Genomic DNA, 144,179 nt, shown 5'->3' on the forward strand with positions numbered 1-144,179 from the left:
CTCTTCTCCCCTCTCTCCTCCCCTCCCTTCTCCCCCTCTCTCTCTCCCCCCTCCCCTCATTTATCTTGTGTTACTCACCGCCAGACCTTGATAACACCCCTTCTTCTTTGTTATGGTCTACCTGCCTGTTATAATGACACCTGGATCACCTGTGTCTCATTATCATACCTGCTTCCTTTACTTGTCATCATACCTGCTTCCTTCACCTGTCTTCATCATACCTGCTTCCTTCACCTGTCTTCATCATACCTGCTTCCTTCACCTGTCTTCATCATCGCCTGCTTCCTTCACCTGTGTCATTATACCTGCTTCCTTCACCTGTCTTCATCACCCATGCAAGTTATAATGACACCTGGATCACCTGTGTTTATTAACTAATCTATAATGTTGTCTGCAGGTCGTGTCGCTCCAGGTAAAAAACACAATCAAGACACCCTCATTACCTGTAAACAAACAATTAAGACTCGCTACAGGTAAACAATAAAATCAAGGGCCTCACCTGCCTTACACACTTCATTGGTTTCCTAAGTCAAGTACAGTCATAAGTGTTTGCTGGGGAGAGAGCGGTGTGTGTGTGTGTGTGTGTGTGTGTGTGGGTGTGTGTGTGTGTGTGTGTGTGTGTGTGTGTGTGTGAGCGACGGAGGAAGGAGTCTATAATGATCACGTCACAAAACACCCATCTATACATTCATAAATTCCTCCAGACATTCACCATTATCAACTAATTTATACAATATATTAAAATTATATTATTATTTCCGTTAACTGGGCAGAATATAGGTATAGGAGATAACGGATTTTATTTATACCGGACGAGTGGAAAGTTGGTTCAATGTTTACACACACACACACACACACACACACACACTTAAACACACACACACACACACTTACACACACACACACGAGGTAATAACATGACAATATATGATAAATTCTGAGGTTTGAAATAATATAAATGACAATAAATTCTCAATAAAACTAAAAAAAAAAAAAAAATAATCCGACAAAAAATTAACGAAGAAAAAAATAACAATATAAAAAAATCATAAGAAAAAGAAAAGAAAATGTGGAGAAATTCCTGTCAGTGAGATCCTCTTCTTCTCCTCCTCCTCCTCTTCTTACTCCTCCTCCTCCTCCTCTTCTTCCCTCCTCCTCCTCTTCTTACTCCTCCTCCTCCTCCTCCCCTCCCTCTTCTTCCTCCTCCTCCTCCTCCTCCTCCTCCTCTTCTTCTTACTCCTCCTCCTCCTCCTCCTATCAATTTGTCCCTTTTAGTATATGTTCACTTATACTTCGAATGTGTCTCAACTCAGGTATGTGTAAGCTCAGGTGTGTTCTAGCCCAGGTGTCTCACTCAGGTGTCTCCTAGCTCAGGTGTCTCCTAACTCAGGTGTCTCCTAGCCCAGAGTGTCTCCTAGCTCAGGTGTCTCCTAGCTCAGGTGTGTGCCAAGGTGTCTCCCTGCTCAGGTGTGTGCTAGCCAAGGTGTCTCCTAGCTCAGGTGTCTCCTAAGCTCAGGTGTGTGCTAGCCAAGGTGTCTCCTAAGCTCAGGTGTGTGCTAGCCAAGGTGTTCAAGCAGTCTTAAATTGGAATCGACTACAGGGGGTGAGGCAAAAAGTGGTGAACAGGAACCTTGGTGGTGTGTGTGTGTGTGTGTGTGTCTGTGTGTCTGTGTGTGTGTCTGTGTGTGTGTGTGTGTGTGTGTCTGTGTGTGTGTGTGTGATCTTTCTGCCAGTTACCACAACAATTACCTCATCCACAAACCACCACCACCACAACTACCACCACAACCACCACCTACCACAACTACCACCACCACCACCTACCACAACTACCACCACCACCACCTACCACAACTACCACCACCTCTCTCACCATATAAAGTAGGAGTATTACCTCACCTTCCTTGTACCTTAGACAGCCTCTCTCTCTCTCTCTCTCTCTCTCTCTCTCTCGGGAGGTGGAGAGGGAGGGAGGAGGGAAGGAGGAAGGAGGAGGAGCAGGTCAGAAAGATGATCACTCCAAGAACCAGTTCCATTAACCTTGAGTCTGGTCAGCACTCTCGAGTTGGACCTTGAGGGAATGGTCCAGGCCACACTACTGTACACGGTGCCTGGCTCTCTTTGATATGAGAAGGGGAGGGAGGGGTGAAGGGAGGGGTGAAGGAAGGGGTGAAGGGAGGGGGTGAAGGGGGGAGGAGGGAGAACACACACACACACACACACACACCAGTAATCTCTCTCTCTCTCTCTCTCTCTCTCTCTCCAGGCGGGCATCAGACACCATCCGTTAGTATCAGTAAAACCTGCCTTCATCGACCTTGTCAGTGTGTGTCTTACAGCTCCTCCTCCCCCATCATGCCCTCCTATCATGCCTCACCCTACCTACCATCATGCCTCACCGTGCCCCATCATAACCCCCCACACACACAGTTGGTGATAGTAGTAGTAGTGGTAGTGGTGGTGGTGGTGGTTGCTATTAATACGATATAAACAATAACAATCTCTAAACCTAACCTAACCTAACCTAACCCAACCTAACCTACTAACCTAGCAACCCAACCTAACCTAAACCCAACCTAACTAACCTAACCTAACCCTAACTAACCTACACACAGCGTCTCAGAAGTAAACAAAACAATTCTTTTTTACCAATAGTCGAGATGTTGTGGAAAAAATTGTTCTTGGTGGATCAACAACATCGTCCTTCCTTCACTTGTTGACGCGTGAGGACAATGTTGATGTAACGTTGATCATCTGCCACCACAATGTGCGTGTGCGTGTGCGTGTGTGTGTGTGTGCTGTGCGTGCGTGTGTGTGTGTGTGTACATTCTCTCTCTCTCTCTCAGACCAAAACACTACACACCTTACCATTCTCGACCTTCCGCCCTGAGACCACAAGGCCTGTTGTTCCCTGCCATACAGAATAGGTCATATAATTCTTGGGCACTCCAGGGCCCTACTGGGGAACTATGACCTGGTCTTCATGAGGCCCCTAGTCCCTAATAGGCCCCAGTTTAGATGGGCTGACCCTAGTTCTATTGGAAAGATCTAGGTTATTAGGTTGGAGTTGGGTTGAGAGCTCGCTGGGGCCCATTAGGAAGAACATAGGGAGAGCCAGCTGTGTGTGTGTGTGTGTGTGTGTGTATGAGCCTTGAGGGGGAGGAGAGAGAAGTGTGGGTCAGGTCATGAACTCTTGTGGGGTCAAATACCTGGGTGTAGGAGAGAGTCACTTCTTCAAAATTTTACGACAGGATTTGGGGTTGATGCGCACGCACACACACACACACACACACACACACACACACACACACACCTGTCCACCATACGCGACTCAGGTAGACTGTGTACCCTGTGGGTTGAGGTGTAGGGAGGTGTAGGGAGGTGTAGGAAGGTGTAGGGAGGTGTAGGGAAGTGTAGGAAGGTGTGGGGAGGTGTAGGGAGGTGTAAGGAGGTGTAGGGAGGTGTGGGGGAGGTGTGGGAAGGTGTTGGGAGTGTGGGGAGGTGTAGGGGTGTGGGGAGGTTTAGGGAGGTGTGAGGAGGTGTAGGGAGGTGTAAGGAGGTGTAGGAAGGTGTAGGGAGGTGTAAGATACATAACGTTATACAATGACGATGATGATGATGAGGAGGAACTGGAAAGTAAACACATCATACGTCATCATTTCCCCATTGGCTGTCCCGTGATATCAGTGACGTCACAATATCGTCATCACCTATCCCAAAGAGATCACAATGACGTCACCGTTGCGAGATGAGACATAACTGGGTGACGCAATGAAGTGTTGGTGGGAGGCAAGGAAGGTGGGTGGGTGGTTGTGGTCGGTCAAGAATGTCGTGAAACAGTACAGAGACAGACAGATATGTGTCTCTCTGTCTCTGTCTGTCAGGTGTTTCGTCACATTAACGCCGCCATCTTGGACAAATGACGTCGTTCGTTTCATTGTGTTGGCTTCGGTTTAAGGTTTTATTAATATATTTAGAGAAAAACTTAATCTAACCTCACTCAGTTAACACACACACACACACACACACACACACACACACACCAAAACGACTATAAAAAGAGATGTGATAAAATTCTTGTATTTTTGGCTAGAAAAAATCTGTTGTTTCAGCTTGTCATTGGCCCCGATGTGGTCAACGCGGCTTGTAACTCCCACTATGATTGGTCAGCCACAACTCTTCTCTACGACTGATAATTCCCGGAGCCCAGACGATACTTAACACCGGATATGATTGGTCTTCAGCAGTAAACACACTGTACGTAACTCTCACTGTGATTGGTCGGACGGGCTCAGTTTTGCAACGTTTTCTTAGTATCCGAAATGACATCTAAAACAGCTCGTGATTGGCCAGGAACAATGACAATAAAAAAATAGTAACTCTCTCTACGATTGGTCAGTTGCCCTGTTTTGGCATCTTCTCCTGATTGGTAGTCCCAGGAAGCTAAATGACTTCTAAAAGAGAACGTGATTGGCCAGGAAGAACGACTATAAACACAGACATTAGTAACTCTCACTACGATTGGTCATCTTTGTAAATAGGAGCCCAAACGACATCTAACACAGCTCGTAATTGGTCAGGACCCGCCACAACAGACTCGGGGGCCTAGATATATACTGTGAAGCTGGAGTAGAAACTGGTGGTAGCGAGGATGGTGGTCGTACTTTACCTGAGCCGTCCGTCGCCAGGTAGATATTTTACGTTTAATACATACATACATACATACATTATCGCTCATACTCTCTCTCTCTCTATGTGTTAAGAGACCTTGCAACACACCTGCAACATAATGATACTGACACTGTGTTGATGTTGTTGACGCAAGAAGTGTTTACAAACTACCGCCAGTGTGTGTGTGTGTGTGTGTGTGTGTGTGTGTGTGTTCATGTTTGACTGGAGTAAACATTTTGTATGTATGTATGTATGGATGTATGTATGGAAAAAAATCCGTAGTGGGTTGGAGATTTCAACTCTCACTCAGCTACCAATCCTCACACACACACACTCACACACACACACACACACACACACACACACACTAACACACACACACACTAACACACACACACACTCACACACACACTCACACACACACACATACACACACACACACACACACACACACTAACTACTGACGACATAGTAAAAGGGGAGGAGGGGAACGTCTCACCTGGTCTCACTGTTTTACTTAACTAATTAATTACACCTGTCTCATTACCTGACTCACACGGTCTGTAGCCCCTCACACCCAGCCACTGAGAGGTTAAATATCCCAACCTCTCACAAAAACAACATTTAAACCCCATAAACCAACCCAGAAAACAAAATACAAACACCTTTTAAAATTATATTACAGATGGGAATATTTTAATTAATGTAATGAAATAAAAAATGATATAAATTCTCTGGAGGAAATACCCCCAGCAAGACGTGTTCCTCCCCCTGCGTCACCAACTGATGATACTGATAGCGTGAGGGAGAGAAGAAGGGAGTCATGCGCTGCCCTCTTCTCGCTCCAGGAAAAGTGGGTTAAGTCTCTAACGAACAAATAAAAAAAAAAATCAAATATACGTCCCTAAGTCCCACTCCAAGTCTCCCTAGCACCTTCTTCCTGTCTCCCCCGGAAAGGCGGGAGTTTTCACATGAGCCATCTTCCTCGGCCAATTAGAATACAGCGGCGGTATTTACCCGAGCGTGATTGGTCGGCGGAGGTCGAGGAGAACGATGATTGGTGGCGGGAATGAGGGGTGAGCGACTCCGGTGGCGGGCTAGCCTGACCTGTATACCGGCCGCGTCCGAAACCTTCTCCACACTTCCTCTACTTTTATCTTCAGTAAAACAATTATAACCCACAAAATAATCATCATATCATATAAAACAAAATTAATACATCTTATTCAACAATTTATAATGATGATAGAGGAGATATTTATTGTATTTATGGATTAAGTTGAAATTTATGACGACTTCCCCACACGGGTTGAGACACAGCGCCCTGAAACAGGTGAAGGAATTCTTCCATTCAGAGGCAACGCATCGCTTTGTCTTGACCCCACAACCAACACACGTATTATATCACAAATCGTTACTGTGAACTCAGAACACAGAATGATCCAAAGAAAAAACACGAATTCTTAGAGTTCCACCGACCATAGATGATGATCCGTGTAGCACCAGGCGGGTCTCACACGGGCTGGTGCTGGTGAAAACAGTCAAGACTCTCTCCCTCAGATTAACCACCCTCAAGCTTAACCCTAACCAAACCAAATCCCCACAGGTAAGTCGTTGATGACAGTTGCCAACGGGTAAGTAGTATTGGCTGAGTCACACGGTATCCTCCCCCCCTTCCTCCTCACGTCCGTTTGTTGACATTGAGAAATAAGGACGGATTTGTATGTTGTGTTTTCTGACGTCGTGATCACCTGAAGAATAACCACCCCCCTAATGCTAACCTAATCCTAAACTTAAGTTAGATTAGGTTAAGTTGGATACCTCTCTCTCATTTCTCCAATTACAGGTGTACAGCAGGTGTGTACATGACCGTGTACAGCAGCAACAGAAGTGCAGTGCGGACAGGAAGGCGGGGGGGAGGGTACAGGAGGGGGAGAACGGACGGACAGACAGACACACAGTCCCAAATTCTCCTCCCGGATGATGAGGAACAACAAGTATCTAATCTCTTTACTTGTTCACTTTTATATTTTATTACGATGTTCTTTTTGTTTATTGTATGTGTGTGTGTGTGTGTGTGTGTGTGTGTGTGTGTGTGGTGTGTGGCGCGTGTGTGTGTGTGTACGTGTGTGTGTGTGTGTGTGGTAGTGTGTATGTGTGTGCGTGTGTGTGTGTGTGTGTGAACTACTAACACCCAGCAACTCCCTACTTTCTCTCCTCCACAACCACCATAATAACCCCTTTCAACAACCATAACAATTCTCTATACACCAGATACATAATAAACTTAAGAAAGAATCGTCAACATCAGAAACTCGTAGTAGTGTCTGACGGAGGCCAGGAGGTGGTGGCATGAGGGTACTGAGGTAGTGTGTGTTCCTCTCAAGACACCTCCAGCATATTAGGTCATGTGGGAGTCAACCAAATACCACCACAACCACCCTCTACCACCACCAACCCTACACACAACCACCCCCCACCACACACACTACCCCCTTTCCCTCTACCCCACTACCACCACAACACCCCCTACCACCACCACACACCTCTCACACACCCATCCCTACCCCACACCACAACCACCCCCCTACCACCACACCACAACCACCCTACCACCCACCACCACCACCCCCACACACCCACAACCACCCCTACCACCCTAGCCACCCCTACCACCCCCACCCCCTACACCACAACCACCCCCCTACCACAACCCTTGATCTCTATATAGTCATTGGGCTAGGTTAGAGGCTTGGTGATTGGCTGGTGCTGCCCTACACCCCCTTCCTCCCTGTACTGGTTGCTGATTGGTGGTGGTGTTTGGATGGTCCGCCATATTGTTTGTTTGTCATTTCACGGTGTGGGATGAAATTGGGACGATCGCTATAGGGGGTCGATTGGATGACTGGCTTAATGGCTAACTGGATGACTGGTTGACTGGATGGATGACTGGGTGAGTGTATAATTGGTTGGGTAGATGATTGACTGGCTAAGATGGATGCATGGCTTTGATAGTTGGATGAGTCAGTATCGGTAACTAGGTAAGTGTGGAATCGGTAACCAGGTATAGGTAACTCGACCCGATGTGGAATGACACCAAACCCGATACCTCTCCTCAACTAGTCCAACCTGTTCCTCCTCCTCCTCCACTTCTTCCTCTTTTCCTCCTCCTCCTACCACCAGCCACACCTGCCTCCACACACTAGTCCACACCTGCCTAGTCCACACCTACCTAGTCCACACCTGCCTAGTCCACACCTGCCTAGTCCACACCTGCCTCGGCCACACCTGCCTAGTCCACACCTGCTATACAAACCTTCTAATCACCACCACACACCTACTTCCACACTCGAGAGAGAGAGAGAAAGGTCTCTCTCTCCTGGGTTGGTACATTCCCTCTCTCCCTCTCCTCTCTATGTGATATTTAAAGTTAATCCCTCTCTGTCTCCTTGTATCACCTTTCTCACAACAACAAAATAAAATAACCAACAACAGAAAAGGCTGAGTTGGGTTAACATGACTATTGTATTGTTGCAGGCTGACGAAATGACACACACACTACACACACACACACACACTACACAACACACACACACACACACACACACACACACTTTCTGATGGCAGGGAGAAAAGCACACCAATGATGACCACTGACCAAGAATCACACACACACACACACTTAATTAATACTCAAAATACAGGTGTAACACAGGTGAGATATATGAAGGAGGGGGGAAGGAGGAGGAGGAGGGGTGGAAGGAGGGGGTGAGGGGGAAGGAGGGGGGGTGAGGGGGGAAGGAACAGCTGAGGGGTTACACTTGACGGCAGTTTAACTCAAGATAAATGAACCATCAGTGAGGGGAACGAGGGGTGGCTGAGGTGAGGGATGATGGGGTGGCCGTGAGGTGACGTGAGGGATGATGGGGTGGCCGTGAGGTGACGTGAGAGGTGAGGGATGATGGGGTGGCCGTGAGGTGACGTGAGGTGATGTACGGGTCAAATCAATCAGGGCAAAATTCACACCGCTTTAAATAGGTTAGGTTAGGTTAAGGTTGGGTTAGGTTAGGTTACGTTAGGTTATATCACGTTATGGTTACGTTAGGTTAGGATAGATCACGTTATGGTTACGTTAGGTTAGGTTATATCACGTTATGGTTACGTTAGGTTAGGATAGATCACGTTATGGTTAGGTCATAATAGAGTAGTACACGGTTAAAAGGCTGCATACTTTAATTGACTAACCGGCAACGTCAGGCTCTCACCTCAACAGCTGACGAAGGTAAACAAACAGTGCTGAACCGTAATTGTTAACTCTCTCTCTCTCTCTCTCTCTTCCCTTTACCTTCCTCTATTTCTTTGTTTTCTCTCTTATTCCCTCTCTCTCTCTCTCTCTCTCTATGTCTTGGTTTATCTCTCTCTCTCTCTGTATCTTCCTGGAAAACGCAGAACCACGCAACCTGACACATATATAAGCACATACATACATGCATACACACATACATACACACACACATACATACACACATACATACAGTACACACATACACACAAGGATCTCATACTTCAAACTGCGTCATGACGTGTGAAGGAGGGAGAGAGGGGGAGGGGTGAGAGGAGGTAAGGAGGGAGGGGTCAGGTGTCACTCTGGTCAGCTGATATGTAATCGACACACACACACACAGGTGATCTCAGGGGCTCTTAATACTTACCTGGATGAGGAGACGTCAGGTGTGGTGAATAATAATAATAATAATAATAATAATAATAATAATCCCCTTCCTCTTCTCTTCCTCCACCCCTTCCTCTTCTCCTCCTTATTCTCCTTCCTCCTCCTCCATTATTCTCAACCTTCACATAATACCTGTTGGCGTCAGTGTTTAATTACAGGTGAGCGAGGCGGGGAGGCGGCAGGTGTCACGGGCTGGGAGTGTCACGAGGTAAGGACTGTCACGTCTAGACAGCCAGCGTGTGTGTTGGTTAGGTTAGGTTAGTGCAGTCATGTCATATGTGTGCAATCTGGTAACACACACACACACACACACACACACACAAAAGTACCAATTACTTCACAACGGTAAGGTCGTTTCCGGTGGGGCAGGGTGGGGGTAGGTGGTAGGAGAGTGAGTGAAACCAAGAGGAGTTTGGCGCCAAATTTGCTCTCGTCATAAACCCGCCAAAACACACCTCTATTTCCCGCCAAAAAAAAACGCGTACAAAAAGGGCGGGAAAGTGACACAGCTATCATTGCCGCCTTATCCACTCAACATAACTATTAAACACGAATCCGTACTTCCGTCCTTAACCGCTATAAGTAACGATTTAACGCACAATGAAACAACACCCGAGACCCGACACTACCCGATGAAACCCGACACTCCGAGACCCGACAGTCACCGACAAAGTAACCCGACTCAACACGAACTGGGATTCTCAAAGGCATTTCTACAGAACCTTAAATATATCCCGTTAAAATGGAAATCTGAGAACGTTTCACTGAACGTAAGTCACCAAGATACGTTCTCAAAGGCCCTAACGTTCTTTGTCTCCGCTAAATGGGAGTCTGAGAACGTAACTAACTGACCCAATGAACGTATGGCAGGATAATACGTTCTCATAAGCACCAACGATAATTTTGTTCACCCTAACATGAAATATATTAACTTATGTGGGGGAAGGGGTGAGGGAGAGTGAGGGAGGGGTGAGGGAGAGTGAGGGAGGGGTGAGGGAGGGGTGAGGGAGGAGGGAGGGAGGAGTGAGGGAGATGAAGTGAGGAGGTAAGGAGGTAAAGAGGAGGGGTCAGGGGGTTAACGGGGAGGAAATGAGGTGGTAAAGGGTGAGGGGGGGATGAAGGAAGGAGTAAAGGGGGTGAGGGTAAGAGACCAAGACAGAAATGGCGAACGTTAAAGACAACATCGCTTACGTCACTCTCCTGTCTGCCTCTCTTCTGTCAATTCCTTTCCTCCCCTTCCTCTTACCTCTCCTCCGTCCCTTCCCCACCCATTTCCCCTCTACCGTCTGTCCCTCCCTCCCCTTTCCCCTCACCTCTCCCCTCTAAGGCTCGTGCCCTGGGTGACCGCGAGTGAGGGGTCCTGTTACCCGGCCAAAGGTTACCACGAGGGGAGACAGCAAGGGGTCACACGCACGGCTGGACGCTGGCTTAAGAGGCGCCCACGAGGTTTGTAAAATGGGGAGGGTGAGGGGAGGGAAGGGGAGGGAAGGGGAAGAGGGAAGGGGAGAGAGATAAAAAAGAGTGGGTGGTATCCTGTACAAGGCGAAGCAGCTGAGATGATGCTTGACTTCTTGACTCATGCAATAAAGACACGAGTCCCTAAAGGATATGTCGGCAAGTTACTTATAGCGACAGGATGAGTGTGTGGGGGAATGGAGTGGAGGCACTCAAGGTAGGTAAGTTCTCATCCACTAGACAACTTAGTGCAGGTGGCCAACAGCGAACCTCCTCCTCCCTCTCTCTTCCCGTCCTCCTCCCTCTTGTCTTCCCCCTTCCCTCCCTCCTACACCCACACCTCCCTCACCCCCTTCCCTTCCCCACTCTCACTCCTTCCCCACCAGTCAGGAAGAGAGAGGAGGTGAGGGGGGAGGAACAGGACGAAGTGAATGTCAAGAAAGAGAGGGGGAGGAGGGGAAGACAATCACGAGGAGGAAGGGAAGGATTAGTGGATGACGGAAGAGAGAGACGGGATGGTATTTCACGCCTGAGATGAGTGTGTGTGTGAGTGAGTGTGTGTGAGTGTGTGTGTGTGCGTGTGTGTGAGTAATAAAACACGTTATACATTTCCCCACATCACCACCCCACACCATCACCCCACACCACCACCCACACCATCACCCCACACCACGCCCACCGTTTATCCTTTAACGTGTCAACCCCTTCTAAGGTTTTCTCGGGGGCGGGGCGGGGCGGGGAAAGTTTACAACCAACGGCGAAGTTCAACCAACTGTGCGAGACGGCAATAAAGCAGTTACCGCGGCGAACTACTACAAAAAGTGTCAGTCTCCCTCCCTCCATCCACCCAGAAAATGTTATATAAAAACACTGATTACAATTAATAATATACGTACTTAATTATGCACTATTTCATAACTTAATATTACTAATACTAATAATTTCTCACATTACATCTGCGAAATATATAAAAAAAATAACATTAATAATAACATTCAGTTTGTATTTCCCGCGCTTATCAATACCACAATATGGCGTCTATTTGTTTACATACACCAACACCGCATAAATAAATAAATAAATAAATAAATAAATAAATAAATAAATAAAATACACACACACAGGCTATCTAGATATATAATTTAATGCCATATATTAAACAAACATGTAATTTTATATATATATTACAAAACAAAATATAGTAGTGTAATAAAAAGAAAAGATTAGAATTTAATTAACTTACGATTTTTTGGATCACTTATAAACAACAACAGTATATAATAAACCCTAAAGTATTATTTAATTTAGGTTTAAATGTTGGTATTGTTGTTTTAATGTATTTACGGTTTTATAAAATATAGTCAGCAGGGATTTGAAGTACAGTTTTACCGTGCCTACGAGAGATGAGGAGGAGAGGAGGAAGACACGGGAAGTGAGGAAGAAAGAAGAGGAAGAAGAGACGAAAGGCAGAAAAAAAGGAAAAGGAAGGGAAAGAGAGATAATAGATGAAAAAGATTAGAAAGAAAAGAAAGAGACGAGAGAGAGAAGGAAAAATACCGTTGGTTTTTAAGTGTTATTTACGATCATCTTGGGATTGGCACTCCACACACCACGCCACTTACGGTCGGCAAGAGGAGGAGGAGGAGGAGGGTATAAAGAGGTATTGAGGAAGTGGGGAGGAGAAGATAAAGAGGAAGAAGAGGAAGAGGAATGTGTGAATAACAGAGAGAGAGCGAGAGAGAGGTGTTTAGAGGGGGGTAGGGGTCGTGGGAAGGCGTTAAAGACTATATTGACGAATACACCCGTTATATGGTGAGGGGGGTGAGGGGGTAAGGGGGTGATGGGGGAGGTGAGGTAGGTGTGAAGAGGAGGAGGAAAAGAGAGAGAGAAGGGGGAAAAGAGGTGTGTGTGTGTGTTCAAGCACGTACACACACACACACACGCTCAAGTATGGTGCACAAGCAAGGTATCATCAACCAGCTTTCCCTTAAATGATTCCATCTCTCCCTCACCCCTCCACAGAAGAGAGGGAGGGAGTGTAGCAAGAGAACGAAGGAAGAGGGAGGGAAGGAAGGGAAGGAGAAAAGGGATGAAAGGAAGGAGGAATTGTAGCTAAAGAGGAAAGGAGAGAATGAAAGGAAGGAAGGAAGGATCAACAATTAGACCATCGTCCAGCCTCTCCAAGTCGTTTATTTACATACCGCCACACACACACACACACACACACCTTAACATTTGCTCTTGTCAAAACACCAATTCGCGAACTTAGACGTAAATATTCGCGATTATCAACATATTTAACATTCGCGAATTTTGACAGGGCTACCTCAAGACCTAGTCCCAGGGCTACTACAAGGATTTCTCCCCATTGGACTACATAATCACACCTTTTTAGGACTACCATCACACGGCTGCTTGAGGGCTACCTACCAGCCTAGCCCCGGGGCTACTTGGCGGTTTTGTGGCTGGGAGGTGAAGGCGGAGGCGGGGGAGTTAGGTCAGGCACAGTTACCGTAATAATTCTCTCTCTCTCTCTCAACCTCTCCCTCTCTTTACCTCTCTCCCTCTCTTTACCTCTCTCTCTCTTTCCCTCGCGTTATCTTCCTTTAAAGTATGTATACTATGCAAATTAGAGAGAGAGAGAGAGAGAACTTGAACCATCACCCACCTCGTGTATAAGTGTGTGTGTGTGTGGACGTAAGAGATGACGCTGGGTTATAAAAGACATCACAATACTTTGGCATCAGCGTAAGTTCATATAGTGGCCACAACACAAGAGTACGGTCATGGCTCTAATATGCTACATGGCCCTGGCACTATTACACTAGTAGGTATATATACAGTACACTAATACATCAGTATGATAGTCAGGAAGCACGCACGCGCACACACACACACACACACACACACACACACACACACAAGGTATGACAGTCATCGATATGATTTTTCAACTCTCAAGGAACTGAAGGACGTATGACAATTGTTGTGTTGTCAGAGAGAGAGAGAGAGAGAGAGAGAGAGAGAGAGAGAGAGAGAGAGGCGAAAGATCATCACACACACTATTTAAGAAATTCTGTCACAATACATCAGACAGACAAACAGACAGAAACAGACAGACAGACGGTGTTGTGTACAGGTAAACAGGAGGAGAAAATAGTGACGGAGGAACTTGTCAACACCACAGACTTTCACGCACCCGTTGTATACACCTGAGCGTCAACACCACACCTACACCAGCTTTCTCAACCTAACCAACACAATTTTCTTTACTTTTTTCATCATTTTGGGGAAGATGTTGTCGTAGTTTGGTCTTATAATTTATCATTGTCTTCTTCACACAATCATCATCGTCATTGCCTCTCCTCTCAACCATCACCATCTCTCCCTCCTCCTTCTTCTCTCCTCTTCCTCCTACCACCATCATCATCATCTACCCCCCTTCCCTCCCTCTTACCACCTTCCCCCTCACACTCGTAATGGCTGGCTTCCTGTATAACCAACAAATGAAGGAAGGAGGGAAGGAGGGAGGGTAGGAAGGAAGGAGAGAGGGAGTGAGGGAAGGAAGGAGGGAGGGATTGGAGGAAGGAAGAAGGAATTGGGGGAGGAATAAAGTGGACAACAACAATAACATGAGTGATTTGGTGATTTAGTTCTCTCGGGGATAAATCAAACCTCACGTCACGAGTCGAAATTCTTAACACAACAAATTACTAGAACTTAATATCAATACATCTCTAACTATTTAACTGTTAATGACCTCCTGTGTGTATAGTTAATAAAATCTAGAATACCTGCTAACCTAACCTAATCTAACCTCGGCTTCCCAATTAGTGTTAGGGTGATTAATCTTCAGGTAAAATAAGCTGGAGTGGTTTGATTCGGTATATCAATAGATTAAAGAGATCAAGAATGTTAAAGAATAATAACTTTAATTTTCCTCCCAAATGAATAAAATAAAGTGTATTTAGATGATCCATTAATACGACGAAAAAATGGACTCTTCAAAAAAAATCTTATGTTAAATTCTCCCCCTAACGCTCTAACTGATAAGACAACGTTCCGTATCTAAATGCCTCACTAAAATACGACACAAAGATGGATTATCACACGTACGTCAATTTCATCCCTAACTGCTGATGTGAGAACGTATTATCTAACTGGCTCATTTAACCTACGATATTAGGATGGATTCTCAAAGCCCATTAGGTTAAATTGTCCTCCTATTTAACGGGAGAAATGAAAACGCGGTGGCCGACCTGAGTTTCCAATAGTCTTGAATCTCTACCATAACTAGATACGTTCTTTAACTTCCCTAATCTTCAGTTAAGGTGACAAATGAACGTACGGGTTTCTTTTAAGCATCGCGGTGGGCCCAGAACACAGCGGAAATACCCCCCCCCTCTCCCCCTCCTAAATTTTAACAGTTCCCAGCATCAGCGTTAATTATCAAGAGGATGTGAAGCCTCGCGTCACCTCGCTACTGCGCTTTGAATACGTTAATACAGTCGGGATTACCTGAAGACTCGACACCCGGCGTATTTCACCTGGAGACTAACCAACCCAGCTTATTTTCACCTGAAGATTAACCACCCTAACGCTGTTGGGTGATGAGGTTAGGTTAGGATAAAATAGGATAGGATAGGTTCGGTTAGCGTTAAGTTAAGGTGGTTTATCTTTAAGTTAAATAAGCTGGGATGGAGATTCTTCAGGTGATCTACTTACGTTAAATTCTACTCTTAATTAGTGATATATACGTGAATCAAACTGACATACATTACTTGAGGTAGCCTGACTCAGAAGTTCCCAAGTTAATATTTGTTTTAACCTCGATTTAAAATTTGTATGATGCTTTTACTGAATATCTATCTAACTGGTGAACGAATCTAATTGCTGGCTCACTTGATACAATATAAATATGACTTCTTAAAAGTTCGCATTGTAAATTGTCCCCTTTAGCTACAGATTTAAAGTATGTAACTTAATATATACTACAAATATAAATTAGCAAGTGTTCATACGTTAAATTTCAAAGAAAGTTTATATAAAAGGCATAAATATATACATTGTTTACTTAACTCAATAACTCAATAACCGGACGCCTGATTCATGTTAAATTTATAATAACAGACAATATGTGATTAAGATTCTATCAAGTTCATTCTCGAATTATTTTCCTCCTAACTGGTGATGAGAGAACACTAGTCACGGTAAAGTCTCAGTGCAATTTCGACGGCATTTTTGTTAAGCCATCTCTGCGCCATTGTTTTGTTATAAAGTTAGGAAGCGAAATAGACATTTTTTGGTACACTTTCAACGCTGCACTTTAAGCTGTCAGTTGGGTATGGCAACTTATCTCTTACTGTGATTTATGTATGCTTCGTTAGCGTTGCGGTTTGGGTGTGTCGTGGGTGTAGTGTGTGAGGGGGTTTTAGTCGCGGGTGTAGTGTGTGAGGGGGTTTTAGTCGCGGGTGTAGAGTGTGAGCGAGCCATTTAGTGTAGGTGTATTGTGTGAACGAGCCATTTAGTGTAGGTGTATTGTGTGTGTGTCATTCAGTGTAGGTGTAGTGTGTGTGAGGCGTTAAATAAGGGTGTCCCGGTTACAGGTGTTGGCGGTGACTTCAATGCACAGGAAAATGGATTCCAACCTCTCCTTCTATAAAATTAATTCCCTCTCACCTTTATATTCTCTCTCTCTCTCTCATATCAGCATAATAACAGTTCACTTGAATGTCTCTACCACAGCTTCTCACCTAATAATTAACCCCCTTTATGGGTGGATGAGGTTAAGTTAGGATAAATTAGGTTAGCGTTAGGTTAGGATGGGTTACATGGTTTGGGTTCAATAAGCTGGGTGTTAGGTTAAGGTAGGTTAGCGTAGACATAGGTAGATTAGGTTACGTTGGGTTAAGGTAGGATAGGCTAAGGTGGGTTAGGTTAGGTTCTATGGGTAAGGTCAGGTTAAGTTAGGGTAGGTTACATACTGAGGCTACGGTAGGTTAAGGTAAGTGGGTTTTAAATCACCGTAAAGTTAAGCTCTTTCACACTCGGCTAGCTTAACACTATTTATCGGCTAGTTTAACATTATCCATTGGCTAGCTTAATATTATCGGCTAGTTTAACATTATCTATAAGCCAGGTAGCCACAGTAGCAAGGATGTGACCCCGTACTCCTGCACCACAGTCAATAGCTTATATGGACAAAATAAACACAACATCTACCTGTCATTACCATTTACTTCTAACACCTGCACATTTTTTTTTTTACAATTGATATATATTATCTTACAAAACCCACCATATTGACCAAAGATCTATAAAATAATGTTGTTTTAGTGTACAGATAATTATTTATTATGTAAGCATTGGTGATCTATGTAGCAATTAGCATATATCTGTTATGAAAGTTAAGTTTGCTTTGTTATTACCTGCCAACTTAAACGATACACGTGAATAAGATGGAAAACACAAACAATAAATGTGAATGAAATGAATATGGTGAGGGAAGAGAGACGGCAGGTATTTGGGACACTTACCTGTACTTGAAGACCGAATTCCTCTCAGGAGTAAAAATTTCCCTTAAGTTCACGACGTTAGGTTTACACGGACTAGAGAGACCACCTGTTACCACTATCTGTGTTCACTACTATTGTCAGACAACGCACTCGTTCTTATGGTATTCACAGCGGCTCTAGTGTTTTAAAACAAGCCGTATGGAGGTTTGTGACGATGAAGAGCGCTGAGCAAGGTCCTCCCCCCACTAGAGTCCAGAGCACACTGACAGGTCGGGTTGAGAACTCGGGGTGCACCGTTACTGCCTGGCTGCCTGAGGGGGACCGCGACATTCATATTTCCCAAGTTTAATGACAATTCTGACCCCTATGACACTAATAATACAATACTACTCAAACCATCATATCAAGATACAACTCGCAAGCAACTCTAACTACGTCGAACTACCAATAAAGCGTCAGAAACAACCGAATATTGAGGTTGAGAAAGGTTAACGATGTACCACAGCCCATGGAGAACTAGGCCCGAGCGGTGTCTAAAGTCGACGAAAGTGTTCTATTTAGACATAAAACTATCCCTCCACCCCCACCTCGTTATAATGGCTGAATAAAGTCATAATCTAATGTTCTTTTCCATCAACCACACCAGGAACTGACGAAGGAGTTGAGGTAATTATAATATGCAAGAAAGGTGTTGGTAAGAACCTTGAGGACCTGGTTTATACAGGGTGTTGGCTATGTTTTTTTTTCCTGAAGTTCCAGTCTTGATATCTACCTGCACCTCTACAGTATGTCTTAATGTCTATCTACATCACTATGTCTACCTGCATCACTATGTCTACCTGCACCGTTATCTCTACCTGCACCACTGTTACCTGCACCATTATCTCTACCTGCACCGCTATGTCGATCTGCACCACTGTCTACCTGCACCACTATGTCTACCTGCACCATTATGTCTACCGACACACTATGTCTACCTACACACTATGTCTACCTGCACCATTATGTCTACCTGCACCATTATGTCTACCTACACCACTATGTCTACCTACACCACTATGTCTACCTACACCACTATGTCTACCTACACCACTATGTCTACCTACACCACTATGTCTACCTACACACTATGTCGACCTACACCACTATGTCTACCTACACACTATGTCGACCTACACCACTATGTCTACCTACACCACTATGAAAACAGAAAACGAATTTTATATTGACAAACTTAATTGCCGTGTTTAAACTAATGTATCAAAATATCTTAGTTTGTCATCACATGTACGTTTTTTCCTTAATTCGTTTTCTTTGTCTAATGGCGCTTGGCCTAACTAACCTAATTACAGTCTACTGTTTGTTCAGCTCAGTTCTATCCAGTACTTTGTCATTTACCTTATTATCTTCGCCACTGATCGACTCGTTAGCCTCTTGGGTGGTCGGTCACGTCTCTGGGCATGTATACTGACTCGTGAATGCATCTGCACCTGCGTCAGTGTAGGTCAGGTCTGGTCTTTGAAGAGCTCACACTCGGTGCCGTCACAACACTCTCTGGCAGATTGTTCCAACGGTTTAAGCTGGGCAGTTGCAGGTGTTCTAATCTCCATGGGTACCTGAGGTCCTCCATTACAGACACCAATCTGGTGGACTTATTTGAGTGCGTGCTTAAAGACCTATACAGAAGTATATACCCTATACTATATGTTACAGTCAATGTGTTAAATCAGGTAAACTGTAAAATACCCATTAGGTCTGGTTAGAGTAAGTTAGGGTACATCAGGTCAGGTCAGGTTAGGGTGTATCAGGTTATGTTATTCAATTGAAAACTGCAAAAAATCCTCTAAACTTAACAATTAACCAAACCTGATAAACCAACCTAATCTACGCACACCAAGAAACAACATTTTCACGGGTACAGTATTTTACAGATTGCCTGATTTAACACATTAACTGCAACTTATATATACACAAAGATACAAACAACATGGTCTTCTGGTTTCCTTTCTTTACCATTTCTTGTCCCAAAACGTATATACAGTGTGACATAATCATTATTTTAACATGCGTTTGTACTTCACATCCGGTACAGTACAGCATACTTATGTACCAAAGATCTCTTGGCCAGGAAATGAATGATAAAGAGATATAGTATTCTACAGTCATCATACAAGTTTACATTGATTCAGTATGGATATAGTCACTGCAGTTATACAATATATACAGTATAGTCATCATATAACCCGAGATAACCAGTATTTAATTTTTGTTGACTAAAATAAGCACGAGAGGTCATATATGATAGTTGTTGAAATGTAATGCATTATACCACCATTATGCTCATTTCTTTGCACTTGTCTACTGTACATTACTCTGAACTACATAAAAGGACAAAGAAACATATAGAATCTTCGCAGTCTATGTTAATTTTTCTACTGTTAAAGATAGTGTTTAGTTCAGGTACAGAACCCCATAAGCAATCCAGTTAAATATGTTCTTATATCCTCACCTACGAGGGTTAAGTTATCACGTGGAACTATTAAGGAATCAGGATATTATGCATTAATAACATGTACTGTAACCCGGTCAATTTTATCATAGTGCCATTCTGAGGGTTGGCGACCACAGCCCTCTACCATGAGGGTTGGCGACCACAGCCCTCTACCCATGAGGGTTGGCGACCACAGCCCTCTACCCATGAGGGTTGGCAACCACAGCCCTCTACCCATGAGGGTTGGCGACCACAGCCCTCTACCCATGAGGGTTGGCGACCACAGCCCTCTACCATGAGGGTTGTGACCACAGCCCTCTACCATGAGGTTGGCGTTCTACCATGAGGGTTGGCCACCACAGCTACCATGAGGGTTAACCACCACAGCCCTACCATGACCACAGCCCTCACCATGAGGGTTGGCGACCACAGCCCTCTACCATGAGGGTTGGCGACCACAGCCCTCTACCCATGAGGGTTGGCGACCACAGCCCTCTACCCATGAGGGTTGGCAACCACAGCCCTCTACCCATGAGGGTTGGCGACCACAGCCCTCTACCCATGAGGGTTGGCGACCACAGCCCTCTACCCAAACATGTTAAAAAGGTGAGGCTTATTTTTCTTAATGTTTTCTCTCTGGAAGCTACAGCTGTTAATTATATTCAACCACACCTAGGACTCCTATCCTCAAAATTACCCAATAATATTTCTATCATTATTCCTCATACCCGATTATATAACAGCAATTATCTAGTCACAACAGCCTTCCTGCCCCCAATTTTCTCAGTATCACTTCACCATCAGTAATATGGCCAGTCCTTAATTTCTTCTTTTCTACAGATTTGCAATATTTTTCTTGTTGCACTTGTTAAGTCTTAGAACTTCATTTATTTTCCTATCATTACTCTATAATTTCTTTGTCATTCTCCCATAGCACCACATCTGTGAGGCCTCAAACCACCTCTACTGAAACCCTCCCAGTAACTGACCCATACAACAATACTGTACTCATTATATATTAGCAATTTTAAAACTAAAATCTACATACATTTTGAATAGGTTTAATATTTTATTGCTAAATTTAAAGTATTTTTTTTTCATTTCCTCGTTACTTTCCCAAGAACTATACTTCATCACCTTTTATATGTCCCTTGTTATTCACCACAGGCCTTTCTTTATCTCACAATGCCATCTTCATAACTGACTCTCATCTCTCATTGATAAGATCCTGAGGCTACCAAAATTCAGCCTCTGTTTTTCAATTGGCCTACCGGTATACAATCACCTTTACACCCCCCCGCTTACCGGTAATTAACTGATGATCAAGTCCTCTAATGCTAGAAAGGGTTAGGTTAGGATTAGGTTGATCAGTCTTCATGTGGGTGAATTAAGCTAGGGGAGGGGAGGCAAATCTTCAATTGATCTGATTCATATTACTTACCAGAGGTTCCCATAATAAGTAAGAAAAAGACTGAAATGATCTTTGGTTTTATTTACGGGGATTAGCCCACCCGGGCACAGGTCACTGACCCACACTGGGGCCTGGGGGGCAAAAATGTAATAATAATAATAATAATAATAATAATAATAATAATAATAATAATAATAATAATAATAATAATAATAATAATAATTCATAGTAAATAAAATTATAATATAAAATACAAAATTTTAAATAAAATAAAATAAAAATAATAATAACAAAGAACCATAAAAAAATACAAAAATGAAAAAAAAAATCTAAAGTGAGAAACATTATACTGTATGTACATTGTGTGTAAATGAAGCAGAAAGTCAGATCAGCAACCTGGGACTTGGTCACAATTTTTGTGTTGCTACATGGCAGCAGGGTCTACCATTAGACAATACATTATGCTTCCAATATCTTCCCAGGCGGTAGTACCTCCCTGTTTGATAGCTGCCTACTACCTTACTTGTCAGCAGGTAAGTTACAGTATTGCTTTTCCTTCACAATATTTTTATTTTTTCATACAGTAAATGTTAACCTGAACATTGTTGCAGTTCAGTACATTATAATAAGTGTATACAGTAATAAGAATGCTCTCTGTAGGAATAGTTCATTAAAAAAGTGTTTCCTCCCCTACAAAAACTACCGAATAATATAATAATGTTTTCCTACAAACCCAAAATTAGAATCCACACCCAAGTATTATGTGAGGCAGTGTCAATATATATACAGTAGTACTTGTATAAATGTGGGCTAACCAAACAAACTAGAACTAAACGCAGCCCCTCACTTTCTTCTCTAATGTCGGAGGATGTGCCCGGGTACTGTGCGGCATTAACCCCTCTATCTCGCTGGTATCATAGGAGCTCTGTAAATTACCTCCGATAATCATTGGTTCATTTGGTCATTATAATAACAATGTACAAATATTTTAATAAATAAATAATAAAGCCATTGTGTTTATGTGGACACAAAGTATTGTACTATAAATACTCTTAAACAGTTGATAAGGTGGCGGTTGGTGGGATACATGCCTGCTATATATAAACTCAAACGGTGCTTTGGTGCTTGTGACTAGAGGCAAACACAGCAGCTTGTCCATCAAGTGTAAGAGCAATTACTTACAGACTCACCAGCTGGCACAGTAAGGTGACAAACAGATGAGGTTCCCTGATATTCCACAAGTTATGTTACCTGGTGGAATATCAGACATCCACACCTGGAACAAGAGTCATGGTATACAGTACAGTATCTACACACCTGTACGGCAGGCAAGGGCGACCTTTTCTTAGTCGTGGGCCAACCCACCAAAATTTATATCATTACCTACCCCCAAAACAAGGGCAGATCCAGGAATCTCAAAAGGGGGGTCCAAAACAGTTGTGGGTGGGGGAACAGGGCGAGCATAGCGAGCCCACCCAGTTGAGGTGTGTGTGTGTGGGGGAGGGGGAGCATTGTCAGCCCCACTCCCCATTTTTTTTTTTTTAAATATGATCAATATCATGGCCATTCTGAGGCCATTTTGAAGCCGAGTGGGCTTGCTTTGCTCGCCATGTTCACCCACCCAAAACTTCTTGAGCCCCCTTTTGATATTCCTGGATCTGTCCCTGAATGTAATACTTGCTACATTTATCAACAAACTTTCACATTTACTCCTGCTAGGGTAAGGAAATGACACTGTTAATGACATCATAAATAAACAGACCCAATGTTGCTTAACTTGGCTGATGGAGCAAGAAACAGTGTTACCAACATGTACTACAGTACTGTCTATAGGTACACTCTCCCAAAAAGTATCGGCCCCTTTTCTCACCGATACAATGTCACAAAGGACAAATATTTCCGCTCACTAACTGTGATTCCTGCATTATGTTGGTAGGCCAGCCGTCCTAGTATCTGTGAGGTTGCCAGTTATTGTTTTTGGCATTTGTTGTAATTATGGTGAATCACCGTGCTCCATCTTTGGTAGAGTAATATAATGATATTAATGTAACAAAAATAACGGCAGTCAAATTGAGGGCGTTTTCTGCTGACAATCCACGGCCGACACTAGTACCCGAGACTCACTGGAAAGCACAGATTGCACCGACAGACATGGAGAAATGTCACTTTCCCAATAAGAGTAAACAATGGTTATAAATCAATGATTATTAGCTATCTCCTTGTTCCTCAGGCTCATGTCGTGAAGGGTGACGGTACTGCCTCGTGTTGCCTCCATAGTGACTGTCAATCCCGTGGGAGGGCTCGACGACACGGTCTCGTAGTGTGTAACAGATAATGTTCCGTTGCCAGCACCAATCATGAGATGATATGTTGCAGTAATAATTGCTACCTAATCAATTGAGGTAGAAATTATATTGAAATGCAGTAAATAACAACGTCATTGTAACTGGATATGGCATTTTAATCTGTACACCTGTAATTACTATATTTACAAATTAATGTAATATCTGATCATAGTGTTTCATATTATGTCCAAAGTGATTCCATTGTAACCTCGGTTCATGAAAACACAGTAACATTATATTTCTACTTGGCAACCCATCCCCTGGGGCTGAAATAGTATCTAAGGTGCATAACTCAACAAGGTTACTCATGATGTTATTGGTTTTGTATATGGTATCATAATTAATCCTAATTCATTACATTATGTAGACAATAGATGATATACTGTAGATATCACGGTGATTATCGGGTGCAAGAAGAAAGAACGACAGGTGCAACTCACAATCAGAAATACCAACCGACCCGAGACTGTTGTGCACGTGTTACCGTGTTCATTTCCAAATACTGTACGTGAGGCCCAGGGGAGCCGATACTTTTTGGGGGAGTGTGTACATACCTGTACTGTACTCGTATTATACATTACAGTATGTACAGTACTGTATAATTATATTACCTATATCAACACTTAAATCCCACTGTAGAAGATAAACAGAGAAATGTGACAAAAACAATTACAGGGAGATCGTATGATGTCAAACACAAAACACTAATAAAGCGCAGTACAGTATATGAAAACCCCGAGAGTTACCCAGGTTATAGTGAAGTCATCCTATACTTCAGCTGCAGGTGCTCCAGTTCCCCCTTGAAGGAGGATATGACACTGGGTGATAGTGGCTTCTGGTTCTTGACATATGTTCCTAACGTAAAGTGTCGGAGGGCAGTGTCCAAATTTTCATGTCTGTCCTCATAGGCCAAGCGATGGAAGGCGTGAAGGAAGACCCCAGCTTGGCAGCGTTCCACCGACGTGTGCTGGTTAAACCTTTTGCACGGGACCAGGTAGAAGGGACAAGCTGGAATCTGGCACGCATTACCCAGCAAGCCAACATCAGAACGGTACCTCTTGTACACCTGCTCAAAGGTGGCCTCTGTCACATCTATTCCTTTCTGTCTTGCTTGGCTTACTATCTCTTGTGGAGTCATTGGCAGCACCACCACATTGTGGGCAGATGTATATGCATCCAGCCACGCAGTTTCAAAAATATGTGTGAGTTTCTTACAGATAGATAAATCCTTACTCAGGAATCTAAATCTTTCATTTTGGATGCGTTTAGTGACCATAGTCAGGCTGTTATCATAGTCCGCAATAGAGGCAGCCAGTCTATTTCGTGAAGCCCTGTAGCGTAGAGCATGAGCAACATAAATAAACACGCTTCGTTCGCTGAACAAGTCATCAATGACGTCCTCCGTAAGCCCCACCTCCCTGGCAAAGGTTTTCAGAGTGTTCCACGACACATCTCCAGCGCTCGACACATTACGTAGAGTCACGACCTTCTCCATTTTCATCTTGATGGTTATGTCTGCTGTCAACTTCTCCTTCATCTCATTCATCTGTTTGCTCACTATCTGTTTCACTTTTTTCTTGATATCTTCATAGGTATAGAATTCCCTCAGGAGATCAGTGGAAGATGAAACTGCATTCTTTCTGGCATTATCTATAAACTGAAGAACATAATCTTTATCATCTCTGTCATCAAGTTTTTCTGTGAACAACTGTGTGAAGGGCATAGCTTCCTTATCGTTAGCCTTGTAATTTGTGAGGCAGCGACCAAAAAATTCCAGCAGAATCATCTTCACCACATTAGCTGCCACACCCACATCCTGGGTGGCTCCTTGAAGCTGGTTCATATGGAGGACAAACATGGGCTTAATGAGGGACTCGCACTTGAGGGTCTTGTCGTCAACCTTCACGGTGCTCTCGGTCATCAGCGCCTGAGCAGTGTTGTCTCTCAGTACCTGCCAGTACTTGGTGTATCTTGGCCGATTGATGTACAAGGCAGCAGTGGCTTCAATGCTCTCCACACGCAGGCGCACAAACTCGGGTCTTGGTTGGGCTGGATATTCAAACAGTATCCTTGTCCACACAACAGCTAAGGAAGCCAAGTGAACATTAAAATCAATGATGTGGGGATTTTTGAGGATGGCAAAGGTGACACACATGGCAAACAGCCGGGTGTGGACAAGTGGTTCCATGATTTTTGCAGCATTAGGAGGGAAGACTGGAACAATGGCATTAAAGCGAGTTTTTTCTTCATCCCACTTGGCCTTGACATCCTTGTGGCATTCACCGGGAGGACTAGTTTCAGCAAAGGATTCCAGTGCCACCTGACTAAGGATGGTGTAGGGTGAGGTGAGCATAGACTGGACAGTGTATGACCAGGGGTTGATAGCTACGGTGTCCCTCTTGGGGGCAAACACTGGGATCCCTGTAATGGTAAACTGTTTCAAGAACTCAAATTTGCCCAACTGGATCAAGTCGGGGAAGTCCAAATCCTGGAGGTCCGCCACAGTGGAGGTGAGGGTGATACGGCAACAGTCCTCTGGTAAGGTTTCAATCTTCTGAATACTTTCCTTGTGAGCGCTGAACACCTTCAAGAATTCCTCAGAATCTTTGACAAACTCCTCGTTTGTGTGGCCCTTAAGATGGAACACTCTGGCCTCGTACTTGCCTGCACGGAGAGTGGTATAAAGTACTTTGTCAGCCAACTCTTGTTCATCCTTGAAAGTTTTAGTTTCCAAGATGGCCTTCATATTTTTTATGGATGTTCTGAAATTGGTCATGTGGGTCTTGAATAGTTTGCGGTCGAGGCGGTTGTGAATGCCGTTGTCGTTATCCTTCAAGCGCTTCCTTGATAAGGCGGTAAAGATACGTTCCTTTAAGGCGAGGATGTCCGGTGGAACAGTCTCCCCCATCCTGTGGCGCTGGATAATCAATGAATTCCACTGGCAGAAAACATCTTCCAGGTCAGATAACAACATGGGCTGCCGCTCAAGGGTGGTGCTAAAAGTGCGTGAGCCGTGCCAGAAGGTGAGGTGTTCCGCTTGTTGTGGTTCACAGGAGCAGTACACCCACTCTCCCAGGTAGAAAGTGTCATTCATATCTGTCCCAGGTAGAGTTGCTCCCTTCACAGACACTTTTACAACCTGGTCACTAATTTGGGAACTTGTTTTGCTGATGGTTACCATTTGTTCCTTAAGGTCATTTAGGGTTTTGGCTGCAAACAGATATGGAAGGTTGGAATTGCCATTATGTAACCTAGAACGAATGTCAACGCTGTGCTGCACGGGAAAATCTTCCCCTATACCCAGGATATAAACATCACACACCTTGCCTCTTGCACACTGTATTTTCTCAATAATAGTCTCTGGTGTTGCCTTAGAGACTGTGTGGTGACCGTCCGTGACGAGGAACACCTTCACGTACCTCTCCTTACACTGATACACATCACTGACCACAGTTTGTAGGGCACCAATAAAGTCTGTACCACCACCCAAAAAATCTTGAGGGTGCAAGTTCACGCCCGACCTACGGAAAATAACCTGCGTGCTGAACACATAGATGTTGGTGTGACCCATCAGTGTGGGTGCCACATACTGGTTCCAATACTGAACCACACTTTTCCAAAATGGCTCCATGGAGCCTGACACATCAACCATGAGGATGTTGAGGGTGGTAGAGGAGGGAGCAGGACCCAGGGATCCCTTAGGCAGTTTGGTGGGCATGTGTAACAGGGTGTGTATCTTCTCCTGGCCATCACCAACCTGAACAAACATGTGCAAATAAGAATATGTTAAAACATATGTAATGTATTATACTTTATAGCATGTGTATTAATGTAATGTATAATACACTATACCTGTATGTGCATTCATGATGCCCGAGTATATTAACAGCAGTGGACGTCGTGGCCATCATGGACGCCTCACGACGACCAGAAGATTAAACAAAGGCAATTAGACCCCTTAAAGGGTTGACTCAGGCATCGTGAATGTGTGGATAATGTATAATGAATAACACATTATACAAAAACAGCATGACTAATCCACATATCACACTATACGGTAAATAAAAACAGTAATGATAAATATATGTATAAATATATGAGTAAACTAACAGAACAAATCATATTAATAGAAATTGAAAGGAGAACCGAAATGTTAAAATTACTAAACAGCAAATTGCCAAGCCACAACAAGTAGCCTTGCCAGCTGGTCCCATCCTATTTGTTGGTGTTTGGAAGGTCATCCAGCCATAGGACTTTGTCTCAACATGCTTAATGGCAACCAGGTCACCAGAGCTGTGCATTTCCTGGGTTGGTTCCTGGGGTCTGCAGTGGTGAGTGGGGTGGGGACATCCTGTTTTGTTTTACCCAACAGCTGCCACCTGATAATCACGGCTAAGCGCGGAAATGGCCGTAAAATGTAGATGCCGATAAACATTCCAAGAGTATAGCATAACTTGAGCACTGTACAGTATATATCACTAAGTGGTCCATAAAACCAAACAAACATAATCCAGAGACTGTTCTTAAGATACAGTACAGACAGAGCCCACAGCCCAAGTTCCAATTTACAGGATTAAGCCGAATTAATGGAAAGTGACACGATCTGAATCTAATTTTACACCAAAATCAGCAAAAGGACTAATTGAGGCACTATTGAATGCCAATTTTGGAACCTGGGAAGCCATGTTAATATTCCTGCACACTATTCAGTAGCAACAGTAAACCTTGTTATTAGTGGGGGGGATTAGGTTCCAAGGAATGGCACAAATAGGCAAAACTGCAAACAGTAACTTATACTAACTTAATGCACTACTGTACCAAACAACCAACCAACCAGCCATGGCAGCACTCATCCCCTCTTTTAATTCATCTAATAATTCAACTTTCTTTGTCAGGGTCTTCACTGACTTCTGCTGTTTACATTTCACTCCACTAGCATCACTAGCACTGACACTAGGCAGTCTTTTAGGGGCCATTTCACACAAACACAAAAGTTTTGAGAGTACAACACGAGATGCTGCGTGGGGAGATTCACTTTGCTGCAGGAAAAGCTCACAAGCTAGCCACCATCTGTTCACTGTGAATCGTCGAAATCGGGACTCGCAAACCCACGAATGACAAGGGTCTACCATATTGAAAAAAACACACTACACCTGCACTGTGTACTGAACGTTTTGAACTTAATTTTGATCAGTAAAATCAGGAAAAAAGCCTGCAGGTGATATTGCTGGTAATTGGCTAGACATGTGGAGGTAGGCAAGTGTCAGCTTGGTATATGAACTATTCTCAAGAGTATATACAGGACAAGGGCTTCTGCCTCATCCATTTCATTAGCAACAACAATCATAAGAAATTGTTGAAGTAGCATTTTGTTGGAGAAGATGGAGAGCCAGTAGGCCTCCAGGTAGCAGGAGGATCATGTTAAGAGTAGTGGCAGACACCGGTACAGTATGGTACAGTACAGCACAGCACAGTACAGTACAGTACTGTTGAGGTTATATCAAGAGAATAAAGTTGGCAAGATAACATGCGTGTGTAAATTTAATTATTTTAACCTCTTACCAGTATTAGCTGATTCAGGTGGTTGGTGTCTTCTTTGTTACAACCTTCACTGTCCAGTACAAACAACTGTGTCAGTACACTACTGTATAGGATGACACAGGAGTTCTCAGAGTAAACCAGTTCTGTTTGGTAGGGTGACACTTTTCACATCTAACCTGGGATAGTGATTGAACTCATGACAGGTTACTGCTGTAATATATAGTTTCTGTAGTATACAGTTCGGTGTGCCAGGGAATAAGTACTGTATATCTCTGTAACACATCTGAATTTTTGGATTTGTTTAAGTTGAAGGGTTCAAAACTGGCCTACCACTAATTTTTAGAATCCAAACATAAGTCTTTTTTACACATACACACAAAGGTTCTTTTGTGCCAACTTTAAAACTCCTGATACAATCTCTGAAACAGAAATGCAAGATATTTAATTTACAAGAGAAGAGACTGACAAGTACTGACCTTACATACTTGTGGTAAAGATGAAATTAAATCAGTGTCGGGGAAACACTCAATGCTACTGAACCACTGTACTGTATTATTTAATGGATAAAGTTATTGACTAGTTGGATGAGATTATCATAGATCAAGACAGAACAAAAAGAGTGGGGGGGGGTCAGCTACCTCCTCCGGCAGGTCGTAGAGTCGAGCATCGGTGACTTTTTCCCCAAGATCCACCTCCACATCCTCCTCCAGCGCTGGGTCGGGGGTCACCATGGCTGCGGGGATCCACGTCTCCACACCGATGCACATCTGTTTGGAATGTTCCCGCCGTAAAGGAACTTTGATCCCGGAGTCTTTCTTGTGTCTTTTCATCCTCTGTATTAAGGTGTGGGGTTGTTTGTGTGGCAGGCCATCGTGTCTGCCGATACCCACCCCGACTTGCACACCACAAGCCATGATGGTTGGTCACTGTTGCCTAAAGGAAAAATTTTCATAAATAATAATACACGCTACTAGACTGCACTGAACCAAATTGCCCATACGATCAACTCGCTTTCTTTCATACGTCAAAATCGCCAACTTCCTGCCGGCCCGTAATCAACACATCTACCTGACACCAACCACCTTGACTAATGTCAGTCACTTGTAATAGAACAGATAATACATACTAGTTCTTTAGGTTAAATCTGTGGCTGATAAACAATAAAAAAAAAAAATTATACTTATGTTTTTCAATTCCACTGTAATTTATGTATATATAAATAAATATAAAAAAATAAATAAATAAATAAATAAATAAATATTGAAGTGATAAACATGGTAACATTATGAGATGTTATTATTACCACCATGCTATTGTACTATTCCAGATGTTACTAAATGTTACATAATACTTCCTTGAGATAAATGTATAGTATATATCAGGTGCCTACAAGAGAGCTCAGGTTCTCAACTGGCTCAGCCATGTTAATACTGTTATTATTATCCACTCTGTATCTGTGTTTCTCTGGCTAAATAAACTGTTTCAATTCAATTCAAAAACTTTCTGCAAGGAATAAAATGTAACAGGGAAAATGCAGCCAACTGTACTATACTGTATTGGGGTCAACATGGGATGTAATTTGACAAGTTGGTGAAGAGGATAATGTTAGGTTAGGTTTGGCTGGGATGGGTTAAGTTAAGTTCGGTTGGGTTAGGTTAAAGTAAGATAAGATGGGTTGGGTTAGGTTACGTTGGGTAAGGTTGGGTTGGGTTGGGTTGGGTTGGGTTGGGTTAGGTTAGGTTAGGTCGACAACTGTATATACAGTATTTACAATCAGACAATCTGGGAACCCCCCATACCAGAATCATGGGTACGCCCCTGCTCATATATTAACCAACTGCTGTACCACTCATCTGGTCTTGTGCAATAAACTACACTGCACATCAAATACGTTTTAAACGTTTGCATACGATGTGTTGAATTCAGGTTCACCTTAGTTCACAAGCTAAATTGCCTTGGGTGAGCTAACTGAATCACAAAAATACAATGGGGTTAATTACACACTCTTAATTAAACAATGTACTAAGCATATACCTAACTTATTTATCAAAGTGTGTTATAATATTCAAACTACGCGGCACCTGTAATCTACCACCAATAGGGGACACCTTATACGTTTACAGCCCAGTACACCAGACCACACTAAACTTAACCTAGATACTATGAATCCTTAAATTATGACATTATTAGTTTATTATATATATAAATACAATTGCTAAAGATATATTTTAAATAGTTAAAAGACTAAGAAGAGGAATAAATGGTTGGTGTTTATGTTCAAACTACGCGTTGGTAGTGACTCTAGGGCTGCCAACCTCCACCACTATTTCAACCAACGAATTTCCACTCAGGGTCTGTTCTCAACTATAACACACGCACTACCTACCTCGTCTTAATCAATAGATCGTGTATTTAATTAACTTGTATGATACACTGTAAGGTGGATGGGCTTCTCTGGAGTGAACTGTGGTGATGTAACAGAGCCTCCACCAGCCACACGTCCTGCTGCTCCAATACTCGCCTAGACTGACTCTTGAGGGACAGGGTGCCAGTGTGCTATATACAGATAGAGTTTTCCGGTACCTTACTATAAAAAAGAATGCCTTCACTTCATTATTCATAATTACAAAACTGCAATTCTGAACCAATTTAGTGGTGTTTTCTTTATATTCCATCCAATGAGTCAATAATACATGCGTTGAAACGCATTCCGTAACCTTTAGTCTATGTTGACCTCTATTCTTCCTGTGTTTTTTCATAATAATTGTATAAAGGCTTTTGCGTTGCACAGGATGTAAGGATGTGCCCAATAAACTAGCCCCCGAGCGGGGGCTTGTGGGGTATGATATGTTTGGTTCACACTCAGGATGGGATGGAGAAAGGAAACTCACCATGTACTCTCTATATACATGTTGTATTGGATGTACAATGCAGCTTGGTGCTGGGAAGGCAGCATGGTTACAAGCGTTGAGTAGAGGAACCCCCCACAACTATACCTTGAGAACACCAGTCATGTTTGGTACAGTCACAACACGCTCTCATATATCCCGGACCAAGGATCGAACCCAGGACATGAGGGGTGAAAGACACGCGTTCCTGTAGTGTTATTCAGTACATTAACTACAGTACTACCATGAGATTGTTTATTAATCTATTCAATACCTTTTCTATAAATAGGTCAAAGTTAGGTAGCATATTTAAATCTGTAGAATACTTGTAAAATTCATAAGCCAAGTGTTGTTGATGTCTTGTACACTTAAGAGGTATGGAAGTCATAAGTGGTGGTAATGTTTAGGTAAGAAATATATGTGGCTGCCTCTGTGGTCCCAAGGAGGAAGGAAAGTGGACAAGATACAGGTAGATCAAGTGACAATGACAGGCAAGACCCTCAGACCATGACCTCCACCTCTACCACTTATATCACTCCACTGTACACTCACCTTATACAGGTACTAATACACCACATTGTACACAGGGGATAATATTCAACAGATATAAAAAAACATTGATATTTTAATTGAAGGCCAATGGTGAGGTGAATCAGCTTTACAAAAAACATAATTCTGTCAGCATTAAATTTGGTATCTTTGTAAAATTTATCACTTATCACCTTCAAGTAATGAACGCAATTAAATACATTCTGACAATCTCATAAAAATTCCAGGTAATGTATTTATCAAGGAGACTTTGCAGATTAAGGTTCTATACACAGATTTCACCTCAAGCATACAGAGTTAATAAATAATAATCTCCTGGAAATAACAAAAGCTGCATTACAGTTGGCATGACCGTCCCACAACCTCACAGCCACATTTTGCTGAAGCTTTTAGGGCCAACGAGTGTCATATGTTCACGTCCACAAGAAACCAGTAAGATTCTTCCCGTTATTAACAGCACAAATATTTTATCGCTCACAAGATAATGGCGATTACTCGTATCTTTACCGACTATAAATACAATATTGTAGAAAATGCCTCAAGACACAAACTGACAATGTTTCATAGAGGAACATATTTCTCCTCATCTCTCACAGGTCGTGGGAGGACTACAAGATGGTAGAGATGTTTATTTCTTCTCCGGAACTATCTCACTAATCCAGTCCAGGTACGGTGGGTTCCCCTGATCAATCTGCAGGTAAAGTACACAGCTACCATTTTTTTTTCCATTCACTCAACATTTAACAAGTCAATTTTTATATTACAAAGTTAGGTAACAATTGTATCTTGACTCATCCAGAAATAAACTAAAATGAAAAAATGGCAACTTGACATTTATATAAAAAGTGAACAATTAGTGGTAATATCAAGAGAGAAAACCCAGGTAACGACTGTGTGACTACGAGAGCACTTTAACTACCTACTACTGGATGACACACACACAGTTAAGGGATCGTTGACAAGTTAAAACCAACCTTAGAGGATATGACTTCACACACGTCGTACGGATGGTTCTCCCGCACGTACTTGGTCAGCTCCTCCAGGCGGGATGTTCTTGTCTTGATCATCTGAAGAGTAACCAGTGAGTAAGGATGTGAGTATACTCTGCTGTGTTCCTCTTTTAATGTTACTCTATGCTATTACTCAACAGTAGAGTCAATTATTAGGCACAGTATATAGTATATGTAATATGCTTTATTGAACTATACAGAGCAGGGTGATTCACAAACAAACACATCCTCCTCCCACACCCCCCCCCCTCAAGAAAATATAATGCAAACAACGAACAAAATCTTAAAACAAAAACAATTTAATAAACAATCCTGCCAATTAAATAGATAAATCAAATGAGCATCGAGTCAAGACAAACTGGACAGTGAGAGGTAAAGCACAACCCCTGAGACACTACTGTTATGTGAAGACGATTCATCCGGCTACAGTGATGCAGTATAACCACAAGCTGAAATAACTTACCATGATAACTTCTGCATCTTCACAAATTTCTTCTTTCCATTCATACCTGTCAAAGGAATGAGTATTATTTCAGTAGCTTTAATCTTAACCTTATCTAATTTAATCTAACCTAACTTAATCTAACCTTACTTAATTTACTCTAACCTAATCTAACATTAAGGGAAGCTCCTACACCCATCACACTAAAGTATACTCACACAGACACAACGTTGGGGATGATGTTAACACAGGCCGCCAGCTTGTTCTTCACCAGACCGCTGTTGGTTCATCACAAATATATTAACTTTAATTTACAGTCTCATTAAAATCTATAAACTCTTCATTATATAAAGTTATGATTTTATTCTTGTGAAGCTTCAACCACAGATATAGAATTTAAATCCCATAAATAAAGCAAACATCACACACTATACTGTCAGGGTGGCAACAGAGAGCAAGGCAGAGTCACCCACCTCCAGGTAAACACTACTGTATGTATGTCTAATCAACCAAAGGTAACCCAACAAGGCCACTGTATATTTATTTCCAGTGCAATCTAAGCTCAAACAGTTACACCTATTAGTGGCTATAATCACATTCTAGTTTGTTAGCAATCTTAATCAACTTGTTCCTGACCAATAAGTTCAATAGTTGGTACAGGTATTCTATAAATCTTTGTATACACTAATGAAAATAGGAAACACCTGAAAATTAAACCCCATCTAATGTTACCTGATTATTAAACACCTCAATGCTACCTGTGGGGGAGGGGAGGGGGGGGGGGGCATTTGCATAAAGGTGGTTAATCTAAAGGTGAGATAAGTATAGGGACTAATCTGCAGGTAATTAAATAAAATAAAATATTCCTACAACACCAACATACTCTACCTAGCAATCTTTTTGGCAACTTCCTGTGATGGGGCGGTGACGAAGGCCATAGAGTGAGTGCCTGCCACATAACTCGCTGAGGCTGCCATTCTGCTCAACAGTCGCCTCCCTGAAGACAACAGTAAGGGCATACACACTGTCACGAGGACAAGACCCTGAAAATACACGAAGGATGAACGTGGGTTACTGTGTTACGTCTTATGCCTGGGGAGACTATGTTAGTATTTGACCACAACATCGAAGACTCGTGTTGTTTCTGCCTTTAGGGGAATATTTTGGTGTTAGTATTCTGGAATTCACCGAGATGGCAAGCTTGAACATAAAGATAAATACTCACAAAGACAGGATAGTTTTATATATCAACACAGAAAAAATCTATAAAATAAAACCAAACAGAATTCAATTTCCTGTAGCTATTAATCTCATACAGTACAGCATAGTACATTATATCTTATAAACGAAAAACAAAATTAATTGAAGTTTGCATAATTTCAAAACTGTATCTTGCATAATACCGAAATGCCTTTATGGTTTTGGAACTTAAAACAGTTAGATATTTCATACATATCATACAACAGGAGGCACTGTATTAGAAGACGTGTCGTACCATACACACAAGAGTGATTTTTTTATTCATCATTGGGATGTAGGTGATGAAGCTGGTCGTTAGTTACCTTGGGGCTCCTCACCTGCATCAAACAGGAAGGGTCTTTATGTATTCATTGTCAGTTAATATTTCTATCTAAAAATATTCCAATAAGATTCTCATTTTAAGATCTTTTGGTCCGAAAATGATATTGACTGTGTCGTAATTTAGTGAGTTACTGTACATTATATAAAGGTCTGAATACATATACAGCTCCTCCTTGACTTACGACCTACTCGACTTACGACCACCCGCACTTACGATCTGCCTCAGTTGTACCAAAATTTTGTCAAATTACGTATTTTCGAGTCCCAAAGTCAGTACAGACATAATTTTCATTTGTAATTCACTTTAAAATGGCTGGCAAGCTTAAAAGTGAGTGTTTTTGGGGCTGAGAAGAAAAAGAGACCCCCCATTTTAGATTTTCTATTTATTATTTAAGCATTTCCGACTTACTACCATTTTGATTTACGACCTGGATGTCGGTCCCTAACCCCGTCGTAAGTAGGGGAGGAGCTGTACAATGCATATCAATCAAAATCCTAAATCACACACACACCTACCTATGATAGTAAAGTCCATTAAAACATATAAATCCATCACAAGTTTCTTTATAACATTTCCTAACAGTGTGCACAAACATCAAACATTACACAACATTGTATCATCAATGCTGAAGGTAACCAAACATTATCAGCTCCTCATCTCTCTTAGTTACTTACCAATATCGATTATCACATTTATCCATATCACTAATTTTTAATCTATTGTTTCACCACTTATCAGCTTAAGGTTATCCCCACAGCTTATTTCACCTGATAATTAAACACCCTAATATTATTTAAGGTGGTTAGGTTAGCTTTAGGGTGGTTACTCTGATGGTAATAATGTAAACTCTTATTATCTTTCTAGGGTTATGTCTGGTTGAATCAGCTTAATTTCGCTGTCTCTTACGTAGCTATTGTGTAATCGCTGTGGATATTTGTTCGGTTGTCGGTTAGGCTCATAGGAGTTGAAAGAATTGTTAGAAACTTTGTGGAAACGAGAATCCACTCAGTGTCATTAGGTGTATGTTTTAAAAGGTTTTCTGCTAAGTTAGGTAGGGTTAGTTAGGTTACTTTGAGTCAGGCTTGTTAGGTAAAGTTCTAATAGGTTCTCTGCCTTCTCGCTTCCATTTATCATTTATTAGATTGTATTTAACGTTTCCACAAAGTTTAGTCCAATTTTATCAACTTTCTGGTGTTAGTAAAAAACCCTACATAACTGACAACCGGACAAATATCCACAGCCTTGTTTCTTTATGTGAACCAACGTGTTTTATGCAGGTCGATAAAACCAGCATAATACAAGATAATATTGAATCTGCATGTATATAGACAATACAGGTATACAAACAATATACATACACAGTAAAGGAATACATAGAATTCGTGGACTAGAACAAGAATACCTAACTGATGTCTGTCTAGATAAATCTGTCTTAGATCACTGTTGCATCTCATAAAACAAATAATTCAATGTAACAAAAACCTAACAAAACAAAACTTAGTGTTGCATGAAAAAATATTTGCACTTGACAAGCTGAAAGCAAATACCTGGTGACAGAAGCTAATAACAGATGATGGAACGTGTGTTTGTTTATAAGTTTTAAAGCTTTATATAATAAGACAAGCTTTAGGGTAAATGGTCAATGTCTATCTGGCAATGTAACTTTTATCAGCTTATACTCACACCACCAGAGGTCACCGAGTCCTTGGCTATAGTCGAGGTAAACTGAAGTAATATTGTACAAATCTATTGGTTCACTATATTCGAATAGGTTAACATATTAATCATACCACCTAAGTTTAATTGCTAAAACATGAATATGATGGGTTTAACAGCCAATGTTAAACTAACAGTGCATTAATACTTAAATTTTCAATTATGATTAAAGCCTTGGAGGGGGAGAAAAGTCCGCGGGATCTGGCAACACTGTGTCACAATTCCCTTTATGTCAGTCATCAATAATTACCATAATGTTGACTAACTTCATAAGTGATTGAGATAAAATTAATATCTCATAATAGAGTTGAGTATTTACTTAACGTCTCTACAAAATCGTCGATAGGTGTAATACAGTGACTTATGATCTTGAACCTTAGGTAATGTTTGTCAGAATCATTGATTGTACTTACTGTGGGGAGTCTTATACCAGTAGGCCTGTTATCTGGTTCCATCCTAGTGTTATCCAGCTTTCCTGACAGTCTTTTGGAGTCTTAGACAAGTTCGATGCCGTGAGTAGACGTCTCCAGTGTTAGTATTGACAAAGATACTCTCATTATACTATGGAAGTCTGGTTATACTTGTTCATTAATCAAGAGAGGAATTTGACAGATTTGAAGGAGAGGTCAAAGAACTGTCAGACTAGATGATTGTTACACTGCTGCAGCTCGACGTACAGTAGGAGGAAGAAGCTCCGGTAATGTCTGAGAACATCACTGCCACCAGATGTTGTTCAGTTCGTTCATTTTTCCACACATGTTCTTATTATAGGACCTGGCATAACCAACCATTAACTTAACCAACCTCATTAACTTAACCAACAGTAACTAACTCACTATTTTGAATCACTTCCTCCCACCTCAGCTCATCTCACCATGGGGGGTTAGTTAAGATGTATCAGTGATTGTTCCATCTCGGTTATCTTATTCACAACTAGTAAATGAAAACCCATGTGTCCTGTGTTATAAGGTCTAATATTAATGAGACAAGAGGTAAAGTTGTATCATCTAGACTTATGGAGTTGTGATAATTGTGTGTCTTGTGTCCACAGTATTGAGAGTAATAATAAGAAAGGTACACAAGTGCTGGCCTTGTGAGGAGTTTTTGGAGAATGCTATGAAGTATAAGTGATAATGAAGGTAAGTGAAGATTCATTATTTTCGTGGGTCACTTTTGTATAATTTTACAGTGAGTTGTAATAGTTTCTACTGAACATTACTTCTGTTAAATTTAAAGACTAGTTTTTGCTAACCTGGAAGTAAGGCCAAGTGGTTCTTATAATTTGTATTAGTGTTAATGTGAAATTGGCTAAGTCTTGAGTGAACCCCAAGGAGTTGTTCATGTTTTTGTGTTCAGGTTCTCAACTTCATTTTAATTATCATATTGTCCTTTGTGCGGCCTACCTGAGTATTGAAAATATTAGTAAAGTAATGGGGGTTCCCAGGTAAACCCAAGATAAGAATATAACAAGAGAATATGTATAAGAAACTTAAGAAGTAAAGTAAATAAAAAATAATTAAGTAAGAGAAACTTTAACAGTAAACTAAAGTACACTTAGAAAATGAAAGAAAAATTAAATAAAAGATAAATACAAGCCCCCCCCCCCCCACACAGTACCATTTCTAGTGTACGATAATTGTCATGAATATTTCTCGCTCATCAGTTAAGGAATAAGAACATACAACTATATTAAATCACCAATAGTATATTTCCATAACAATAGTATAAAATAAGCTCTGTGAATAAACAATATCATTCATCTATAGTCCATTAGATATGACTGATAAACTTGGCATCACAAAGACCTGGTTATCTAGTGAATAAAAACTTAATTTATTGACGAGTGGAGTGGTGTGGCACTGGTGACAACTGAGGTGGCACTGTTTCTTGTAGAGTCTTAGACACGTGTTTGTATGTATCCTCAACAAGGCTTATTACACATGTTAAATGATGGCTGTAAATGTATATACAAGTCGAGTGTGTAAATCCTTATCTTGGGTGGTGGTAATTAAAGACACGATGCACTGTACTGGAAATAAATTCAACTACTCTATATATATATATATATATATATATATATATATATATATATATATATATATATATATATATATATATATATATATATATATAAAGTAAATCACTGTAGGTGCGCGTGATCTAGGTATATGCTGATATCCACAAGGAAAGAAAAACACGAAGTTCCCAAGCGCTTTCGTGTAATTCACATCTTCAGGGGTGAGTACAGACTGTACTCACCCTGAATATGTATATATATATATATATATATATATATATATATATATATATATATATATATATATATATATATATATATATATTTCACCTGTAGCTAATATTCCAACCAATCATCACTAAACTCAATGTGTTTCACACTGATTTTGTCTTATATAAAGTAATAATTAAAGTTATCTAAAACTTTCATTTATACAAAAAAGTAATTTGTACTCTTTTAAATTTGTTGAATGATGTTCTACTGTGTGTGGCAGATCTTTTTCTTCTCTTTAACGTTGGTTTATTTTCTCCAGTTTGAAGTTTTAGCTCCTCTGTGGCATAACATTTTCATACTGTATGTTATTAAGTTGAAATCAATCCTGAATGTATGTACTCATCAGCTGTGGAACTATTGTTTGTGCCACACTAATTCCTGCCACTCCATAACACAGCACCATGGGGTGAACCTAGCACTGTACTGTACAAGATATGAATGTGATTCTGAATGACAGTTGCAAGGTAGAGTAACACTCTCAGTACTGTACTGTCCTAAAACTAACATCAAGGTGTTACTGGCTACACACCCTAATCAAAAGTTGAAGGCCATATTACAAAACATACTTGATGTACCTCTATCAGCACCCAGCCTCTCCACACGTGTTATAAACACACCGAGTCAACACTCGGCCTCTCCACACATGTTATAAACACTCGGCCTCTCCACACATGTTATAAACACTCAGCCTCTCCACACATGTTATAAACACACTGAGTCAACACTCAGCCTCTCCACACATGTTATAAACACACTGAGTCAACACTCAGCCTCTCTGCACATTATAAACACATCGACTCAACACTCATACTTGTTCCACAACAGAGATATAAGAACAACCTTATTTGTCTGTACAACTGACAAATAACTTTAACACTTGATTTAAGCAATGTTGATGAGTGGAGTGAGTCAGCAGCTATGTGGGAGGCTCGATGGACAGTAGTAAACACTTATCATACATCACGCCCATGCCACTGTATTCTGTGTGTGGGCGACATGACAAATTTATAAAATTACATTGTAATTACGTCATCTAAGATTTCTTGTCAATCATTTGTGTAAAATCAATAAATCTATTATTAAAGTCAACTGAATATACAGTATTCATCAATAATTCTAAGAGATTACAGTATTTCATCAATATATTATGTACTGTACATGCATTAGTAAGTAATCATATACATTATCACAGAACTAATTGCATACACTATTATTTTCTAAATAAATGTTATAATTTATCTTGTAATTCTGTTTCAAATATCCTTAATTCTCCTACACAGATTCATCCGTGTGTTGGGTGTGAGCACTCTGGGCACTTGAGTCACTTGGGGAACACCTTACCAGAGGTACATCCTCCCCATCCTTGCTGCCTTCATTAAGACTGGTGGGAGTTTTGGTGTCCAGTTTTTCAGCCAGCACATGTCTGACTGGATCTGAGAAAGCTGAAGGAGATCCCATGGGTGATGGTTCAGCTGTTGAAGGCAGTGTATCATGACACCTCACATCTGGAAGGCTGGAAGTTGGTTCAACAGCTTCTTGTAGTGATCGGAGGATGTGTGGTGATGCCGACATGTGTCCTGGTTCAGGGGAGGAGAAGCAGCTCTGCAGAGTCCTGGGGCTTGTTACTGACATAGTTCTGCGCCTGGTGTTGTGACGCTCCATCAGTTCCACCACTCCTTCAGGTAGGTCCATGGTGTTTTCTGGAGCAACAAATTCAGGGTTTTTATCTGTAAACAGGTACAGTAATGTGTAAAAAGTCTACTGTATACATATTTGAATAGCAAGAGATAAACTTTAAGGATTATATAATTAATAATTAAATCCATAATTACTGTACTGTATTATTTTATTCAATAAAATTGTTAAATATGCAAAGTTATTATGTTGTCAAGTGAAGACATTACCGGAACCCTTATAATGTTGATCTTGTGACCCATGGTGATGGAAGACCACCAAGTAAAGCACAACACACAACCAGGAAAACAAATTAATAAAATACCTGTCAGGAGAATTACAGTTATAACACAATGCCAATGTTTATAAGCATCATGCAAATAAAGTGAGAAGTTACATGTACAGAATAAAACTAATAATGAATGAACTGATGGATGACATTCATTTAAAACATCAGAAAGCAATTAGCATAAATTAACAAGAACAGAGGCAGATAACTGGTCTGCAATAGTCATGCGTGTTAACATAAAACCACTTACCGGCACATTTTTTATATGAAACTAAACTTAAGCAAAAAATTCGTAGTTCATGCATATTAGGAGGAAGCAGCAAAGATTACCAGCATACAGTACTGTACTCAACAAGCACACTACAGTGGCCTCATACAGGTAGCTGAGACTAATGTAGAGTTTGTGTCTACAATCTCAATACTGTATGTCTGCCATAGACTGACAGCACAGTGTGGCACCTATCACTCAATTCCTTCTTCCTTAGATGGTGTCTGTTGGTTCCGAGTGATCTGTTTTAGGGATCTACGAGTACAGTAGACGTGACAGGAAGGTGTAACAAATTCATGAAGTAAAACCACCCACCACTGTTCCTGGGTTAGAATCTTCAGACTGCCCTTAGTGTGCACAACAAACTAGTTGCCTAAACTGTGTCAGGATATATAATTTATTTGTTGTTTATGTACTACAGGTTGATAGAATGAAGTAGGTATGGCAGTACTGTACTTAACTTATACTACAACTGTCTTCAAGGTTAGGCTGTCACACCAAAAGATCTCACACAATGTGTACTGCCTTGCACACTTACCTGTATTTCATGATCCTGATTAGTTAGCAAGACAAAAATTTTAATCAGTAATATTTTAGTAACACGACGTACTGTACTGTTGTCAGTATTTACACCAGCAGCCTCCTAACCTGGGAGCCAACAACAGTTGCTGATCATCCCTTCACCATCACTTACTGCCATATTTTACAGCATATACAAACTATTATTGTCTAAAAATGACTAAAAAATATCAGCCCATGTCCTATACAGTATGTGGTCTCCTGTACATTAAGGAATCCTCAGTTGCTGTCTCCAGTAGGTCAAACTGTACCTCACCCAACTCCAGAATTAACAATATGATATTGTTTTCTTACACATTATTATTACTTTGTTATTAAAAAAAAGTGTTATTGTAAATATGAAAGTTGGATTTATAACTACTGATGATGATAACCCAAAACAAGTAGTGTCCACACGGCTCCCACTATTTCAGAGCTAATCGGTAACGTTTCTGAACTCTTACAAGTGTTATTTTCTATTAATGTCATACCTCGAACATATATTATTATTTTTATTAGGAAACATCCTTTAGCTTTTGAAAGAAACTTTGAATTATGATTTTAATGGTGAATAACACTGACAGCCATCACCAAGCAGTAGTAGTGTCTCACGAGTGTGTAATGTCATCTATCGCTGTGCAGGAAAGACTTGTACAGTATTTAGTTGGCTTTTCACGTTTTTGGAGTGCTTAGTAAGGACATCTTAGCACAACAAGTACTGATCATAACAGTAACAGCTGAGTAAATAATAACACTTTGAAATTTATATTATCCTAACTTTAAGAAAAATATGACCATAGGAGAAAAACACGTGTAAAAGTAATTCCTAAATATTCCCTGCTGAAACATTAGTGTCTTATATGCCTGTGCATCTTATTTGCCTTAAAATACAGTACAGTACATCTTCCACTACTGTACTCACAAGTGACTTAAAAGGCCAAAAGTTGTGTATTTTTGTTCAACTTCCTCACCTGACAGACTTTTCTCTGTTAAGATTAATGCAATTTAATATCTCTGTAAACAGCAAAGTAGCTGAAACAAAGTGCTGTGCTGTGCTGTACTGCATAAAAATATAAAACTACTAATGCAAAAGTAATGAATGATGTGATATCATGAGTGTTAAGTATTGGAGAAGTGAAGCTCACATGAGTACAATATTGTACTCTGTATGTAAAACAAAATTTGTTGTGAGACAGGTACAGTACAGGTACTTGCATAGAAATAAACAGGAGAATAAATATATGATATACTGAGTACAGTATTGTATACTGTAGTGTACTGTACAAATATTTGGAGTTCTTTAACAAATAAGTGAGAGCAATTGTGAGGTGATGTAGCAAGTTTGTGTTCTGCCAGAGCTCATGCATACAGCTTGATGAAGGGTGAGTGAGGGTGAGAAAACTGTGTATAGATGCTTCTCTTATAATACATGCTACTCATTTTCTTGACATAGTTCCCCTTCACTCCGGGATGCCACTTTGAATATGTTACAGTATTTGACTACTATTTAATTCAGCTCAGAGGCGACCCCACACACAACGGGTTAATGGAGCTAAATACCTGGGAATATATCGTTTTTCTCGGCACTATCGGGAGCGAGTGCCGTTCTCGTTGTCACTTACCAGTCATGGGGTGTGTCGCGTGGTAGGTGGCGCGAGAGTTATAAGCAGGAGGACGAGCCGAGGGAGCTTCACGGGCCGAGCGAGCCAGACGAGTCATCCTGCGAGCGTTGAGGTGACGACGGTGAAGATGCTCAGCCAGTTCCTGGTCTTCCTCCCCCACCAGGTTGGGGTTGTACTTGTAGTGGAGCTGTGGGCACAACACAACTCATTTACTTCATGTTTGGTGCAGATGTGAGAGAACTTCTGTTGATCAGCTTGCTTTAAGTGTGGCTTATTACTATACAGTACTGTACTGTATGTTTTACTTCTTAGAGGAAGATTTGTATAGTATTTACAATGAGACAAGAAAAACACTACTGTACCATAATACACAACACAATGTGGTGGTACATGGGTGGAAACAGAATGGATGAATATTATAAATTTAAAACAACTAACTAGAGATCAGTAAATTGGTCATAATTGTGTTAATATTGTAATTTTTGACACAAGGGAGTACTGTATTGTCTTAACTGGAGTGAGAATGGATATATTAATGTCCCTCTGATGGTGAGGCAATACTGGACCCTCATAACAGTGTCTGATTAACAACTGGTGTGATGGTGTAGACTAAATTAACATTATAAGGTGTATCAACAGATCATATCTCAACACTTAAATACTACATAGTTAAAAATTCCTGATGAAACTGAATACATGAAATAATGTAACTTATTTTAACAGATCAGATGACCTTGGTGTTCATCTCCTATGAATATGGTTTATAATATTTCCCTTACAACTCCTACAGTGAATATATATCTCTAAAATTTATATGAATACCTGAGAGAACAATAAATATAATGGTCATGCAACAAAGACTGTGATCCAGTGTACAGCAGTGTGAGTCACACGTGTGGTGGTGACGACTTAGTCAAACTGAAATTACTACCTAATACAACATGCGCCAGTAATATTGCCATGCAAGAATAATCTCAATACATAATAAAATGGTCATCAATCTGAAATGAATCTGTTTATCATTAAACTAGTGGTGCAGCTGATACGCACACAAGTATCTTAACACCTTGACAGAGTTCTTGTGGGCCAACTGAAAGGAGAAGGTCCACAAGGGAATCAAATATTTACAGTACACTTGAAGCATCTCGCCTTAATGGCCGGATGGAGACAGCTAAAACTTCCGTCCAGTGAAGAACAAGACAGTGATGTGTGACCCCTTGTTGGGACCAACACATCAGCCTAAGTTCTGCAAGTCAAACACCAGCTATGCATGCAGGTACAGTAACCTTCCACCAGTACAGTATATGCGCACAACTCGAGATTAATGACCACAAACAGAGTTCCTCATCAAAAATTAATTCAAGGATCAAAATATTTAGTATAAAAAACTAGATAATATTCTGCATACATAGTCTTTTAGAGCGGTTCTTCAAAAGTGCTTTGATGGTTCTGTGTTCTTACCAGGATAATGGTGTTCATATCAGCTATGACTCGGCTCAAAGTAAAAACCGTCTTCTCACTAAAGTCTGGGAGCTACATCACCCCAAAGAGCAGTTGTTTGTGTTCTCAACATTTGGTGGAGGAAGAAGGGTTGAGGGTTTTAGTAACTCTAGGATATCATAGTACAGTATACTACTGTATAATGGTACAGTACAGTAATTTAGTTCCGAAGTTTCCTGCAGCAGTACAAAGTCATTGTCAACTACACAAATAATGTACACGAGATGAGAAGTTTGCAGCAGTTAAATCTAACCAGTGCAGTGTAACACCAAGACCAGCCCAGCCCAGCCCAGCACGGTAAATAAATATTTAACAAGAAGATATCCGAGGAGCTTCTGTGAGGCCTGGCAACAACCAGACCGAGAGCCACCCAGCAGGCAATGGGTTGTGTGAATGGTTACAGTACAGTATATCATGCACCAACTAGTGCAGTCTTGGTTGGTGAAATATTTTAAAAGGGGGTTGCTCAACACTTTGTGTACAACAAAACAATTCCACCATGGTGTCCCCCAGTGTTGTATCTTTGGTCATGGATTATATTAAGATTACCTGTTGACTGGCTGCTGGCAGCACTGGATGAGGGTCACACCTCACATGAAGACTTGTTAACTGCTTTCACCAGGAGTTAAGAATTACTTGAACACAAGCAAGTGATAATTTAGAGGATGAGGAGTTAAGGGCAGGTACTTCATCTAGGGTAACTGGTACTCCTTCAGGAACTTTGCTCATCGACAAAGTGGAAGGTCAACATGACCACAGACAGACTAGACTAACAGTTATGTATATACTCTACATTATTAACTATTAATTTTTTCACACAATTACCGGGTATTCACATTGTTTTATTATTTTTTTTATAATGCTGAAATACAATCAATAAACCCATAGACCATCTTATCATCAGTATTGATGTTGCATTTTTATATACTTGTACAGAATAATGTAAAAGAGCAAACAATACTGTAATGTACTGTGCATGAAGACTGACACAGCCTTTTGCTCTGACTTGATGGTCCAAAATTTACATCATGTTGTTGCAGTTATAAGTACACACGGTACAGTATCTCAGGGGTCCCAAAACTCTTCTGGGTCACACCATGAGGGAAGACTTAACATAATATGAACTGAACTTGTGGCTCAGATAGTTTGCTTTCATCAAATAAATTTGTCTTATTTTAATGATACTCTTATCATGATTATGCACAATAAATTATTACCACCACATTTCATAAATGCTTAGTTGAATAATTACAGCTTGCTCGAAGTTACTGATTATTTGATGCAAAATGTCAAACACTAGACTATCAATATCTGTACACCAGTAACAAAGGTGTCCGGTACATCAACTTGTTCTGCCACCCGATGAGAACCACGAGCTGTGACCACTGACTGACCGAGCTATTAATGTGAGGCAGCAGATGTTGGACACTCTCAGCCTCAGCGTCCGGTGCAACAGTCGTGATCTCAGCCGTGACTTCACAAACTTCACCTCGGAGAATATCTGTTCACATACACTGTATGCAATATGAACCCTAATATTGTGATCATTTCAGCCCTGAACTCTTAAAGTAACGGTAAGTCAAAGAAAAAGTTGATGAGTCAACTTGTTTTATAGACTTATCAAGGTGTTATTTGCCTCAAGGTCTGCCAGCACTGTGCCAGTTAATGTATAAGAGAGGACTTGTTTATGTGAGCTTTGAAGGATTACTGGAGGAATCTAAAGGTTTGGAAAATGCTTGTGGAAATGTGTAAAATACTCATTGCACTTCATATTAACTACACTACACTTGGTAGGACCTCACAAAGCTCCCAACGAGAAATTTGACCATCATCATCTCACTCCATTACTGTACTGTACAGTACAAACTTTTACGTTGAAGACGAGTATATTTATCTCAAATGCCTTAATATTTGAAGACTTGTTACATACGTACAAACATCCCTGATCCAAGTGTAATCTGACCTGCCTGGTCAGGCTTGTGGTGTTCCATCATAATTTTGTACGTGGCATATCTTTATCACCGAAGGTTTGTTGTCGTGTCTGCCAGGAATATGTGGGCCAGAGTTTGGGAACCCCTGCTGTTTGCAACATACATTATAAAGGCCCTACTTAATACAGACTAAACCAATAATATTTGTGTGACTGACAATATTAAATTTGCCCCAGTAATATTATGACCAGTAGGAGTCTTGACTTACTTGTATCATCCATACAACAACACCTTCCCTGGTCCTGGGTACACTGTTGCCAACACAAGATGTGTTATTGAAATATATATAAATGTGACAACTTAAAGTTGAGAGAGCAGCCATGATGAGGGCCAACTGGTGCTCTTATTCATCAGTCTTAATAAACGACCAATGTTGACTGTAGACTTATATTGAACCTTATTGCAGTCACTTATTAAGTGATCAGATAAATATCTTCAAAAATATATACAGTATTGTATATACTGTAAGGTGCAATATGTACACAAGTTTTAAATACATCTAACACTCACTACAAACTCACTGACTCTGAAGATTCAACATTTGGTAACGTCAAATATTACACTAAATATATAACCCTGACTTTATATGTTTTCCAGAGGTATTTATTGTGTTTATGTCACTACAGCTGTATAACCTTCAGGTAAGATCCTTTACCTTGATAAACTCAAGGGTCTGGGATCAACAGTCCAGCCTTCCACCAACTGCTGAGACATTACATGATATAAATAATGCATAAACAAATACAGCAGAGGCAGATTTTTCAACAACTAATCTAAGTCATGGACAGTAAAGTATAATAAGCATATAAAGCAGAGCTAAACCTATGAAACAGCGGTACAGACTACATAACAATCTTGGCTAAGTAAAGTCATCTAGGTGCAGTTCACTACCAAGAGGAAAATAACTATGAGCACAGTAATCATGGTATCCCCGCGTCTATGAAATAATAACTTCCGTCACGGAGGAGGGTTGTCACGTATCGATGCAGAGAACGAACCCCATGCATTCCTCAGAAACGAGAAAGGATTAACGTGTGCACTTGTATTATGACTCTCATTTCCATTCAGTGATTTCTTTTGCTATAATGTTTAGTGCGAAGGGTTTCATTCCGTGAGTTTCCACTGTGTGTAGTTCCAGTCAGTGAGGTTGGTTCACGCCGTGTGGTCCCAATGCCAGAAACTCCATTCCGTGACTGTGAACTCCGTGTTGAACTTTGACCTTTGTTACCTGCCTGACTCTGCCTGTAGGTCAGAATTAAGGAAGAAAGCTGTCATCAGGGATTGTGAGGTGTACGTCGCACCACCAACCTGTACACATCCAAGGCCTCACACAATTAACTTCATGACATTATTACAATTTCAATAATATTTTCCAATAAATTATTAACAGTTATTTTACTCATTATATAACCTACTAAAGTACATCTAATTACAAAACACATTGATTCAGCAATAACATAGTACAGTACTGTATCTTATCTAATACACATCTTGTATCCACCTCACACCACACTCTTCTTACAGTCATAATCTCTCTTGACTTTCCTTCCACAGAATGTAAATGTTTATACCAGTTTATCTTCTCACACAGACTACCTGCACTACTTGATCAGATCTCTACCTACACATGAATTACTCAGTACAGTATTCTCCAAATAACCTGATTAAAATTAAGTACTGTATATATATTTGTTTCTTATGTAGAGAATAGTATATCAGTTCTTCCCTCTTATACCTTCACCATCACTCCCTAAATATTCTGTGTGTTTCTCTTATTCACTTTTTAATTGCTCTTGAAATATTTCCTTTTACACTTGTTTGTTACACCAGTCAGCTTTAATTCTCTCTACACAGTCTGTCTATGAACTTGTCTACCCACCTCCCAGTAAACCCCATTTTCTACCCAGTAAACTAGTTAAGTTTGGTATCCATCTGCTCCTCTAAGGCTAACCCGGGACCCTCCTCTACACACACTCTGACCTTCACGGTACACCACAACACACTCATTCATACCTAACTCCATCCTCCTACTCTCAAGATTTACTAGTTTTTACCATCTTTAAGCCGCCACAATAAAGTAGTTTTGTCCAGATCTTTCACTCATGATCACACGTCTTCCCTTGCTCTATAATCTACCTGTTGACATCAGCAGTGGTGTTCGACTTTTTGAGAGCCCAGCGCAGAGCTCGTCTATCTTGGACGTGTTGGTGCAACTGCAGAGTCTGCTGGAGTCACACGTGATAACCAGAATAAGGACTCGTGATCAGTGGTGGGAGCTGTATACCTGTGGCTCTACTGCAGGTCTCATGTGTCAACTGATGACTTAATAGAATTTTTGTATCACCTGAAGCTTAGGCACCACAGTTTATTACAAGTGATGATTAAACACCTTTAAGTTAACCTAACCTAACCCCTCTAGGTATAGTAGTGTTAGGGTGTTTAATCATCAGGTGAAATAAGATGGGTTTGCCTAATCGTCAGGTAATCCAAATTTTCCTTTTCTTAACACAGTGGTCTCTGTACAGTATCTGTTCCTGAAGACTGGTGCATTATGTTAGATACTTGATGTTGAGGTAAGTTAGGCAAAGCTAGAGAAATATTACCTAATTAAGTCAAATGTATTGCTAAATGGTTACGGCTCTACTGTACTGTACAGGCTACTGACAGGGTGAGCCACACTCTGCCTCTAAGACACAACACAAACAGCACAGCTCATTACTATAAGTTTCCATATTGTATATACATTTTTATGTACTGATAACCACGAAGCTCCCAAATGCTCTCGTGTAATTCACATCTTCAAGGGCGAGTGAATTACACGAAAGCTCTTGGGAACTTCGTGTTTTCTTGTTTCCTATGTTGTTATCAGCATATACATGGATGACACACACCTACAGTGATTTATTTGCCTACATTTTTATATACATAATTACATGCTAGACTTCAGTATGTACTGTACTTACATGTGCCTTAATATATTGTATATGGAGAAAAGTGGGTACCATTGAGTGAGGATATAGCACACTGAACACAAAGACTCGGTACAGAGGCTCCCATTCACAGATGGGTCAACTGGGGGTGTCCTGAGCACACACCACTTACTAACTTCCATAACAAAATATTGTACTAAAAATTAAAAACATATAGTATATAAATTTTTATGTATAAAGGGACTTTCTTCATAAAATATATCACAAAAAACACATAAACAATGTATTTCCTACAACATGGAGCTGTTCATAAATGAAACCATTCTTAACCAATGTCTTCACCAGTTTCCACATACAGTAGCCCAGTTAATAAATCAAAATACTCAACCGAAACATAATAAAAATACTGTATAGCTTTTATGACCAATAAATCACAAAGAATCTGTTAGTAACTTTCACCACACCATGTACTGCACTGTACTGTACTGTACTGCACTGTACAAGCTTCAGTAACACTACATAATTTACTTTAGTGAATTACATACAAGAGTCTTAAAGGTGTATTACTTCCTCTTGAGTCATTAGTGTTAAAATAAGATCAACATGAGTACAGGAACACATGTTTGTCCTGAAGTAGCTGCTCCAGAGACACACTTGACATCATCCAGGAAACTGAAGCACCTCACAACTCTCTTCTCCTAACTTGGTGAATAGTAATAATAATACACAAACAAAGATCTTCAGGTGAGATAAAATATATAAATGTTTTCTCTGGAATATATATAACCTACTAGTGGAGAGAATATGTAAGTTAAACCTTCCACAGTTCTAGATAACAATTAACAGCAACTGAAACAGAATTCATGTTAACGGTCCAAACTAAGCTGGCCCTTCCCACCTGAGGGTAGAGGCCCACAGGTCTGACTATGAGGGGAGGAGGGAGGGTACAGTAAGACATGCTATGGAACTTTCATAAGGTTGAGTTGTAGTCTCCTGTTTAGTGATGTACAAGAAGACTCACTACTAAAGGCTTAAAACACAACTTGTTTGTGAAAAAAACCTATAATTTGTTTTACTTAACTGTCATCCTATTGTCATGGTCACGTTGACTGCTAGTCTGATTAATTAATGATTCTTATTAAACTCCACGACCGCAAAACATGTGTGGGTTAGCAACCCCTGAGAAGAAGACGTGTTTTCCCCATAGACGCTACACTTGTTCCCTCCCAGAGTCCCGCCTTTGTGAAGACAGTTGTCGATCAGTTGTTATTCCACTTTCTCCTGGGAAGCTCAATTTTGAATTAGTCTGTGTAGATCAACTCAAGAAATTTGCCAGACCTTTGTCAACTGAGGGTCATCTTTGAATAAGTAACAGAGTTGTTTGTAATTATTGTCATTGCGTGAGCAGCGATCACTGGCAACTCAGGGATATATATACCCGCGCATCACGCAGGGCGAGCGTCCCCTGACGCTCTCCAATGCTTCCCCAGGTATGTTTAGGTGTAGCCATTCAGTTTGATTCAGTCAATTGTAGTGAATATCAGTGTTCGTCAGTGTTCATGCTTTAACAGTTGAATTGTCATTCACCCAGTGTAAGAAGTAATATAACGTAAATATGTCTGTCGTTTCTAGACCAGAGATTTGTTTGTTGTCATGCTTCCGTCCCCTGACGCTCTCCAATGCTTCCCCAGATCCAATTGTGACTCTTGGATCACTCGATAACTGCCCCGGATGTAGTAGCTACTCGGCAGGGATCAATATATGAAACGATGGCACCGATGCGGCCTGATTAATATGCTCCACTGCCTCGTGGTGCCAGACCCCAGACTCGCCATGTGTCTGGCTACCACCGACCACAACAACAGTCGTGAACCCCAGTGTTCTACTCCGGGACCCTCCCTGGAAGTTATATGTCAACAGAGGGTGTTGTAATATATATATGTTGGGGATAATTAGTTGGAAATAATTATCCCATGTTGGGTAGTGGACCCATGTATCTGCTGGTTTCAGTATTAACGTGTATGTTGAGTAAAGTCTTGTAACTGTACTGAGAAGTACCACTTGGAGTGGCAGTAAAGTAATGTACAAGGAGTGCCATGTACAATGTATTGTGAGTAGGGCCAAGGAACTGGTCCTGCTATGTAATGTAATGTAACACCAGTAAGGTTGTGTTCAGTAAGAGTGTAAGATCTGAGTAATTACTGTTGAATAAGTAAATAAGAAAATAAGTAAATAAGAAAGTACTGAGTCTGCAATAAGCCCAGGAGTTGAGCCTGATAGTTATATGCTAATAATATATCTTTTTCCCTTTGATTTCATATTAATAAACTTGTTCTTAGAGTATTTTAGGCGTATTCATTTCTCCCACAGTATTTTACCTTTATTTCCGTCCAAGTGACTTGATACCAGAATTACCTTACCCATGTGCCTAGACCCTCGCCCATGCTACCAAAAGAATATGTGACAGAACTGAGTAAGAGTAAGAACTAAGATAAGAAAAGTAAGCAAGATGAGGGAAACACGCGCCCTTACACTATAACATTATATTATGGAGAATTTGTCAACTATAAATCCTTCTCACATATAACTTTATGAGGACAGTATTTGTCACAGTGTCTAAGGTCTCCTTTAAGTTCTCAAAAGTTGTTCAGTTTTATAAAGTGATCCGGGAGACGAAGGACAACATATGTACCTTATTATAGGGGTTATTCCTAAACGCTTTACGGAGGACCTGAGCGTCATGCGACTGCTGGTGACTTGTGGACTCCTCGGAACTCGAGGACGCCACTCTGCTTCTCCTAGTGGGCAAGATAGACCCGCGCTTCTTCCGTAGTTCCACACTCCTGAGCACGAGAAACTCTTGACTCAAAACACTTGTGAAAAATCAACTATTTATTACAGTATATATAAGTTGTTCATTCAATAAATTATTAATATGATGATTTACTTACAACCCTGAACAATAGACTTATATCAGAAGGAGCCCTAAAACACACACACTATAATTCTCCACTCCGAAGTTGGGAACAGATAAAGATGAGAATAAGACTGAAAGCAAGAGGTACTACTACAACCAATATATTCTCTTCCTTACCCGTCGTGAACAAAGCCGGGGATGATCTCCACATCACCGTCTTCATCCTCAAGATTTAACCTAAAGACAATAAAACACATTAGAAAACATATTTACGAAGAATTAGTCGAGGACGGCCGCCAGTGATCAAGGAGCAGAGACAATTAAGTCGATTACGATGTTTTGTAACACGGGCAGCGGAGAGGATAAAGTAAAATACAACCGTTGAATTTCTAACAGTGAGGTGAGGGTGTATGAGCTGTATACTGTACCACCAAACACAACGTATGATGGTATATTTCTGTACTCACTGTCACAAGAAACAACGACTAACTGTACTCACACACGACTGATAAAAAAACACCACAAACTATTCATTACTAAAGGCAATGGTTCATTAAATATACACCAATGATTTACTACAATACATAAAGACCATAGATATTTTCACTCATTAAGTTCTGGTATAAAGTATTTGGAAGTGAAACTATTATTTGAGGAAAAAGAAAAGAAAGTTCTTAACAAATTATAAATCTACACATCCTTTGGAATTTTCTTTTTATCACATGAATGATCCAAGTTCTAACAATCTTTAATCTGGGTTCTAACAAAATGTCTAATCTGAGTTCTAAAAAAATCTGACCTCGGTTCTATCAAAATTTCATCCTTGTGCGACATAGAAAATGATGAGGGGCGGATCTTTCTCTCTCTCTTGACAGATGGGCAGAGCGGCGTAACCTTGTCCTCGATCAAGGCCACAGGACCATACAGGTGGGCATAATGTTCTCTGGAGACAAGAAAAATAATTGAAAGTGGTGAGATCAGGTCAGGTCAGGTTAGAAATAATATACAGTAATGATAAATCTTCATAGTAAGAAAGGAATATTTATGAAGAAATGGTTTTTGGTTACATTGAAAGTTTGGAAAGAATAAGTGTGAGGGAAGCCCATGGCATAGTGCTTGAGAACCAAAATTTTGCTGTAGTAACAATTAAAATAACCTTTCTGAGTTACTAATCTCTGGGGCCTCGTAAGTGTCAGTAAGTACAATAAAGTAAAGCAGATACGTAGACCACACTTTATTTCCGTTGGCACTTACAGGTTCCAACAGTACTTACGATATTGCAATTTTTTCGAAAAGTCTTTGGAGTTTTGATTCACAGGATGGCCGTAGGAACCACTTTTTGAGGTATTTGTCATTGTAGTACACCATTAGTTCCTACCGGGAGAAAAACCATCTGGTAACGTAGATAATACACATGTGTTTTAGGGGATAGATGTCATCTTTCCAAAGTTATTTCAAATTATCAAATATGCAAATTCTTGTCGATTGAGTTGTACTTTATGGTTCATTAAAAGGTGTTTACAAAGTCCATTGATGTTATGTTTACAAAAGACCCTTCAGGAAATTACACATCCGACACACAGGTTTGTACTTCATCATTCCCTTCACTAAGTCTGTTCTTTATCATGTCTACCAAGATATTTTCCTTAGACTTGCAGGATGAATAGTAAAGAATGCATCGTGGACAAGAGTGAGGTATCCTTCACATGACGAAGACAACAGTACAGTATACAGTATGCAGAAAAAAATGAAGTACCATATATTATACCAATGTTATGGTATGTGTAACTTCCCTAAGGTAACTTGGTAAACATCCCATACACTTTATTACATGACATAGAATTATGTTCCTTTACCTGATAAATTACCCAAACATTCTCCTCAGTTTCCTCCTGTACTAACACTGGATAAACCGCCCAAACGGCTAGTAAGCTGATAAGTGGCCAATATGATAAAATATAATAATTCCCCCTTAGCCCCTCCTCACCCTCCCTCAGCCCCTAACAACTCCCCCTCAGCCCCTAACAAGTCCCCCTCAGCCCCTAACAAGTCCCCCTCAGCCCCCCCCCATGACTCACCCTGAGGTAGAAGTCTCCGTGCTGGCCCAGGATCTCCTCCACCCCGGCCATGATGTGGTCCATGGTGGTGGTGTTGATCTCCTCACTCAGGTTCCTCTTCCCAGATTTATGTTTTTGTATCTGGAGGAGGTTGACCAGGGGCTTGATGGTCATTCCCTGGTGGACACAAGTGTTGAGATGACTACACATATCCTCAATGTATATCATTTAACTCCTTCACTACAGGGGCACCACTTTTAATACTCTATTTGGCTGACCCAGATGAGTTTATTCAGCTCAGAAGGGACTCTGTACATAAGGGATAATATCATTTGTCACTTTATCTGTGTTTCAGGGAGTCATTTCAGCTACAGTAAACAGTACAGTATATACTATAATCACTAAAACCATCTGTAAGTAATATAAATCAACAAAAATTAATAAAACTAAGAAAAAGGCTTAGATTAAAAACAAGGTTCTTTTTTTGTTTGGTTTAAACCATTAGTTAAATCAGTCAACCCTGGCAGACATACAAATTATGTACCAAGACAGTGCAGGTATACATACCTGTATAAAGATAGTGAAGAGAATAACAATCAGGGTGGTGGTGACAAATATCCTGCGAGGAGCCAAGGACTTGTCCAGCATGTTGACCAGGGAGAAGGCCACGGCCCCCCGCAGCCCCCCGTACGCCGCGATGAACTGCTCCTCCAGGCCAATCTTCTTAACCCGGTAGTTGTTCATCAGAAAGGTGAGCACAAAAACACCTGTCGTGGGAAAGTCTTGTGAGTGAAAGGTCAAAAATAGTTATCTTTTCTAAAGTGAGAGGTGAAGGTCCAGGTGTTACGTTCATTAGCGTTACAGTAATATGCCAGTGGTACAGTGCAGTAATAATGCACATATCTCTCACTACAGTGTTCTGGGTTCAATCCCCAGCTTAGGACATATTGAAGGGTGTTATCCAGTGTGACACTACAAAATGTGGCAGGTTTTCTCCAGGTACAGTACTACAGTCTCCTCCTGTTCCAACACTAGACAAGAAAGGTCATAACAAAGAACAGACCAACTGCCTGAATGACTAGTACGTTGATATGTGGTGAAATGATAAATAATAAAATAAATGTTGTAATATACTTTCCATATATCCCAATTATTCTTCATATTTTTATATTTGTATCTTTCATTTTTAAGTCATTTCCATTTGTGTCTCAGTTTTTCATCCAACTAATGCTTCCACCACAACAGCTGCTTATTCTCTTGTGATAACTCCTCTCCCAAGCTAGCTGGAGGGTTAAGTTAGGTTAACGTTTGGGTGGTTAATCTCGAGGTGAAATAAGATAGGTGGGGTTAATGTCCCTCCATCCAGCCTTTATCCCTTTATCTTTCCATTCATTCTTCTTTTAACCCTGTATGCCCTTCTTTCATCACTCCCTATGGTAAGTGATGCTCTATACAGAAACTTGGTGATCGATCCTTGATGTTTGATAGAGTACAAGACCATGAACAACGGTACTCTTAAGTTACTCTATATTGATCACATCTCTTATGTACATATTTACAACATACAGTAGTGTTAGTATTGCACGAAATTACATACAACTATCTAAACTAAGGAAAGATTTGGGTCATATTTCATAGGAATAACATAAAATTTGTCTCGACTTTATTTGGCCGCTGCACACAAGACTCACCGATAAACCTGTAGATAAAACACAAAGTGACGCTCCAGAGGACAAAGCCGGTGTGCCACTCATGTTCGTCACTCACCAGCACCATCCCCAGGAACATGAAGATAACTGTGTCACTCGTCGCACTGCGTGATGAAACAAGATAATGATCAACGTGGTAGAGAATAAAAATGTTATCTCTGTGACATAAATTACTTTAGTGAGCTACAGTAAGTTACAAATATGAACTGTTATGAAACACTCCAGTACACACACTCACCTAGCCATCTTGGTGAAGTATTTAACACAGGTGTAAGACTTCTGAGAGATGTTCGCGAAAGCATAATGTGCTTGAAGAAGACCGCAGACAATAAGACTGTTGGGTGAAAATGTTGTCTCTTAATTATATAATTCATAAAACTAATTAACATAATATAAAAATAGTAAATGTGGATACAGAGGTTTGAGTTGTTCTGCCTAGATAAAAGAAGGTGTATCAATATGTCTTAATTGTCACTTTTTATTCATATAAGACACAGGTAGTCAAGATAATGTTTGTACTTATTTATACACAGTCAGGTAGATATAGTATACAGATATATAAACAATGGTAAACAGTAAGTTGATTGATGTACTGTACTACATAATGATTCAGTGTGTGTGTAGACAATGCAGGTACAGTACCAAACTATACAAACAAGTACAGTATTAACTAGTGACTTACCTGATAATACCTGAGAAGTGAAACAGCTCAGCGGTGAGGTAGCTCAGGTAGGCCAGACCCAACAGTGCCAGGGGCTCAACCACTAAAACAAGTAAGCAACACAAGAGGATTAATTATACTGTACAGTAAACTTGTAAATTTATCCATACTGGTGATAGTGTCAACACCACCAACAACACCATCTGTAACTTTACCCTTCATGAATCACCTGAAGCTTTGCCCCAAGTGCTCACCTGGAGCTTTGCCCCAAGTGCTCACCTGAAGCTTTGCCCCAAGTGCTCACCTGAAGCTTTACCCCAAGTGCTCACCTGAAGCTTTACCCCTCAGCTTAACCACCTTGATTTGGCAGTCTGGTGTGGATTAGATCACTGGTCTGTACTGGACTGTGTTCAAACTATTGTCTTGTCACATCTTGGAACATTATATTTAAAGGAAATATTATCTCTATACTGTACTGTAATACTTGAAGACTTTGCCTCAGTTGGTCATCAAATTAGGTGAGCTATTGTTTGTCTCTCCCTGATCAACTTCAAACACTTGACTCTGACCTACATGTACTGAAGCACTTGACATACTGTATGTAAAATTTCTTGGGACCAAAACACAAACTGTTGGCACAAAGTAAAACAAACAGTAGACACAAACCTCTGACGTCCGTTGTAGACTTGGTGACGAGGGCCGTGAGACACCCAAAGATGATGCCGATGGCAATGCCTCCACACACAACAATGAGGAACGCAGCGATGGCTAGAGCGTACTGGTCCAGTGTGACCCTAGTCATGGACATGAAGGCCTGCATAGTGTTGTACACCACCACCGTCACACCATCTGTAGGGAGTCATACTGTACAGTGCTGTTTAGGGTGCCTTATATTTACACCATATGTAAAAATTCTATTGTACTGTAGTTGTAAATTCTTATTCCTGGTAGAGTAGAACAGAATAGAGTAGAGCAGAGCAGAGCAGAGTGCAGTAACCTAATTAACAAGAATTTACCAGCAGGTATTTTGAGTACTACTGGAGGATTCTCACCACCTAAAGGCAGAGCAAAGTTTGATAACCAACTTGATTATAGAGAACTTGAGCACCTGAAGACTGTCCTCCCAGCTGCCTGATGACTTACCACACTATAGCCACCTGGGAGGAACAGTTTTATTAAGTTAGGTTAGCATAAAGGTGGTAAATCTAAAGGTGATAAATAAACTGGTTACCTATTTATAAAAGTAGAGGATGCGAGTTAAAAATCTTACAACCATACACTCAAATAATCTTGTGTAGACAGACAAACTCACCGTTGAGGAGAGATTCACCAAAGATAAGGAAATAGAGGTCTTTGTTAACACCCAGCTCCTGGAAAATGGCCAACACAGCCACTGGGTCCACGGCAGAGATGAGAGACGAGAACACCAAGATCTCCGTAAACCTGTACAAGGACAACATGACTCAGGGCTACAGACAACACCTCACTGTCCCACTCTCACTGTCTCTCACTCTATATACTATAACAAAAACTAGAATCATAGTTGCTTATATTTAATTGATAAAATCATCATTGATAACTAGGAAGGAAGAAATATTATCTTCTCTTATTAACACCAACACCCTGACCCACTGATACCAAGACCTTTATACCCTGACACCATTACACCAAGACCCTTACACCCTGACACAGCTCTTAACTACCCTGCGGCCTTCATAACACTTTAATGACTTGTACCACTCCACCCAGCTCTGTTAACTACTACCACACTGTATTAGCATTCTATACTCTGTCTCACAAGGTAATGCATCTATGCTAAGACTCACAAACTCAAACCAGGTACTCTTACACCCAAACTCACGAGAAGGTGATGTCGCCCATAGCACCAGCAGCTCTTAATCCATAGAGCGAAGGACCTGAAATAACCACCTTTTATTACTTACTAACCACAAACATAGTACTGTATCTCTGCTGTATTGACCACAAGTTACTGTACCTTTCAAAATTTATACAAAATTAGTTATTACATGAGGCTGCAGGATTATGGTACTCTGCCACAGAAAGAAATCATCACAATCCTTTCCTAAGTTATAATGAATAATTCTTAATACAATGAAGGGGTTTTGATTGTGGGGGGAGGGGGGGGGTACAGTATCTCTTTAAACAACTTCTGTGGATCAATGTTCCACCTATACTCACCAATAGCAAATATATTGAACATCGTCCCCTGGGAAAAGAAAAAAGAGAAACTCCTTCAGTACAGTATATAATTTATTATAGAAAAGTACCAAAACTATTCCTGGTAAGTAAAGATTGTATACACGTCTGATATAATAAACTATATAAAGGTAATACTAGAGACATAGGTACAATGTGAGAGAGGGGGGTATAGCTGTCATGGGTGAGACTTACAACAATAGCGAAGACCAGAACGGTGCCCAGGTTGTCGAAGAAGGAGCGGTCGTGGAGCGAGTACGCCGACTCCAACACAATACTGGAATGGATGAGTTACCTATGAATGGATGAGTTACCTATGAATGGATGATCCTTCATTAACATAGGGAGAAAAGGAGGAGGAAGATAAAGACACGTGGATGAAGGGTGGATGAAGGTGGCACAGTACATAATATAAAACATAATATAATAAATAAACACTGTGTAAAAAGGATTTGTGGAAGATTTATAATTAACAGGAAAATTAAAAACAAAAGCACATCACAATAGACATTAGATATATACCCATAAAAATCAATAAACATAAAAACTGAATAACCAGAGAATTATAATCCCCAAATTCATGAACAGTATTACCAACTGTAAACCCTGACCGTAAGACACAACTGTTAACAGGACATCAACACAACAAACCGTGATGAGTTATGGTAACACTGGTGCCACAATTATCTTTACAAAGGTGATCGATGAATTCCAAAATGAACGCTACGACTCCTGTTGTCTCGGTGGGGTTGTCAAAATCCTTCGTCCATTGTGTCATATTGTCTCACACAAAATCGTAAAGATACTTTTTGGTAATACTTGTGGACAGAGTGAAGGCTGTGTGGTGTGGTGTAGAGGGTGTGGAGTGGTGTGGTATGGTGTGGTATGGTGTGGAGTGGTGTGGTTTGGTATGGTGTGATGTGGTGTGACTGTGGGTTAACGTGGTGTTGGGTACTATACTCACGGAGGCAGGAGGACGAAGAAGAACTTATCAGAGGTAAAGTGCGGCAACTCAATTCGGGTGTGACAAACATTCTCCGTGACTTCATCTCTGGCAGGAAGCAAAAAATAATTAGTGAAAAGAAGACTATAATGTCAGAGCTCTTACCTTAACCTCAACACCACAACAGAACAGTACAGTATTAATATAACACAAGTGTACGACTCTTTACTAACTACTACTGTATATACAAGTTACATTGATTTTTTTTATACTAAATTACAGAAGGGTTTCAGGATGAACAATGTAATGTACTGTACTGTATATAATGTCTCACAAACACCAATAAGCACACTATAGAATTAGTTTTAAAAAATGACAATACTAATGGGGTTAGCCTGAGGAGGGGGGGGAGGGGGGTGGCAATCTACAAGTGATCCAAACAGGCTTTAAATACCTTAGTTGTTGAAGCACAGACAGACAACGAACAAAAATACTGGTGCTGCCTCAAGTACCGACAAAGACTTACTGTGTGAAGAAGTAGAAGATGACACCGAGAATTATACCCAAGACGACCAGCAAACAAGACTCCGGCACTCGGTGAGACAGCCAGTGTAGGTGGTGGAAGGCTGCCATGGTTGGATGACAAATATTTACAAATTTATTAACATTTACAGAACACACACACACACACACACTAACAACACGTGGTTATTTTCTTAGTGATGTTGTAAGCTTTGAAATGAGCTTAAATCAGTTTATATAAATTAATTCTAACCTGAAACAAGAATATACAACATTGCTGGATCTGAGAAAATCTTACTTGGCAGCAATACTGTATAAAAATATTATGGTAAATATTTAGAAATGTGTTCATCTTAAACTGACCTATACAGTATTAACACATCCATGAACAGTTGTCATATAAAACCTTTTGAAGTGTGATTTGTTCATCTAAATAGTGATGAACAAGTTGCTACTGAACGTGTATGTGCTGTCAATTTTTGTTTTCTTCTCAGAGATTTTAATTATATCATATCAGTTCACTTTCATTATCCCACACTGGGGGTGATAAGGGAACACCAAGCGGGATTTTATTTTACCACCTACACTACAGTATGTGAGGGCTGACGTTATGACCTCAATCCTTATCATTTATTTTATGACCAGGGTAAATACTGAGGCTCTTATCAGGAACCCACTGCCAAAGCTAATTTCTACTCTCATAACATCTCGAAGTTAATGTATATGTGTTACCTAGCTTAGTGAAGCCGGCGATGATGACGAAGGCGGTGATGGTGTAGTAAACGCCCACCTCCTGCCACCGTATAGACACCAGATGGATCCCTTCCTGGTGGTGGACGGTGTGACACGAGTTCTTCCCAGTTGCTTCTGTCGAGTCTGAGGTGTTGTCGCTATCCCCTCCTGCAACACACACACGTATATCAAGTCTTGGAAGTCATGCAGTAAATCACAGTATAGGAGATGCATTGTTTTTTTAATCACCTTAAGATTAGACACCCAAGCTTAGGTTAGGTTAAGTTAGCGTGATTGACATTTACTCATTTTTTTTCTCAGAATTAAATAAAATGTTAATTATAAAGACAGTAAGAAGAGGAATGAACTGAATCGTTGAAGTAAATATATAACAATAATATTAATAATAATTTTAAAATCATAAGAACAGAATTTACGACTAAATAACCCCCGCCATTAAAGAGAGAGACTATACCTACCATAATTGTCTTTCGCTGCTGTCAATGACTCCCCCAACACCAACAGGACCAATACACTGTACACACTCACCCACACCAACACCGTTCTCGTACTCTGCAAAGTAATCATCATACTGGTAATTATTTATCAATATATCGGTACAGTAATTAGTTTTCAATATATCATTACAGTAACTTAATTATGTAACCTTATACCTTCGTGACTTAGTATAAACCAGAGTGGAGGGTAATTATAATATATAAACATTCAATATATGCATCAGTAAACAATAATTATCTAGTAATTAAATTTAATATGCGGGCATTACTATACATACACAGTATACGGATCACCTGAAGAATCTACACCCCAGCTTATTTCACCTAAATATTAACCACCCTAACGCTACCCTCACCCACCCAAATAGTGTTAAGGTGGTTAATCTTTATTGAAACAAGCTGGGGTGGAGGCACTTCAGGTGATCTATAATGCATTAGTGAACGGAGCTGAATTTTTGAGAAACCTGAATGTAAAGTTTTCTTCCGTGACGAGACTATAAATCTCTCAAGACAATACTGTACTACTAAATTACAGTTATTAAATATGCATTAAAATAGTAAAATATGTAAATTATCCCTTCTAAAAGAGGAATTAGTGATGTCTGTATAATTACTCTGCAGATATCCAGTTTTTTATGAACATTATATAAACAGCTTCTTCCTACTTAAGAATACATGTTTAAAATAGTTATCAAAGTGTAAATTTAAATATAAGCAATTAATATTATAGTATCCATCAGTATGTTAGTAGTAGTCAAGGATACAGTTATTTACTTGACCTTGAAGGGTAAAATATACCTCGCCATTACTCGTCACTGAGACACACGCGATGCCTGGACACGGCTATATAACACAAGCACAACCAAGCTATATATTTATACTATAACACAAGCAAAGCCCAGTTATATATTTATTTTATATTATAACTTATAGCACTAACAATCACCATGTACGCCAACAGCCTAGTTATAACCTTACATTATAAAATATATCCTTCACAACCTATAGCTTCAGTCAATATATCTTTTTTTTAAGGTATCGATAACTTTTAAGGGATTATGTACTCAAGGGGTTAAATCATCATGCCGGAAGGGTTAAAAAAAAGGCATAACTTACCTTAATTAAAGGCATCTAGACGATTCTTGTCACCTGGTTGTGTCACTTCAATTGGGTCTTGTGTCGTTACCACAATACTTAACTACTCCGTACACAAAAAATACTCTATTTTTGTCTCACACTTTCAAGTAACTTTCTGTTCTTCTCCATCACTAGAGAAAAAAGTTTAATTTGTTCGTGTTCAATTTATAACTGTTCATTCGTTTACAGACGATATTGTTCATATGAGTTCAATATCATTTCCTCCTTGTGGTTTGACAGCTTTTTATCATTAAATTTCTCTAGTTACTTTTTTAGTTATATTTTTCTACACGATACATTATTTTTAAACAAACAACACACCATTTCACCATACAGTACTGTATTTTGGTTGCTGTATAAATAATTCCCCAGAGTCTGTAACCTTCTCCAAGTACAAAAATAAATTCCTGGTTGTAAACGGGATCATCTTTAAGCGGCAGACAGAATTAAAAAAAGCGATTTACGAATTATTCACTAAAATACTTCGTTTAAAAATTGTTATACGAGTTTTAATTGAATATATGCAGTGAGTTGTTATCGTTTTATTTTTGTTTTAAAGGATATGACTTAGTATACTAATGTAAGATAATGTGATGGCGGCGTCCGGAAAGTCAGCTGCTGTTGATGACGTCATGGTTTACAAACGGCTTGTGACGTCATAAAAACAGTAGGTGACGTCAGCAGATCAACTATAGGAGGTTTTATTGATGTTTAATGGATATTGATGACACCCTGTTACCCCGCGTTGACGAGACAGGAAGCTGTGACGTTGGTGGTGTGGCGGGTGCTGGGAGGGTTGTGGCTCTCTCTCGTCCTTCTGTTGACAATAAAGATAAACAAGTGAGATAATAGTGAGATAAAAGTGTGTTATAAGATCCCGCAGTGGGTGAGAGAGAGAGAGAGAGAGAGTTACTCCAGCCCGGCCACTAGTCCAGCCCGGCCACTAGTCCAGCCCGGCCACTAGTCCAGCCTGGCCACTAGTCCAGCCCGGCCACTAGTCCAGCCTGGCCACTAGTCCAGACCGGCCAGGAAAGAACACATCTGCCTTGCACTAAAGCACTATCACCTTCGACGGCTAACTCGTTATCCTGAGCGACAAATGTGAAGGCTGGAGACATTTTAACCAACACTTTCCTTCTGTTTAAACGACAAAAAAATATTAATTTACAGAAAACTTACTAAATATCGTTGATGTATATGTTTTTTTATTTATATATTAAGAGTTGTGGCATCAGTATAGGGCGAGGCTCACTGTACGAGTTAGTGAAAATATTGAGATCATTACGCACTGATATAAGCCATGATGACTATTATGTCAGTTGATCAATGAACTCATCAAGATTGGCTTGTTTCACCTGATGATTCAACACCCAGACGCTAACTTAACCTAACCTAACCTAACCCAATCTAATCTAACCCATCCCAACCTAACCAAACCTACCTTAACCCAACGTAGCACTAACCTAAAATTAACTCTTTTAATATATCCACATAGTTAACTTTTAATATACCCCACACACAAGGTTAACAGACAGGTGACGTGAACTCTCCCTCAGGACCCCAGCGGTAAACAGACTTAACCGCATTGTTTACACGGGGTCACGACCTACTCCTTACCGCAATCACCCCCCCCCCCTAGACACTATAATTTCACCTGGATTATAGATAACATATAATTTTTCGTGCGTATAATAGCGATCAGGTACCTGCGTATCTTTCGGTTTATTTCTGCGTATGTTTAGTGAGTATTGAGTTAGTAATTATCGTTTATTTTAGCGTATGTTGAGCAGGTGTTGGTTAGTGGTCAATATATTTCGTTTCTTCTCGCATATATTCAACAGACAGTCAGTCAGTCAGTCAGTCAATACCAATCATTAATCTCCCTCTGAGGGTGGTTGAAGGTTAACGATAATTTATAAATGTCACCACAATCGACCCACAGTTCGTTATGGAAAGTTTTTACAATTTTCTGTGTTTGTTCAGTAATTTGTGGCTGTTACGCTAACGGTCAATACTTGGCGTATATTATCCATTGCAGATGTTTATTCAGAGGTAACTGTTCCGCCAATAATCAATACATTCGTAGTGACATAAACATCGAACGCTTATAATATGTACTCAAGAAATGTTTACTTTAGTATTACAATATTTCGGGTTTCAGTGAATCTACGTGTTGTTAGTTATTTAGACTTCCACAATAGGTTAGGTTATGAGGGAGAGCGTGTACAAGACTTTGGTTGTGTTTGAGAGGCGCAACTAGGAAACAAATGATTACCTTTTTTTATTAATACTATTGGAACATTTTAACTATATATCTTATATTTTCTTTATTATTTCTAACTAAATCTTTTCATTTATTCCTCTCTCTCTCTCTCTCTCTCGGATTATCTTAGTTCAGTATCAGTTTGTTTTAGTGACACAGGTGAACTTAATACTCAGTGTACAGAACTAAATAGTGAAGCTATTTACATACCGAGCGAGGTACTTACTGAAAACTGGTGTGACAAGACCCAAGACTTTTACACGGTTAAAAGTCTGTCTGTCTCTCACATGATTCTCCTTGCTGTCTCATTAACACACAGTAAACAAAGCGTTATCTCCATTTTACAGCAGACAGTGTTAATAAAGGTATCTTGGGAGTACCGCTCTCTCTCCCACACCACCACCACTACTACCCTCACCACCACCACTACCACACCCACTGTAAATCTAACCTAACATCTTAAACCAAAAACCTCACCTGATTTAAACCTAACCAAACCTAAAATAACCTAACCTAAACTATTCTTAACCTAACCTTAATAAACCTAACTTAACCATTTAAACCCGACTCAATCTAATTTTAACCTCACCTAATCTAATCATTCTTCCGTTGCTTTGTTTACGTGACGTGAGAGTCCTGTAGTGGAGAAACAATACAACATGCAAACAAACATCATGGTCGCCACTACTACCCCCAGCAACACACTCACTCTCATGGTGCAGTTTATCATATTAGCTTCTCGTGTTGATGGTGCGTGGTGTGTGTGGGTGTGTGTGTGTGTGTGTGTGTGCGTGTAAACTCTCCCACACATGCACTTAGAACGATTACACGAGCGAAATCAATTTATACTAGAGTTCACATTCAATTTATTCTTGTCATGTAAATTCGTCCTTCAATAGCACTACCTAGGCTGGGGTTCGATCCAGGGAGCGTGACCATTCAAGGACCAGCTGACCAGAGAGAGAGAGAGAGAGAGAGAGAGAGAGAGTTTACTACGGCAGATGTGTGTTGATGATACCTGTCCTCTCCTCTCTCACACCTCCCTCACACCAGCCAGCCTGTCTTAGCGTTATGTCTGCTCTGGTCAAAGTATCATAGGAACAATGTCTTTTGCCCTCGTGTAGATAATGTCGATCACTTATGGCTGTTTCCACCAAAGTTTTTTCATTGAGTCAAAATATTTTAGTGCTATGTCTATTAAAAAGCCAATGTCTCACCTTTATGTCTCAGTTTTACGTCAATGTATCTCAGTTTCAGGTGTATTTCTGAGAAGTTTATGAAAGTGTCAGGTGTAGGCTACAACTCACAGCTATAAAGAGTGATGCAATACCTGCCCTCACGTCATATAGAACCTCTCCACCTGTTGAACACACACACACACACACACACACACACACACACACACACACACAGCTTTTCGTGTTTAGTGACCTTGGTGGGGGTCACACGTAGAGGTCAGGGTCAAATGGTAGTACATTGTGTGTGTGTGTGTGTGTGTGTGTGTGTGTGTGTGTGTGTGTGTGTGTGTGTGTGTTGTTCCTAGGAAGCTTCCACACTCTGTAGCTGTATCATAAGGACAGACAGACAGACACACATAAACCGTGTGGGACATAAGAACCTCAACTTAACTCCATACTGACCCATGACCACACACAGTGACCCATGATAACAAACAGTGACCCATGACCACACACGACCCATGACAACAGTGACCCATGACAACAGTGACCCATGACCACACACGACCCATGACAACAGTGACCCATGACCACACACAGTGACCCATGACAACAGTGACCCATGACCACACACAGTCACCCACCAGTAAAACAAAACAAACCACCCTGGCTGGCACTGTCGATCGAACCTGTGTCCTCCAATATTTAAGTGAGCGTCCTGTCCACCGCCCCACCGCTGGCCCCAGTGGGCCATTATTCACAAAACCCCGACACCACCAACCACAAGGAACCAACCACAACACAATAAACCTTTAGATTAATTACCGATAAAGTGTAATTACTCCTAACTACTTAACCTCCGTGTATTAATTACCCTATTGTAGTTAATTGGATGATTCGGGGTTAACTATCCAGGGGGTCATTACCAGAACAGGGTAGGTGTAGGGTGGCAGCCCTGACCCAACAATTACCTTATCTTACTCTCCAATTAAGCTATAATTACCAAACGTTATTTGGGTAATTAGTAAATTGTTGGCGGTGGTTTGACCTCCTTCGTGTCACAAGGTGACTCAGGTCGATGTTCTGTGTGAGAGGTCAGGTCAACGCAGGTCTGACTCAGGGTAGACCTTCGACTTGCACTGTTCAACAATAGGTCATAACTCTTTGACCTCTTGTATATAACTACACTTTTAGTTTTATCTTGTATACATTTACCCAGGTGTATATCTGTGTATACGTATGGCTTTAAAGAGTGGGTAATTATACACAACTTTGGTTTGAGTAAACAAATGGAGCTAACGGAAGTGTGTGTGTGTGTGTGTGTGTGTGTGTGTTTCTATATCAATGATTTTCAGCAGTAGGTATACCAAACTATACATAGACAGTGTAGGTATACCAAAATATACATAAACAGTATACAAACAATGATAAAGAGTAAGTGTGTATAGTATTAGAGGAAGTATTGTGTATAGCCTAGCGAGTATAATCCAGTTTGGCGGTGAGCGCTGAGGGTAAGGTCGGCCGCTGCAAATTATTCCTGAAGGCTATGACAGTATCGATGAGCGTTTTAATTAAGGTGGTAGCTACACTAGTCTTGCTTCCACAGCGTCGACCACATAAACTGTCTACACCCTCAGATAATCCTCACTCGAACTGTCTTAAACTGTATTAACTATCTAGCCCTCAAATAAACTATCCCACATTTAAATAAACTGTCTTTTCAATATTTCCTCAGGACTGTTCTAAAATGCGTCAGGTTTCTCGTCTGGCGGTATTAAACGAGTGTACTGTAACGCCTTGTAATATTCTTCCCAGACACCTCCAGAGACGTAGAAATCGACCAGAGTTCACATGAAAAGAGAATAAATAATTAAGAGGTAGGAAGGTAACGCCAGGTAAAGGTAAGTAGTTGGCGAAAATAATATTAATTAATATTCTCATTGGTTTAGTTTTTCCCGCCATTTAGGAGCGTCACGAGCAGGTGTTGTTAGTCAAAAAAAAAACATACACACAAACGTACAAAAACACATACACACAAGCGTACAAAAACATACACAAACATACAAAACTAAACAGACACAAACAGACACAAACAGACACAGAATGACAGGGAGACTGCGATAACCATATAGTGCTGTGCGGGGATAAATAATAAAATAGTGTAGTACATTCCTGAACACTGAGAGAAGTACTGTGTGTTTGTGTGTTGAAATAGATGTGTTGGTGATATATACAAACAATCAAACAAACACATCATTATACAGTTTGTTCATTATCATCAACATTGCGACTCGGCTAACCTAACTGGACCCCTCACCAAACAGTACATGCAATTTCATATACAACTTTATCTCTCTAATACATAATTTAATACATAAACTAAAACATAACTTAATGCATAATTTAATACATACCAGAATATCGGGGTGGACTATTTCAAACCAACAATAGCAATAACGAGCAGGTAACAGCAGGAGTATGTTATGAAAAGGTTCAATCAATAAAACCATTAAGCACGTCGCACACAATGACGAGTGACGTCACATGTAAACAAAGTGACGTCACACAGGGGAATATAAGCATTATTAATATATATATTTTTTACAATGTGTGACTCTCTCTCTCTCTCTCTCTCTCTCTCTCTCTCTCTCTTATCACTCACATTTTCTCTTATCTCTCGTTTTTGTCGTCATTTTCCCGCCATTACAATTTATCTGTCTTATAATCTTATCTCTTCACACACTCCTTTGTGCCTCAGTTCATGTATGTATGTATGAATGTATTTGGTTTTTATATATGTATGTACAGTATGTATGTATGTAATATATATGTATGTATTTGTTATAGTGTACTTATTTTTTCCGTATATTTCTCTATCTAAATCTGCTTCCGTATATTGGCTGTTATCTCCCTTGTTCAATACCTAGCACACTTTAAATTAACTATCTCTCATCTTCTAAGGTTAAATAGTCCACTAGCTCATCCTTGACGTATCTGGAGATTGACCTTTCTTGGTACACTTAACTCTTCAAGCGTCAACACTCGTGGAGGCAGGTTATCTGGGCCCCGGTTCTGGTAGGCCCCATCCGGTCCCATAGGCCCCACCCTTACCTACCTAATAGGGCTGAAATGAAGATTGGGGCCCATTAGAACTGGGGCCTATTAGAACTGGGGCCTACTAGAAGTGGGGCCTACTAGTACTGGGGCCTATTAGTAAAGGGGCCTGCTAGTACCCTGAGTGGATTGTGACATCTCCATTATCGACGAACGGATATCCCGCCTGACGGACTGACTGACAGACAGACAGACACCCACACGGCCAGGATAACATGGGGGGGGGGGGTAAGACGTGCACTGATTGGTCCTGGTTCACTATGACGTCAACAAGATTCGCTGGGTCAGGTGAGGTTAGGTCAAATCAGGGGAGGCTAGGTCAGGTTAGGTTAGGTCAGGGACAGGGGTCGTGGCGGACTTAAAGCTCAACCTTTGACCTCTATAATAATTCAGGCACTGTCGGTCTACTGGTCCACCTCCTGACGTCACAACTCCCATTACCTGATTGGCCAGAGCCGCTGTAAACACCCGGATGATGATGATGATGACAGAGTGTGTGTGTGTGTGTGTGTGTTACGAGAAATCAGTTTTGAGGTCATATCACGCCAAGATTGATAAATTAAGGTCAACATCCACGAGAAAAGGTCACATAAGGTCAAGCTACAAGAGGAGAGGTTAATTAAGGTCACATTATAAGAGGAAAGGTCAAGGAAAGTTTAGTGTCAAGAGTAAAGGTCAATCAAGGTGAGTATATAATCACCTGGAGATCACAATATGTTAGAAAATGTTAGATAAGGTCACCTATAGGTCATAATATGTAAGGAAAGGTCAGATAAGGTCACCTGGAGGTCATAAAATGTTAGGAAAGGTCAGATAAGGTCACGGTGGAAAGATCTGAAGGTCACCGCAGAATTACGTTGGGTCACGATATGTTTCGTGTCAACCGCTCGTTAATATAGAGGTGTTTCACTCACTCACTCTCTTTCTCTCTTCTCTATCTCCCTCTCTCTCTTCCACTCTCTCTCTCCCACAACAAAAGGAGAGAGAGAGAGCACAATTTCTTTCTCATCAATAATTAAGGTTGACTCACTCAGTGTGTTAACTGTTGTTTGTTTGATGGCGTCACTGTTTACTGCTGACGTCACTAACCCTGGGGAGGGGAGGGAGGAAGAAGAGGACTCGAGAAGAAGAGGAAGAGGTGGAGTAGAGAGGAGGAGGAGGAGGAAGAGAAGAAGGGAAGAAGAGGGGGAGGAGGGAGGCTAGATATGACTCAGGTAAGATTCCAGTGTTGACTCTAGTGACTGGCTGTTTTGGTCAACCGTGGCCGTGATGACGATGGTGGTAATTGTGGTAGTAATCGTGGTAATGGTGGTAGTAATAAATTAATAAACATAGAATTGAATACAGTAAATACACTGACACTAAGTTATTAATTGGAAAACTTATTACGTGTGAATTTTCGTTGTATCCGGATTGAGAACTGACGAACGATCACGAGTTTGTTTACATTGGGTGTTGGTGGTGTTCTGTGGAGCCAGCATGACGTCACTACCCCCACGGTCTGGAGGAGAGAGAGAGAGAGAGAGAGAGAGAGAGATACCCCCTCACTATCATCAACACATTAAAACTGTTATCACGTCTGGTGAATGTAAACATTAACCTCAAAATAACCCAGGTTGATGGTTAACGCCACCACTCTATTGAGGCAACACTAATTATGGCACCGACCTGGCAACCCCACTGAACTATGGCAAACCCTCCTGGCAAATTCACTCACAAAACACATACGATGCAACACTCACTATAACACATACGATGCAAAACAAAAACATTTAATGCAACACAGACAAAACAAAACACTTAAAACACACGCGGAGCAATACAAGAATACACTCACAAACACACGTATGTTGCACCACATACACGAACACACACGAGGCAACAACAGTCACAGGTAAACACAAGCCCAGTTGGCACCCGGGTTTGCATTTGTCTGTCAGCGAATCATGCCCCAGCTGACAGATTGGCGGCCCGGCGGGAATCATGCGACTGACTAATTGACAAAAAACAGGAAGCTGACAGACTAGCGCAAGGCAGAGCTGACACCTAAAGCTGACAAACTGGCGGTAAATCGGCTGACAGACAGATGCAAAAGTTGAGCTGATACATGAAGTCAGTTTAAACCAGTAGTCAGCACGTCAGTTAATGTCTTTCGTGTGATGTGGAGAGGACCCGGGTTCGATCCTCCCATCCGACCTACTCATTGATTTATCGAGTATCTGGCAGGGTCACGCCTCGCCCTCAGACTACCTGTGTCTCACCTCACCTGTCCCTGGGATGCTGCCTCTGACACGGTCTGTCTATCTGCCTGTCTGTCTGTCACACCTTCCCACCTCGCAGACAGAGACAAACACATTCCTGAGAGAGAGACAATGGAAGGAAGGAGTGGAAGGGAAGTGGTGACCTTACAGAAGTGAAGGAGGATGACTACACTATTCTTCAAGGCCACACACACGGTACACGGCCCTTTGTTTAACCATCCGTCTACCTTTCTACCCCCTAATCTACTCACTAGACCACCCACCTATCCTAAGACTACCACACAGGTATTGTCATTCATGTGGCCACAAGTCTCCACACCCACACTATCCCACGCCGGCCACAGCATCAACCCACACCCTGCACCGGCACACCTAACCCCGCTACACCAACCCACACCCTGCACCGCCGCACCTTGCACCGGCACACCTAACCCTGCTACACCAACCACACCCTGCACCGCACCTGACCCACACCCTACTCAGCTATACCAGCCCACACCCTGCACCGCCCGTCACACCTGCTGGCAACACCATTGTAAAAATATAAATTCCTTGTTGCATTTTCCTTGGCTGTGTTTCGTCCGCCTCTCCTGACCTCGCTGTTAATGTTGTCGGTGTGTGGGTGGGATTCTTTCAACTATGGATGAACAATGGACTAATTTGGGGTCTCAAGTGTTTTAACAACATAGAAAGGGGGGGGGGGGTGCGGTGGCCGAGTGGCTATAGTCATCGCTTCCTGTCCTAAGACTAGTTGGTTCGAGTGCGAGGAACCCCTGGTCGACACAGCTGTGAATGGGTACCTATGTTTATCAGTGTCTTCAGTGTACTGTATCCTCACCGCCCCTCACTGGGTCATTAGGTGTATGGTCGTGTTCCCGTGACCCCAGACGGACCCCAGGCCACACCACGTCTCCTGCCAGCGGTCAATACTACTCCTCCCCCGACAAACACCTGTTGAGTCATTAATTGAGGGAGTTATCTGTGGCGACCCATCATGGCGTGTGTCAGGTAGAGGCGGTCAACCACGATAACAATTGTCAGAGTCACCAACCTCTTCCTCCCCCTCTTCCTGACTTATTTAATTTCTCTTATGTGGCCACACTGTAGCCCAGGAACGTCTCTCTTATGTGGCCACAGTAACAGGGTTCCTCAGAGTTAATGATCTTTATTGAATCACAAACAAGTGTGACCCATAACACATCCTTCCATACATCCTTCACGGACTCCCACACTCTCTCTGCTCCTGGGAAAATCCTGTAGGACTGATAACACACATCCTCAACTCTGTCTCTCCCCACACACACTTTACCAGGATCTATTTTATCACAAGTTTAGTCACAGTTGGTTCCTGATGTTCATATGTTCACCTTCACGCCCAACTGCACTCATGAACAGCTGGTGAACATAACGTGGATCATGTTCACTCCCAGATGGTGTAGTGCTGCCGTGTGTGTGTGTGGGCGAGGTCTTGGTGACGAGCTGAGTATCACCATTACTACACTACCACCACTACCACCACACACTACTACCACCACTACTACCACCACTACCACCACACACTACTACCGCCACTACCACCACACACTACCACCACACACTACCACCATCACTCAGTAAGTATTAAATATTTCGTCCTTTACAGAGGCACTGAAAATATAATAAATTAAATTGAACCATCCCCGAGAGAGAGAGAGAGAGAGAGAGAGAGAGAGAGAGAGAGAGAGAGAGAGAGAGAGAGAGAAAAAAACAAACAATGGAAAGAACATAACACCTAAGACACAGAACAAAAACAAACAAATCAACAACAATTGTGACGTAACGAATACCTCAACCAATGACGTGTTTCCTCACATGATCCGCGTTGGTTATTGGCTACTGGCAGACCAATAGCAGGAAGAGATTATATGGTGATGATGATGACGACCAAGAAAGATGACGAAGAATGATAAAATGGAGGAGGATGAAGAAGAGTGGGGGAGAGAGAGGGCATGGGGGGAAGAGGGGAGGGGTTAACAGCCACTCCTATAAGACCCACCTTTAAATTACTCAACAACAAGTCATAATCTACCAGAGGGTCACCACCACCTTGTACCACCACCACCACCTTTCTCTCTCTCTCTCTCTCCTCCCTACTTAACTTCCCCTTCCTCCTCCTCATTATCTCCCCCATCTTATCCTTCCCTCATTATCACCCCCTCCCTCATTACCTGAAAGAAACAGCTAGACAGACACACACACACGCACACACACACACACACACACACACACACATATATGTAAACACAGGCACTGATATATAATGCTGGATGTTATTTGACACGTAACCTAACCTGACCTGACCTAACCTGTTCATGAGTGTGCAGGTTGTTAAGTGTGTGTGTGTGTGTGTGTGTGTGTGTGTGTGTTAAAGGATCATCACCACCACCACCAAGCCTCTGTAATGTTTGGTCGTGTGCATGTACGTGAATAATGGCGAAATTCTTACACGAGGTCTGTACACACACACACACCTGCTGCTGTGTACGTCAGATGATGAGCCGCTGTTACCCCCCCCACACACACACACACGTAGCCAGAACTAACGGTACCAGGAAGTTCACTAGTAATCTATAAACAGTTGAGGATCACCCACCACACAACACCGACCACCCACTATACATTGACTACTACTGCTACGACTACTACTACGACTACTACGACTACTACTACTACTACTACTACTACTAAAGCTATGCAACACGCAATAGGACGCCACAAACTACACAATACACTTGCCTCTACACTACACTGCCACACCCGCTTGACTAACAAGTGTAAAAACATCGCAATACTCTACAATACTGAAGATTCTCAGTATATACACTCAACTATAGTAAGTAAAGTGAACATATACACTGAGTCTTTTGATATAGCAGTGTGTAACGGACGTAGGGAATAATAATAACAATAATAATAATAATAATAATAATGTCAGAGGATAATTATAACAATTTCAGTCACATTTACAAACACACAGACAGACAGACACAACTGAACTAAAACACGAATCAGTGGTAATAATTGCACGTAGAAGCAATAATTAACATAGCTGATATAATCCCAGTTGTGTGCATAGTTTGGACATCACGTAATTAGAGAGATGAAAATATCCACACACGCACGGCCATAAACAAATGAATAATTAGTGTAAAATATGGTGTAAGGTTAACCCCTGAGTGTTGGCCTGGGGTATATCTGTTCGTGTGTACAGTATATGTCATTATACTGATGAGTTGATGTACTGTATAATAATCCAGATTGAAACATTACACTACAGATTGACAGATACTTCCATCTATATATATATTAGTGTGCCATCTGCTGAGTGAAACATGAACTTCACGCCACCATATCTTTTGTTGGTATATATACAGTATATATTATTTTCTAGAGCAGCTGAAATAATAATGCTTTGGTGACGTTTGCATGATGTCACATGCATTTTCTTCTGAACAAATAAAATCATAAACTTTTAATTAGCTGTTGACGAGAAATCAAATATAAACTGTACTTATTTGATCTAGTAATGATTTTCTCTCTGGATATATAAATTTACATTTTGAAGTTACAAGTCGCTTAGAATCACATCACATACAAATTGCGAAAGCAAATTGTTTACTACCGCCCAAGTGAGGAACTACGAGCCTATTATTTTTAAAGACCAACCTTACTAACCTGACCTTAAAATAACTCACTGTTAGATTATTTTAGTGCGTGTTATCTTTCATAAACGGACAACGTAATCTTGTCTGATATACAGATGTCGTAAATGGCTTCAACTTCACACCCTGATCTACCCTCACTTTCACACCCCGTAAATAATTCTCGGTCAGATTGTTATCACAAACGAGTTCAAACCACTTAAATGGTGTCGACATAACACTGTGATTATTGTATTTACATGTATTTTCCCGACCAAATATACATGAAATAAATGATTACTTTATGAACCCAAATTCAGTCACATTCAAGGTAGTTTCAGTATAATATTGACATTATTCCTGTAGGCTACGTGAAGTTAATCAGTTACATACATTATTTTATCTTTAGTTACGAGCAATAAATATGATGTGATTATGTACCCTGATCACGAGGAAAAACTGTCGTATAGACCATTGAGGCCCCAACACAACGGCCTAACTCAAGAAATTAGTTAACTTATTCCTCGCGTGACAAAACATACACAGTAGAGTCTCGGTGTAATTTCAATGTCATTTTGGTGTTGTTACAGAGTGAATGAGTCAGTACCATTGCGATACACCTCCTGCCAGACTGTCTTATCGTTGCAATCCCTCTGATAAATGATTACTACCTGTACAGTAATCTCCTTATCTAGAACGCCAGTGCAATATTGCGCCCAACTTAGCAATTCACAATATACGCCAGGAACTCATATAATTTGACCACAAGGAGTCACTAAGTCCTTACATACGATGACTTAACCCATTTAGTGTGATGAATAACTATAATACGATACAAAAAAACTCACGAAAAATACATTGATACATAGTTTACCTTTCAAAGATATTAACAAAATACAAAGCGGTGGGTAGACAAGTCATGTTTTCTTTCCATTGAATTCTAATTATAAGTTTTATTCATCATCGCGCTTGTACGTGTCTTGGTGAGCTAACAGTGAGCACAGCGCCAGTAGTCACCATACTCCTGTAGTCACAACACCAACGGTCACAATCCAACGTTAACTCTTAAGGACAATACAAATAACTGCTGCTATTAACTTAAGCATCTAAAGTGATGTACAAAAATATATGTGGATATTGTTCATGCGTTTAGCACGATAAGAATAAAGTACAGTATTTGTAACAATATTCTTTACTTTAACCTCGTATTGTGGCACTGCCTGAGTTAAATCTAGTTAATGTTACACTATAATACTGACGTTACTTTTAGACCTTCATATTTTAGTCATTTTACTTACGTTGAATTATTAGCTTAAGCCCCCAAACCATAAAGTTAGGTGCCTATCCACAACCTTACCCACTCGGACGCGGCACCCAGGATAAATGAAAAGGAAAATTAGAAACTTAACAAATTTCCCAAGGCTTGACAGGTTTCTCTATATATAAACGGAAAACTAGATGGATAGATTGTAGAAACAGACAAATAAGTGGATAGATCATAGATACAGTTAGATAAGATAGATTATAAAAACAGATACATAGATAGAAATTATGGAATGGATACTCAATAAGTTCATTTCATATATTTAACTTTCATCGACTAGTGATAAGAGTTACGACCCTCACACACATTGCGTGACGCTGTCCGTTCACTCCCCAGATCGTTACGTTAAGCTCCCATATCGTCACGTAACATCATCCCGAGATGTGTGACGGAAGTGTCGATTTTTTTAACGTCACGCATAACTTGTGACAGCATTCCTCAGTTTTGTGACGGATGACAATTTTGTAACGTTCTATGACGACAATCATTGACGTCACGGCCCAATTTAGTGGCACCTAAGAAATGGATTATAATTCTCTCTTATCCGTCAGTGACGTCCTATCTGACTTATAAGAAAGATCTTGATTGGTCATCTAATAAGCTTGACCAATCACGGACCGCATCTGACGTTATTGATCCTTTATGATTAGCTATGACGCTCCAGATTGGCCAATTACGGACTGCGACCAGTCATCTGACGCTGATGATTCTCTACGATCTGTAACGAAATGTCTGATTGGTCAATTAGAAATAGTAATTAACAACCGTCTTTTGAAGTCAGGAGAAAGAGAGAAGAGGGAGTGTAATTTGGTCATTATCTACAAAAACAAATTGTCTGTGTGCATCTGTCCGTGTATACGTATATCCACACATATCCTACACAATCCTAGCTAGTATTAATACGTGTGCATGTCTGCCTGTGTACTACTCCCAACGTACACCGTAAAATCAACCCGAAACAATGTATATTAACGTTAGTCCCGTGTTGGGCTCAGTAAGAGTACAGTCGTGACCATCATCAGTTGTCGATATATACTGAACAGACTTCCGCCCCATGTTGCCACACTGTAAACAGGGGCGAGAGGAACCCTTGGTGTAAAACTGTCGTAGAACAAGATTTTGCATAATATATTACTATTTGTCGAGTGTTCTTCTTTAATTTATACTCGTTTAAATATAATTAAAAAACTTCGGCATTAAACCCCTTGAGTATTGTCGCTCTTAAGGTGTTTTATTTTATTAAACGCTGGATGATTTTTTGCAGCTGAGAGAAACCCAGGTCCTTCCGCTCTTGTGTGACCAATATAATTATATTCAGACACTCCCGCAGCCAAACACCAAACCAAGTAATTATTTCAGCCTTAACATTTCACCATGGCAGTCCCACGTGTCGATTAAAATCTTTGAATATCAAAACCTAAATAATCTCTCAGCTTGTATCATTATTTTCAAACACATCCAACCCGCGCCGCTAACACAACACAACGTTATTGAAGTGTACGACGTGATTATTGATCAAGGAAGTTGTGGTTGATGTATCAGGTCTCAGAAGCCGGTCAGGAATGTACTGATTTAGCATCCCATTGATTTACTGAACAACTGATCACGTGAATATGTGACTGGTTACTGGTCATGGTGGTGGTAGGCTTAACGTGAGGCACATGGCAGAGTGTACGAGGCTATAATAATATTAACTACTCTTCAGTTTAATTAATTATTGGTCTCATGATCCAGTGGTCTAAACTCTAAAGGGCTCGTTAATATACTGACAAATTGGTCGCTTGTTCTCCAAGGGACCACCCTTACGTAACCTGGTTATAATTGGGTGCCTTAAACTACAGTGAAATCGGTCTAGTACAAGTGGTCTCCTTGTGTACTAAGACTTCATATATATTTTTGCTGTTTCTTTTTTTACCTCTTTCCCTCAAAGTTAAATTATTATAGGTATTAAGACATTTGAAAGTCTTTGATTTGTTCCAATAACAAAACTCAACAAGGATGGACTGAAGTCTTTGTTTGTCATGTGTATCTTATCAACCCCTTGAGTGTGACACCATAGCCTCCTTCCTGAGTGAACACATCATTGCACCCAAGGAAAAAGTTCATCGTACTCAACGAAACAGTCATCGTGTTCAAGTTAAATTAATTCTCTATCTTGCTTTACTCCTCCTTCATACCCGTCCATCTCAAACACCAAGTTGACGTCTTAATAAGCAGGCATTGTTTTTCTTCTAAGTTATTCTGATGCGTTTCTTTGCCCTGGGAATTACAGATGGGAGCCTAGCGAAAATTGTACCGATCATTTCAAAAAAAATTCGATAATGGACAAAAATTTCAGCGAGGCGTTAACTGTCACACACCGTAGCCTTTTACACACTATAAAAAAATGGATGATGACATCAGTACAAACTTATTTCCGCTAAACGCCAACTCGACTCGGACAATGTTTGGAGGTGCCAAGACTGGTGTTAAGAATAGCGAAGGACAGTTTGGTGATATGAAGTAAATTCCTCCACATACTACCTAACTTCAAAGAAATAAATAACTAAGCGGAGTCCATTACCTCTATAAATCTACTGATAATATTTCTTCTAAGATTTCGCAAAAAAAAATCACTACTTTTTGTATCGTTACTGAAATATGAACGGGATTAATGGAACCAATATATTTCACAATTTATTCGATAGTCCTGGTAACAAGGAGTTGGGAAATTATTAGATTATATATATTTTCCCACTAAAACCTTAATTAACTCCTAACATGAAGAGAAACTACACTGTACACTGCATATATTCTAAAAAGTTAGACCAAGATACAAAAATAATGACATCTATAGAGAACGTTAACAATTAATTTACGCAACGTTTCCTGTTACTACACAACACGATATAGAGAGCAGCGCGGCTATGGTAAACCTGAGCCATTACTTTGTGTAGTCCTGATTCAGGGTTTGTTGTTATCAAGTAGTAAGACGAGCGCCTGTTATAAATATTATTCTCCCCGTGAAACTCGACCTAACAAAGTTTACAATGTTATAAACTTTTGGAAAACGAGACCTACAGTACAGTGTAGGTCATGGCGCTGTTACATCCCTCAATATTGACTTAAATTTCAGTATAAACTTACATTAACAAATATGGAATACATAAACAAACGCACATAGTCCACATTTTTTTCTTTACAAGTACCTAAGTATTCTAGGGGAGAGTGTAGTCCAGAAACAATATCAGCCAGCACTGTTCAGGCATTATCACAACCAGAGGCGTGATAGGATTGGCAGCTGTCACAAGGCCTCCACAACACAAATTATTCCCTGTACTGCAACGATGACTTGTATCTCTCACTTTTTAACTGTTGATGACATAAGTGCATTTATTGACCTAGAATACACCCTGAAAGACCTAAGTTGACAGAGCGTAGTAATAGAACATAACAAACACACAACTCCTGCTGACGACTCACGCGTATCATGTTAACTGTTGGTGTCACGTCCCACCGTTAGTCGTAAATCTATTCTGAATTTTCAAAGAACTAACGCTATCTACTGAAACCTGTACTGATAATAACATGACTCAGTCTTACATCTCACCAGAGTATTATTTCACTATATATTTGTGCTAAATACAAGTGAAATTTCGCTCACAATCCCTGGCATACCTCACCATGACGGCGTGGAGGACACAGCCGGCCTATGGACAAAAATAGCCGACATACTTTACTTTAAATTATTTTAAGAATAACCACCAACTGTGAGGTCTACTGTTCTAGGTTATGTGTTATAGAGGTAATTATTCCTTGTTAATGACTACTCTGACAACTCCTTAATCTACTTGTTGACACCTTAATAACCCTTGATATTTGTGTTTACTGTTCCTCTGAGTTAAACATTCCAAATATCACAATAAACTCATATTTCTGCACATCATGTACACTGTAACATCGACGGAGTAAATAACGTATGGTACATCTCAAGAGTCACGGAAGGTCTACTGATAGTATGAAGGTGTACACGGGCAGTGAGAAATACAGTTGAGTGTTAAAGATAGTAGAGTACATACTGATGTTCCCTGTATGTACAACGCTGCCAAGACAACCACCATGGAACTTGTTAAACACACAATACCAAACACTGTCGCTATTTACGGACAATAAGACACACATAGATCACACATTCCGTTTGGTTCCACTATTATGTACCCAGCAAAATCTATCGTACCTAACAAAATATGAATAAAAAAAATGACTAATCGATAAGGAATATGTTGTTATTTCACTTTGGTGCCACAGCGGTAATGTTAACACCGGGCACTCTAGTTTATACACGAAACAACTTCTAAAATTGAAACATTTAATAATAAGAACATTTTTAAAAGACTCCGTTAATGATGCTTGAACACCATAAAAATCAATGTTATAAATTAGTACTGTACCGCGCTTCAATAACTATACTGTACCAGGTTTTGAAGCGCGTATTCTTGCTAAGGAAATACAGATAGAAAGATTAACTCCCAGCTAATTTCAATTGATGATTAAACACCCTAGTGCTGTCTGGGGGGAAGGGGAAGATGGTAAGAAATGTTAGATTAGAATATGTTGTGTAAGATTAAATTATGGTATGCTGGGTTAGCGCTTTGGGTGTTTTATCTTAAGGTGAAATAAGCTGGATTGTTAATCTTGAAGTGGTCCTGAAGTACTCTAGTCACCTACGATATATTACCACCAAGTTCCAACACATCTGCTGGCCTACTAAGATTACACAGTTATCAGATTGTGAAGTTTGTGATAACATAGTCTAGGCTAAACTCTACACCACCACGTATAACTGCTTGTCGTGCGTCACTCACACGACCAACAACGAATGTACTGTACATGAATTTTGTCACCCGCATTCAGTCACTCACTTTCCGACATATTCCGCAAAGTGCATTAAAATACCAGCATTGTAAGATATTCTTTAATAAAAATGCACTTGTTATAAAGAAAGGGAGAAAGAGTAAGCGCCGTCGATTAGATGGTCGTTGATATTGTGAATACGTGTTTTTTTCCTTGAGTTACGATAATATTAAATATCTTAGGCAATGTAGTAACAAATAGTGTTTTGTATATAAAAATCCAAACACACGGGGAACAGTTCAACAAATGACATTAATATCTTTCCTAATATCAGAAGTTAACAGACCTGTAAATATTTAATGGATAACGTACAGTAAATGTCGATTGTGGGGTAAAGAGCACAATACTACACTGTTGTGTCAAGGACAGGAAGTTGGTGGTGATTCAACAAGGTCACGGGACTACGAGGACTGTCAACGTGACCAGCCATTTTAACGTCGCGTGATATTAACAGCGTCTTCAGCCACGCCTTAGATACAATTTAACTATACCCCAATGAATATTTATTAACTGTGAGTAATATTAACAGCTTCTGGGGGGAGTTATCACATGGTTTACTTAATTATATAGCGACACCCAGCTAATAAGTCCGTATTAGTTCTCAATATTTTCACCGTGTGGAGTTAAATATTAACAATATTTCAACAACTAAATGTATTGCTGCATTTCCTCTAAGGGAAAATGGGCTCAAGTCACATGAAATCGAGACAAATAGTAATAGAATCGAAGTTTATTATTTTTTCATCGATGACGTGAAGTATATTCTTGCGATCACGGAATAAAGCAAAAGGTAGTCGGTGAGGCAGAGCGAGATCAAGGCCACTATAACATGCGTACAGTACAGTAGTGCAGTACACATACACACGGCTTCACATGAAAAAAATAATAGATAAAATTACATTCTACCGAAGAAAACTTAACAGACAGCAGTTAACGGTTAAAACATAGAAATATATCAAAGGCGAAGGTCAGTCACACACGTAATGGAGTCATCTTCAAATAAAAAGATTTATTTTTTATACACAATATCAAACGCTATTTTTACCCACATCATAAACTCAAGAAATTCACCTAGATTTGGGAGATATTTGTTATATAAGTACTGTGATGGTGGAATAATAAAAACACTATCTTCTAAATCCAGGTGAATATCTGGATAAAAAAGTTTATAAGCCATAATTAATATAGATATGACAATGAGAAAAAACATGCTGTCTTATCTGTGAAGGATCAGTTTATCTGCCTAAGACATTCTGGGTGTGGTGACGGGGTGTAGAGGTGACCCTGCAGGGTGTGGTCGAGGGGGGTTGTTGAGGGTGTGGCCGAGGGGGATGGAGGGTGTGGCCGAGGGGTGATTGTTATAATGTACCACTGCGCTTCAATAACTAAGGTCTAATTTAATTAATACACACGCTACTCACCAACCCTAAGAGGTGAGAGGCAGCGTCGGCCAGAACAATGGTACTGTACTATACCGTCGCCATGACTTGTGGTCAGCAGTGAACAATAAACGAGGTATAAATCAGGAGATCTTCAACCCCACATTTTTTTACGGACCAGTGCGGATCTCAGGAATACTCGAGGCGGTAACAAAACTTGCCGAAAATCCTCGTGGTTGCCAAAACCTTTACAGCTTACAAAATTCACAGGTACAGGTAGAAGAAATTCTGAATTTAATGATCTAATAAGATCATTTATTAACAACTTCAAGATCTTGTAGCAATTGTTTCACTACAGCTATGTGGGGCAAAGTACAATATTCGTTTTACTGAATAAGGTTCCCATCTAACATTATTGACTTTCTATAATCTATTTTAACTTTCCCAATACAGTTGTATATCTTATTAGTCATGATAATGATGCTACCACAATTTCTTGGCAGTCAGTTGCTTGCGGGTTTTCCAGTTTATAAAAGGCACCAGTAAGCCTAATAAACTTGGGAGTACAACTAGTAGTATTCCGTTATAAAACAGAGGATAACCTAAGTTACACTAATCCCTGTCTTCCATTTCTTAAAACTTACGGTGCCTTACCGCAGCGAACAGTAGCGGCAGTTGTCGTACAGTACAACACGCTGCCGGCATCAAGCCATGAATGAAGTGCTGCAGCCATACTAAATAATTAATACAGTACATACACAAGTGCAACTTGTAGACAGCGTATTGATCAGTCCTATCTCGGTATCTATCACTTACATTTCTAAAATTTGAGTGTTACTTATAAAAACAGAAGCATGAAATATAGGGAATAAAGGCTCAACTATCAACACAATGGCATAGCCTACTCTGCCTATCCCACTTGTGATAAGATGATAACTGAAGCGAAACCGGAACCAAATAATACAATCTCAACACATGAATAACGTGTATACATATTATTTCTCCTTGACAACAGGGAATGAGACTACTGAATATACAAATGTTTCTCTCCTTCCCCCTCCGCCACACCAGAAACATCATTTCTCGGTTAGTCAATGAGCTATGTTTATCATGACCTGTGCAAAAGTGTTCGGTGTCTGAATGTCATCACTAATCAGAAACTCATTTGTAAATTAATACGAAGAAGGTCACAAGATAATCAAGGTCTCATTAAAACGCATACGACATTTTTACGGGTTATTTCTCATTTGGTGATCGTGTTTAGAAATACCACAGCAGCTTAATAGGTATTCTTAGATAACAATTCCAAAATTTAAACAGTTTCTTCCACTGTGATTGGTTCTCCGTCTCACATAAGGTCAGGGTGATACGTTTTTTCTAATTTTTTATGAGATTAAATCAGCCCACGTTTGATTATCTTTGTGTGCGATCTAATTAGTGAGTTGATCGTGCTAAATAATTGACTAGTGCACGTGTAGAATGACTAGGCTCGTCAAACACACGTATGTCCTATTTTAACGAAGCACCACCAAAATAGTCCCTGCGTAGAGCAATGTTTTATGACTGTTGGCAACACTATCATCATCACATCTAAGCTAAGGCACCACCATCACTATTTTATGACCCAGTTTATTTCACCAAAATATTAATCACCCTAACATTACCTGGGGGTTAGGTTATCGTTAGGGTGCTTAATCTTCAGGTGATCCCCTTCATGCTAGTCACCAGGAGAAACCATTGTGTTACTATAACTTACTCGTCTTACAAAAACAGTATGAAAGATTCGAATGACGAACACAGTATATATCACTAGTAACTCCAGATGTACTACTACTACTTTGTTGTCACTGGAATCGAGTATGACGACCATCCAGCTATGATACAATGATATGAGTCATTAGGGATGCCACCTTCGTTGGTGAGTTTTGAAGTGACGAAAGAGGCCGATACGGGGCCGGCAGAGTTGTTCATATGTTGCACATGTGGAGGGCTAGTTTGTTTTTGTTTGGATCAGTGATTTTGATTGTGTTTTCGATCGCATCAGGATGACCTTACTGGGTGCGGTTGCCCTGTCAGGCTTTTTTTTTATTTTTTTTTTAGGCAGGTTATGCTTAGGGCACCTTTTCTAGGCCCCTCCCCATGTGGAGTGAGCAGGGTGGCTCCTCGAAGGGGCTACTCAGCCGCACAGACAGGACCAGATTATACTGCACTGCTGCCTAGATCCCAGTGCATAAACGACCATCTTACCTGTGCCGCCCATGTGCAGAGTTGTGACTAGAGACTCACGGCAGTCATCTTTGCCTGGGGAGAGGGAGAGTTGCAATAGACTGCTGATCGCCCAGTTTGTGTGGTTTCGCCTTAGTAGCCTGTCTATCAGGCATTGGCTTCGTCTGCCGGTATAGTCGTTGGGTTTCCATGGTGGTCACCTCTTCCGCCTACACCGCCGTTGGGGTCTTGGTGGAGCTCTGTAAGCATGTGTACCTGATGCTGGGCTCCACAGCAGATTTTTCGTTCGGGGTTTACTCCCATAGCCTTATACCTACCAAGGTTAATCCGCAAGGCAACGGAGTAGTGGTTGGTAGGGGCCAGGACGTGTCCACATGCCAGTGGGCCTATGCACCGCCGTCCCTCTGGGGCCCACTGCTACTCTGAGATCCCCTGCTGGTCTAGCCTGGGCCCACAAGGCACCCAGTTGCCGTGTTTTGCCACGAGGAGGAACAGCAGGAGTTTTGATGGTGAAGAGGCTGTGTACTGGCAGGGGAAGACTTATGCAAGTTGCTTCCCTGTTCGCCACGAGGGCGAGCCAGCGGCGGTAACAGAAAGCGAGAGGGAGCAAGCAATGCCTGCACCTTAACACGAACATAATGCTGCCACACTAGACGCATTACACCACCTTGTGTGCGCGCACACACACACACGTAAGTGGTTAATGTCAACTGAATCACAGAAATAATGCCGAAAACCACCCCAAAACATAACACCAGGCTGCTCTACTCGATACGTTCACAGCGCCAGTTGGGAGACAAAATTAGCGCACATCTCTGGAAATATTCTTATATGTTCACGGTGTTGTCGCCGAACCCAATCACTCGGCTACATCCTCACATCTTCAATTAGGAGAATATTCACCGTACAAACTTTTGAGAATAAATATTGATCACACAAATTTACTGAAGGAGTTATTGGAAGCCATGAAACGAAACATACAGGTGTTTTGAGTTTGCATTTTTAATATCTTATGCAATGGTCTCAATAGAAATTTGCTTCTAACTTTTTTTTGGGGGGGTGGGGTGGGGGGGTCCTTCATTAAAATGAGTAAGTGTTTAACATTGTTTACAGACCTGCACTGATGATGATTTTTAGAGGAAATATCTTAGATGCTACAGTATTTGTATTGTGCTGCCCATGGTGCCGTCCAAACCAGTAATGCATCGTACGGCTGGCAGCTGACACACACACACACAAGGCAAAACTATAGTTTACACGTCGCTTTGTAAACCACCAGTCAACATTGATTTTCTTTCTGTTGACAAGAATTAAATGCCCTTGCATGACTAATTATTGTGATAGATCCAGTATGCAGGTAATGATATTAACAATACTAAAGACGAGAAGCAACACAAACGAATACATTAACAACAACTACTGCTACTTCTAATAATAATAATATCCTGTACGTACATATGATAAACAATAATAAAGTAACAAAAGGTAGGAGGCGACTAACCGCGAAAGTCTCACAACAGTATTATTGTTAACGTAGAACCTGGAAGATTATTTGATGTATTCGTCCCCAGTGGAGGTCAAAATGATGATGTTCATCTATTAGGTCCTCTTATACATAAACTCAGTTTTGCCATGTAACCCTGAACTTTGACCAATGACCTTGTGTTCCGTATCTGACCTTTACTCTGAGCGGAAGGTAAAATAAGCGCTGCCCACATTCTCCCGCGCGGCCTTGTGGTTGAATCCCAATATACTGGAAATAAGCTTCTGGTGACTGTTAGGTTGCCTTCCCATGTGCTTCTAGAATAAGTAGCATTAAATAGGCGCCAATATTTTAATAAACAACACAGCAGTACATCTAACCATAAGAGAAAGTCGATATTCGCCTATTTAATAATATAATTACTACTTTAACTACTTGCCATGACCACCCACAACACGAGCCACCACCTGTCACTTTAAGTGGGCCCCATAGGCATGACTAACCATAATATATGACAATGAAAGGAGTCCCGTAGTGACATAGAATCACTTAGACAAAGCTGTTTTCGATAAACAACGGAGCAGTATGGCCGGCACTGCATTCGACTTCCTCAACTTGAAAGTTAGATATCCATTACCAGTTTGGTCAAGTAGAGATGCCCTGATGGGTGAACCTACGGCCAACCAGCGAACTCTGTCACCAACCTACTGCTTTACTCGCCAGCAAAACACTATAATAATAATTCTGTACCAACAACGATATAAAAGTCTAATAATAATAGACTTGTACTACTACTATAATATATGCACGTGACTTGCAATAGTAATAAGCTGTGAATTATTATTTGTACTTTCTAATAATTCTATCTCACTTATATACTGGCTAAGGTGTTTGAAATATCCTGCATCTATTTTTGTATCAAAATTTGTACTCGTTCCAAAATATCTGATTAAAGTTGTTAACAGATACAGTACAGCAACACCAGTGTGGACAGTTTAGTTCACCCTGAGCAAGCACAAAGAACTCTTTCAGGTATTTGTGTGTACATCAACTGCGGATCAGTGAAGAGCTCTCGTGAAGGCTAGTCGAAGGCGTAACTAATAACACAGACTGTTCTGTGTCGCAGGATGTGAGTCAAATATGATAGCCCGGTCATTACTTGGTTGCACCCTGGGGACGCGTCTTTTATCACGTGAGTCAGCCACACAACACTGGCCAGATCACTCTACAGCAGTATGTGGTGGCAACACACACCTTATGTATAAATGCATATACAAATATATAGTCAATCTGGTTAACATTTCTGTTTTTTATGACAAATATATATTAGTCGTGAATGTCATGTGAGAGGTGCATGACGACACCCCGTGCACGACATCTGGCCGTGAGCCACTCTTGTTAGTCATGTTTGTCCCTGAAGCCACAATTTGGGCAAAATTTCCCCAACTGAACTTCTTTCTTATTCAGGCCAGTTTCTCTGTTTTTCCGGTTTGTACTGTAATGTACAGTATACCGGGGAGCCACTCACCCCGTCCAATTATATAAAAAGTAAATAATGTTACTGGAAAGAAGTTAAAGAACTGACCACACAGATAATGAAACACTTGCACGATCTAAATAACAGCTTTAAGACTTTCTAGGCTAATATTGAAAACGCATCCGTCGCCGAGTAATGTGTTTTGGTGGATCTTTTCTTAGCAACAGTATTTATATGTTTCATCGCTGAGTTCGGATAGGATGTTCACTTCTTGGTAAAAAGCTTCCTTTGGTAAATAATTAGATCCCTAACAGTTCCTCAACATTTACAGGCCGTATATTGTCAAGGCGCACTAATGCTTCATAACAATTGCTTGTTCATTTATTTCCCAAGATTTAACATAAAGTATCCAAATTTATCATAGCGTCAATAACAAATAAGATACAAACTTGATATATTACAAACAAGATGTTGAAAGAATCACAGTGCTGCAGTTTAGTGTCGTGAAGGTATAGCAACGTTAAGTCTTATCACAAGTGCATTCAGAAAAGTACTCAAAAGTTCCTAAGATGAATGTCCTCGTAAATGAAGATGTTAAAATGCACCTAACTAAAGTTGACGACAAAAATATCAACAAATTACGCTGTGGTTGCCTTAATTAAATACATTCACGGTGAAGCAGTTAAAACGCAAAATTAAGATTGTACACCATCTTCCTCCATGGACGGGACCCCAGCGTAGAATACGGTAGGTTCTCATTCCACAACATATGTATATTCGTTATTATGATTTTTCTAGAATTATAATTATATTTAGAAGACAACTGATATCAGTAACAATGAAATTAAACCGTGTAGGCCTGTCTATATTACAGACAACTTTCACAAGAACTATCAGTAACGCCCGTCAAAGAATTCCGAGTAACAGCTGGCTCCTGGCCGCCTTCCCTTACTACAATAGTAAACGATCGTTATCGACGGCCTAGTGTAGTTCAGGCCTGGAGCAGTTTTCCTGAACGTCCGCCACCAAACTTGTGCCGCTGAGAAACAAACATCAGGCACAGAAAACAACATTAAGCTGACCTAAGTGGAAATACAAGGTGGTCCCCTGCACTTAATGATATCCCCAGGTGTGGCCTCCACAGTTAATTTCCGGAGAAAAAGAGAATGTGGTATCCACCTTAATTGACACAGGTAGCGTCACACAGGTCAACATATAAAACTGTTCACACTATCACCAAACTTGGTCACAAAGGCTATGATACAACACAATATTATTCTAAACGTTCTTATCACAGTAAGTTTTCAACGAAGACGTCAATCATAGCCACACGTTCATAATACCAAAACAACGAAGAACAATGGTACACCCTGACGTTGTAACGTTTTGTGGGTCCGGTGAACACGTGCCAAACATTCCGACACTATAATGTTATCACTCCGTTCGGTACTTTATTTACCCCGTTACCACAGTACAGTTTGTAATGGCTGCCTGAGAGACACTTGCTATTGTATGAAGGAAACTAGTGTGGGGCACTTACCTCGCACTACACAGTGAAGCAGCGCGTCCTGCAGCACAACCCGTCTCCACCACAAGCACAGCCACACTGACTGACTACTGTTGTGTTGACTCACGTCTCGCAGTCTAGTCTCGTACTTACGGCTGTATAACGCCTTGGCCCCTCCCTCCCTGCCAGCTAGCCAACCAGGGGGTTACGCCTCATTTACTGTCCATAACGCTACACTGACATCACACACTATACCACTGTGACATCACACGCACTACCACTGTGACATCACACGCACTACCACTGTGACATCATACTCTACCACTGTGACATCACACTCTACCACTGTGACATCACACACTATACCACTGTGACATCACAATCTACCACTGTGACATCACGCACACTACCACTGTGACATCACACACTCTTTCACTGACATCACACACTATACCACTGACATCACACACTCTTTCACTGACATCACACACTATACCACTGTGACATCACACTCTTCCACTGACATCACACACTATACCACTGTGACATCACACACACTACCACTGTGACATCACACACTCTACCACTGTGACATCAAGAACTCTACCACTGTGACATCACACTCTACCATCGTGACATCACACTCTACTACTGACATCACACTCTACCATTGTCCTTACATTGTGACATCACACACTCCACCATTGTCCTCACACTGTGACATCACACACTCCACCATTGTCCTCACACTGTGACATCACACACTCCACCATTGTCCTCACACTGTGACATCACACACTCCACCATTGTGACATCACACACTCCACCATTGTCCTCACACTGTGACATCACACACATCCACCATTGTCCTCACACTGTGACATCACACACTCCACCATTGTCTTCACACTGACATCACACACTCCACCATTGTCCTCACACTGACATCACACACACTCCACCATTGTCCTCACACTGTGACATCACACACTCCACCATTGTCTTCACACTGACATCACACACTCCACCATTGTCCTCACACTGTGACATCACACACTCCACCATTGTCCTCACACTGTGACATCACACACTCCACCATTGTCCTCACAGACATCACACACTCCACCATTGTCCTCACACTGTGACATCACACACTCCACCATTGTCTTCACACTGACATCACACACTCCACCATTGTCCTCACACTGTGACATCAAACACTACCAGCTGTGCAACACACATGGGTGTGAGGTTTGGACTCAACATTTAATACACTGTACAGTATATGTGTTGATTTTTACAAGTGTTTCCTTCCAGGTGAGAAGAGTGAAGTAGTTCATCACTGAGTACACAAACGCCCTTTATTGACTGTATCTTGTCGAGTTTTTTATATTCTTTGGAACATGTTATACAGTAGATAGAACAGTGCCCATCACAATGTTCTTGTCTTAACCCTCACACCACACTTACTGTACATGATACAGGTCATCTCTTTCTGACTGGTTGTGGTTGTACGACCAAATTTGTGTACTGTACTGTATCACTACACGTTAGGAACCCAGATCCTTTTTAGTAAATCCTCTTAACAATTTCTATTTCAAGCAATAAAGTTATAAAAAACACAAACCAATATACTGTATCCATTTTATATACAAAAATCTACAATACTCATCATTAAAAAATATGTTTGTGAATCTGCCAGAAGGATATCAAATCAAAATATATCTTATTGAAACATCTAGAGCCAGGGAAGAGTAGATGAAGAATGGACTGAACACTGACTGGAGGGAGAAAGTAGTGATAAAAGGCTTCAATGTGCAGTTCGGTTAACAGTTGAGGTAACAGCCTAGGAAAGGGTTGGGACACTTGAGTTATGATTTTGAAATGGAGATGTGGGCAGGAGACTGTGATAGGTCAGGAAGAAGTAATGAACAGTTACCAGTACATTTATACTGCCAACAGAATAAATGTAATAAAAACAAATAAAAATGGTAAATAATTCAAACATCTTTCTTGTTGTCAGAAGTGTGGTTTGTACTAGATTAGTCACTGTATGTACTGCTTAATGTGAACTAAATAGCTTATTTTTTTTAATAGTCTCTGCAGTATCCAATTGATCCATCTGACTTCGACATTGTTAACCAACTAATATAGTTTTTGTCTTGTTTATTCTGGGGCTTGAGAGGTGGCCAAATGTAGAATGTGGCAGCCTGGTTGACCGAGCATTAGATGAGACGACCAAATGCAGGATGGGATGACAGCCACATGTACAATAGGGTAACTGCACACTTATGGCCATATAGAATATGATGTAGTAGCCATAACTGGAGTCTCACTGAACTTTTGAGCCACTCATTGATCCACACTTTTTAATGTCAAAGATTAGTTATCAGTTTAAAATATTCAGATGAAAATAACACAATTCCCTCCACCAACACTGAGAGCTACTCAGTCCATTATGATCTTAAAGAACAACTAGAGTACAAAGGAAAACACATTTTCTAAGTTTAAAGTCTTGTATCAATAATGGACTTGCATGACAAAACCATCAGAGACATAACTACAGTACTGTAATCTTTTAAAGCCTAAAATAAGGGGCAAGCTGAGGATAAAATCAAAGACTTGGCCAAGTGCTGTAAACTTGCCAAAGGAGAAGACAATAGCATTTTATTGTAAAATATCTTGTACGTAATTTTAAACTACAATCATTAAAGATATCCACCAACTAGTTACCGGTACTTAAATTAAGACAAGTACTACAATGGTTTTGAGGACAATAGTTCTACCTTCAATGGCAACTAAACAATTCTTAGATGAAGTGTATGAGATGACAATGAAAACTCAAGAGCAAGAGTGCAGTAATTTCTTAAGATGCCCTAAAACTACTGGATATGATCACTAACTTATTCTGCAAACAAAACAGTGCTTCCAGAATTGTTGCTGTCTGAAGTGTCTTCCGGAGTTGAACGATCAGAAACTTGGCCTCCAAACGTTAAATACAGAACTTGTGGGAAGGGTACAACTTTCATATCAACTGCCATATCTTGCATTATATCAGCCAGACTCAAACTAGGTGTTGCTCCATCTGAAAATATAAATTAATTACGAGTATGTGTTCACTTATACACAATATGATTTAACTGTGCCTCTGCCTACAATAACCTAACCCTGCCAAAAGTTCTGATGCTGTTTATAGAAATGTGTAAAGATATTGAAGAATTACCACACTTACTGAATGAGCTACAGATGTATTGACACATTATTTCACCATTATAAAACTTGGTCCAGGGACATAATAGATAAATAATTACATACCTATATAAACATAACTTCACTCAGACCTAATACATGTATAAGTATAGCACTGTTTAATGACATCATGAGCGTTAAGTTGTATGATGCATGTTTAATATATGTATGGTACTGTATATATTTTATGCATGATATATGACACACACCATTCATTTTTACTAAAACCTTTTCTTTCGTTACTGTCTCTTCTTCCAACTAAGACACTCACTCTACCTGGCACTCATGAGATAATGATGATGACACAGTATTAATAATAATAGGAGATGCACCACTTCTCCATATGACTGTTGTCTTTACAGGGAGAGAAGAGTGACCATCAAATAAATTTCTTAAAATACCAAGAACTATGACAGAACCCTCAAGCACTACTGTACTATAGCACCAGCAGCTGCTATAAAAAGTACCATGACTAGGATTTTTGTTTACTAAATGATCAATAAGGTCAAATGCCCCTTATACATAAAAAAGCCATAAGCAGCTTCTTGAAAGTCTCAACTGAGTCCAGCTGCTTCAGGTAGACATAACTAACTGTATAATGGAGGCATTGGGTGTGAAAAAGATCCAACAGCAAGAGAACACGACACACAAGAAGGCAACATGAATCACCACCACCACACTTGAGCTAACAAGCAGAGGTAAGAGAAGTTCATCCAAGTATTGTGTCAGCCAAGTTCACAGATCAAAGTGAGTCTTGTTAGATGATACAGTACTGTAGGGTAAAGTGAAGGTAAGAATTATTGTGGTGGGTCACAGTCGAGTCAAGAAAATACTAACAACAACAGTCAGCTCTGCAACTGTTAAGAGTCATGGGATCAATACTTGCTGAGCCACCATGTACTGTACTGTATCACAGTAGGTGAAGGTTTAAAAGAATAAATAAATAACATTAAAACCAGAGTCAGCTTCTGCATCTCAATTTGTGGACATGTTAGGAAGATAAAAATAGTTTTAGTAAGCACTAACCTATATGACTGGCTTTTACTCTGTATGGGAGGATGTCTCGAGGATAAAAGTCAAGGGTGAACTCATACGTTATTTCCTCATCCTCATTCTGTAAAAGAGACAAAGAATTAAAACACAAAAATGTACTGAAACTTTTATATACTAAAAGCTGGCTAACACTTGAGTGTATGAAGAAGCCAACAACAAAGACACAACTGTGAACCTTAAGTGTCACTGATGGTGTGCAGTACAGTATACTGTACTGTACAGTACTTTACACACAAGTGAGTGAAAAACTACATTAACCTTATCTATACTTTGTAGTTATGAGCAATCATTAAGGATCACCAGAAGATTAGGCACCCCAGCACACCTAGCCAGATGACTAATCACCCTAATGCCACCTTGGGGGTGGGGTGGGGGTTGGGCTAGATGAGTGTATATAATCATCTGGAGAATTTTGCTAAGGTGCCTCATTCTATCCAAACTAAGATTAATACCAAGATCAGTTTCTGTTCTAGAGAAGGCATCAAAGTCTCCTGAATGAATACTGTACTGTACACTTATGTGAAGTAACATACTGTATGACTTAACAGTATGGGAACACTGTACAGTACCTTTACTTCCACCATGAAGGAGAGGAAGGTACATCCCTGGTTGTGGTACACCTGCATCTTGTTCAGGAACTCTGCTTTCTGTTAAGGCAAGTCAAAATTTTTAGCTGCAACCATCACTTATTGAGAGACAGGGTTAAGATACTTCATTCTATACATACTGTGCTGTATACATATATTTTTTGTCTAATTCTGGGAGTGAATGAAACAAGAATGACCAAAAACTATTCATACCACAGGTCTTGGCTGCTTGTCAAAAAGCTCTCTTGACAAAATTGATCAGGAATCACACAAATAAATGCTGAACATCCACCCCAGAGAAAAAGTACTGTTCTAAATAATGCCAGCAACACAAAGGTTTGGTTTAAATAAAATAAGCATGATACAGAACCATGTTTCCTAATACTGCACAACTGGAAAATATAAACTGTTGTACTGTACAGTACTGTACCACATACAAGTACAGTCCACAATCAAACTTGCTAGAGGGCTGATGATGATGTATCTCTAATTAGATTATTTTTTGGTGAAAATTTAGATACAGTATATTTAATAGTACAGTATATACAAGTTTACAGGCAAAAAAGATATAGAATTTGATATATATTGAGTCAACATGAGCAACAATATATTTCCTCTGACAGTGTTGTTACATTTCTCGAGCACTACAAGTACTGTGCACTGAATACCTTCAAATACAAATTTTGCCACAAACCAAGCAGAGTGGAAGACTTACCCTAAGATAACCTCATAGATCTACACCTAAGCTTAGACTGATGCAAAAACAGCCAGAGTCCACAAGCTGTACTGTATCTGAACTGCTGGAAACAAATGTCCCAAAAACCTAGTATGTTCCCAAGAAGACAAAGAGATGCAACCAAAATTTCACCTCCCCAGTGTATGTGTGAACTGTACAGTACGCAACTGAGTCCGGGGACAGTAACCCTTCAGTCTAACACATACTATACCTGCAAAGTAACAATTTGATCTTGGCGTAAATACAGGGCATTTGTGTACTGAGTGATGGCTGTGATGAACTTCTTCACACCTTCATTCTTCTCACCTGCAAGGAAACACTTGTAAAAATCAACACATATACTGTACAGTGTATTTAATTTTGAGTCCAAACCTCACACACCCAAGGATGAACTGTTTACTCTGGTGAATACTGTACTTGAGTGCAAAACAGTACACCATTTATTTGTGTAAATTGTAGAGATACAAGAAATGTAGAATGATCAGTTACTCCATGTTCCTGTACCAGTGTTTAATTTTTATTTTTAAATGTTTCTAAACTGGATCTTTTCTTTACTGCTAGTAATAGTCTCAACATCCGCTAGTACTACAGTATTCTTCATTAACATCTTTCATCCTGGCTCCTATACTGTCTGTCCAACTATTTAGGTGAAATTAAATGACACTATTTAGTTGTAAAACCATTCTTCATGAGTGGACTTTATACTGTATACACTAGTACTATATACTGTATGAACAATAAAGGAGCAACTTTCACCATTCTTCAGGTACTCCTCCTCACATCCAGCAACTGCCACAGTGTCTGGCATGTTGTGATGACCAACTCTGGAGAAAACAAAAGTTTAATAATAATGTATATTGTATATGTAAAATGTATACAGTTAACCCTCACTTTACGCGGTCCCACATTCCGCGTTTCCACGTTTACGCGGTGCCCTGCCGGAACCCAGGATGCTCACATTCCGCGGTGCGTGTACCCCTTTACGCGGAGAGCGGCTGGCGAGCCGAGCCATTTTTGGATCCAAACCTCCCGCCATCCGCCATGTTGTGTAAGCGGCGCGAACATGGTGCGCACAAGGTCGCCCAGTCATCAAAACATTACCAGTTCTTCACCCGCCACCCACCACAGCCGGCCCAAGTCAGTGATAGTGATAATTATGGTGAGGATATGGACTTATATGGACTTTGGGGAGTTTGACAAAGAGGCCCTGCAAGCCTCTGTGGTGGATAGTGATACAATTGATACAAGTGACACAGGTGAGGGCCAATAATCTGCCCTCTGCCTCGGAACCAACCGCCCATCCCCGTGTGCCCAGCCATTTTTTCTACTAATGTAAGTGTTAAAAAACCTAATATTATTGATATTTCTCTTAATTATTAATTGTGTGTGCATACCATCATAAAGTTAAGATAATATTTTTACTACAACATAGTTGTGTGTCGTCAAAAAGTGGAGTTTGGGGATCGGCCCGGACTCCATTTCAATTAATCCCATATGTTATGTTATTCACTTTACGCGTTTCTCACTTTACGCGGGACCCTCCGGGTTACATTAACCGCGTAAAGTGAGGGTTAACTGTAGATGTGTCTTGTTAGGTTTATTCATAAAATAAACTATCCACTTGAACAGTTCACACAAATAACTTCCCTCACTGGACACCAACACAACTGAGCACTCACCTGTAAGTGTTGTCAGCACCTTTAGTGAGTAATATTAAAAGCGTCGAGTATTGAGACTTGAAGGAAGGTCGTAAAAATTTCAGCAGCAGATTTCCTTCAGCTGTCATGTACGCTGCAGTGGTCTCTGGCAGAAGGAATGCACTATATTAGGGAACAGTGTTAGAGAACAGACTTCTAATAACTTACAGCACGGCAAACCAACAGTGACTTTGGAGAGGAGAATATCCCTGTAATAAAAAGACAAAAAAAGGTGTGATGAATTTTATTATTTACTTTGTTTGTGTAATAAGAGAAGAGGTTACTAATATGTGAGTTTTAGGCTGTAATATAAGACAGGGTCCACAAGGAGTATTTTTTATTTAGGAAATGTTTTATTTCTCTTTTACTACCTAGTGTTTTATATACAGTAGCTAAAAAAGGTATCTGACAGGGTGGGTCTGATGACTTCCAAAAATTATACGTACAACTCGTGATGTCTCGGGAGGGTTGGTATGCCTGTCTTCACCCACTGCCACTCAGTATCCAACATGGGATGAGTTGTCATATAGGAATAAAATAAATGGTTAAGAGATTACTATCACACAGTATAAGGAGACAACACACATATCCCAATACCTATCGTCTGTGGTCTCATATTGTTCCACACAGAGTATGCACAGATACTATTTTTTAGCTACTGTACAGTACTGTGTATACTGGTATATTAAGGACATACTGTATCTTATACCTGTATATTGTACAGCACAGTACAGTATATGATTGGTGTACTGTTTACTGTACTCATACAATATATGCTGAACATGCCCCCATGGTTGCCCTCATGTAATATGATCATTAAGCACACTAATGCTACACCCCCAGCCTAAGGAGTTTACTCATCAGTTGAAATAAGTTGGGACTTATCTTTAAACAATCTGAGAAATATCATCATATACAACTGACTGATGACAGAATGTGATGTACAGTATAGCCAGGAATGAGAAAGTAGTACATGACATTATTACCATGGAAGGAGTAAGCCTGCAACTGGGTAGACAGTTGACAGTACTCCTTTAAGATGCCTTGGTGCTCTATGGTCATGGGCGCAGTGGAGGGGAGGGACAACATGAGGTCCTCAAGTTCAGTACTTGATGAGGTCTCCAGTATTTGAAGCCACTCATCAGCCTCCAAAGCACTCTTCTCTATTTCATTCTTAAGGTCTTCTTTTACTTGCATTAAATGTCTGGAAGTAGGTAATATATAAAAACAAATGTACTATAATTATATAATTCTCGGTATAAATACATCTGCAATGGGTTGATGGGGACGGCTCCAGGTACCAGAATAAATACACATCAATAAAGCCTTAATAAGAAGGTAATGAAGGTAGTTGCAGATAATACATTAGCTGAAATGATAAGAGTGGCCAAGGTTAAGCCAAAACCCCTCATTATCTCTTTATTCAATGGAAGGATGAACACAGATCTGTTTGGGTCAATATATTAGATGGAATTCTGATGGGGGAAGAAGGAAGATACAAGTGTCAAATGAAGAAAACAATGTACAGAAACTCCATTTGAAAGATTAGGGTCTGACACAATACGTCCTCCTGGAAGATACGTAACTAGAGCCTTAACGATAGTGGACAACACAAACCAACTAAACTGAACCTAACTTAACCTACCTTAATGATATCAGGTTATTCAATGATCAGGTTAAGTTATTAAGGTCAAAAAAGTAATAATTAATAAGATAGCAGTCCCCATCTTAACCTACATCATAAGATACACCCATGGAGTCATCTCAAGATTAGCCCCAGCTTATTTCACCTTAAAATTAACCAATAATGTTAACCTAATACCTCCTAGGCAACACCAAGGTGTTAATCATCAGGTGAAATAAGCTGGGGTGGCAAATCTTCAGGTGTTCCCCAACATATAGGTACAGTAGAGTGCAGTAAGTAAGCCACAGTACCATACCTCAGCCTTGCCATGCGGTCATCATCGTCCATGAGGAACGCGGTGTCATTAGAAATCTTCCCCGAGGGCAGCTTCAGCAGACGAGCCTCCATCATTACTGCCCTTACAATTTTTCACAATGTCTAAATCTGAAAATTAAACACCAAAACGACCATAAGTACAGACCTTCTGATATCCCAAAAATTAAAAGAATAAAACATGTGTACTGCCAGGTAAAAATACATTAGTGTTCAACATGAAAAAATTACCAAAATAGGCTTAGGAAAACTGTACTGCATATCCTCGTCGCCTTAGGGGAGATGTAATCAGTATTTGAGGTAAGAAAGACATAATATAATGGAGAAAACAATTTGTAAGTTGCTAGTACCACAGACCCTTGTTCCAGAGTATTACCGCCCCATGAAATTCAAAGTTCCCTTCTAACCCCTTCAGTACGGGACACAACTTTTAATATTCTATCAATCCGACGACACAATTTTATTCATCAGAGTCCGTACACAAGGGGGTAAGTGAAAAATGTTATACTTTATGACAGTTGCACAAGTTAACCAACAACTTGAAGAGAGTTATATATATATATTAAAGACATATTCTTATCTACAGCCCCAACATGGAAAGGTACAAGTTTCCGTCCCGCATATGTAAACAACAGCACACTACAACTTACCAGCTATTGCTACAATATATGAATCATTGGACACAAAATTAACAAACCTAACCTAACCTAACCTAACCAACCAACCACCCTAGTGCTATTTGGGGGTTAGATTAACATAGTGATTGGTCTTTATCAGGTGATCCTCTACATCTTGAGTGACGTGTTGTGTGCACCTCAACTGTCTGTGTGAGTGACGTATTGTGTGCACCTCAACTGTCTGTGTGAGTGACGTGTTGTGTGCACCTCAACTGTCTATGTGAGTGACGTATTGTGTGCACCTCAACTGTCTATGTGAGTGACGTATTGTGTGCACCTCAACTGTCTATGTGAGTAACGTATTGTGTGCACCTCAACTGTCTATGTGAGTAACGTATTGTGTGCACCTCAACTGTCTATGTATATCATGACTCACTATAAATATGCATCACGATTTTACTGATCAAATAACTATCTAACTATCTATCTAACTATCTATCTAACTACCTAACTGTCTATCTAACTACCCACCTGTCTCCTCCTCACTACTATATGTAAACAGTTGAATTAGACGGTAAACAAGAGAGCATTGTCCTGCGTCTCCTCTTATTTCCTCTTATTTCCTCATTTATTAGGCCTAAATACATAGATTTTTGTAGTAATATTATTTTATTTGTTTTATATTTCTTCCTTATAGTATTTGCTGTTTATAATGGACCACTTGTGTTTAGTGTTTGCTGTTTATAATAGATCACTTGTGTTTAGTGTTTGCTGTTTATAATGACCATAGTGGTTACTGCTTTTATGGACTTTTTTTGTAGAATGTTTGTTACTTATATTATCTTTTCTGTTGTGTGTTTGGTGCTTACAATACACTGGTAAAATCCAATGGTCTTTAATTTATTGTTCCTGTAATGTTGATTTTCCTGCTTAAATACAGAACTCATTCATGCAATTTCCAAACTGGAGATTTTTTGTTGGTATTATTTTCTTGTGGTAGTTAAGGAAAAAAGAATAAGTTACCAAAATAGTATATTGGTGTGTGGAAAATCCTGCCCAAAAAGTTCACTGTATTACATGGTAGAAATTATGAGAAAAAGTTGTCTTCAGTATAATCATGATGGAGCTACAGTAACATGTTATAAAACTCTCAATGGTCATCATTGCCATTTTAGTTCGTCTTTATACTTGAATATTTGAGTACAGTACAGTACAGTACAGTACAGTACTTTTTTACTTTTAACCTCTTCACCACTGATCGGCTTGTAAGCTGATTGGGCAATTGGTCATGTACTGGGCATGCACCGGCTCCTGAATGTATCTGAACCTGCTCCAGTGTTGGTCAAGTCTGGTCTTGAAACAGCTCACACTCAGTGCCGTCACAACACTTTCTGGCAGATTGTTCCAAGAGTTTACAACTCTCACCAAAAAACTTACACCTCACAGTTTTCTGGGCTTGTGGCTTCTTCAACCTTGAGCTGTGACCCCTTGTGGGGGGGACGTCCGCCAGCTCCAGTTATAGACACTCGACTGAGTAGTGCCCTTTGAGATGTTTATATACCCCAATTAGGTTCCCCCTTGCCAGTCTGTAGTTTAAGCTAGGCAATTTCAGGCGCTCCAATCTCTCAGGGTAGCTGAGGTGTCGTAGTGCAGGCACCAGTCTGGTGGCCCTCCTTTGGACATTTTCAAGCAACTGACAGTCCCTAGCATATCTCGGGGACCAGACGGGGTGACAGTACTCCAGACGGGGAAGCACTTCACTCTTGAAGATCATTACGAGGGACGGACCGTCTAGATATCTGAACGACCGTCTTATAAGACCTAATAATTTAGTTGCCTGATTCACCTTCTTCTCACAATGACCCAAGAACTTCAGCTCATTGTCAACATACACACCTGGGTCCTTTTTGCATTCAGTCTCAATTATTGCAGTTACTTATAGTACAGTACAGTACAGTACAGTACAGTGCTGTACAAGGGAAAGTTACTGTGTTCTTTTTCCAAAGACTTTGTATTACATAACTTGTGCATACAGCATAATTATATACAGCACAATACTGTATAGAAAATATAAATTAGTTTGTAGTTTGTTATACTGTACTGTGCTTCTATAAGAAGATTAAACTGAGAAAAAGTTATCAGTGTTATTTACTTCATTTTACTTTAAAGTACTGTATGTACAACATAAGTCTTTCTTAATATTATCACAAGTAATGAAAACTTCTCTAAAAGAAAAGAAAAATCTTTATCTCACTTTCAACATACGTACAGTATTTTTACAACATATGTAAACATTAATTAATGTTCTATTTGCAGCTAGTATACCAGTAATATTTTCAATACTGCAAAACATAACAAAATCTATTTACAAAATGGCTTTCTACATTATTACAAGAGACATACACTATAAACACAGCACTATACATGTTACAGTGACATAGTACATTACATTTGCTATACTATTACAAGGAATCATAAATCTGTTAACTACAGTACAGTACAAGTGTCCCCCTCTGTTGTCACATCATCACTAAAAACATTAAACAACTACATAAGACTCAGGACTACCTAATACTGTACATGAACCTCACTCATATAAACACCATTAGATCACCTCAAGATCACTTACCCAAGCTTATCTCACCTAAAGATTAACTTCCTTCATATACCTGGGGGAGGGTTAGGTAAGTATTGGGTTACATTGGCTTAGATAAGTATTAGATTAGTGTTAGGTTAAGTTAGCATTGGTTAGGTTAGTGTTTGGTTACATTAGGTTGGATTATCTTCAGGTGATATCATTAATTACTGTATACAACTTGAAAATCTAACCAGAAATACAAAGATACTTACAGTACTAAAATACAGTACATGTACTTTTTTGTTCTACTATAAATGAATTTTGTATTATCCTACAGATAAAAATTGGACAGACAGACACACACTCAGAGACCTACAGACAGATATATACAGTACACAGTAGACCCTAAACTGTACTGTATATGTACCAAGGGCAAAAAGATGATCCTGTACAGTACTCTTGTATGGGTGCACTTGGCTGGCTTAGTACAGTACCCCATCACTAATACTAAACAGTAAATCCAAACAAACTACTGTTAGACTAAAATCAGTAACAATAGGTAAACAACAAAGAAATAATAGTTGTTGTTTGAATGAATGAATACATGAATAGATAAACAACATGGTAAGTTATAACAATAAACAATGGATAATTTTAATAAGAAAAAGTTAAATAATATTAATTCAGGAGGTAATGAATGATATATTTACTGTACATCATAATGACATGACAATAAATGAGGCACTATTAATTTTAATGAAAAGGGAATAATAATTTAATAGCAATAGAATTTGGACACTAATGAATAGATGAATAATATTATACGTAAATGATGATGGTATAAGGCAGCCTGGTGGTGGTGTTCATGAACGTGCACTGTTGGCTCTTGTTCATTTACACTGTACTCGTATACTGTACAGCAAAGGTCTTTAGTCTTCAATATTACAATCTAGTATCATTTAGCCTCATAAAAGAGCATGTGAGCATCTGGGTTGAAGAAAACATCCTGGGTGTTGGCTCTACTGAACTGGGCATCACTGAAGTAGTACCAACCCTTACTGGTGGATGATTTAATCTTGCAGAAGGCTGTGTAGTGGCCAGAGGTCATGGAGCCTTGGTGACCACACACGGCATACAGGTTGTAAGATGGACTGTCGGGAATTGGAAATAAATGAAGGAAAACATTCGAATGACCCGAGAGAACCTATTGTATGCCTCCTGTCGGCTGGATAAAAATTTATATAAGAATGTTAAATGAATCAGTTGTCATAATGGATAGTTAACCTACAATGATGGCTAATTAAATCCAAGATATCTGTATAAACCTCATAGAATAAATCACTGGATATATTAACACAGTAGCTCCCATATAACTAACAACAGATGAGGAGTTGTTGATATTAAACATTGCATTATATATGAACTGTACTGTACAGTTTGGCCATCTACCAGAAACTGTGATGAAAAACTTTGATCAATCACATTCTTATTTTGAATACATCAGTACTTAAGGTCCCTAATATTATATGATCATTAATATCAGGCCATCCACACTGGGCCATGACCTTAATATGAGGCCATCCACACTGTGCCATAACCTTAATATGAGGCCATCTACACTGGGCCACGGCCTTAATATACAGTATTACAATAGTCGGAGAGACACACCTATACCTTACCTGTGGTTGTCTTTGGTGTAAGGGTGGAGGGAAAGGTCACACTCAGGGTAGGTCACCAGGGTCTTGTGACTTGACTTGGTGTCCTCGTTCACCCTGTATGAGGGAGAGGTGATTGGTCACTCATCACATAGCTGTAGCACATATACAAATACATACATACATACATTCTTACATATATATTGTACCTGACAATACATTCAATTATTCATCTCTTCATGCATACATTCATGAATACGTAATATGTTCATGCATACCTACCCAGTACAGTACATACCACCAGATAACTACAATCTGTTGTCCAGGTTGTCAAAGACTAAATTATTCTATAATCTTGTTTAATTACCAATTTCAGGGAACAATGATGAAATTTTAAGAACTTTAGTAGATGTGCGGATAACCAGAGGTACTGTACTAGCTCTATGGGGGCACCACAAGGGGCGGAGAATGGCTGAATGACAGACATGTGCTGGATGTTGTTATGATCATGGGTGAGAATATGTCTCTACCCATCTCTCGAAGACGGCCTCCCCAGCTGACTCACGGCAGCACACAACTTTAACTTTTGTTGGGACTCAAATTCATATAAGTGGGGAAGCTTCTCATAAAAAAGGGGGGGAGGGGGAAGCAAGCTTAGGAAATTTATATATAAGTGAATTTTTGTATCTTAAACGTTTGTTAAGCAAGGGATACCTTTACACATGCATGCATACGTTATTATACTGTACATGTGCAGAACTGCACATGTGTATTTACTTATACAGTAATTATACACACATACACATTTAATTAACATGTACCCTATCAAACCATAAAAACACTCTAAGGGACAAGTGTATGTTCAGTACACACACCTCACTGTAAACATGTTCACAGCCTTAGAGTGTGTCATACTTAATCCATAATAAGACAATAAAAATCATGAAGTATTACTCTGAGGGAGGGACGGCCCCAAACTGTAGTCAAGAGAATAAAACTGTTTCTTGTGTAAGAACAGAGAGCTAACAAACCTGTTAATGTATAGCAGCAGCAGGCGTGGAGGGCTGGTGATAACAGAGTGTTGGAGACACATGTGTTCCTCCCCGCAGTAGTCACACTCCCACACTATATCCTGCTGCCGGTAGTACTGCTTCAGCAGCTCCTGTGCCACACAATAATGACCTCAATGACTAACAGTAGTAGTTGTACTCCTGTGCCACACAGTACTCAACTGGGTGACCTGTACAGTACAGTTCAGTATACCTGTACAAGTGTTGTTTTTGGAAGCTTATCCAGGATCATCAGTACCACTATGGTTGTACACCACAGGTAAAGTGTTGTCATTACTCTTTTCAGTTCACATTAATGTTACATTAGATTGTGACATAAACAAATACAATAACATTACACACACACATCATTGCGTCTTATTTAATACAGTACTGTACAGTACTGTATTACAAAGATACTGTATTGCATAAATGTTTTTTTTTTATGAATTACTTTGTGAAATATTAAAAAATATAATTCCTTCTTTTGGTTCACCTGAAAGTTGCAAACATCTCAAGACAACAACAACAACAATAAAAATACTAAATAATCACAACTTACATTGAGACTGTATTGTTTCTTGGTGTTGACATAGAGAGTGAGGTTAGAGAAGCTCTCCTCCGAGTGACAGATGACCTGACCGTTCCTGCCACACACGATGGAGTTGTGTTGGCAGCCGTAGAACAACTCCGAGATGAAGGACCGAAGCATTGGTCTACCTCTGTTGTTCCTCAACATCTCCTCCTCCTCCTCCTTATTGCTGGTCACCACCTCCTGTGTTAATAATATACTGTACAGTATGTGTATGTAACTGCACACGTACAATCAAAGACAAAAGTCGTGTCGCGGTTTTGTCCGAAAATAAAATATAACTCGTGAAACATTATGAGAGCCCCCTACCACAAGGCAGGGCGCACCAATAGTTTTAGCCCTTCGGCATATGTTTTCACCAAATTTCACAACACGACTTTTGTCTTTCATTGTACACATACAGTACTTATAAACAAGCATACATCACCACATACATAAGTTACCCATCCAGAAATTAGCTCATCTTGTATGTACAGTAAAGAAATAATTTTAAGCTTAGAAGAACCAGTGTCCCTTATGCTCAATATATTTACTTATCTGCTAAGAGAACATACTTGGCCCAGGTCCAGGTGGAGCCACTCTAGCACTTGGGTGAGGAAGTCATGTGCCTCCTTTTGTTGGTCATCCAAGAAGAGGTCGTCCAGCCTACCAGCCAGCTCCTGCGAGGGGACAAGAGGGCAATAATCAGGGAAGAGAGAGGGAGAGAATGTGGTTTCCTCCCTCAGGGCTTCCCAGGTTCACCAAAATGATAAAAAAGGTAACAGTCAGGATTGTTAAACTGTCAGGGAGAGAAAAAATATAACTATTTTCACTGGCAACTAACGGTATGTGTCATTAACACCGTGAAGCATTCATTTGTGTTCATACATCTCCAGGTAGAGGAAAATTTAAAGTACAACTCCTTAAAAAGCTAAGGTCTAAATTGTTAGAGATCCACAAAGATAAATTTTTCCATAACAGGTGATGTGAGAATGTCCCAGGTAGACCCCTTCAGTTATGGCACAAAAATGGTAGCCTCTAAGGCAGTGACTGTAAACTTCTTGAAACTGATGTATTCTCTTACCCCCAGTTAAAGGGGACATATAACTCATAAACTTTGAGAATCTGGGTTCTGGGAGTCTAGTGTTAAAGGTCTTACATAGGGTATTGGTGCGTGCTGTACTGCAGAGAAGGGTGCCGGCCTGTACATCCAGATCTTCCTTCTCTTGTGGGACAATAATGTATGATGAGTCTGGACATATCCCAGACCTGTGTAAATGTACTGCATTATACTCCTCAGGGATAATGTGAAGATTAGGCACCTCAACTTAATTAACCTTAAGATCATCCACCTTAATACTAACCTAACCTAACCTAACCTAACCTAACCCCCTAGGGAGTGTTAGGGTGTTTAATCATTAGATGAAATAAGCTGAGGTACAGTCAACAAAAAAATTTCTGCACCTTTACACAGAACACCAGAACACAGGTTTTATATGTATTCCTGTTAATTTCTCTGTATTAACTATATGTGATCGACAGACTATACCATATTGGTTATATAATGCATCACACAATCAGAAGTACTGTACTAACCTTACCAAATGAACATGGCCTCAGTCAGTGAATGTTGTGAAGGCCGTCAAACCCAGAGGTGCAGAACATTGTTGTTGTTGACTGTAGCTAATGATCACTCTTCAGACCTAACAAGGCACTCTACCTCTCACCATGAGGATACTATGTGTTCACTGAAGCTAAAAGATCAAGTTCTCACCTTTAGGTTCTGGAGATGATCTTTGATATTGTCGCCCGTCCACATGGCTCTGATGACCCGCTCATAAGCCTTTGCCACCCGACCATCATGAGCAGCGGTCTCGTCAATCTCCTTACTGTGAACATATGTGTTAAACTACAAGACAGTGATAGAGAAGAAGAGAGAGTAAGAGTACAAAAATAAATATTATCAAGAAGAATTGGAAGAATCTTCATATTATTATACTCAGCCAAAGATTCACACAAATTAATCTGCAGTACAGTACTACACAGTTACCTGTATTTGCCAGTGATAAAGTGCTGGGTAAGCAAGTGTGTGTGGTAGAGGCACTGTAGGACACTGTTGATGTAGCAAGTATTGCCCAGATTTGGCAACCCTGATATCCGGAGGTCCTGTTGACATGTTAGGGTGACAAGTTACAGTACAGTGCCTGAGATTATATGGTGACTGACAGTGACATGATGCTGTTGGGAGATACATGACAGATATTTACATCAGCTAAAACAGTTAACAACAGTGGCTTGACACTGTGAACAGGGAATAAGTTATGTGGTCAGATGTTTACATATATATACTGTATACAATTCAAATTATGAGTTTAATAAATAAACACATGTTATTACATAGTACTGTACTGTACTGTATAAGGAAAGACAGAGGTGATTTGAGCAATGTACGATTGACTTCAGACAAGTGATTTTTTGTGTGCCCATGTCATGGTCACGTTGACTGCTGATCTATTTAACTAATGATTCTTATTAAACTCCACGCCCGCAAAACATGAGTGAGTCCGCGACCCCTAGAAGGAGCGTGTTTACCCCCGCGATCTCTCCCAGTAAGCCCCGCCTTTGTGAAGACAGTTATCAATACGTTGTTTATTCCACTTTCTCCTGGGAAGCTCAATCTTGAATTAGTCTGTGTAAATCAACCCAAGTAATTCGCCAGACCTTTGTCAATTGAGGGTCATCTTTGAATGAGTAACAGTTAGTTTGTTTGTGATTATTGTCATTGCGTGAGTAGCGATCACTGACAACTCAGGGGTATATAAACTCAAGATGGCCAGGGAGAGCGTACCCTGACGCTGCCCCGTTTGTCTCCAGGTATGTTCCGTGTTCCCTAGCCATTCAGTTAATTCAGTCAATTGTAGTGAATATCAGTGTTCATGATTTAACAGTTGAATTGTCATTCACCCAGTGTAGAAGTAATATAACGTAAATACGTCGGTCGTCTAGACAAGAGAGTTTGTTGGTGTTGTCATGTTTCTCAGTCCCCTGACGCTGCCCCGTTTGTCTCCAGATCCTATTGTGATTCTTGAATCGCTCTACCATCCAACAACGGCCTCGGATGTATTAGATGTCCAGCCGGGATCATATATGAGAAGATGGCACCGATGTGGCCTGATTAATGTGCCCCACGGCTTCGTTGGGCCGACCCCAGACCCGCCATGTGTCTGGCTACCCCACAATAACAAAGGTCGTGGGCCCTAGTGTTCTGCCCTGGGTTACTCCTTGGAAGTGAATGTCCAGAGAGTGTTGTAACATGTATGTGAGGGATAATTAGTTGGAAATAATTATCCCATGTTGGGTAGTGGACCCCTGCATATACTAGTGTCATTGTTTACGTATATGTTGAATATAATCTACAAGAGTGCCATGTAATGTATCACCAGTAATGCTCAGGCCACTGCAATAGTAATTAATCCTGAGTAAGAGTAAGAACTAAGAGAAGTAAGTAAGATGAGGGTGGTGTAGAAAAAGAGAGGGAACCGGCCCCCTCACATTGGTGGGAAGCCCAGGAACCCACCCCCTCACATTGGTGGCAGCCCAAAAACCCGCCCCCTCACACCCAGACACCATACACATGCTGACCAATATCCTCAAGCAATAACTCCCACATGTAATGACTCAGTACAGTATTACTACAGTACAGTATATTGATTATCACCACAAACAAAATACTGTACTACTTTACCTCAATGTCTGGAGACATTTCTCTGCCCTTGAAGAGTATCGTTTGCTCCTCAGCTCCCAAGAACTCAGTGAAATTAGTTAGTGAATCTGTGTCCTCACTGTTATTCTGCCACCTTCCTTGTCCTTCATTCTTCTGTTGCAACATTACATGTACTGTAGTGCATCAGTTTATAATACTACTACTACTACTACTGCTACTACTACAGGGTACTACTAATATTACTACTATTACTACTAATAACAATAATACATAACAACAATGACAGTGGCTTCTTCCATGATACACATCAGGAAGGAATGAACACACCACAACATACAGCACAATATCTCCCCATTGTTCTCTAATACTCACACACCCCAGTACAGTGCGTGAGAAGCAGAGAACACAGTCCACCAACCACTAGTAACTTAAGCAACACAGTAGATAGAGACCAACAACACTTCAACATTCCTACACCAGATTAAGGATTCCTTCAGTTCTACTATAAAACAAACAAAATTCCCTAAGTTTCTGAGGTATTAAAAATAATTCCTTAAGTTTTCTGTTAGTCACCCTAGTGTTATACTGAGAACTTACCAAAAATAAAGAATGAAAACATAGTTTTGACAAATGTCAAATTAAAGTAAACAGTTTTGTTACATCAGAATATAAATGTTGTTAGAGTAAACATATATATACAAAACTTACCCTATGATGAGTCTGTGCCACAGTTATCGGGCCGTTCAATGAGTCCTGTCTGTTACTGAGATAAGAAACTTCAGTTGTTGAGGAGCTGAGTGACGGTGCTTGTCCTTTCTGGGAAGAAGTATGATTGTCAATATTGTGCTTTGTCTTAATTAATCTATTTTAGGAGTTGGTGTCATGAGATATGGATTCTGAACACGTTATTTTATAGCTTTAAGCCTATTCCCTCATTAAGTAAACAGACAAGTAAATGCTGAAAACACTGTAAACATCGCGCAGCCATAATATGATGATACGTCTCTTAGTGGGAAACTTTCGGGCACCGCCACGACTGACCTTCCGACCCCGGGCATGAGTTTTATTCTTCCCCCGAGGTGCAGCGAGCATATCCAGGCTTGCTGTTGGTGTACCGATACTTCCACTGGACAGTCTATTAGGTGTACTGGTGTCTCTAGTCTGCATACCAGTACTTACATTTAATGCATCTGTGCTTATATTCAGCATACCCGTATTTCTGGTCAGTGTGCCAATACCCTGGAGGTCCATTTCATCCTGTAGTCAAGGGATTGATTTTATTTGTAACTTATCACAGCAAAGATCAATAAAGAAAACTTAAATTAACAACAGTGAATAATCAGTAAAGAAGAATGTGCTTGTGTGTGACTACTACAGTAATCAATATGGTCAGCTGAATAATCTAGGGGTGGATGCTAACACAGTATAGTAACTAAGGGACAAACTCAACAGCAGGTCAGCAGTACTCACATGCACACGTAGTTGATCCAGGGCCAATTGGTCCTGCTTCTGTCGACTGTGTACACTTAAACGTTTTACAACAGGAATGTGGCGTAGCTGTGGGAGAGTACAGTACAATGTGTAAGAAATAGTGATGATGAACAGTAAATCAAAAGATAATTAGATACTGTAGTGTACAGTACAGTACAGTACACTGTATAAATGAAACAATAATACAGTACTGTTTTTTAAGTACCTGTACAATGCTTCAATGGCTGAGGTTCTTTACTCATTTGTCAGCAAATGATGAAGGAATAAACTTTAATAACACAGATATAAACAATGAAAGACAAATATGATGTCTGATTATGACTGAGGGGACGGACAGAAGGGGTGACACGTGACATTGTTTATTTGTCCATAGTTGACAGTTCAATGTTTGTCTTTATTCAGTTTAACCAGACTCTTGAATCACTGATACAGTAGAGTACACAACAGTTATGTTAAGACCACTGAGGCTTTGGGTTTGAAGTTAAACTCACACTTACTCAGGCATTTCTGAACCATCCTCAGCTATGTAAGAGCCTCATTTTCCAACTCATTTCTCACCAGCCTACACACCCAATTAGGGTGGAGGGGAGGACCCAGGTTACCCAATAGTCTTTTGATATAAGATTGTATATCACAATTAAATCCTTTATTTATGAACTCCAGGTCCTTATTGAGTGATCTGTGGGATATAAAACATTTTCTCAATGTTTAGCTAACAAATAAAATCATCCAATCAAAGTGAGTCTGATGGTAACAGCAACATTGTGGGACAGTCTGTTCAACTGCCAGCTGCTTCACCAGTTCTGCTTAATGTATAGATCCTGGACATGAATTGTGACATCTCATAACATCACCTGCCCACCTGATCCCGCACTGTACTGGTTTTTGTCACACTGACCTCCAGAATAAACTAAGTACATCTACCAAGACAATCATCAGCATACACACAGACCTTATCACTGGAGAGCCACTGTGCTAGACCAGATTCTCCAACCATGGCAGCATAGTCCTTGGCCTGGTAGCCCATCTCATCCTCAATGTCCTTCTGTAAGCCTTGCTCCTTGACCAGCCACTTGGCCATCTCTTTCTGCTTGTTAGCGGCAGCATAGTGCAGTAGGGTGGAGCCGAGACGATCAATCACCGACGTGAGATTTATTGATTCGTCCCTTATTGATATCTCCAGTGTCTTTATCTGCCCCAACGCTGTGGCCAACTGTAATGGATCCCACCCTGGAAATATAAATACAGTACTGAATATTTTTGTAACAATATTTGTCTGTTCACTGTCACCTGCTGATTTTACCTGCACAAATCCTTGATTTCTTGTTAATGTCTGTATCAAAAAATAAATCCATTCTTTTCATAAATTGTTATACAGGTGTATCATGAGCTTCCTCAGCCAGGGAAGCACTTCTTCTGAGGAAATACTGGAGTACCTGTATTTATATTCATGGATTAGATGTTGCACAACAGAACCCCAGAGACATGAAGGGGTGCACTGACCTCGTGCATCTGGAGCCCTCCAGTCCGCACCACTGTTGTGAAGCTCAGAGATCACCTTACAGTACCGACCACGTCTGATGGCTGTATGCAGGGGAGTGTCTCCTGTGTCAGATGGTGGAGATGAGGGACTCACAGAGGTTGACTATTGATGTTAATATGTTACAGTATACTGTACTGTACTGTACTGTGTTTTAACAACTAATATCTTTAACCATTTATTGTACTGTACAGACTAGTCCTCAATAATGAGAAATTAAGACAGGTAATCTCTGGAATTCTGACAGAGAGAGAGAGAGACTAAACTTTTCAATGAGTTTTTTAAAAATTTTAATTTTTCTTATTAATTCTAGACCTACAATAAGAGAACAGTAAACTATACAGTATTGTAGTATCTGAGCCGAGAAGACCCACCTATGACTCAACAATGTGACCTTTATTAACAAGAAACTTATTGTCTTCTATAATATATTAACAAGATGGTCTCCTGAAGGACGCTGGCCATAAACTCACTAACTTACCTCGGGAGTTTGGAGCGTTGATGTGAACACCACCCAGGAGAAGTTCTCTCAACACCGCCACATTACTCTGCCTCACAGCCTCGTCCACCACCCTCTCTCCTGTTTGTCGGGGGTTCAAAACTCTCTTAAATTACATAAAAAATCAATAGAATAGCAATTTGAATGTCCACAGTAACTTAAAATCCTCCAAATATAAATAGTTATAAAAGTGCGCAGAGAGACGTGCAAGTATGCAAACTCTTACCGTCAAGATTTACGGCAGAGTTGAAGTTGAAATCCCCCTTTCTCAGTTTCCTCACTGTGTCACTGTCACACTTCCACACCGCCTTGAACAGCTGTAGTACAGTTAATAAGGTTAACATTAATACAATTGTGCTGCGTGGTGGGGGTCATTGGTGCAACATAAAACACAAAAATATTTCATATAATTTTGTTCCATAAAAATAGATAAAATAGTTAAATTTTATACAGTACTGAACCAAGTTGGTGAATAAATAACAAATAAATAGAATGATCAACTATGATTGCATAGATACATATTTGGAATGATAACTAGATACTGTAGCTAATTAAAACAATACTCTACACAAATTGCAAGACAAAGGAATTACATACATATTTCACATGTGTTTTACTCACACACACAAATGTCTGGCAGAATTTTCTAAATAATGTACAACAAATTGTAGCTACAGATAACACTATACTGTACTGTACATAAGAGAAACAAGAGTCAGTTATAAACCAAAACTAAATGAATGACTACGATATATTCCACTAAGTCATTCACATACAAAAATTAACAGTAACTACTGTACTGACCCTTAAGATAATACTGCACTGTACCTCTGTATCTTAAGGCCCAGTACTGTACTGTACTGTCGTTAATGTACTAGTGAGTTCTGTGCTTTAATTGAGACTTCTGCAGTTAAAGTCTGTTTATATGTTATAACAAAACCCTTGTTCACTAAATACAACTTATACTTTTTACCTTTATCCTCTTCGCCACTGATTGGTCCATTAGCTGGTAGGGGGGTCGGTCACGTCTCTGTTACGTACTGTACTGGACATGTACTGGCTCCAGTTCTCAAACATATCACAATAAAACTCACCCCAACTTACCATATTTATCTTCAGGTTGTGTATTTCTTTCTCTTGTTCACTGATGATTTGTGTGTATTCTTGGTGGTTTTTGTCGAGTTTTTCTCGTTCCTTGTCCAGGGCAGCTTGTAGAGTTGAGACCTGTGACTCCAGACCCAACTGTGGGGTAAATGGGCAACTAATTATAATGCAAAGAGATCAAAGTATAGTAAACTGGACAGGACATTTGCTGTCCCACACACACACCCACACACCCACACACACACACACACCCACACACACACACACACACACACACACACACACACACACTTGATCACCTAAGCTTTGCTCTCACACATGGATATAGAGAACACAGTTAAAGAAACACTCCACCTATCTTCTATAGTTGTTGTCCAGAATAAGAACAGACTTAGTTTATGATCTTAAAAGACCTTACCTGTTGAAATAAACTTACATAAAACAATAACTCACTTGTTCAGAGATTTATTATAAACAACAGGTAATTATAATAACCTCTGTACTAACATATTAAACTTCTAAGTCATTACACAAAGACCTATAATACACAAGAGGTGTTTTGTTCACTGTCAAACATACAGATACACTGACACACAAAACAGTTCTTTACAGTGATTAAAGACAAAGAGCCACAACCCACCCTGTCATGTTGTAGTTCCCTGATCTTCTGCTGGAGCACAACACACTCTGAGCTGTCCTGGGGCGAGTCCTCTCCTGACGTACCCTCAGTTGGCGTCTCTTGGGTCTCGGAGCCCTGTAGGAGAGGATGTTAGTCGCTAAAATTTGTTTCTGGTGTGGAGGAATCTGGCTTTTCTTACAGTGGTAGAGGCAGTGAGGCGGCACTTAGACTTGAGTCATCTATAAGTCGACCCAGGGTGCCAGGTACAAGGACCTGGCATCACATATACTGTACTGAGAGGTACTACAAGTATAATATTGTACAGTACTATACTAGCTCACACAACAAGCAGGTATGGTTACACTGTACTACAAGTTGGTAAAGCCATGGTTATACTGTATTACATATACTGTACTGTACTGTACTAGCTCACATAACCACAGGACTGTCAGCTCACACTGATAAAACACTGCCACTGTGTTCACATACAACTGAACGACACTTAGTTGCTATGACTCAAATATTCCATACAGGATAGTTAACAGACACAACACACCTTCACCTAGAAGTGATTTAATCAAATATCTTCTCACCAAATAACCTCAACAGACATACCAATACGACTGACTAACACACATACAGTACAGCCTATGATTCTCTAATGACAGTTGTGACTTTATAAGACAATTAACAGATTTTAATTATATTTACAGATATTCAGTTAAAACGAGCTTTCTTTTTCTACTAAACTAATGGAATTTTGAGTGACAGACCTTGAATGAAATGCTGATGACAGAGAGAGCAGGAGTGGTGTTGATCTGTGTTGAGTTGTCTGCTTCTTTCTTCTGTGTTTCTTGATTCAGTGCTTCATTAATTTCTTTTTCTTTCTTTAGTGCTTCCTTCATCTCTCTTTCTTGATTCAGTGCTTCATTAATTTCTTTTTCTCTCTTCAGTGCTTCCTTCATCTCTCTTTCTTGATTCAGTGCTTCCTTCATCTCTCTTTCTTTCTTTGCTGCTTCCTTCATCTCTCCTTCTTTGTTCAGTGCTTCCTTCATCTCTCCTTCCTTCTTTAGTGCTTCCTTCATCTCTCCTTCTTTCTTCTGTGTTTCTTGATTTAGTGCTTCAATCATTTCTTCTTCCTTCTTCCCTGTTTCAATCTCTACTTCTGGAGTCAGTGCTTCCTGCTTTCCATCTCCTTTCTTCTTTACTTCTTTCATTAGTGATTCCATTATTTTTCCTTCCATCTTTTCTATTTTCTTCATCGGTGTTTCTTTCTCTCCTCCTCCTTTCTCTTGTGTTTCCATTTCCTCTGCTTCTGACATCATCTCTCCTCCATTCTTCCCCATTCCCATCTTTATTATCTTTTCCTGAAGTGTTTTCTTCTCTTCTACCTTCTTTACTCTCTCCTCTTTCTCTTCACTCTCCCACCACACTCTTTGAGGGGCCCATTTATTTCCCCCCTTGACATTCTCACCCTTGTCACTATCTCCCTTGTCACTATCTCCCTTGTCACTCTCTCCCATGTAACTCTCTTCCATGTAACTCTCTCCCATGTAACTCTCTTCCTTGTCACTCTCTTCCTTGTCACTCTCTCCCATGTAACTGTCTCCCATGTCACTCTCTCCCTTGTCACTCTCTTCCTTGTCACTCTCTCCCTTCTCTCCCTCTTCACCATTGCCTATTCTCCCTAACTTCATCATCTCCCTTTTTATGTTTTGTGATATAACTTCTTCCATATTTGTCTTTGGGCTGACTGGGTGTATGTCAGTCATCCAATTTCTGTTTACATTAGCAGCTGGCATATCAATCTGCTGAGGTTTGTTTACATCAATCTGCTGAGGTTTGTTTACATCAATCTGCTGAGGTTTGTTTACTTCAATCAGGTGAGGTTTGTTTGCATCATGAAGGTTGTTTACATTAGCACCTGGTACATCAATCAGCTGGGTTTTGCTAAGATCAAGCAGCTGTGTTGTGATAAAATCAATCAATTGACTTTTGTTCATGTCAATCGAGGCAGATCGCTTTACCTCAACGTGTGACGTGACTTTATCATTTTCTCCTCCAGGGGGCATCGTCATTCCTCTTCCAGGGGTCATCATTCCTCCTCCAGAAGTCATCATCGTCATTCCTCCTCCAGAAGTCGTCATGGTCATTCCTCTTCCAGGGGTCGTCATCATTTCTCCTCCAGAAGTCATCATCGTCATTCCTCCTCCAGAAGTCGTCACGGTCATTCCTCCTCCAAGGGTCGTGCTGTTATTTACGGTGAGTGTGTCAGCTGTCACCTCCCCTTGACTCTCAGCATCTCCCCCGACAAGTTTGGATGATCTATCCTTCCCTCTTTTCTTTCTCTCCATCTTCAGGGGTTCTTCCATGTCTCAACCTGTTGGAAAATACTTGGTGACGCCTGGTGTGATATTGAGAACACACAGGTGGTAATATTCTGTTGTCTGGTGTGTAAAATCATCACAGCCGATAATGTACCGTAGTACTGTAATAGTGTGAGAGGTACGGAGTATTCAGATTAAAATAAATGGCAAGTTTCTATTTTAAAAGCATATTATATTGTCACTACTTTCTTCTATATCAAAGTTTTCAATAAATAAACCAAAAGATATTTACAGTACTTGGTAGAGGACATAAAACACATCATATGGCAAGTCAAACACACCGTCTTTCCCACGAACATCTGAACATTTCCACTGACAAATCCTACAAATATGCTAATCTACGTCGAGGATGTGATAAAGTCGACCATTACTGATAACACCACAAGATTACAACACTAAGATAACAGCGAGTGCAAGATGGCCGTGCTATAGTACTGCATGACATAGTTGAAACACCAACCTGTCTCTCTCCATGACAAAATATGTGACCTAAATTCACCAACAACTGACCAGACAGGAACATTTTTTTACATACATGACACACTTTAAATATTTCTGTGATCATACTAATACAGTATACATGTATGTATACTTATTAGATATATCGGGGAAATCTAAAAATCTACAGATTGATAACATCCCAGAAATACTTTTATGTCACGTAAAGACGAACTCTCATCCAGCCATCAACACAACAACTGCTCACAAACTTGAACCAGACTGTGTAGGAACCAGATTTGAACCAGACTGTGTAGGAACCAGACTGTGTAGGACTTTGAAATATGTGACCTCGATTTGTTCTTGACCTCTGACCTATTAGTTACCAAACATGTGCTCGGCCTCAACTAACACTAAACACATCTATCACTTTTCTCCACACCGTGAAGTCAAGCACGGACAGACAGACACACCCACACAAACCCTTCCAACATCTTCTTCAGTCATCAAAATATAAAACTGATACAAGTGAAAGTAAAAATTTTAGTTCAGGGAAAATAAAACCTAAGAGAGAAAACTTAAGTATGGTATAGTACTTCAGGAAATTACCACATGATGAATTATGTTAAGATGGAGACTTCAAGAAACATTACCACTGACACCCATTTGGACTGGAACCTTTTAACAGCACTTTATAATTTGTATATCTAAATCCCTTACTATAAACACAGTGTCAGCACCAGCCCCACCCAATGTTTCCCCTCAACCTACTGACACGATTAGTAGAGTTCTGTCTGATGCTTGATCACCAGCAGTCTGCCTGTAGGGTGTGAGAGAGGGAGGGGGGAAGAATTTGAATGTACTACAGTATGTATATGAGACAAGAAAAAAGAGTTTAAACGTGTTTATATATGTGAGAGAGAGAGAGAGAGAGAGAGAGAGAGAGAGAGAGAGAGAATGATAGCTTTGCCAAAATGTTAAGTGCATATCAGGACCCACTGACTGCAGCTACTCCTTATGTTGCCCAAAAACGACTTTTAACAACAACTCACAATGCTCAGCAGAGTGGAAGGTTAATGAGTACAATGACATTTCATATACCTTCAGTAAAGTGTAAAGAATTACAAATAATTAAGGGTGGATGGCGGATGATAAAAACAACATTAAATGTGCAGCCACATACATCACTTTATCCTTTCACCATTTACATTACGATTATAATGACAAACATAATTTTTCTACCTCGGGATGTAACACCAGGAGGGTTTGAATGACCAAACTGACAGTCAGTACAGCTTATCCTAATGTCAGAGGTGAGAAAAATAGTAAATATACCTATAAGGAATGGCACTCAATAACAAATACAACATCTAGTATAAGTGGTCAGCAGTGACAAACATAAATAAACTTAGAATAAAGGAAGAATGACCACAACAACATTCAGTATAATCTAATTCCCACAATGACAAAACACACATTCCTTACCTTAGGCCAAAACAACAAAGTTATACTGTTGTTTGATCAATGACTACCACTCCCTCTTGCTACCTAGTGACCACAAGACGACCAAAATGATACTTAGTAAACCCTATTCTCGTGTCAACAAGGAGGAAAAGAATATATATACGTACTGCACTTCCAGGTAGGGCGCGTACGACAAGAACGTCGGGATACTCCTCTGGGGCACAATAATCACTCCTGACGCGGCTCAAAGGGGACTGGAGAAAACCACGACACAGTGCCGCCCCTCAACACGAGCTAGAACAGCAAGCGTGTCCCCTTCTTCAAGACTGGCTTGGCTACTGGCGGTATCTTCTGAGTGCCCACACAGATAAAATTCCTCTGTCTGATAACGTAAAGTACCAGAGTTGCCCCTCTTATCTTGTCTGGCCAGCAGTTAAACAAGAATGTATGATGTAGTATGCTCTCTGTCATTTAGAGAGAGAGAGAGAGAGAGAGAGAGAGAGAGAGAGAGAGAGAGAGAGATCGAACCACACATTGTAAAAACAATATGAGACAACACTTACCGTTAACTAAATCCCAAGCCACGTTGACATATTAGTTTGTGATCCTGTGGGCCACGCAGCTCGTGCAGCATCGAGACCATTCAGTCACCAGGTAGATCTCCGGCAGTCTCCAGCTGATCAAGGATGCTGCACGACACACACATGCACAGCTGATAAGAGAAAATCACAGGCTTATAATCCAGACGTCACCAACATCCATCAAGAACCCTTCTGCCAGTCACACCACCACTTAACAGAGAACCATGCATGTTTATACTGTGTAGTGTAACAGTTAGCAAAGAATAATAGAAAATGATTTATATTAAAAGATTATCTGGAGTTCTGAGAAGTAAATCTTGAACTGTGATTACTGCCATTAAATGTGAATTTATTGTAGCTTGACTTATATAGTGACACACACACACACACACACACCCCAGGAGCAGCTAAACAAAACAAAATTTCAGCTGCATATGACTTTTATTTTACTTCTCTCAGAATGATAATCTGTGTTATCAGAAGATTTCATATCTCTCAGGGCTGAGATAGCACTGCTGGTTACTGTGTTATCAGAAGTAGTAAAGAACAAGTGTTCAGTCTTGTTTTCTGGTGGCACCAAGTGAGGATCATGACTTCCTGGACGACCAAACTTGTGAGTCACAGTGTTTTGGATTCAGTCATAATAACTACTGTACTGTACTGTACTGTACTGTACTGTACTGTATCATACTGTACTGTACTGTACTGTACTGTACTGTACTGTACTGTATCATACTGTACTGTACTGTACTGTACTGTACTGTACTGTACTGTATCATACTGTACTGTACTGTACTGTACTTGTATAATATTAAGAGGGGTGATGTTAATCATCACACAACACACACCTTATCATCCACCATGTGTACAGTACATACAGCAGTACACTCCCAATGTTTACACATAAAACAAACAACTATTCATCCAATCCAATACAGACAGTGTCTCATATGGACATACTGTGCACATATCTACCCCCACACACACAGAGTGAAACACTACATGTTTCTAACAGACAAAACATTTACACAAAAGATTTAAAAACAAAATATTTAAAGTCATAAGTGATAATCCTCCACATGAGGCCACACACTCATGTTATCAGGGCTAACTTCTCCTGAAATAAGAGTTGTGAATTTTTGGAATAACCCGCCAGTGTTGTGACAGCACCAAGTGTGAGCTCATTTAAGGCCAGACTTGACCAACACTGGTACATGTTCAAGTACTGTATATTAAAGAGCCAGTATGTGCCCAGTACAATACTTGCCACAGTGTGACTGACCAACCTGCTAGTGTGCTGACAAGTGGAGACGAAGATAATATAATGAATATGAAGAGAACAAATACAATACCCTGTAAATATTAACATTTAGTAGATACTGTAGATAGAAAGACAACCATCTCACACGTGACCTCTTCAGGGAATATCAACACAACACTATTTCCTCCAGCCCAGCCAACCGTCCTTCTCCCATCTACACCACTCACAGTTATCTATTATTCAGTGCAGTACTGTACTGTATTATGTTTTGTGTAATTATTTTTTTACTTTTCAATGGTCATGTAAATGACTGCAAGAAACAGATAACTATAACCAGTGCAAAATTATCATGAAGTATAAATGTGGTAATGGCTCTGCCTTCAGGTATCATCTGAGGTCAGTAAGTTGTGGGTCACCCTACACTGTTTGTGTATTGGGGAAGGGGGTGAAGTGTGTACCCAAATTTGTGCACAGAATCATACAGTATTTCTTATATGAAATCTAAGAAACTTTTATACCTTGATCTCTCTCTTACTTAACGTCATCATCTCTAGTGAAGGACGCCTCCATCACATATCCTTCTGGGTTCCCACAGGAACACTTTGCCCTGACGGGAAACAGCCAAGGGGTGCAGGAAGCACTGGCACAAGGAGCGGCAGTGAATGGGTCTTCCAAGGGCCTGAGGACGCCCCTGCACCACGCTGCCCTTCATGGTAACCTGGCCATCGTCCATCTCCTATGTGATCACAATGCCAACATCAAAGTCAGGAGTCTTATTGATAGAGGTGAGGATTAGTGACTTTCTTGTGGGGTGAACTAGTCAATCTTGGGTCAGGAGTCTTACTGACAGTCCTTGCTCACCACACACAAACTATCCCTCCTGCCCTCCATACAAACACTAACTACCCAAACATTAGTGACCCTTTCTACACTCCACAACCCACACATGCTCACAATACCTGACCCTCAAGCTGATGTATACTTGTTGTGACAGGGATGCAGCCATTGCACCTTGCTGTGAGGAAGGGACACACCACTGTGTTGGAGGAACTATTGAAGAGGGGAGCAGACCCCAATGATGCTGACAATAAAGGTGAGTCTTCTGTCTGCCTTCACTAGCACAGCTCAGCAGTCGAAATATATTAGTATGACTCAGGAAATGCCGAGATATTTTAAATTAACTGGGAAAATCTCGGCATATCTGGCCACCTGCATCACCTACCATGCCTCTGTGTCACCTACTATGATGCTTCATTCTTCACCTGCAGTGTTGGTAAGTGTTAATTTTTTACATTTAGTAATTACATGTAGTACACATTTATGGGTCGATAATTGTTTCTTGTTTTATTTTTATAGAAGGGGGGAAGTGCCTCGATAAGTTGGAATTTGGGATAACTCGGCAAGGCCAGAGCCCCATGTGTGCCGAGTTATCGAGGGTTTACTGTACAGTACTACTATTGCTGCTGCTACTACTACAATTGTTGCTACTATTACTACTACTGTACTACTATTACTACTACTGTACTACTACTGCTACTACTGTACTATTACTATTACTACAACTACTACTATTGTTGCAAATACTACTATTAGTTACTACTACTACAAATACAATAATACTGGTAATATTTTGTGTTCATGTACATTACAGGTTTCCTCGCCGTACACATGGCTGCAGTCTACGGCCACACATACATTCTAACAACACTGCAGAGAGCAGGATGTGACTTGAACTCACAGAACAGAGACGGGTCCACTCCACTCCACCTGGCGGCCGAGAACAACCGCATAGAGGCGGTGGAATGGCTGGTGCAACAGGGAGTCTCCGCCCAGGTGAAGAACCACAACCAGCTCACCGCCCACGACTGTGCCATAAAGAGGCAGTACACAGACATAGCGGACTTCCTGAAATTACACACAGCACCCAACATGGTACAGTACCTAAGGCCTTACTGTACTGTACTGTAGTTATAAATGCTGTAATATCTCTCAATAGTTTTACAGTAATAGAGACTGTTCAAGTAACCAGACCATTTATCTGAATTTATTTGTTTACAGTATTTATATACAAGGTGGTCTTATGTTTTATGTAGGTGTCTCATCTTCACAACTACTGAACCTGTTATCACAACACACAGTACAGCACTACCTCAGTGCTGAAACACTCCATCAAGTCATCACTATCTGAGTATTCCCTCCTCCTCCCCTTATAGCCAGCAGGTGTTTCTCAGAGGGAGCAGAGGAGACCCACACCTACATCAGCCACCCCAGCAGGAGGCCACAATGACCAACAAAATCTGCCTCGTCGTCACGCTCAACAGCCAACATCACCTCCTCAGCCCCAAGTGAGTGGTACAGGGGACTCACCCAGTTGGGTTATGGTGACCCAAATATTATACTATTCAGAATCAGCAGTACAGGTACAGGTGCTGTACAGTGATTTTCTTACTTATTCTTATGATGATAAAGGTGGTGTCAAGAACAAGTCTGCATATATACAGGAGGTCCGTGACATAACGAACGTCCGACTTACAAACGCCCGCCTATATGAACGAGGTTAAACTTGAAATTTACAGTAACTTGTACCATATTTTAGTTACCTGATGACTTATTTTTTACTTTCTTTTAATTTGTTTTATCATTTTATTTCTTCTTTTGTCTTAAATTAAGTGATTTTAGATGTACCCCTGTATATAAGGACTTAGGCTACGATATAGTGTGATTTTAAACATTGCTTTGTAAGTACAGTATGCACATAGCCTGTGTTCCAACTTACGTACAAATCTGACTTACGAACGTCTTCAGGAAAGGAACCCGTTCATAACCCGGGGACTCAGATGTGCTTGTAAGTGTAATATTACGGAACAATATACTTCAACAGCTAGATAACAGAGGCTGTCTATGAACACTATTACAGGTACAGTATCATTAATGTACTGTACTGTACTGTGCTGCAGCATACTTTACATTAGTGTACTGTACTTAAAGTAACACTGATAACAAGCACAAAGCAATCTCAATAAACTCTATTGATACCGGTACTGAAATTACCTGTGATTTCATAATAACAAGTAGTAAATGTAATGCATAATTATACAAATAAATTACAAAAGGGTTTCCAAAGATATCATTGTTAAAATGGCAGTTACAAATAATATAAAATAATTAGGATAATAATTACAAAATCAATCAATGTTTGGTAATATGATATAAGATCTCTTATCTGACAATAAAACTTGTTGCATCTTGAAGTTAATCTTGTGAGGATAACAGTTTATTTACAACAACACAACACAGTAAATAAAGAGTCTTAAACAAGATACTGTGTTGTGTTGTTATCTCTGAACACTCTGCTGAATAATCCACTAAAGTTAAGAACTAGATTAACATGTTCATGTATGGTTACTAACATGTTAATATATGACTAAGAACATGTTACAGTTAATGTAATACAGAGAAGAACTGAATTATATGTGTTGTCAGGCACCAGAACTGACCCAGGACTCTGGTAAAAGAGGCCAAGACAATGACTCGCCTCACCACCAAGTCTCCAACCAGCCTCAGTCTGCAAAAACTCAAGGGATAGAAAGAGGAAAATCAGTTGATCGATCGAGGACCAAATCAGTGGGTAGCAGCGGTGAGACCACAGAGAAGACTGACCATGGTCTACTGTGGCTCCTGGCTGCCACTGATGACCTCCAGGGGGATGGTGATGGCAGCGGCTGCTTCACCTCTGTTGACCCAGCTGAGGAGGTACAGTACAGTACAGTACAGCCAAGTTCTTTTAGCAAAGCTCACTAAATTATTTCTAAATCGGACAACAAATTTTGGTAATTGAGGATATTCTAGTTTACTGAATATAACAATATAATGTACTGTACTCTCATTGCTTTAACAGTTCATTCTTTGGACATTAATTATCAAATGAAAAGAGATACAGTAAGTGTGTTTTGTAATGTGTTTCTGCACTTAAACAACTAAAGTCTTTAAGCATGTAAGATAAGTCACTTCATATGTTCAGACAGCTCTTAAATCTATGAAATCCCACCAATACTGACTCGTGTACACCTTACAGGAAATAATAGAGGCAGTATCAAATGGCAACTACGCTACAGTGGAGAGGCTGTTGGTGGCAGGAGTTAACCCAGACACCCGCAGCCACATGGCCGGCGAGAAAGGTTAACTACAAGAGTATCTGTATGGGTCTAGGCCAGGAGTTCTGAGACATTGGGATACAGTACAGTACAGTATAGTACAGTATAGTACAGTATAGTACAGTATAGTACAGTACAGTACAGTACAGTAAAGTGCAGTACAGTACAGTACAGTACAGTACAATACAGTACAGTAAAGTACAGTACAGTACAGTACAGTACAGTATGGTACAGTACAGTACAGTAAAGTGCAGTGCAGTACAGTACAGTACAGTACAGTATGGTACAGTACAGTACAGTAAAGTGCAGTGCAGTACAGTACAGTACAGTACAGTACAGTACAGTACAGTACAGTACAGTACAGTACAGTACAGTACAGTACAGTGCATACCATCTAAGTTGTCTTTTTGTTGGTTTAACAATTTGTTAATAAAGAAATACAACGGTGCAATATTTGTGTACAGTTAGTGTTATTTACCTCCAGACCTGACACTGCTGCACCTGGCATCATGGAGTGGCCATGAGAAGGTGGTGAGCCTGCTGCTGATGTATCACGCTGACCACAAGGCCACCACCCATGGTGAGTTACTGGAGGAGGATATACAAGTACTGTACTCTCTGATATAAGGAGATCTGCCTAGTAGACAATATTTAACACGTGAGTTTGCTGTCAAAAAGTTTCTCTTATAATTTCTTGATGAAAATGAACACAAGAATGGTGGAAGTGTGTTGTTGTTCTCATCTCCTCCATTCATCAGCTTACTACAGCACAGTATATGGTCAGGTGGCCGGTCTGTTCTTTGTTATGAACTTCAGTGTTAGTACAGGAGGTAACCAGAGTGCCCGGAGGAACCTGCCATGTTTGGTAGTGAAGGTCACACTGGATAACACCCTTCTCACATCCAACCCAAACACATATCTAACCTGAGTGTGGCTGCTGTACCACCAACGGCCCATAAACTGGGCAGCCTTTGTTGGCCCACGTCGTGTTTTACCTTTGTCATTACCCTCTCTCAAAAGCTTTTGCCAACATTAGTATTGTTGCCAGCAGGGTTGTCGGCCGTCCACTGGGCAGCGGTGGGAGGCCACGTTGGGGTCCTGGACATCATGTGGAAGAAAGGCTTCAGCATAAAGTCCAAAACCGAGGACGGATTGACGGCTCTCCACCTGGCGGCTGACCACGGCAACCTGGCGGCCGTCAAGTGGCTGGTGGGCAAGGGTGTGTACATCTTCATAAAAAACAAACGGGGACAGACAGCCAAACACCTGGCCAAGCAGGCGGGGAACAAGGACATCGTTAACTACCTGCAGGAGAAGGAGCAAGAGGTTAGTGGGGCAGCTGGACGGGTGGATGGACAGGATGGATGGATAAACAGGTGGATTAACAGCTATACAGTACTGACGGACAGACAGATAGATAGAGAGCCATTTAGACAGAGACTGATAGATACACAGCTGTAGAAACATAAAGATAGATAAAAAGAGAGATTGATGGAGATATAAATGAACAGAGAAAGATTATAGTAAGCAAGTGAGAGGGAACAAGATAGGCAGATGTGATTGAGGGAAAAATCACACCTTTTGGCTGGAAAGAACAATAAGTAAAGAACAATAGGTAAAGAATAATGGATATAATGACTGGTGAAAAATTAATAATGTTAATAAAAATAGAAAATACTGTAAATAAATATAGACTAAATAAATAGATAGAATAATACAATGAGACTAAACTAGAGTGTACTGAAGGGAAGCATCAACGCACTGTAAAGACGTTTCTTGAATTTGTCACGACGTTAAGTATGAACTCTGTAGCTCTCTCTGTTCTGGAGTTGTTATATATATACTATGTCAGTAAGTTAGGAACATAATTCCAGCACAAAAAGAAATTCTCATTCAGTGTTCAATGTTCATACTTGGTTTTTGTACCCACAACAACAACTCTTAGAGCTGTTATGGTTATACGGTCGAAAAGTAAAGCGTGAACACCACATCTCTGAAACAAGACGCACCCAGAGTGAGTTGGTGCCTCCCTCTAACTACAGTCTAGTTCTTATTGTGGACGTGTAAGTCGGTGTGTACGTTCTCATGAAGGTTTATTCTGGTTACAGCTGAAGGTTGGCAGCCTCAAGTCTCAAGAAAAACTGGGCGAGGGAAGCTTTGGTGAGGTGTTCCTGGTGAGGGGCAGAGACAGCATGATGGTGGTGAAGAGGGTGAGTGATGGTGGAGAGGGTGAGTGGTGGTGGAGAGGGTGAGTGGTGGTTAAGGTGAAGAGTGTGCATGGTGATGGTAATAATAAGCAATTAGGGTTGTTGAATGTAAGAGAGAGAGAGAGAGAGAGAGAGAGAGAGAGAGAGAGAGAGAGATAACAGGCATTCTTTCAGTTCTATGTTGCAGCTATTTGTTCTCACACTCACTGATCTCACTTCCCATTCCACCGTTAGATTGACTTGTCTCAGATGAGCAGGAAGCACCAGGAGTATGCCCACAGGGAGTTCCAGCTTCTCAAGTCCCTCAACCATCCGTACATCGTTGCCTACAGGGTATGTGCTGGAACTACTGGCAAAACAACACATTAAATTAACCACACACACACACTCACACACTCACACACACACACACACACACACTAGATTAGACTTCTTCCTTGTTGTCTCTCACCAACGTGCAGGAAAGCCTCCCTTCTTTCAGTCATATAACCAATTGGAACACAATCTTACGTTACCCATAACTTGAGGCTTATACAGTATATTCCTTGCCTTTCATCATCTGCCTCATAAAATGCTCCAAAAAATACATTGTTCTTGCTCTCTGACTCACTGGAAAAGTTGTAAGTCTTATTTTCTGCCACAAAACTCAATGTCACAGTCTCTTGCAGGGAGGTGGGTTTAAAGGGAAGTACCTGCACATCCACATGGAGTACTGTGGTGGGGGAGATCTGTCCTCCAGGTTGAAGGAACAGAAGACAAAGGGTGAGGCCTTTGAGGAGAGACAAGTTCACTGCTGGCTCCTCAAACTCTGCCTGGCACTAAAGGTTTGTAACAAACATCACAACCAATGTGAAGGAAATAAATATACTTTCTTATTCAATGTTAAAAGAATAATGAAAACTATGTAACTGGTACAGTATATTACTGTATAATATAATGTTCCAGTAATGCAATCATATCCCAACACAGTTCTGTGCTGAAGTTACTTAAATACCAGAGATAAGTTTTTCTTTCTTGCACTACACATCCTGTGTTATCCAAACAGTACTGTACAGGTAAACTGATTTACCCTAACAATAAACCTCTCTCTCAACAGTACATCCACGGACGCAAGATCCTACACCGGGACCTGAAGCCCCAGAACATCTTCCTGGCTGACACCGGCAGCGTCAAACTGGGGGACTTTGGTCTGGCTCGCGTCCTGGAGGATAGCAGCCGCGCCCTGACCTGCCTGGGCTCCCCGGCATACATGGTTAGATCTTTTTTACCTGTGTTAGTCAGGTGTATGAATGTGTCTCACTAACTGATAAAGGAGGACAACTAGTGCAGCTTATTACTTACTTTGTGGTCACTATTATTGTTAATCTGGTAGACTAGAGCAGTGTGTGTGTGTGTGTGTGTATGTGTGTGTGTTTTACAACCTTTTGCAAGTTACTGTTTGACAGCTATAACACAAAGCACTAAATACAATGACAAACAAGTTCCCATTACCATGCACAGTACAGTACAGTCAATTGAGTTTTGTTCTCCTGAAGGTCATCCATTGGTCTAAGAATTACTATGGAAAACTGGGTTGTGTTGTTCACCTGAGATATAATTCAGCATCAACACATAAGACTCATATCATAAATGAATCTGGTTCTTATTACTGTACTGTATTAACATCTGGACGAGTGGCCATTCTTTTTCAATAATACTGTAGAGTTTTACTTCGTTTCCGCAGCAGCAACTTTTATGCCGGAAACACATAAGTGAAACAGGGCCTCAAACACCCTGTACTGTACTGATGAACTTATCCTAGTTCCTGTCACTCATAGAATTTAAATATAGTTCATCAATAATTCATAAAACGTAAACATAAATACTGTCTATCAACAACACATCTCACAGCATTTATTTTATCCAACTCATAATATTTACTTTAGACACAGATGAATCTAGCTTTTACTATTCACTAAAACGAGAAACAATTCATCTGCAAAAAACGCGCAGTCAACACAACCTTCATGACAACGCATAACACACCATCATGTGTACTGAGTGACAGGTCTTGTGACACCAGAGCCCTGAAGTGATCCGTGGGGAAGCTTATGATGCCAAGGCTGACATGTGGTCCTTTGGCTGTGTCCTCTACGAGATGGCTACACTACAGTCAGGCTTCCCTTTTACTAAGGTGAGACACAGGTTGAATAAACTCTGACCAAATGTTTATATATATTGATATTGGGTTTTGTCACTAGGTCCAATACATCCTGATGACTTCAGTGCCTCCCTTGTTGGCCAAAGTTCCTGTTCTCTCTCTCTCATAAAGTTCAATACAACTCCACTACTTCAGCATCCCTACTAGCATTTTATGGCTTTGTTGGCTATCTTTTGTTGAATTCCCTTACTGTTTACTATTGTTTGTATACCTGTACTGCCTTGATGCATTGTTTGTATACATGTATAGTTTATACAGTACAATATATAGTGTATACCTGCATTATCTATATACAGTGTATATATCCTGAATCAATACTGTATAAACCTGTATTGATGGTTTTACAGAATAAATATCTTCATTGTTTCTCACATCCTCTCCTTCCTTTCCTCTATTCTTCCTCCCTCCCATTATATTTACAATGTCAATTCCTCTGCAGGTTACAATTGCTGGGGAGTTCAGCCAGAGTTACAAGACTTTGGTAAAGTCCCTTCTGCAGCAGGACCCCACTAAGCGACCGACAGCTTCACACATCCTCAGAACAGCTCCCTTCCTCCTGGTGGGTCTTGTTAACATTATTTGTCACTCTTCTTATTTCTTGCACTGTCTCTCTTACCGCTAATGCAAGTTTATGGGCCAGTAAAATTTCATCCTTTGTCTATCAGTCTCCATTCTCTGTCTAACTTTTCGGTCTGTCTCTGTCTGTCTATCTTGCTGTCTTTTAGTGGGTCCTTATATAAATGTAGAGGAGCTAGCAGCTGTCACTCTCTCTCTTCACCTCATGTCCCCTGTCGGATCTTTGGTCTGACTTTGGCATGAAGACTCTGGGTCATGGGAAGCATCCAAAGGAATGTGAGAACTATTGCCTAACTGTTAACATAAATTAGACGTTTGCCTTTCTCAGGATAGAATTTACCCAAGAAAATAAAAGAAAATGAAGGGAAAACCTACATGCTAATGAGGGAGCCAATTACTGCACCAGTATATCTTAAGTGTACACTAGGAGCCTCTCTACAGTACAGTGTTGGTGTATTTCCTTATTTTATCCTCACTCCTTTACTGTGTCACAGAATGTGATGGAGGCCCAGCTGGTGGAGAGAGAACAGCAGGTGGATGAGCTAACCCAAGAGGTGGTGAACCTGACCCAGGAGGCCGAGGAACTCACCAGACAGATGGAGACTATGAGCGCCAACCCCTCCTACCCTAATGAGAAGAAGCCCAAATAAAAATAAACACAGAAGAAACAGAATGACGATGATCAAAGATGGAAGGTTTTAAATACAAAATACTGAAGGCTAGAAGAAAAATACTTGTCTTAAGACACTACTATAGCTGACAAGAGGAGATGATGATAAAGTGAAAAGAAAAATATATGTATAAAAAGAAATACTGTCAGTCTTGGGTGAATGTAGCAAGTCTCTCCTGCCAGTATCTGTTGTCTTACACCCCACCTACCAACGCCAACAAATTCTAGCTTTCTTTGTATCTATTAGTAGCAGCTATGAACAAGTATCTTTGAACAGTCTAGCTTGACTAGCAGCTATGAACAAGTATCTTTGAACAGTCTAGCTTGACTAAAGTATAAAAGATTGGTGGGTGAAAAGGCCTTGAACTCTCACCTGAGTTAACAAACTTCAAATCACTTCCTTGTTGTATGTGGAGTCTGTCTCAAGGCACCACTCTAAGGCATAATTACCTTTACTAAATCACTTTGCCACTTACCAGTTTACAAGACAGTTGGGTGGTCAGTCTACTCTATGTTACTGCAGTACTGGGGAGGAGTTGGCTCTCTCTTGAATATTGTTCCAGTGTTTGTAAAGAATGGACTTGTCAAACTTGGTGCTGTTGTGACATTTTCTGGCAGCTGGTTATTCCACAAGTCCTCAACTCCTACCCCAAAGAAGTTAGACCTGATACTTTTCTGTAACGATATAGCTTCATTAATTTAAGGAGGTGACACAAGAGCAGGGTGACCATCCATTATCTCCAGACATAAACATCTGACTTAAGTACTGGTAATATTATTTCAGTTGCTTTATAAACATTATTAAATTGCCCCCTTGCCCTTCTGTGATATTATAAACAAAGCAACTGTGAATATTCTAGTCTTGGTAAATGAGGCATTACTGTCAATCAACTGTCAGTCCTTAGAGACCATACAGAACAAGAAGGTGTGAGGAAAGATATGAAAACAAGACAAATGTTCCCAAGTTAAAGGTGATCTGACCTGAGGTGACGGGATAGCATTAAGACTTGTAAACGATGGAAACAAACGATAAAATTAGAAAGAAATTAAGAAAAAGAGAAAAGATGAAAGATGGGAATAAAGGAAGAAAGGAAGCAGAGACATAACTAAGAAACATTGGGGACATAGAGAAGAGGATGATAACAGTGGATGACCTAAAATAATGTGAGATAAATATGGAACTTACAAGAGATACAATGATGATGATGATGAACAGGAATAAATCATAATAATTCTGGAGCACAAATGTATAAGAATAATGGACTAAAGAACAATGAGAAGAAATAAAACTAAATGAGATACCGTACAGAAGATATGAAAACACAATAATACAAATAATAAAGAGGAGGTAAAGGGAGATGTGGATAATAAATGGCAAAAAACTGATAATTATTTAGTAAGAGTCAAGAAATATATATGAATAAGTGAGTGATAATGGACACAATTGATATTAGTACTGTTATCAGTGACTATTTATTATTACACAGTATCATTATTTCCATTATTATTATTATTAGTAGTAGTAGTAGTAACTTTTGTATTGATTCACATAAACTTACTTTAAAAAATTATTTGTTTCTCCTCCTTGTTTACATATACCTGTACAACATCCACCTCCTGTTGTTGTGAGACTGGAGCAGACAGTATAGAAACCCCTAAGAAAGTCTATATACCGTACAGTACACATTAACCACCATATTGACCCACAAGGCTTCATATTATAAACAATGTACAGTACATAATGAGTCTTCAGGTAAATGATTCATAACAAATATATATAACCTTTAAGTGTTAAACTGTTGATGGTATAATACTTTGTGAACAATGATCTTACCTTCTGAGGACTATAGCTTGACCCTTTTATGATGATGGCCAGTACAGTACAGCATAACATGTTGTGGACTAACCTTTCCATCCTTAATAGGTTAATAATAATAATAATGATCATAATACAAGAAGCAGCCAACATAACTACTGCACACTACCCTAGTCTTTTATTTCATGGAGAGTTGCCGCTCACTCTAGTTCAGTCTTCAACCAAGGCACTTTCCTCTCAACCTCTGTCGTTGTTAATGCTAGATGCACCACAGAGTGTGCTTTACTATGATTTTGATGATCTTTGCTTTATTTATGGTGTAAAGTAGCATTGTGTAGTAATACTAATGGTAGTGATGAGTGGTAACAGTAGTGTGTGGTAGACTGGTAGTAGTAATAGTTAAGTGTTAATAGAATGTTGAGGTAGCAATATGGTGTGAAGGAGCTGGCCATGATGGTGTGTCAGCCCTCACAGTGTGTAGCCGACAACCCTCACTTCTACCTCAGTGTCAACTTTTAAGGCCAACTTCTGTTTGTTATTTACTGACTACTACACAGTGTTCCTACTACTACAAAGTGTTCCTACTACTACACAGTGTTCCCCAATGACTATCAGTGACTCATCCAAAGTGGTGCCCCTTTACCTGTAACCTGTATTACTACTCAGGAATGTGTTAACTGTGATACAAACTTTCCTGAATTACTGTATAAGGCCGAGCTTTAAACTATAATTTGCCAAACCTCATTCCTCTGTGTCTATGCTGCCATTATTTCTGACATTTCCAAGTGAACATACTGAACTGTACTTCACTTTAGGTTTGACAGAGTATCTCTAAACACTTCACTACAGGTTATGTCTTACACACTAAGTTACAGTCACTGTGAAGGACAGAGTAACCCATCACGGTACAGTCTCTTCACCCTGACACCCAAGGTTAAGTGATACAAGGATTAGATCTTCACTCTGAAATACTCCACTAAGGGAGAGGAAGGAATGAAATTTATATGATATTTACACCTGCCTACTGAACATCCAGCTGTAATGTCTGCTGCTCTTATGTCCAAGTTTTACAATACAAGACACTAAATAATTAAAATATGTTGGAAGTGAAATAAAGAAGTAAAAACATCAGAAAGTAAGTTTAATGAAAACAAATCAACAGTATCACTGAAACCTGTCTCAAGGATCAATTACATTTGACAAATCTGGTGAGGTTGTTCATATACGTACAGTCTAATAATTTGTTCAAAATGTACAGAATCTAACAATTTACTTGCACAATAAAATACAGTAAGGTGAACCATCAATGGCAGCCATTTATCCTCTGGTAAAACCTCACACAAATGAAGACAACAGTACAGTATACAGTGCTGTTGTCTATGAGCTAAATCTAACTTATAAAAATACAATTTTGAAAAGGTGACTGTGACTTTTAAGGCCATTTATTAACTCCTTCTCTCTGGGGATACCACTTTTAATATTCTATTTGGCTAATGCCAGATGTTTTTATTCAACACAAAGAGGGCACCATACACAAGGGGTTAATATCAGGCCTGAAAGTTATGAGTGTAACTTTGTAAAGTTGCTGCTCTCTGAAGTTGTCCTTAAGCCAGTGGTGAAGAGGATAAAGTAAAGAGATATATTGTCAAAAGACTCAACATCAAATTGTCTAATGATTTTGGAGACAAGAAGACATCTAACTCACTCAACAGTCAGTTGGATTATTCTCACATCATCATTTATGGGGAAAGAATACTGTACGGATGTTTGAGGGTCCGACTCCATGACCAGATGGCTACACATATGAGTCCTGAACAGCCTCATAAAACACAATGTGTGCATCCCTCTGTGTCAGGACACCTTCCACCTTGGTGGCTGTCACCTCCATGTCGTCCATCACCCACCACCTGCTGCTGCTGGCCTCCCTGCCCCTGCATGAGGCTGTGTAGTGCCCGTAGCTCATCATCCCGTGGTGGCTACAAACACTCTGAAGTTGGTAGGCGGGGGAACTGAAAGAGAATGTACGCGTTCAATCTGTGCGACCGACCTGACCTAGCGGCACACCATACACTGCACACACACACTACTGCTGCTTCAGCAAAACATTATGAGATAACAGGGAGGTGTGATTGGCCTAACTAAAAGTAACATCACATCCAAGTGGTCTTACCGGAACCAGTGGTAGATTATTAATGAGACAATTGAGGCTGAAGGCTCAGGCCCTGTGCTTGAGGGGTCCCTTAATCACAGTTTGCAAAACAATTAGCCTTTTCACCCCTAAAATACTAGTTTTATCGCCCCCAAGGTATGTTTTGTCTTAACTAACACCACTGTACTCTCCGTTATGGTTCTTTTATGGAGTTTATCACCTAACCTGAGACTGTAGGTGTACACTGTGTAAATGTACTACAGTACATGTGTTATTAATAAACGTCTATAGAAAACAGACCCCAAATAATATTATGCTAAGGCTTGCCCAACCACAGCTAATCTGCCCCTGATGGGAATAGACAAACAAACACCACAACCATTCCATGTGACTGTTTTAACTGTGCCATTAAAGCTGTAGCCGCCAGGATGATGGATATGTAAACTGTCAGCTGTGGAGTGTACAGTAATCATTCCAAGTGAATATGGTACAGTATCACATATATTATGTTACAGTTATAATGTTACAACCATTCATTATGGTTCATGTAGCCAACTGTACTGTATACTGTCCTCTGACAGTCATTTAAATTTTGTACTTGTAAGGCATATGGCAACTAAAGATCTTTTGTACTAATGAGAGACCATAAACTAAGTTTTGTAATATGGAACTTACAAACTAGGCATTGTATTGATGTGGTATGTAATATATCATTCTTATATTGATGTGGGACCAATTGAGAAGTTTCTGTACAAGGATCTCATGAAGATTAAGAGCCTTCATTTATTTCACGAAAGGATCAAACACCCTAATGATATATGGGCGAGTTAGATTAGGTTAGGTTAGGGTGTTTAATCATCAGGGGACAAAAGCAAGGGTTCCTAAGCTTAGAGAGATCCCTGTACAGTACCAGCAGCTGACTTACTATCCACCGTCTACGACATGTTCCTGGAGGGAAAAATGGTCAGCTGGAAACACCACCCTGGTCTTTTGGGTGTTCTTCAAGCTGCTGTGTTTGTTGTACCTGTGGGGAGAGATGACAGGAAGTATTAATTCTAAGGTATAACAACACACCTTCTGAAAAACACACACACACACAGGTCCTAGAGTATGCCTGAAGAAATGTTGGAGATACATTCAATTTTCACACAAGACCTGATAATTACAATATGATAGTGTCACTTAGTGCTGATCAATAAACTACCATGTGCTCCCTCTCTCTGGCTAATGGAGCAGGTAAGTTTGTTTTAGGATACAGTAGTTACTTATGAGGTAGATTTAATGCAGTACAGTCATGTGTGTTTGTCTTTTTCAACAATGATATACAACACAGTTCTGGACAACACAAATTAATGTGTGAAATAAACATTACATGGCAACTTAAAAATAAAAACCAAGAGATAAATGATACAGTACAGTACCTGTCTTTATCTAGACTGTACTGTACTGTATTGTATAGTATTAATGTTACTGCACTGAATATACTTACTGATGTTATGGATAATAGTGACCAATGGAGAAGTATACAGCAAGCAAGAGAGGAAAGTGCAGTGCAGTACAGTAAACTAACATACCTGGAGAAGTGTAGAGCAAGAATGGGAGGGAGCTTGATGAAGGAGGCGTACTGGACACACCTGTGTATGCCTCGACAGTGCTGACACTCCCAGTCTATCTCCTGTGGCCTCATGTGGTTCGTCATCACCTCCTGTAGAGGCAGGGCAATGCTTAATCATAGTGTACATACCATACCTGTACTGTAATCATCACATGTGAATTTAACCTGGTAATAGCCACTCTGTTCCTTGATATCTTTATACAAGTACAGAAGCTGCCTCTATTAACTTAATTCCTGTAAGAAGCCTATGTTCCCTATACTGTACTGTACTGTCCAGTAACAGTGACATACCCAGAAATTTGCCAAGGGGGGAGTAGGGGGGGACTTAGAACAAGACATACCAAGGTACAGGTATCGTTGAAACACGAGATAATTAATATTCTTCTATACGTTCATGAAGAGCTTAACCATTGAATAAGTGATGCTATTATTTTTATTTATTTCTTTATTATCATTTTTTTCTTTTCTTAATGTTAAAAATGGTTTATTTGGAGTTACCCCGCCTTTTGGTATGCCTATGTTCTGTAATGAGAGCATAAGCTGTGTCTCCCAGGTGTTGTGTCTTACCTACAGTCTACAGCTTCCACTTATGCTACACTCAGCTGTTCTCTGCCTCTCAGTTTTCCTCTGTAACTCTTGTCTACTAATCTACCCTCATAAACGTCCAATACCAAACTGTCTGTATGTATCACATCTATTTAATCTACCACTTTCTAATTACATTTATCCTAGACCTCTACTTTATTCACTCTATCCAGGCTTATTTATTTCTCTTGTTTTATGTCCCATTTAGTCCACAGAACTTCCACTTTCCTTCTCACATCTTCCTTGTGTATGGTCAAACTTTATGCTCCCTGCAGTATCTCACTCTAAACCATTCTTTACTGTTCTCTTTCTAAATCTTTGCTCAGTTAAGCAATCAAGAATTCTTCAACTCGTGGGAAACGCCTCTTATATTAACCTAACACAGTCCTTCTTTACACTTCCTTCAATAGTGTTACTGTCAGAAGGAATGACCCAGTCACTATCCCTGTACTGTATCAACTTACTCTCTCTGTTAGTCTAGTACTGCACTGTACAGTCAGAGATCACTTACACATCCTCAAAACAATACTTCCAGCCACCTTACTCATTTGTCTTCAATTATCCTAAAACACAACCTTTTTCTATTCTCACTGTAGTTTACAAAATTTCATTAAATTTACACCAACACTGGAGGCTCACCTGCAGGGAACAATGACCAGTGCTTGAGACAGACAAGCTCAAGCTGTCAAAGCTCTCCTCGGTCAAGATGACGAGCTTGTTCTTCACTCGACAAAATATTGCAGATTCTTTGACTCCCTGGAAGAGTGTGGACACTGTGGAGGTCTCCAGGCTGTTGTGAAGGTTGTTGTCCTTCTGTTGTGAGAGAGAGAGAGAGAGAGAGAGAGAGAGAGAGAGAGAGACTCAGGATGTTCTGGGGTTACTGAGAGAGAGAGAGACCCAGGCTTTATTTACAACCAAAGATTTTACAACTAAGAGTGACCAACACCACCACCCAGAGCGGTACAAACACACCTCAGATGACCGTTACCAACCTTCTACCTGCAGTGACAATCATATAACACTCTGGGACCCTGAGGCCCTCACACACCAATGGGGCCCCTGACACACAATTGGGGCCCCTTACACAACTCTAGGGCCCCTGACTCACCACTGAGGCTCCTGGCACACAAGAACAACCAACTTGTGTTACGATCACTATAAGTGGACCTAGCTGTTGTAGTGGTAGATAATGAGACACATTATATATACTGTATTATATAAAGGTGCAAAGAGTTGTTGGTACTGTAGTTGGTCAGAAGTCAGGATCCAACAGAGACATGTTCAGAAAATATGTAGCATAAATTAACAGGAACTCACCAGGAGGAGATCCTTCAATGACATATTTAAGTATGTACTGTACTGTGTGGCTTCCTTCCAGCACTCTTTTATTATATCAAACAAAAGTGTTTTAATATATTTACTTTTACCATTTTTGGTTGATAAACAGAAGAGTCAACAGGAGCTGCTTCCTTAAGAGCTCTAACTTACCTGTACCGAGTGTTAGCAACCCTCTCCTAGTACAGTTAACAGTGGCAGTGTGTAAACAAGAGACTTGGAATTTGTTCACTGTCTTACCTTGGCCAGGTCATTGTGGAGCCACAACAAGAGGGAGGAGAGAAGGTCGTGGGCTTCATGCTGATCATTCCCCTGGAAGATCTCATCGTGTGTCTCCAACGCTTTCTGAGGATGACCAAAGAGGAAGTACTGTACATGTTCCTCACATAACTGTGTCTTCATATACTTAACAATTCTCAAGGTAAAACAACATACTGTACTACATCTTCAAGTTAGGACGGTTATTATTTACCTTTGCTTCAGACGACTGTTTCAATGTCTCACAACAACAACATGGGAACCTTACAAACAATGGCTTTTGATAAACTCTGCACAGTAGTACACCACAACCCATGTGTGCACTGTTGAATGTAAACAAATGGTTTCATCTGATTTTAGGAGGAACAAAGTTAAACAATGTTCAGTGACTAACTCCTGCCACAACCAGACACAGTTCAGTTCTTACAGTGATGTAACAGTGTACAGAGGCAGTGACCATCAGATTATTACCTGGCAAGATGGTGGGGCAAATATTTCATGTGTCTGCTGATTTCAGTTTATAGAACCTTTGGATATTAAAGGTTCAAGATGGTTCAGTGGTGTACAGAAGAACATGTACTATGGGGTAAGAGATAGAGAAGATAAGGCTTATTATGCAGACATACTGAACAGTACAACCAAAGCCTAACAGACAGAGCAGCTGGAGGGTCTAAGGTGGGTGAATGAAGTTAACTGTTGGATCCACACAGTGATGAAACATCTGAAGTGGTGGGCTGTGGTTGCCAATCCTCAGCCTTGTACTTGACTTAATTGAGTGATACTCCAAAGATACAAGACTGTCTTCACGAGACACAGCTGTAATATATTAATAATTCTTAATCTCTTAATTAATTTATCATTTCTTCACTTAACAGCTTATACTTGCCATTCAGGCAGTTTGTTGTTCTTTGTAATGAATTTCATTGTCCAGTGTCAATAGAGAAGGCAACCAGAGTACTGTACCTGTAGGAAGCCTGCACCTCTTGTACCAAAGTAATAAATGATCAGTGTTATACCTACCATACAGTATTTTGGAAGCAATAACATGTGACTCTTCCACATAATGGATAAGCAATCAAAGCTGTTAATGTCTCACTCATTACTTCAGCTGGGTGTAATTTAAGGGCTCAGATCTCATCTTAACGTGTGACAACCTTCACAAACTAGACCAAGTTGTTTTGGTTTATACAGACAAGTTTTAATTACTATTATTTCTCTCTCACTCTCACTGTGGAAAACCATAAAAATATATGTTGTCACTAACCTTGAAATCTGTCATGACAAGTTTGGTATCAATACCAGACACCAGGGCACTGAACACCTGAGCCAAGGCTAGGGCAACCTGCCCCTTCTGATCACTTTCTGTGTTGAGGTCCTTCCTGCAACATGTTCAAAGTTCCCTAATTATTCCACTTTCTTTCAGTAGTTTTTAAAGGTCATTCAATTTCTGTTGGGGGCAGTGTGGATATAGCACACTGTGGACTAAGCCAATTTTCAGTACACAGTGAGGCAGTAAGACTGGCACTACATTCAACTACAGGACTGTACCTTCACTTTCCCAAATGTAAAGTTAGGTTCCCAATCACAGCTGGGTGAACTAGGGGAGCTATGAGTCCACACTAGTAACTCTTGGATGGATGAGTGCTACATCCACTTGGCTGCCACAACCAATAAAATCGTCTGGCATTAAGCAAATAAAATAATAACTGTGACATCTCATAGTGAAGGGGTTTATGGAGATATTTTATTAACCTCTTGTGTACTGGGAGTCTCTCTATGCTGAATTAAATCACCTAATGTTAGCTAAATAAAATGTTAAAAATGGCATCCCATAGTCAAGGGGTTAAATAAAAACAAGAAATCATTGCCCTCCTACATAACTTAATTTACAAATAATTCTTTATTTTTCACTGTTGTATTAACTGTATTAGTTACCCACTTACTTGTATTGTTCACTGGTGAAGTAGAGGCTGAAGGTTTGTATGTTGAAGAGACACTGGATGACAGAGTTGATGTAGCAGGTGTTGCCCAGGTTAGGTAGACCAACAGGCACCTCACTCTGAGGAGATCATCACTTACACACCCAGCAAAAAACTACATCTACATTATTTTATTTAAATCAACACTGCACTGCACTATATATGATCCGAAGTTTTGTTTGTTAACCGAATTGAAGATCCTTACGGGAGGTAATTCATTAACCGAAATTTTGTTCATCGAACCGTTCGTTAACTGAGGGACCACTGTACAGTACAACACAGGACAGTACATCCAAATAAGCTACAAGTCTTGTGAGAATATGTTTCATAAAGCCACATGAGGTTTATCCACCCCAGCTTATTTCAGCTAATGGTTAAACACCCTAATGATAACCTAACCTAACCTAACCCCCCAAGCAGTATTAATCAACAGGTGAAGTAAACTGGGCTGCCTGATTTTCTGGTGAACAATTTTGCATGTTGTTGAAGCTTTTCTTCCTGAACAATAAAACAGTTTTTTACGACAGCTTCCAGAACCAAGGCTATTGTATGTTATCCCCAGATAAGGAACATTACAAAAGTTTAGGTACAGTACTGCCTAGTAGGACATCTGTAATGAGGTTAGGTTAGGTTATGGTATATTTGGCTTATCTTGTACAGTAGAGCAATGCTTCAGGCACTGTTGTGAGAATAACCACAGATATAACTCAAATTTGTTCAAAACTTACTGCAAACTCTACATGTATAGATCAGCAGTTAACATCATGCACCAGGTAAAGCTGCCAAAAACTTATCAATATTGTGTACATAAAAGGATCAACTCACCACAGCAGCAAGAGATGCTGACTTGTACTGCATTATTTTCTCCTCCTTCTCCTCCAGTAGCAACTTCAGGGAGGAGATCTCTCGTTCCCTCTCTGCCATGAGACCTTCAGACGATGACTTCTGTGTCACCTACAGAATATTCCCACCAAGTCTTCATTATAGGCTTGGTTACCCACTGAATATTTTTGTCCAGTTTTAATCATTATAGTACAGTACAGCCCCATTATAGTACAGTATTGTACAGCTCTACATATACCGGTACTTAAACTTGTCTCACAGTTTTACTCAATATAGGTCTACAGGATTTACCTTGCTATCTATTTCTCACATTTTTTGGTCATAGTAACACAAACTCTCTCATACAAATTAATATTATAATATATCCTTTTAATAAAATCATAGCACACTTCACCAACTTTGTGTGTATAGTGACCTCATTTAACCCATTTTTAGTAAACAAACTTGTGTTGTGTGGACTCATATGTCTGACCTTTTCCTTATACTGCTGGAGTCTGTTGGTCAAATCCTTCACCTTCAACTTGAGAGAATTTATCTCCTGGTCCTTGTTAACTCTCTCTTTGGTCCAGGTATGTTGCTCCTGCCTCAGCTTAGACCTTAACTCCTTCACCTGCTGCTTCAGTGTTTCCTGCAGCGTGTACAACAACAGGATAAATTTCCACAGGTTTGTCTTTATTCTCTTTGTCTTTAGTCAGCTCACTAGCCAGATGGGCAGTTGGTCTGTGTTCTGTTACACAGTACAGTGCAGCAAAGTACAGTACATAATTTATTATCATCAAAATGTTATAACATAAACCATTCTTATAAGGTCATAACTTAAACCATCAACTTTAACTGGTTGTAGTTTTAACTATTTCCATCAAAAAGGTTATATTTAAAACATCCTCCATAAACAGTTACAAGTTAAACCATCATTCTTAATAAGTTAAAACTTCAACAATCATCTTTAAAAGGTTACCAGGTACTGTACGTATACTGTAATTTAAACCATCTTCCTTCAGGGTTTATATACAAGTTAAACCATCATCCTTACAGAGCTAAACAACAGACCACTGATGGGGCTACTAAAATATTCATGAGGTAAAGTCAGTGGTCTAAGAGAGAGAGAGAGAGAGTAACTAACCTCCATATCCGCTGAAGACAACTGGTGTTTTAACTGGGTAATCTCTTGTTTCATGCTGTTTATCTCTAAGTTCTGTGAGGAGATGTGTTCCACCATCTCCATCCTATCTTTCTTCCACTTCAGTTTATCCTCCTTGTGGTGCTCTAAGAGACTCTGCAGTTCAGTGATGTTTTCCTGTGGGTGGTGGTGAAGGAGGGGGGTTAGCTGTAGTCCAGGAATGGGTGGTAGGATCCATGGGTGTCAGGAACGGGTGGTAGGGTCCATGGGTGTCAGGAACGGGTGGTAGGGTCCATGGGTGTCAGGAACGGGTGGTAGGGTCCATGGGTGTCAGGAACGGGTGGTAGGGTCCATGGGTGTCAGGAACGGGTGGTAGGGTCCATGGGTGTCAGGAATGGGTGGTAGGGTCCATGGGTGTGTCAGGTCCATGGGTGTCCATCGGTGGTAGGGTCCATGGGTGTCAGGAACAGGTGGTAGGGTCCATGGGTGTCAGGAACGGGGGTAGGATCCATGGGTGTGTGTGAGTCTCTATACATTTGTGTGTGTGTGTGTGTGTGTGTGTGTGTGTGTGTGTGTTTTCCCATCTGTACATTATTTAACACTTCAGCATCATCAGCAGTACAGTTTGGACAGTTAAAAAAAAAATGAAATCTATGATAAATAATAAATAAAATAATAATAAAAACCTCCATTAAATTATATAAAAAAATGTTTGATGTAATTACTGAGATACAAGACCAATTACACAATACAGTAAAATAAAATATAAAATAAAATTATAAGAGTCAATGATACATCTCCTCTCACCCACACACTCCCTCACACTAAAACCCTCTCACCCAAACAGCCCTCTCATCCACACAGCCCTCTCACCCTCCCACTCCTCTCCATCATCTTCAAAAAACAGTGGGGCTACATAACTCGATATACAACGTGTTACATTAACCTGTTCTTGACACTCACCTGAATGTTGAGGACCTTCAGCTCAAGGTCGTTCTTAGCTTTTGATTCTTGACTGAGTTTGTCCTTGAGGCTTATGATGGTAGCATAACTGTCTTCTCGTTGTTTATGTAGTGTGGTCAGCATATCTTGTGTCCCCTGGAAAGTACATAATGCTCTTGTAGTACATTACTGCTACATACAGTAC

General features: G+C 40.3%; 7 protein-coding genes across 24 annotated transcripts in view; 1 reads left to right on the plus strand and 6 right to left on the minus strand.

The window, feature by feature from the left end:
* Positions 1 to 21,721: 21,721 nt before the first annotated feature.
* LOC121869036 lies at positions 21,722 to 32,525 on the minus strand. Of its 3 annotated transcripts, none has more exons than XM_042370118.1 (3): positions 31,548 to 32,525; positions 29,800 to 30,094; positions 21,722 to 27,377 (listed from the first exon to the last, which is right to left on the minus strand). In XM_042370118.1, exons 2-3 carry the CDS (start codon positions 30,073 to 30,075, stop codon positions 24,372 to 24,374), a joined length of 3,282 nt encoding a protein of 1,093 aa, XP_042226052.1. In that variant the 5' UTR covers positions 30,076 to 30,094; positions 31,548 to 32,525; the 3' UTR covers positions 21,722 to 24,371. The 3 variants fall into 3 exon arrangements, with proteins under 3 accessions (XP_042226052.1, XP_042226054.1, XP_042226053.1); XM_042370120.1 differs by lacking the exon at positions 31,548 to 32,525 and adding an exon at positions 29,183 to 29,337 and having other exon boundaries at positions 29,800 to 29,935; XM_042370119.1 differs by lacking the exons at positions 29,800 to 30,094; positions 31,548 to 32,525 and adding an exon at positions 27,473 to 28,479.
* Positions 32,526 to 32,656: 131 nt separating this feature from the next.
* LOC121869038 (protein CutA homolog) lies at positions 32,657 to 37,997 on the minus strand. 6 transcript variants are annotated; one of them, XM_042370122.1, is made up of 6 exons: positions 37,762 to 37,997; positions 34,939 to 35,093; positions 34,269 to 34,328; positions 34,072 to 34,117; positions 33,573 to 33,665; positions 32,657 to 33,289 (listed from the first exon to the last, which is right to left on the minus strand). In XM_042370122.1, exons 1-6 carry the CDS (start codon positions 37,801 to 37,803, stop codon positions 33,227 to 33,229), a joined length of 459 nt encoding a protein of 152 aa, XP_042226056.1. In that variant the 5' UTR covers positions 37,804 to 37,997; the 3' UTR covers positions 32,657 to 33,226. The 6 variants fall into 6 exon arrangements, with proteins under 6 accessions (XP_042226056.1, XP_042226060.1, XP_042226061.1 ...); XM_042370126.1 differs by lacking the exon at positions 37,762 to 37,997 and adding an exon at positions 37,316 to 37,465; XM_042370127.1 differs by lacking the exon at positions 37,762 to 37,997 and adding an exon at positions 37,180 to 37,309.
* Positions 37,998 to 39,619: 1,622 nt separating this feature from the next.
* LOC121869039 (sodium/hydrogen exchanger 2-like) lies at positions 39,620 to 90,800 on the minus strand. 5 transcript variants are annotated; one of them, XM_042370128.1, is made up of 22 exons: positions 90,702 to 90,800; positions 63,863 to 64,700; positions 62,708 to 62,801; positions 62,229 to 62,396; positions 61,501 to 61,600; positions 60,996 to 61,082; positions 60,227 to 60,308; positions 60,014 to 60,041; positions 59,676 to 59,730; positions 59,127 to 59,257; positions 58,481 to 58,663; positions 57,836 to 57,917; positions 57,392 to 57,487; positions 57,136 to 57,257; positions 56,012 to 56,211; positions 55,466 to 55,621; positions 54,661 to 54,761; positions 54,187 to 54,330; positions 53,565 to 53,624; positions 53,163 to 53,313; positions 44,050 to 44,236; positions 39,620 to 41,365 (listed from the first exon to the last, which is right to left on the minus strand). In XM_042370128.1, exons 2-22 carry the CDS (start codon positions 63,875 to 63,877, stop codon positions 40,911 to 40,913), a joined length of 2,697 nt encoding a protein of 898 aa, XP_042226062.1. In that variant the 5' UTR covers positions 63,878 to 64,700; positions 90,702 to 90,800; the 3' UTR covers positions 39,620 to 40,910. The 5 variants fall into 5 exon arrangements, 4 of the variants coding, with proteins under 4 accessions (XP_042226062.1, XP_042226063.1, XP_042226064.1 ...); XM_042370130.1 differs by lacking the exon at positions 90,702 to 90,800 and adding an exon at positions 42,408 to 42,422 and having other exon boundaries at positions 41,213 to 41,338; XR_006089495.1 differs by lacking the exons at positions 39,620 to 41,365; positions 90,702 to 90,800 and adding exons at positions 46,099 to 48,782; positions 49,677 to 49,765 and having other exon boundaries at positions 44,141 to 44,236.
* Positions 90,801 to 92,298: 1,498 nt separating this feature from the next.
* On the minus strand, positions 92,299 to 101,159 carry LOC121869040. Of its 3 annotated transcripts, XR_006089496.1 has the most exons (10): positions 101,096 to 101,159; positions 99,931 to 100,058; positions 98,977 to 99,194; positions 97,973 to 98,096; positions 97,050 to 97,117; positions 96,505 to 96,599; positions 95,540 to 95,617; positions 94,944 to 95,031; positions 92,802 to 93,753; positions 92,299 to 92,680 (listed from the first exon to the last, which is right to left on the minus strand). XR_006089496.1 is itself a non-coding variant. In XM_042370132.1 (9 exons), exons 2-9 carry the CDS (start codon positions 100,023 to 100,025, stop codon positions 93,572 to 93,574), a joined length of 948 nt encoding a protein of 315 aa, XP_042226066.1. In that variant the 5' UTR covers positions 100,026 to 100,058; positions 101,096 to 101,159; the 3' UTR covers positions 92,299 to 93,571. The 3 variants fall into 3 exon arrangements, 2 of the variants coding, with proteins under 2 accessions (XP_042226066.1, XP_042226067.1); XM_042370132.1 differs by having other exon boundaries at positions 92,299 to 93,753; XM_042370133.1 differs by having other exon boundaries at positions 92,299 to 93,753; positions 101,076 to 101,104.
* A 1,546-nt stretch (positions 101,160 to 102,705) lies between these two features.
* LOC121869043 (ubiquitin carboxyl-terminal hydrolase 2-like) lies at positions 102,706 to 116,401 on the minus strand. 2 transcript variants are annotated; one of them, XM_042370137.1, is made up of 18 exons: positions 116,168 to 116,401; positions 115,416 to 115,529; positions 114,776 to 114,913; positions 113,898 to 113,988; positions 113,654 to 113,752; positions 113,136 to 113,237; positions 112,585 to 112,862; positions 111,612 to 111,698; positions 111,183 to 111,398; positions 110,850 to 110,957; positions 110,163 to 110,294; positions 108,468 to 108,583; positions 108,192 to 108,306; positions 106,993 to 107,097; positions 106,409 to 106,621; positions 105,829 to 105,959; positions 104,822 to 104,914; positions 102,706 to 104,293 (listed from the first exon to the last, which is right to left on the minus strand). In XM_042370137.1, the coding sequence occupies exons 1-18, from the start codon at positions 116,387 to 116,389 to the stop codon at positions 104,098 to 104,100; spliced, it is 2,556 nt and encodes an 851-aa protein (XP_042226071.1). In that variant the 5' UTR covers positions 116,390 to 116,401; the 3' UTR covers positions 102,706 to 104,097. The 2 variants fall into 2 exon arrangements, with proteins under 2 accessions (XP_042226071.1, XP_042226072.1); XM_042370138.1 differs by lacking the exon at positions 110,163 to 110,294.
* Positions 116,402 to 120,635: 4,234 nt separating this feature from the next.
* LOC121869044 (ankyrin-1-like) lies at positions 120,636 to 134,152 on the plus strand. Of its 2 annotated transcripts, none has more exons than XM_042370139.1 (16): positions 120,636 to 120,877; positions 122,121 to 122,310; positions 122,520 to 122,618; positions 123,177 to 123,457; positions 123,739 to 123,870; positions 125,009 to 125,278; positions 125,601 to 125,703; positions 126,164 to 126,259; positions 126,728 to 127,005; positions 127,788 to 127,889; positions 128,121 to 128,219; positions 128,555 to 128,710; positions 128,983 to 129,138; positions 129,949 to 130,059; positions 130,526 to 130,645; positions 131,157 to 134,152. In XM_042370139.1, exons 1-16 carry the CDS (start codon positions 120,854 to 120,856, stop codon positions 131,310 to 131,312), a joined length of 2,373 nt encoding a protein of 790 aa, XP_042226073.1. In that variant the 5' UTR covers positions 120,636 to 120,853; the 3' UTR covers positions 131,313 to 134,152. The 2 variants fall into 2 exon arrangements, with proteins under 2 accessions (XP_042226073.1, XP_042226074.1); XM_042370140.1 differs by having other exon boundaries at positions 120,638 to 120,877; positions 126,731 to 127,005.
* A 120-nt stretch (positions 134,153 to 134,272) lies between these two features.
* Positions 134,273 to 144,179, minus strand: part of LOC121869042 — a 16,261-nt gene continuing 6,354 nt past the window's right edge. For 2 of the 3 annotated variants that reach the window (XM_042370135.1, XM_042370134.1), the window contains exons 8-18: positions 143,996 to 144,130; positions 143,036 to 143,209; positions 142,385 to 142,540; positions 141,895 to 142,023; positions 141,034 to 141,149; positions 140,355 to 140,469; positions 139,073 to 139,177; positions 138,137 to 138,310; positions 136,872 to 137,002; positions 136,223 to 136,321; positions 134,273 to 135,157 (exon numbers count right to left, since the gene is read on the minus strand). In XM_042370135.1, coding sequence (XP_042226069.1) covers positions 134,944 to 135,157; positions 136,223 to 136,321; positions 136,872 to 137,002; positions 138,137 to 138,310; positions 139,073 to 139,177; positions 140,355 to 140,469; positions 141,034 to 141,149; positions 141,895 to 142,023; positions 142,385 to 142,540; positions 143,036 to 143,209; positions 143,996 to 144,130 — 1,548 coding nt within the window. In that variant the 3' untranslated portion in view covers positions 134,273 to 134,943. Of the gene's footprint in view, positions 135,158 to 136,222; positions 136,322 to 136,871; positions 137,003 to 138,136; positions 138,311 to 139,072; positions 139,178 to 140,354; positions 140,470 to 141,033; positions 141,150 to 141,894; positions 142,024 to 142,384; positions 142,541 to 143,035; positions 143,210 to 143,995; positions 144,131 to 144,179 lie in introns of those variants that run through there. The other variant, XR_006089497.1, reaches the window with a different exon arrangement.

Source organism: Homarus americanus, unplaced genomic scaffold (assembly GCF_018991925.1).
Source record: "Homarus americanus isolate GMGI-L3 unplaced genomic scaffold, GMGI_Hamer_2.0 scaffold24694, whole genome shotgun sequence".
Taxonomy (NCBI): Eukaryota; Metazoa; Arthropoda; class Malacostraca; order Decapoda; family Nephropidae; genus Homarus; species Homarus americanus.

Excerpts from the sequence above, each read along its gene's own strand:
- LOC121869036 (XM_042370118.1), bottom strand. The coding sequence starts at position 30,075 with ATGGCTTGTGGTGTGCAAGTCGGGGTGGGTATCGGCAGACACGATGGC. Across the intron at positions 27,378-29,799 it reads TCTACGACCTGCCGGAGGAG|GTTGGTGATGGCCAGGAGAA; the intron begins GTAGCTGACCCC and ends ATGTTTGTTCAG.
- LOC121869038 (XM_042370121.1), bottom strand. The coding sequence starts at position 37,086 with ATGAGATGCAACAGTGATCTAAGACAGATTTATCTAGACAGACATCAG. Across the intron at positions 35,094-36,990 it reads TCTATGTATTCCTTTACTGT|GGTCTTGTCCTCGTGACAGT; the intron begins GTATGTATATTG and ends GTGTATTTTCAG. Across the intron at positions 34,329-34,938 it reads GTTGCCAAAAAGATTGCTAG|CGGTCTGGTGAAGAACAAGC; the intron begins GTAGAGTATGTT and ends ATGAACCAACAG.
- LOC121869039 (XM_042370128.1), bottom strand. Across the intron at positions 57,918-58,480 it reads GTCTACAACGGACGTCAGAG|TGGTTGAGCCCCTGGCACTG; the intron begins GTTTGTGTCTAC and ends TACTTGTTTTAG. Across the intron at positions 54,762-55,465 it reads ACGGAGACTTCTACCTCAGG|GAACTAATGGTGTACTACAA; the intron begins GTGAGTCATGGG and ends TTCTCCCGGTAG.
- LOC121869040 (XM_042370132.1), bottom strand. The coding sequence starts at position 100,025 with ATGATGGAGGCTCGTCTGCTGAAGCTGCCCTCGGGGAAGATTTCTAAT. Across the intron at positions 96,600-97,049 it reads GGAGGAGTACCTGAAGAATG|GTGAGAAGAATGAAGGTGTG; the intron begins GTGAAAGTTGCT and ends GTTTCCTTGCAG. Across the intron at positions 95,032-95,539 it reads CCTTCATGGTGGAAGTAAAG|AATGAGGATGAGGAAATAAC; the intron begins GTACTGTACAGT and ends TCTCTTTTACAG.
- LOC121869043 (XM_042370137.1), bottom strand. The coding sequence starts at position 116,389 with ATGAAGGAAGCACTGAATCAAGAAAGAGAGATGAAGGAAGCACTGAAG. Across the intron at positions 114,914-115,415 it reads GGGAACTACAACATGACAGG|TTGGGTCTGGAGTCACAGGT; the intron begins GTGGGTTGTGGC and ends TTTACCCCACAG. Across the intron at positions 110,295-110,849 it reads TGGCACAGACTCATCATAGG|AAGAATGAAGGACAAGGAAG; the intron begins GTAAGTTTTGTA and ends ATGTTGCAACAG.
- LOC121869044 (XM_042370139.1), top strand. The coding sequence starts at position 120,854 with ATGACTTCCTGGACGACCAAACTT. Across the intron at positions 122,619-123,176 it reads CAATGATGCTGACAATAAAG|GTTTCCTCGCCGTACACATG; the intron begins GTGAGTCTTCTG and ends TGTACATTACAG. Across the intron at positions 127,006-127,787 it reads TGCAGGAGAAGGAGCAAGAG|CTGAAGGTTGGCAGCCTCAA; the intron begins GTTAGTGGGGCA and ends TTCTGGTTACAG.